Below are 122,156 nucleotides of genomic sequence, written 5' to 3' on the forward strand. Positions count from 1 at the left end.
AAGGGCATATCTTTTGGAAGAATAGAATGTCTTACAAAGATAAGTGTACAACATATTTTGGAAAACAAACTCTGTTCCAAAAATGTTAGGACAGTTCGTGAAATGCTAATAAAACAGAAAGCAGTGATTTGTAATTCCACTTTGACCTGTATTTAAAATAAAGCTTCATGAAGACAAGATGTTTAATCTTTTATTCCATCGATTATTATTATTATTATTATTATTATTATTATTATTATTATTATCGATATTAAAAAATATATATATAAACTCATTCTAACTAAAGCTGGGACAAGGACACTGTAAGACTAGCTATTTTTAGTTGCGAAGCAAGACAGGTTGCTGTTTATGTTTTGTTTTTATGTCATATAAATATCTGTATTGTCTGTGTTACTCATAAATTTTATGTAGATGACAAAGAGATCAACAATAAAATCTTGACTATGTGCCATTGCTGTTGCTGGCTTTCTTACCAGGTAATGTAGCTTAATATAAGAGAAGGAGATGTCTGTGTGTTCACAACATTAACATACTTAAGGCATTTCAGTCAACCTGTCAAAGAGTTAAAAATAGATTTGTTTATTTGTTTATTAGTCTTGATTACATATCATAGCAAAGACATTGCATTTCTTTACTGTTTCTGTATAGTGTCAGAAGTAGACCCTAAATGTATTTTTGCGCTTCATGTGCGGTATTTGTGAAAGGCTACATTGATTAATATAGGAGCATATTGTGCGTGGTTACCATGGCTGGTGTGAAATGGCTGGGGATAGTACGCGGTAACTGATGTACAGCTCCATAGTGCAAGATATCCATTAGATTGGTAGTGAATGAGACTCTATGACTCAAAAATACTCACTTTTAGAGCATTGCAATGCTGGGTGATTGTATTCCAAAGGCTGTCTTCGAATGGGATTGTGTAGTTTGTTCAAAAAAGTGAATTGTGTCTCTAAACTCCTCTGTAGTAACAGCAGACAGTGCTTGAATATCTTTGACAATAAAGCTGGCCAGCAAATCCATTATTTGTTGTCTTCGTTCTTCTGTGATAGGACGTTTTGAAAACTCCTTGATGCTAGCCTGTCTATTTCCAGCGTGTTCCGTCAGTGTTAACGGTTAGCACTGGATACTTCATTTTGAAATGGTTTAAGATGGTCCAGAAACACTGCCAACTTCTCTGGGCTTGAGCTCATCTGAAATGGACTGATGTGCAGTGGAAACATGTATTGTGGTCTGACAATAATGCCTATTTCAACATAAGAATGGCAAGCCATGTTCTGCACATGTGACAACAGCATGGCTGCATAATCAGAGAGTGGGGGTGCTAAACTGACCTGCCTGTCTCCTCATAAAAAGGGGGGGACATTTTGAAATGCAGGGTACGTCACCAAAAGCCCCTTATGGCTGGGCAGCTGAGGACTTCTTTAACTGAATAACAGCAAAAATTTCAGCTTTCAAAACTGGTTAATTGGTTGTCAGCACCCAAAAGATTATTAAATACTGAAAGGACAGGTGATAGAACACAGTGGTTAATGTTTGACATCAAACGTATATTTGCAGAAAACAAAGTTCACAAGGTAAAATATTACATGTTATGTTTTTGTACTCTTTTCAATTTAATACAGACCAAAAAGAATTTACTGATCACAGCTTTCTGTTTTTATTGGCATTTCACATATTGTCCTAATGTTTTTGAATTGGGCTTGTACTTTGTGTTGTTTTTTCTTTGTTAAATTCCTATACTGCATATAGTCATGTTATAAAATGTGCTTTAAAGCAACTAAAAAAAGCTAAAAACCTAATAATGTTTGTGCAGATATGAATGTTTTGCATTAAGTATTTTTTCCATAATGACATGCTGTTTATCCCCAGAAATTAAGATGACCTTATCTCTGTGTATTAACAGAAGAATAACAGAAGTAATACAGAAGCCAGGTCTGATCTGCAATTGTAAAGATCAGGTTTTATCACTTGTATGCAATATGCGCTGTAACTGACATGGTGAGTCTAAAATTTGATGGAGAAAAGGAGAAGTGCATTTCTGATTAACCAGTGTAGCATACTGGAGTAACATATCTTACTTTTAAACTAATTTTGTTTTGGTAAATACATAAAAAAAATTTGACATTCAAGTTTGTGGAACTTTAGTTTTAATCATTGCCCTGCATGAAACAAGCAATGGATATGATGCAATCAGTTTGAGTTTTAGAAAGTTGTCTTATAAACGCTCAGGTACAGAAGTAAGTCTGAGTCAGAGCTTTTTTCCCTCCTAAAAGCAACACTGTGTAGAGACCCTGGTGGAAATATGCCATTGCACACCATTTGTGGAAGAATATTTTGAATGTCAGTTGTGCTTTGGACCCCCAAGATTGTGTTCTCAGAGGATGGGAATGAATTATCTATAGATAACAGATATAGATAGTATACGGTTGCCATCATATCATGTAAGGTTGATTTTGCATTTAAGACCTGAACACTGAGTCTAACTGTTTTTTGAGCCTGTGTGTGTGATGTTAATGTGTATGACAGGGTCCCAAAGTCTCCCGCAGATTCCAAACTATAGCTCCTTTGACTTTTAAATGATTCTTTCAGGATTTACAGGGTGACTCGCACGCATACCGTTTTTTAGTGTGTTTTCTTTTTTCTCCATACTCAGTAATGCTACTTCTTTCTGTTTTAACAAAAAATATTGCAGTGCTGCTTTAAAATCACTCTAAGAGGGTAATACTTTTTCAGTTAATATCCCACCAAACAGTGACATCAACTCCATTTCCTTCAGTTATTGTAACATTTTTCCTTCTCAGATCTGACTCACCAACAAAGGACTTTAGGTCCAAAGTTATGTTGCCAACCATATGAAGACACATATGCCAAGCATTGTGGCAGTTGATTGAATTTAATTCCAACAAAAGAAAACTAGCTTTGTGTCCAAGCTAATTAATGTGATATAATACATCTGCTCAAATCATTGGTCTCATTCTTACACTTTGCTGTTAAATGCTGTTAAATTCTGTTAAATGCATACATTACCATTCATCATATATTGTAAACTACAGCATCATTCATACAGTGCATAGTCATGTTATAAAATGTTCTTAAAAACAATAAAAACAAATAACTAAAATCTAGTAATGTTTCTGCAGAGGTCAGTTTTGCATTAAGTCAGCAGTCTGTAGCTTTCTGCATATAAAATGCAGGTCTCTGTAACTTTTCCCACTTTGCAACTAGGTGACAAACCGCTGCATCCTGATACCAGGGGTCCAATCAAATGGAGAACGCCTTCTCTTCTGCTTTGACTGTGTTGATGAGCTCACTTGTGAAAAACACCTAGATAATGGGGGAGGTTGCTCACTTTTTTTTTCTGTTAGTGTAGCATATGTTCCAAAAACAAGCAACCTACCCATGAGATACTTGTAAAAAAATTAGAATAAAATGAATTTACATCAGAAATCATCAAGAACATGTAATGATAAAAGTGTCATGATGGACTACCACTCTATAGCTGAAGGAATCAGCTACAAAGCTACTTTGTGTAGTCAATAGTTTCTATAGTTCATAACGTTGCACAGTGTAGCTGTAATTCTTTAAACATTCATTACCAAAAGTAGGTGTTCATGACAGCTAAATGTGCTTGTTGAAAGCCAGAGTTTATCTCCCTTTTGCTGCAGTAACAGCCTCCACTCTTTTACAAGGGCTTTACACTAGATGTTGTAACATTGCTACAAGGATTGGTTTCCAGTCAGCCACATAAGTATTACTTAGGTTTGGCACTAACATTGGGCAATTAGGCCTGGCTTGTTGTTGACATCAGGACATTGTGCAGGCTAGTCAAGTTCTTCTACAGACGTGTCAAACTGGGGACCTTCTGAGCCGAAGTGCTGCAGAGATTAGCATTTATCCTCATTTAACACTCTGAATTCAGTTCATGAAGTCCTTGCTAATGTCAGGTGTGTTTAATGAGGCAGTGTCTGAAGTCTGCAGGATTTTGGCCCATGAGGACTGGAATTTGTAAATGTGTTCTACACCATACAGAGCAGAGTGTCTTGTTATAGTCCTTGCTTTGTGCACAGGAACAGTGACATGCTGAAACAGGAAAGGATCTTCCCTGAACATCTTCCCTAGAATATAACTATTCTATAGCCCTACAATATCCCTTCACTGGAACTAATGGGCCCAAACCATAAAAAATAGCCCCAGATCATTATTCCTCCTCGACCAAACTTTATAGTTGGCACCAGTTTTGGGGTAACATGGAACAAACATATTTATAGTATAGCAGTATATAATGTTTATAGTTTACAGTGCGTTGGTATGTATAGTTGGGGGTAACATAATCTACAAACATACTATATTGCCAAAAGTATCTGTCTCCACGTGCATATGAACTTGATTCCATAGGGTTTAATATGATGTTGGTCCACCCTTTGCAACTTTAACAACTTCATCTCTTTTGGGAAGGCTTTCAACAAGGTTTAGGAGCATGTTTGTGGGAATTTTTGACCATTCTTCCAGAAGCACATTTGTGAGGTCAGACACTGATGTTGGACGAGAAGGCCCAGTTCTCAGTCTCTAATTCATCCCAAAGGTGTTCTATTGGGTTGAGGTCAGGACTCTGTGCAGGCCAGTGAAGTTCTTCCACACCAAACTCGCTCATCCATGTCATTATGGATCTTGCTTTGTGCACTGGTGTGCAGTCATGTTGGAACAGGAAGGGTCCATCCCCAAACTGTTCCCACAAAGTTGGGAGCATGAAATTGTCCAAAATATCTTGGTCTGCTGAAGCATTAAGAGTTCCTTTCACTGGGGCTGAGCCCAACTCCTAAAAAACAACCCTACACCATAACCCCCCCCACCAAACTTCATGCTTGGCGCAGTGCAGTCAGACAAGTACCGTTCACCTGGCAACCGCCAAACCCAGACTCGTCCATCGGATTGCCAGATGGAGAAGCAGGATTAGTCACTCCAGAGAACAAGTCTCCACTGCTCTAGAGTCGGGTGGCGCCGCTTTACACCACTGCATTCAACGCTTTGCATTTTGCTTGGTGATGTAAGGCTTGGATGCAGCTGCTCAGCCATGGAAACCCATTCCATGAAGCTCTCTATGCACTGTTCTTGAGCTAATCTGAAGGCCACATGAAGTTTGGAGGTCTACAGCAATTGGCTTTGCAGAAAGTTGGTGATCTCTGCGCACTATCAGCACCTCAGCATCTGCTGACCCCGCTCTGCCATTTGGCCTACCGTGGCCTACCACTTGGTGGCTGAGTTGCTGTCGTTCCCAATCTCTTCCACTTTGTTACAATACCACTGACTGTGGAATATTTAGTAGTGAGGAAATTTCATGACTGTACTTGTTGCACAGGTGGCGTCCGATACCACGCTGGAATTCACTGAGCTCCTGAGAGTGACACATTCATTCACTAATGTTTGTAGAAGCAGTCTGCAGGCCTAGGTGCTTGGTTTTATACACCTGAGGCCATGAAAGTGACTGGAACACCTGAATTCAATAATTTGGATGGGTGAGTGAATACTTAAAAGTATATTTACAGTAGTGTAAAGTCTTTGTCCTGTAATGAAGTAGTGTTATTATTACAATTATTGAGTTATTTTAATTGAGTTATTGAGTTACTTGTGTTATTTGTGCCTGTTTATGCATGTGCATGTGTTGTCTTTTATATGCCGCATATCTTTGATTGTGAATGTTACTAGAGCTGAGTGATCTGTAAACTTGAGCAATCTGTCAAATCATCTAATCTTGTTAATATAAATTAATAATTAACTCATGGATAAAGATTCTTTTGCTGAAGAAGAGAAAACCCTCCTAACTGTCCTTCAGGAGCAGCTCTGTTTTATACACAAAGGAATATTTTTTTATATTCTGAGGCAGCAGTTTGTGGGTTGTTTCTACTGGCTAGTTTCTAGTTTTTCAAATATCATTAGCCATTCATAATTCAGTCAAACATAACTGGTTATGTCTTGTTTAGAACAAAGGAAGAGATAATTCCATGACTTTTAAACTATTTTACTGTGATTGGCTGTCTCCTTTTAAAATACTGAAAGGAATAATAAATGTTCAGTTGTACATTCCTACTGTCACAGAATTGTGTGGGTTTTAGAGAGCAGCGTACCAGTAAAGTAATGAGTAGGGAGATTACTTCTGTAATAAAGACTAATAAAAATAAGTAATCCCATTACAGTTTGAAGGAAGTAATTAGTGATTTGTAATGGATTACTTTATTGCGCAAGTACTCCAACACTGGTTAGCACATACATTTGGGCAGGTAATGTTCTACTGGCTAAACCCAAATTTGTCCATTAGATGAATGCAGATCCCAGATGTGGGAAGCATGGCTCATTATTCCTACTGAACATGTTTCCATTGCTCCAGAGTCCAGTAGTGGTGTTTATGACACCAAGAATATAGTTATTGTGCTGATGATGCTTCCAGAGGGCGTTTGGAACATGACAGTGATTGTTGCAACTGTTTTACACTTCCTGTTCTGTGAGCTTCTGGTAGCTTTTTTGCAATTAAGCTGTGTTTGCTTCTTGATGTTTCCATTTCACAATACCATAAATAACTTACAGTTGATCAGGGCAGTTCTAGTGGGGCAGAAATTTGACAGTCTGATTTGTCTGAATGGTGGCATACTATGACAGTGCCATAACATTTTCTACTACCATTGTTTATCCACAGAGCTTGCATGATTGCATGCTTGATTTTATGCACCTGTTACCAGTGAACATGACTGTAATTACCCAGCACATTAATTTGAAACATTGCCCATGTGTACTGTGCCATTTACGGTCTGGTCCCATAGGTGCATGGACATTTCTCAGTAGATTCAAAAGTCCCTCAACGCTACAGTATATCTGTATACTTTCATGTGAAATAATTGTCTGCCTGTTCGTGCAAAGAGTCTGCAAGTTTAGAAAGCATGCTCTACTAATTTCACTGTTTCAGGTTTTTCATCTCAGGATCTTATCACCACATCGCAACCGCTGCTAAATTCATTGACATTCAACTTAGACATTATTTGCATGACAGTTTCCATTGTGCTGGGTGGGCTGCAATCCCCTTGGCTGAATTGAAGAGGGGGGTCCCCTAGCAGTGCTATCACTAAATCAGAGATATTGTCTTTCTCTTGGGCTCTATTGTGTCAGCAGATGTGCTTTAATCTGTGACTTGGCAGTCTCACGCTTTGGTGCCTAGTAGGCCACTTGGCCACATAAGGTAACAGATTTATAGGTTAATTCATTAGTACTTATTTAACCGCTTAAAATCCTCATCATATTACATACTAAGGCTTATTATTCAGTAACTACAGGGACTTCAATGCAAACTGAGCTGTTCTTAGGTTATAGAAGTGTGTAATACAATATTGGGCTTTAGTGCTCATCTTACTAAAATCATAATGATACTTACGAAACCCAACAGACATTGACCTGTGATTTCCCACCACTTAAGTAGTGTTGCCACCTCAGCCCTATAAAATTCCTGAACACTCCATCAGTGACGTGATTTTTTTTATTAAATGTAATGGATGAGTGGCTATGCCCACGATGAATTCCAAGGTAGACAGATGGTAGTTCAGTTACAGAGCCTATTCATGTCAGTTATCATGTTGCAGTGCTGCCTAGTGCCTTAATACAGTATATCACCAACAGTGCACCTTTTAGAAACAGTTGTTGCTACTTTGGGGGAAATCTAATCAACCCATTCTTTGTATAGAAAGGGTTTGACTGGATGAAATGAGGCCTTCATTCTGTAAATGCATCTTCCTGGAGGCCAGAATTTGCAAAACAATGCTCTGTTCTTCCACCACAGTGCTAGCCTAGGTCAGTACCCGACGGCTACTTTTCACTGTGAAACAGAGGACCTTCCATGGAGTTTTGCCTCTACACTGCAAGCATCAGCCCCTGTGTTGGCTTGCCAATCCTCCGCTACAGCGCTGCCCTTGCTAACTCAGCTAAGCCTACTCGACCAGCCTACCCTACTCAAGCTCCTTTGAACCGTGCTTGAGCTAAGTCAGTACCCAGTGGCTTGATTTCTCTGGGAAATGCTATACATGCATACTTTGACAAGAAAGAGGCGGTTGCCTGTTTGTGCAAGTGGTCTGCAAGTTTGAAAAAGCATCCTCTGCTAATTTTATTGTGGCCATTTTTGATCAGCTTTGTCAGCACATCTTTCTTATAATCTTATCGCCACATCATAACCATCACTTAATGCAATGACATTCAACTTAAGAGACATTACTTCCATGACAGTTTCAAATGTGCTGAGTGGGCTGCAACCACAAGGTTGAATTGAAGACGAGGGTCCCCTAGCAAAACTACTGCTAAGTCAGAGATAGTATCTTTCTTTTGTGCTCTAAATAGATGTCGGTTCAGTCACAGAATCAATTTCTTGTCAGTTATAATGTTGCAGTGCTGCCTAGTGCCTGAACATGTCACCAACAGTGCACATTTCAGAATCAGTTGCTGCTACTTTGAGGGAAATCTAATCTAATCAACCCATTCTTTGTATACAAAAGTTTTGACTGGATGAAATTAAGCTGGGTTAGGTAATAGCATCAATACTGGCACTTGAAGTGAGTGTAAAGGAAATTCAGAGATTTGTTTCTAAGTACATTATACATGTTAGAAAATAATTGCTGAAAACCTGAAAAGACTGTGAACTTTGTAGTACTGAATTATGGAGTTAGACCATTAAATTTTTTTTGTGTTCAGGATTTTATGGGCAGTCCTGAAATCATGGCTTGGTGATGCACTGGATCCGTACGTAGCATGACCGCTTTCTCAACACTATAACGGTATAAAGGCTGTAGTGCATTAGTATCAGTGGTTCTCTCACTCAATCATGAGTTACTACGCGATTTCCAGCCTACAGTTTGCTAGCTAGCTGTGCCTTCATCCTGTAAATGCATCTTCCCTGGATGCCAGAATTTGCAGAACAGTGCGCCGTTCCTCTTTCACAGTGCCAGCCTAACTCTGCTAAGCTAACATGTGATCAGCGCCCAGCCTGCCCTAATCAAGCCCTTTTTTACTGCGCTCGAGCTAGTTCAGTACCCAGTGGCTACATTTCCCTGAGAGACTCTGTTCATGTGTACTTTCACAGGAAAGAGTTGGTTGCCTGTTTGTGCAAGTGGTCTGCAAGTTTGGAAAAGCATGCTCTGCTAATGTCATTGTGTTGGCTTTGATCAGCTTTATCAACACATCTTCCTTAGAATCTTATCGCCAAATCGCAACTATCGCTTAATGCATTGACATTTAACTTAAATGACAGACATTATTTCCATGACAGTTTTCTGTTGTGCTGGGTGGGCTGCAAGCTACCTGGCTGAATTGAAGGAGGGGGGTCTCTTAGCAATTCTGTTGCTGAGTCAGAGATGGTGTCTTTTGTGTCAGCAAATGTGCTTTAATCTATGACTTGGCAGTCTAGTAGGTCGCTTGGCATCGTAAGGTAACAGAGGTTTATAGATTCATTACTGCTCATCGTACTTAAATCATAATGATACTTATGGTACCAGGCATTGACCTGTGTTTTCCCACCACTTAAGTAGGGTTGCCAGCTCAGCCCTGTAAAGTTCTTTGACACTTGATCACTGACTTCATTTTTTTGTTATATGTAATGGACGAGTGGCTATGCTCACAATGCATTCCAAGGTAGACAGATGTTATTTCAGTTACAGAATCTATTCTTGTGAGTTATCATGTTGGTGCTGCCTAGTGCCTTAATATGTCACCAACAGTGCACCTTTCAGAAACAGTTGTGGCTACTTTGAGGAAAATCTGAGCTAATCAACCCCTTTTGTGTACAAAGGATTTGTCCAAATTAAATGGCGCAGGATTGGGTATTGGTGTCTGAACTGGCACTTATAGTTAATGTAAAGGAAATTCAAAGATTTGTTTTTATATACACATACATGTTGGAAATGAATTGCAGAAAATGTGTGAAAAGACTGAACCATGTACTACTGAACTGTGGAAGAGTAACTTCCGAGGAACTTCCACGGTCCCTGTTAATGGCTCGCTGATCTCCTGTAGCTTTGCTAACTCAGCTATGCTAAGGCGCTACTGGCTTTGTCAGCCAGACTACCCTACTCGAGCTCCTTAGTACTAAGTTTAGGATTAGTACTAGGTCAGTACCCAACAGGTACATTTTACTAAGCAATGGAGAACCTTCCACTGAGCCCATTATGGCTCGCTGATTTTCTTCTACACTATTAACCCTGCTAACTTGAGCTAAGATTAAAGCACTATCAGTCAGCAAGCCTACTGTAATCCCTTCAAGCCTGTTGAACTAGTTCAGTGGCCAGCAGCTACATTTTACACTGCAAGCCCTGGCTCTCTTTATGACTTGCTGGCCCTCCTCAGACAGTGCCTGTGTCTCTGTGGCTTCTGTGAAGCCTTCATAAATCAAACACCATGGGAGATAAGCAAGTTGTGTCTCTGGCCGATGTTAGCCAGAAAGGCTGCTTCCAAAACAGGGTTAATAGGCTGGGCTTAGTTAATAGGCTAATCCTGCTCTATTAGCTTACACTAGCTATGCCTTGCATAAATAAGAGGGGAAAAACGATCATCCTGTTGCAGAATGACTGAGAGGAACGAGGGTGAGTCAGTGTCCTTCCACTCCGAATTGGATTCTGGCTGTGGTGGCATGCATGGCTGTACAGACACAATAAAGCTGCTAGACAGAGCATGCATTTTTCACGTTATAGTGGTGTTTGAGTGTTGACAGAGGCTGTACCTTTCCTCTTATTTTGTGCAGTTTCAGCAACTTCAGTGGACACACCCACAGAATTTCATAGCAGAGAATTCTGCTAATTTTTTCAGAATTTTGAAATATATTTATGCCTACTTATATATATTTATATTCTGATCATTCCAATTTGGCTGAGTGCTTATTGACACGTTTTTCTGCTGTGTGACTCATTTATTACTGCTTTACACAGACTTTAAATGTAGTATTGAAATCGGCGGTGGAGATACCGATACCTACCGACACCACAAATCAAACTGCTGAGTGAGGAATGTATGCGCATCAGTAACTTGAACCTTATGTTAGCAGTTTGAATTGACAAGCAGCAATAAAAATGCTCATGGTAACATTTGTAATGCCAGTGTGATGATGTTTGGTTACCCTAACACATCAACAGGACTGCAATTCACCTTTCCTCAATAAGTACTGTGGTGACTTTTATTATGACAGGCCCTTAATTGAATTAATTTAAACGTCTACTTACCTGAGGTCCAGGGGGATCCAGGCGAGGTGGGAGCCAGGTCACTGGTACCTGTAAAAAAGAAAATATAATGTTAAATATAGCTAGCTTAGCAGTATCATTTCTAAGTCAGATGTGCACATGTATATACACTGCTCAAAAAAATAAAGGGACAAAATAGACAACAGGTGGAAATTATTGGCAATTAGCAAGACACACTCAGTAATGGAGTGGTTCTGCAGGTGGGGACCACAGACCACTTCTCAGTACCTTTGTGCTTTCTGATTGATGTTTTGGTCACTTTTGAATGTTGGTGGTGCTTTCACACTCGTGGTAGCATGAGACGGACTCTACAACCCACACAAGTGGCTCAGGTAGTGCAGCTCATCCAGGATGGCATATCAATGCGAGCTGTGGCAAGAAGGTTTGCTGTGTCTGTCAGCGTAGTGTCCAGAGGTTTGAGGTGCTACCAGGAGATAGGCCAGTACACCAGGAGACGTGGAGGAGGCCGTAGGAGGGCAACAACCCAGCAGCAGGACCGCTACCTCCGCCTTTGTGCAAGTGTCTGCACAAACGGTTAGAAACCGACTCCATGAGGATGGTATGAGGGCCTGACGTCCACAGATGGGAGTTGTGCTCACAGCCCAACACCATGCAGGACACTTGGCATTTGCCAGAGAACACCAGGATTGGCAAATTCGCCACTGGCGCCCTGTGCTCTTCACAGATGAAAGCAGGTTCACACTGAGCAGATGTGACAGTCTGGAGACACCGTGGAGAGCGTTCTGCTGCCTGCAACATCCTTCAGCATGACCAGTTTTGGCTGTGGATCAGTAATGGTGTGGGGTGGCATTTCTTTGGAGGGCCGCACAGCCCTCCATGTGCTTGCCAGAGGTAGCCTGACTGCCATTAGGTACCGAGATGAGATCCTCAGACCCCTTGTGAGACCATATGCTGGTGCGGTTGGCCCTGGGTTCCTCCTAATGCAGGACAATGCTAGACCTCATGTGGCTGGAGTGTGTCAGCAGTTCCTGCAAGATGAAGGCATTGAAGCTATGGACTGGCCCACCCGTTCCCCAGACCTGAATCCGATTGAGCACATCTGGGACATCATGTCTCGCTCCATCCACCAACGCCACGTTGCACCACAGACTGTCCAGGAGTTAGCGGATGCTTTAGTCCAGGTCTGGGAGGAGATCCCTCAGGAGACCATCCGCCACCTCATCAGGAGCATGCGCAGGCGTTGTAGGGAGGTCATACAGGCACGTGGAGGCCACACACAATACTGAGCCTCATTTTGACTTGTTTTAAGGACATTACATCAAAGTTGGATCAGCCTGTAGTGTCTTTTTCCACTTTAATTTTGTGTGTGACTCCAAATCCAGGCCTCCATTGGTTAATAAATTTGATTTCTATTGATGATTTTTGTGTGATTTTGTTGTCAGCACATTCAACTTTGTACAGAACAAAGTATTCAATGAGAATATTTCATTCATTCAGATCTAGGATGTGTTATTTGAGTGTTCCCTTTATTTTTTTGAGCAGTGTATGAGGAAAATGGCTATTGTATGTATAAAGGTGGTTAATGTGTGTGTTGTTTGTTCTATTGTCATTACTGTTATTCCCTAGACTGAAGAATGGTATGACCCAGTGCTAATGTGGGGAGGGGCTACCAGGTTAAACAGAAGGGGGACAATGGAGGACTTAATGTATGTTTGGGGAAGGTCTGTGCGGTTTTGCAGCCAATGCAACAGAATCTCTTTAGTTCTGTGTGAGACAAATGGCTGCCGGATGCTGACTGCGGAGTCAGTGGAGTCATTTGGTTACAGCTTTGTTTTTTTATTTTTCTCATGAGTGTAAATGCTTTTGTATGCAAAACCTTGACCTGTAATCCCTCATCTCTCACTGTGTGGTCCATTACAGCCTGAGTTAATGTTAATTTAGGTTGTTATCGAGGTCAGCTCTACCAAAGAGCACCATGGTCTCGCAGCCTATTGCTTCAATCAATCTGATAAGTTTGCTGAAAACGCTGCTTCTGACAGCAGAATCTGACAGATATCCATGTAAGCATGAGTGTAAGGGATGCATGGATGAGACAAAACCTGAGAAATTTGGATGTAAAACAATATTTAGCACTGTTTTTGCTGAGCCAGAGAAGCTGAGGCTTGCTTATTTGTACACATTACAGGTTTATCTGTATATTGTAAGTGACAACCGTTCTAGCTTTATATGTTTTGTGACAGAACTTTTTTGCCAAACTAAAATATTTAAAAAGTGGATTTCTAGAAATGTCAGGGCTTATAGGCTAATGAGTGGTAACAGTGCATCTCAAAAAAAGAAGCAGTTGAAACTTTGTAACAAATACTAAAAACGTGTTTTACTGAACATTTTGTGCCCAGAAATGAAATCAGTCTTGTCCCTAGACAGATGACCGAAAACCCTGCGCAACGGCAAACCTATCTTTGACGCACTTTGTCTCGAATAAGTTATTTCTTCATGTATTGATGATCTTGATCTATAAATGTTGGTTTGAAATCAAGGCTGTTGATTTATCATGTTCAGTTTGGTTGTGTTGCATAGATATTTCTCTTCTTTAATGTTTATGTGATAAGTTGTGGAAAAGACCTGGACTCATATTGATATAGGTCATATCTTGTTTATGCCACATCGAGAAGTGAAAGTACATAAAAAAATTGTGCTATAAATAAATATTGACTTTTAAGTCTGTAGTAGGCTGAGGATCTCCAATGGTCACTTCCTGTGGGGTTGTGTGTGAGTGTGTGTGGCCTGTTTTTCCACTGATCTTCTCACTGAATAGTGGAAGATGAGGGGTACCTTGAGTCCCACACACTTGAATGCATGTGTGAAAAAAAGTAGGCATTTCAGACCGTCTAAAAGAAACAGGCTACAACCAGAAAGTCTGCATGACTATACTTTCCGGATGTTTATTTCTATATAGCATAGATAATCTTTGCTGCAACCACCAACAGAGATTAGCTACTGATAATAATAAAAAAAACCAAATGTGGCTTTGCTCCTGTTCCAAGAACTAATATAAGCTGCCTCTCTGCTTACTCTAATTATAGTACAACTCTGATGTATTATTAGTGCAAGTTTTGCATGTTCTTTTAACTCTAGAACTATATAAAAAGTTTCAGTGTCATGTCTTTTTAAGAGATTTATCTCCCAAATTCATCAAATACCTGATTTCACCTGGCATCTCACCTTGTGTGAGTGTGTAAGGCAACACCCTTTTACCTCAGTCTATGGCCTTAGCCCTTGCATAAGGGTTCATCAATATCATTTGGGAAACCAGCAAGACAGAAGAGTAATATTATTCTTCACAGATAACAGACTAAAATTTCACACTAGTGTAACCTCTGAGCCCCGATACCCAGGAAGGAAACTGAGAAAAAAGCACAAAGTGTTCTGAGTCAGTTACACTTAACCCCATCACAGAAATGCGACAGAACGTGTGTATCTGCGGGCTTGTGACGAAGCCAGGATGAGGGTCTTTGCAGAAATGATGAGGAATGAAACTGCAGCTTTGCAAAGTCGTCTTGTGGTCCAGCTAGACTCTTTAAAACCACAGCTGTTCAGTATTTCACATAGAACCTAAAGACATTCATTCATTCCCTGGGTAAAGGCTTAAAGACAGCCTTTCTACCATTCAATTTAGACTGAATTGGCTGAAGTAGATTATGAGTCATGCAGCAAGACATGGCTTATATGGTTAGGCCTGGAAAAATGTAAATTAATATGGTTAGCATATTTTCCTTTGTCACTCTCCACCAACCTACTCACACCTGCCAACATCAGCTTCTGTGTGTTTGTGCTAGCAAACTATACTAAAGTATCAGATACTTTAGCTGGTTTGTGATGGACACTGAAATATTCAGCTCATTGGTCCTACATACTGATTCAGTATTGATTGAAACACAGACTTTTTTTAAACAATAATTTATTTGAGAGGGAAAATATATAGCATAACTCTTCTCTTATTGGTCAATATGACCACTATTCATATTGATAAATGTCCAGACCAGTTATATATACAAAGGATATGTCAGTAATGAAAATAAATACAGCAACTTTATATTAGTGTTCACTGAACATTCATAGGGCTATTGTTTTCTAAAAGATATTCGAAATGCTGAAGATTTGAAATACATTCAGAGGATATTTCACTGAGCTAAACTGATGGGAATGATGTGTGCTATGACATTAAGATTTTTTGGAATAAATGGTAATGGAATAAAATTGAAAGATGAAGTTGGTTGCAGGAATGTAGTGGCATAGTCACAGATGTTAAATGAACGCCCTCAGTTTCCTGGTTAGTATATGGTTAATTTGACATGGGTAACTATACTCTTAAAAAGAAAAGTGGCAAAAAGGGTTCTTTGAACATTCAACAGACACTTCTGGATCCCTAAATAACCTTTCAATCGACTCAGTTGAAACCGTTCTGTTGAAAGGTTCCTTAGAAAACCAAAAGCGCTTTTTCTTCAGTGGTATGGGTCATCAATTCCTGGAATTCCTGGAGTTCCGGAGTCCAGCACAGTTTGGTGACATTACTGCTATAAGATGTTCTGAATGTCCAGGAAAATTACTGAACTAAACTAGACACTGGTCCACTAAGACTACTCTACTGCTCTATAGCATTACACATAAGGACCTTTTTGGCACCATTGTCTTCAAGAGAGTGTGGGTTATGAGTGGTTCTGGAAGAAGACTGAAAATGTACTTGGTGGATTCCCTACCCCTATCTGTTCACTAAGGCGTAATCAGCCATTCAGACACAGTATTCTTGGATTTCTGTTTGGCCATCCAAATCTCTTCATGCATCCATGTTCAGAAGAGTCTGAAGAGGCCGAAGTAATTACTGTGGTGGCTTTTGCTGAGCAGTGCAGGCTGGGACACGTTAACGAACACCCAGTCGGCCTGCTTGAGCTGTTGAACGGAGCCAAGATTACTGCCATCCGTCCACACCTCCTTGCTCCCATCCCTGCAGAAGCCTTCCCTGCGATCTGTCATGAGGGTTTGTGCCCGACCATCTCTCTTTATGTACACTGTATGAGTGAGAGAGTCCCTTCGTTGGCAGGTGTTCGAGAGGAACTCCACTCGCGAGTAGACAAAGTAGAGGCCTGTCTCGTTCACCTGGAGGCCACCATCACGGTACAGGATGCCATCTGTGAAAGCACGGCTATGCTTGGACTCCCACTTCAAGGTCTTCGATACTCCATCCTGGGATTGTCCTGAATGGATAGGAAGAAAATGATGATATTGGTGGGCAGTCCTCTCTCTCTTGACTTAATTTGAGTGTTACTTTCATAGTAGATTATAGCTACTGAATACTAGAAGTTATTGAATAATATGCCTAAAGATGATCCACAACAGTTTATCCTGATGCAGGTAATCAGCAAGTTGATGTTAGAGCCAAGTTGGTGTGGTTTGAATATTATAACTCTAGAAATGGTCCATTAATCTTACAGAGGGAGAATATTAAAGCTCTGTGTATGTGTATGGATTCTGTCTCTAATCAGGTTTTTTAAGTCTAATACTCCTCCCAATTCTAGCCTTCCAATCTGCATTGTGTTACATTCAGCCTTGGTTACTTGGACAAGCTGTAATTGTGCTGTATTTGAGGAGCAGCACACTATAACTCTAACACTATAACAAAATAAGGAAGATTTTCTTTTACCAATCAAATGAGCAGCTTGAGGATGCTTGGTCTCATCAAAGTTTTCTGTTGGGTGCCCTGAAAAAGTCAAGAGAAGCATTTACAGGTTGCCATATTTATGTCTGTATGCTTGTTTGATTAGGGGCAGACACAGATGAAGTGAAGATAAGCACAATCTAACCACAGATGAATAACTCACCAACTAGCCTCTCGGGTGCATTGCTTTCAGTTTGTGTGTGCATTTCCTGCCATGAAAGAAATAGAAGGAAATTTCATATAGGTGCCGTGTGATATCACATGCATATATACACATACCCATTTTTAGCCTGACGCCCGGAAACATTCCCACGAAGTTCTATATATGTATGTAAAAATGAATAGAAGAGTGTCTAAAGAGAACCTTTATGCTCACTTTCTTTCGCTTCTTAAGACTTTGAGCCTTATGCGTGATTGTGTTAAGGTTTGAGTAGAGGATATCCTGTACTGCTGGACTGGTGACCACAACCTTTTTTTCCTTTTATCTTTTTTTAGGTGATTCCGGTCTAAGCGTGTTTATGTAAATGTCAAAATGCAAAGGCTCAGTGCACAATGCATTAGATGAAAAACTCATTTTAAAAAAAAGCATTTATTGGAAAGATTTTGGCTTCTATCAAAACTGTGGAGAGATTTCCAAAATTTAGGAATCACTGCTGGTAATTATAGGTTTAACTTAATGCCTTAGAGGGCTTATACATAGACCCACACTTACATATTAGTTTCGTAGTAGTTACTGAATGATTTTAGTATTAACTGGGTAATAAGATGTCAGTTTAAGGTTCTCTTTGAGATTTACCTGTTTTACTGGTGATTTCAAAAGAATTCACCTTTTTGCTTATTAATCACTCAGCTGGAGTCAATCATGGATTCATAACTGTTCCATTTTATAAAATAATTTCAGGTCTAATCATTGCAAGTGGTTATTGTGCTTTTTTTTAAATAAGATATTTAATGCAAAATGGAAGGTACGTTAAGAGAAATTCAGCCAAGGTTATTCTGTGTCAAAGAAACACTTAAGAGTATTGCGATCTTCAAAAACACTGACTATACCCTCAAAAAGAGGGGGTTCAAGAGCTCAAAGGCTCTAGTAAAGCTGGTTGTATACAGAATCATGACAAAATGATTTAAATGATTGGATGGTTCTTTCCATGGTTAAAAGGTTCTCCATTGTAGAGAGCATGTTATATATTTGTGTATAATATATATTTGTCAATTTAAATGATTGGATGGTTCTTTCCATGGTTAAAAGGTTCTCCATTGTAGAGAGCATGTTATATATATATATATATATATAATATATTCTTTAAAGATCATTCTATTTACACACCACAGATGTCATAGAATGTTTTGTTGGTACTTTAAAGAACCGGTTTCTTTCTAAGAATGAGGTCTCTTACCTGTTCCAGCAGTGCCAACTTTTTCTGCAGGCCCCAGATTTGGTAGGCTCCAAGTCCCATTGCAGCAAACACCATCAGCAGGACCATAACCAGAAGAGTTCCTGCAGCAGAGGTCAGTCCTCCACAGCCCCTTTTCTTGGACTGAAAACGGGCAGGAGGAAAGGTCCAGCAGGGAACCAGGGTTGGCTCCATCCTCCCAGTGGCCAGTTGAGGATGACCATGCTGCTGGTGAATAGGTCTTGCAGCATCCACTGTGAATACTGGAGGATACTGGTAACTAAGGTTATTATTCATGCTCACAGCTCTCAGTCTGCCCAAGGTTGACTGTATATCTGAGAAGTCACCAGGACTTTTTATGTGGTCGACACTTATGTGGTCCTCCCACGTTCTACTTCTTCTCTCTGAGTGTCTCTCTCTCTCTCTGTGTCTCTCTGTAGAACTCATGTCCTGCCCTTTACATTTAGCATGCAGATCGTGTGATATATTCTGAAGGTGGTGACGTCATGGACAGGAAAACCTTTCTCCTTTCATAGTCCACATCATTTACATGCACTGCAGTCAGTCATGTAAAAGCATATTTATTATGTACTTGGCAGCTTATTGTCATTTTGGGGTGATGTTCTTCTTGATCCATCATCCTCTTGATCAGTTTGTGTAATCTAATCTAGACATTCAGCAGCAGTGCTTGAATGCAGTAATTTCCTCATTTTTGCTGAAGTACCAGCACTGCAGAATCTGCATTTTTGTATTTGTGCTCTGCTTTAGGGTCTCTCCGATGTCCTACAGGCTTATGAGATTGTGTTTCATAGTGACCTACAAAGAGTTCTTCAGAAGACCCGCAGTGCACGTTCAAAAGATCAACACACTTTTAGTGGAAAACAGGAAGAAAATGACAAATCTGCGGATTTGATATAGAGAATGCTCTGAGACAGAACAAGGATGACTTACGAAACGTATTCATATGTTTAGAATGACTAAATGAGTTTTAGAGTATTGAGGCTGAGGCTATTCAATTTGCTACACAAAGGCTGCAAGCTGTCAATCCTAAGAACTAAATATGCATCACTAAATACTGAGAGGAATAAATAGCATGTGCGCTACCATCACTTTAAAACATCGAGGTTGTTTTTGTGTGTAAACAATGATGTAGCAGATAAACGTTTCAGTAACCCTATAGATCAACCACCGAGGAATAGATGCTGCCACATGAAACGCACTGAGTGAGTGCATATGCTTTCAGTCTTGCAACTTGCAGTCTCAGGGGTCTACATGAGAACTGAGAGGGTGTGGGGGTGGAGGTTAGTGGTGTGGTTTGGACTAGAGAGACGAGAGCGGCATCACTTTAACCTGTACCACTGCTGCAACATAGCCGACGCTGCACACACTTACAAGTTTACGGGAACAAGCCGCTCAACTTCGTCAGAGCAGTGTCTGTGTCCGTTTGCCCATCTGTCAGTCTGTTGGTTTGTCTCTGTCTTAGTCATTTTTGGTGAGCAGATCTGGAAGTGATTGAAGCATTGTACAAGTTTGGCCCTCCTTTGCCCGTTACAACCCAAGCCCTCCAGCCTTTGGACGCCCCCACCCCTGAAAATAATTCAGTCATTACCACCACTTTTTCCGTCTGTTCTGGTAAGCCCCTCACTCTTGTACTCGAAGAATAGTTTCCTATGAGCAGGTATCCTTCTCATTCTGTTATCAGCATTCTGGGTTTTCCATGAATGGAAACACTTCAGACAGCCTTGTAGATACGAAAATGAGGCATTTGGCCTAGTTGGATAACTACATCTAGGTCTAGTTTCTGTTAGCAGCTCAACCACAACGCTGAGCTGTGTCAAAAAACACAAATCGTCTATATTGACACGATTGGCCTCATTCAGATCATATGTAGCTGCCACAAATGAACCTGCAGCACACACTTAAGTTCTCTGGCATGCCTTTACTCTAAGACAAACCTGCAGATTTGATGTGAAAAGTGCTCTGTCTCAAGTAAGAAATGTCACCGAAATGGAAGATTTTTCTCACTGCTTATACTGTATTTTACTGTTGTGTTCATGGCAGCGGAACATTCTACTAATTTGAAAGTATTTGTCAGTGATCTGTAATGAATGCTGACACTTGTAGCAAAGATGGTTTTAAAGTAGTTGTATATAGTACCAAGGGCATCTATAGCTTGTAACATTAGGGGAATCCCATTTGGTGCTACAGTACCCTATTTTAAAAGGTTCTTTAAAGAACCATATACAGCACAATTTTACTTTTCCATCATAGAGAACTATTTACCCATGCAGCCAATCATTTATGCATTCAGTTGGTTATTTGAGTTGTCGTGTCATGTCTAAATACTGATTTTTCAATAGAACTCTTGAAGAGTGCCCAATTTAAAAGGTGTAGTCTGTTGTATTTTTAAGCAATAGAAACAAGAGGGAGTGTGTTATTGCAAAATTTGTGATAACACACAACCTTGAGGGTTCTATCACTTTTACACAATGGCTAATAAATAAAGTAAGAAATGAATAAAATGGGCCGTGAATGTGTCATTTAGTATGTTTTAATGGTGGCAGTTCCTTCCGCCAAATTATCGTTCCTTAACAAGCAGCTTGTTGAGCTTTTTCTTATAAAGCCCCCAAACTCTGGAATGATCTTTCAGAAAATGTTCGGGAGTCAGACACAGTCTCAATCTCTAAAACTAGGCTGAAAACTCACTTGTTCAGTTTAGCTTTTTGTAGTTAATTGTTCCCCCTTAGATAAAGGCAGCAGATCCAGGGGTCCATGGACACAAGGAATTATAGTAAACTGAGACACTGGTGCTGTCGTCCCGGCTCGCACGTGGTCAGTCAGGTTTGTGGACGGTGGAGCGGAGGGATGCCAAACTGTTTCAGAGTGCTCTCATGTCTGTGTGTCCTTCTGGTTCTCTCCTTTTAGTTAAGCTATCATAGTCAGATCTGCTGGAGTCATTAGCCACACTCTGTAAATGTTCACATTCCCTGCTTTACGTTCAAATAGACAGAATAAAACTAATTCCATCTCCCTGCCTTTTTTCTGAATATACAACTGCCCATATGTCTGGCCGGACACTGTAGGACGAATGACTGTCGAGCCCTCCTGCTACCCACTTCAGACAAGCTGCCCACGCCCCACCTACCGCCACCTACCTTGGACTAGCTGCCCACCCTACACTGATGTTTTCATAGACTCATAGCTATTACTACTACTACTACTACTGCTATTAATATTAGTAGTATAATCACTTGTAGGTAGTTTGACCAGGATGGGTCCCCCCCCTGGTGAGCCTGGTTCCTCAGTTCTGAGGGAGTTTCTCCTTGCAACTGTCGCCCGTGGCTTGCTCACCAGGGGTTTTTACATTCTTGTTAAAACTCTGTCTTTTCTGGAATTCTGTGAAGCTGCTTTGTGATAACATCCGTTGTAAAAAGCGCTATACAAATAGATTTGATTTGATTTGCTACATCAGAGTAATGAACTCCACCCACTTGCTGCTCAGTCTGCTGTAAGCCTTGCCTTTTGAAGTACAGACTGAGCAGCACAACTGCAGCAATATCAAGGTTAGCTCAGTTTTGTCTTTTTTGCTAGATCAGTGTTAATGTTGTTTTGTTCAGCCAGTCTGTAAAGCATTTTACAGCCCATTTAGTTTGTCGAATGGTATTGGGTTTATTTCTGGCTAATTCCAGGTTGTTTAGGCGTTTTTCTGTAACAGCTGCTGACTGAAAAGCTGCTCAGTGGTGATAACAGTTTGGGAATGTAGTGTCGTCTCCTCTTCAGAGTCTGACCAAATCGGCTGTCTGTCTAATGTGATCTTAAAAGTGTCCATTTTTTTCCAACAGTGTTTGTGGAAAAAACATGATGTTATGGTGAAATAACAGCATGGATAGAACGCCTCTCAACTAATCAGCTTGCGTGGCCAGAACTACCTGTTGTATAATCATAAAATGTATCATAACAGATGTGTACTCTGATATTTAATTTAGCTCCTTTTTGTGAAAATGAGTAATTTCTAAAAATAAATATTTGTGTTTCAAAATGCTGAAATATATCAAATATGAAGAACATGCAATTCTATACTATTCACTTTCACATTCCCATATAAATTGAATGCTATTGTTATACCAGTATTGTCCCACAACCCTTTTGAATCAACATTGACATTATGACATTATGTTGTTAACCATGTGGAATTTGATTTATAAGAGATATAAAATGTCATTAGTCATAGGCAAGGCTTGATTTAGGGGGGGTAGTTGGTGACAGAAATTATCCCTCTTTACATTCCCTTTGAATAAACGTTATTCAGTATCACTTAAGATGTTTATTAGACATATTTTTATTCCAGCTAAATTTGTGATTTACATATTAGGTTGCCTGGGCGATATTCGGAGCACCCCCACGTGCAACCACCATCCCCATTTTGTAAAATTCGTACGTATGTACATAATAGCAGAATGACGCAATGTCATTCATGAAGAATCTTTTCTGACCAATGATATGTTTCCCCTTACAGGTATGGGAAACCCTCTGTGTGTGTGTGTGTGTGTGTGTGTAACTAAAGCCACACACTTTGCTTCTCTTCTAACAAGCCTCAGCCTCATCCTCAGCATCAGCAACAGTCTCATTTCCCCGAAGTGACGCTCAGTAAGCGGTTCTCATCGCTAATGAAAAAAAAAAAAACGAGGAGTTATTGGGGTTGGACGTGGGCTGCCCTGCCTTGCAGCAAACCAGACTTTTGGAGCAAATGTGTGTTTTATACACAAACCAGCACCGATCTCTCTCTCTCTCTCTCTCTGAGTCAGCATCTTTGTGCTTCGTGATAAGCCAGTAAGCAGTGCTGTGGTGGAGGCATTATGTAATCTCTCCACACAATGAGCCGTTTTGTCTCAATGCGAAACTCCTGTGTTTAAGAACACCCACTCAGTTAAAGCCTCTTCAAGCACATTCGTGATCTCAGAAGAGAGCTTTTGATGCACTTTTTTCAAACTTGAACATAATCGATTCTATATGACAAGCCTATATCTGTAAGGTATAGTCTGAAGGTTCATGATGATTAATAGATAGTAATTTTTTTTGGTTAGGCTTATTTGTCCTCATCTGGAGTCTGAAATCTTAATTCAGCTTCAAATTCACTCCCTTTAGCTGGTCAGACCTATTTCTAAATTCTTTTACCATAATTCGGTTGTTAGTATGTAAAGTTATTCTGTTTATTTCAATGTGAAATGATACATTGTGGGAAAATATACTGACACCGATTGTCTTTACAGCAGACTGTGGGAACCAAGGGTCTCGATATGTACAACACAAATACAGCCATGGTATTCGCCATCCAAATGACCAGTGAGCTTATAATGATAGAATAATAAATGTTGAAAAATGTTCATTGTGCTATTTTGCCTTCACGTAACTGGAACATGAATTTATTTAAAAACTACATGTCAGGCCAAAGCCTTATCAGAAAACTATCATAAAAACAATCAGGCATCAAGCAATGTATTCATTAACAATTTGTGTAAGAACTTTCTGTGAGGTAGTTTTAGAGCCATTTAACAAATGTTTCCTTATCACCACCTGTAAACTGTAAACCAGTCTGATTTGATGAATTTCTTTAGAATTTCACATCAAACCTCTCTGAACGACTTCTTTACATGTTAAAAACTTAATTATGCAGAAATTAACAAATTTGTGGAATGCTCCTTCAAAAGTGAAAGAATAATAATTTTTCAAAAATGTTATTTTTTTGTTGGTTTTCTGATATTAATTGTGAATACCATAAAGACACTCAGAGAAAACCAGTTTATTACATATAACAAACATACAGTAAACTTGTCCCAGTGTCCCAGTTTCAACAGCACCTTTGCTGATTCACTACGTTTCCTCATCTGAAGATGAGTAGCACTCCAATCCCAACACATGTTTGGTCTTATTCTGTGTTATTTCAGTACAGGGGAGGTGTTTTGTCTCCAGGTCCTCTTGAAGTCCTCCAGCTGGTGCTATGGAGCTGTGCAGGTTGGGTAGGCCACTGCGCAGCACAGAAGCCAATGTGTTCCTATCCTGCAGCTGTCCTGATGGCGTCCTCCCAGATCCAGCCACTGCTACTGCAAGTCTAGTGCGGTCAAAGGATAGTGGGAGATCCTGGTCTGGAAGATCTGAAGGTGGGGCAACACTGGGGGTTGACTGGTTAAGGAGATCCTGCTTATATAGGGTAGATGTTGTAGCTGCTTCTGCTGGACTGGCTTGACTACAGGAATCAGGGATATGGAGCCTTTTGGCTGTGAAAAAAGATTCAGAACTTAGATTGTGCACTGTTTAGAGAAGAGGCCTTCAACTTGCCATCTTGAGTTTGCGGTTCTGGATTTTGAAATTACTGGTAGTTAACTGAACTGTTGATGTAACTGTTCATACCTAGCACTCATTACAAAATCCACATCACAAGTTGAAGACCTTTAGTTTAGCACATCAATATATAGATGGGTGACAAACTGAAGAGGGAAAACAAAGTGTCTTAGTAAAGTGCTGGACCACCATAAAAACTTACCCTACTTGTCTCTGGAACCGTACTGAAACACTATTCTTCCAAAAGATACTCCCAAAAGATACAATTAGTGTTTTGATGATCATCTTGTCCAAAGTATCCCATAAGTCTTCAAATGGGTTAAAATTTGGAGACTGCAAAGTCATGATTTATAATATTTCTACACTCATCAACCCATTGAGTAACAACTTGTGCCCTGTGGATGAGGACCACAAAGAAGTCATACTGGAAGTGAATATTCCCATCAGGAGAAATATTTTTCATAATGAAAGTGGTCAGTCAGAATAATTTTTCTATTTTTAACTTTGACTTTTAAAAAGACGCATATGGTAGCTGACAAGGCTCTACAATTAAACACGCTTTGCAAACTCGTTAATGTGATGCTAATTCAGCAAACACTTTCAACATGACTGCACCTGAACTACATTTCACAAACATGCTGCAAGTACAGAAAATACATGCAACTTCAGAAACGCTGCAAAGTCAGTCATAACACAAACAGATATGAGACACAAAACAACGGAAATGTTTGTAGAAGACTTTCAAAGGGGATATTGGTAATAGAAAGCAGCTGCGAGAAGTTGACACAGAGACTCGCATCACAGTACGTTCATGGTTAACTGTTCAATTGCTTGTTAACACAAATAGCTAATCAGCCAATCACATGGCCACAATTCAATGCATTTAGGCATGTAGAGGTGGTCAAGACAACTTGCTGAAGTGCAAACCGAGCATCAGAATGGGGAAGAAAGGGGATTTAAGAGACTTTGAACGTGGCGTGGTTGTTGGTGCCAGATGGACTCGTTTGAGTATTTCAGAAACTGCTGATCTACTGGGATTTTCACACACAACCATCTCTAGGGTTTACAGAGAATGGTCAGAAAAAGAGGAAATATCCAGTGAGCGGCAGTTGTGTGGACGAAAATGCCTTGTTGATGTGAGAGGTCAGAGGAGAATGGGCAGACTGGTTCCAGATGAAAGAAAGGCAACAGTAACTCAAATAACCGCTTGTTACAACCAAGGAATGCAGAATACCATCTCTGAATGCACAACACGTCGAACCTTGAAGAAGATGGGCTACAGCAGCGGAAGACCACACTGGGTGCCAGTCCTGTCAGCTAAGAACAGGAAACAGATTACAATTCACATGGGCTCACCGAAATTGGACAATTGAAGATTGGAAAAATGTTGCCTGGTCTGACGAGTCTCGATTTCAGCTGCAACATTCAGATGGTGCGGTAAGAATTTGGTGTAAACAACATGAAAGCATGGCTCCATCCGGTGTTGTATCAATGGTTCTGGCTGGTGGTGGTGGTGTAATGGTGTGGGGGATATTTTCTTGGCACACTTTGGGCCCCGTATTACCAACTGAGCATTGTTTAAATGCCGCAGCTTACCCGAGTATTGTTGCTGACCATGTCCATCCCTTTATGACCACGGTGTACCCACCTTCTGATGGCTACTTTCAACAGGATAATGCACCATGTCAAACCATGTCAAAGCTCATATCATCTCAAACTGGTTTCTTGAACATGACAATGAGTTCACTGTACTCCAATAGCCTCCACGGTCACCAGATCTCAATCCAACAGAGGGCCTTTGGGATGTGGTGGGACGGGAGATTCACATCATAGATGTGCAGCCGACAAATCTGCAGCTACTGCGTGATGCTATCATGTCAATATGGACCAAAATCGCTGAGGAACGTTTCCAAAACCTTTTTGAAAATTCACCATGAAGAATTAAGGCAGTTCTGAAGGCAAAAGGGGGTCCAACCTTTTACTAGCAATACCTAATAAAGTGGCCGGTGAGTGTATGTCTCAGCTGTACTGTGGTAGTTATTGCTATTTAAATATTACAGCACAGCTAATTCCCATCACAATGCAGTGACATCAGTTATCTGCTCAAATAAAAGCTCTTACTTTTACTGATTAATGTTTTGCTGCATTTGTGTCCAGTTTGATCAGCACCTTTGTTGATTCATTACATTTCCTCATCTGAATATTTATGCTACATAGAATTCAAAAGTTTGAATGGCTCCATCCCCTTTGATCGTCCTTCGAAAACATTTCTGTTGTGTTGTTTTGTTTTGTAGCATTTCTGAGGTTGGAAGTGTTTTCGGCATTTGCAGCATGACTGTGTAACGTAGCATTAATGTCCATCATTTAGATGTGTTTGAGGTGTTTTCTGAATTTGCAGAGCAGTTTATTATTTTGCAGAGCGTTTGTAAAATGCGTAGCTTATGCTGTCACATTGGTGAGTTTAATCTGCGTTTGCAGCCCATTTTTTATTTGCAGTTGTTTGGGTCCTCTCAGCCACTGTAGATGAGGACCAAAACCATGCCAGCAAAACACCCCTCAGAGAGCAACCAGACCATCTCATTGTATGCATCAGGCGTTCAGGCCTGTGTCACACCACACTTGCATGCACTCGCCCACTTATCAGGAATATGGCGAAGGATGACTCATCTGACCACATCGCTTTTTTCCACATTGCTGTAAAACCAGTGCCTATAATTCTTGCACTACTGAATTCTCAGATGTGTGTTCATCTTTGTAATGAGTGGTTTATGTACTGCACTACTATGGAGTCAAATTAGGGTCTTTAATGGTGACGAGAAAAAAAAAATATCGCAAATATAAGACTAGCATTTTACGTTCCTATTTTGTTTCTGCAATACTTTCCCTCTTTTGCGTTTCTTTCTTTTGTTTGCGCGTCACACTGCTTTTCTTTGTGTTTCACATTTTATGTTGCTGCTTTTTTTTTGCAATACTTTCCCTCTTTTGCGTTTCTTTCTTTTGTTTGCGTGTCACACTGCTTTTCTTTGCGTCTTGCATTTTACGTTCATAATTTTTTTTCGCGCTTCTCTCTTTTCTTTGCTCCGGTTTTACCCTCTGTGTGGGGGCGGGGAAAGAGGCGTGGCCAAGAGCGAAAGGCGTTCGGTTTACTGGTATCATGTCCAGCTGGGTGACCGTCTGCCCACAGGTATATACACTTTATAGATTGATGGTAATAATCGACTTTTATAGACATATTATCTAATTTGGTGGCTAGATTTGTTTTCACTTACTAAATTGTGCAGTGTGATCAGGGCTGTGAGAAGAGTAGGCTAGCTAGCTAACATGGAAAACATGGATACCGGTTCCACTATATAGCCAAATGGTTCCCACGGCGTCGACCGCTGTATTCCAAACCGTATTTCTTTAAACATATTATCTTGGTAAACGGTAAAAGCTTAAGTCAACAGGGAGGTCAGGTCCAGCAACCCCTCCCACCCCCTCCTCCTTCTCCTGTTCCTCCTCCTCCTCAACCATGGCTAGCACAGCGATTATTACCATCCATCTATAAAGTGTATATACCTGTGGTCCAGCTGGGCGACCGTCTGCCATGATACCAGTAAACCGAATTGCCGCACTGTGTGACAGTGGCTCCAACTGATGATGCGGAACGTTCACGACACGCCTTTCGCTCTTGGCCACGCCTCTTTCCCCGCCCCCACACAGAGGGTAAAACCGGAGCAAAGAAAAGAGAGAAGCGCGAAAAAAAATTATGAACGTAAAATGCGAGATGCAAAGAAAAGCAGTGTGACGCGCAAACAAAAGAAAGAAACGCAAAAGAGGGAAAGTATTGCAGAAACAAAATAGGAACGTATAATGCAAAATGCTAATCTTATATTTGCGCTATATTTTTTTTCTCATCACCATTAAAGACCCTAATTTGACTCCATACACTACTACAACATCCTTCAATATTTAATTGCCAAACTATTGTTGCTGACACAGCTTGATGTCTTGCATTAACATTTTCAGTCACTAAAGGAAGTAGATGCTCTGCCATCAGTGCCCCGATACTGAGAGCTCTATCGAAGTCACTGAGATTGTCTTCTCTGTATCCACATTACTCAGAATTATAGTACATAATAGTTTTTATAGTACATAATTATAGTACAATCATGCAGTACACCTGTTTGGAAGCTTCTCCACTTTTCAGGTTTTTACCTTTAATCTGTCACCCTAAACGTGATATGCTTGGCTACATATTGGAAGGACTAACCAGTGCGTTGACCACTGTCAGAGTCTTGCCTTCTCTTTGAGTATGCTCTAGGAGTCCAGGGCTTATGTTTGCAGGTGGGGTCCAGGGAGCGCAGTTTGTTGAGGTATCGCTTGTATTCTTTTTCCAGCTGCTCAATTTGCTGGTGGAACTCTGCTATCTTCCTCTCCGGGTAGTGGGATAGCTGGGACTGCTATAGGTATAAGACAGAAAGATGGAGGAGGACAGAAATGGTGTCAGAAGTCTAGATCAACCTGTGGGGCCGTGAAGCACCCTCTAGTGGTCTGTGGGCCTGTACATCAGTTTAATTTTTTGCTGCATAATACTGGTTACCTCTGGAATTCAACAACGAGACGCCTGGCATTCACAATTCTCAAAAAAATCATCCGGTTTATTCCACCGATAGCAGAAGTTGGGAAAACAGCTCTTGATAGAGCGTTCTGCTCAGCGCTGCAGTCTGCTGCCGGTGTTCTGATGAATTGTGCTACTTTCTTGAAATGTCCTTCTGCACCACATATTTAAGGTAGTGCTCTACAATAAAACTGTAGGTACAATATTTTGATGGCCAATCAGAACATACTACCAGCACTGAAATCTATAGGTAGGATAATTTGTAAGCCTGAATCTCCTTATCAGAAAACTTTACCAGCATTAAATTTTATTGCATAAATCACCTTATCAAGGAAAAAGTAATAACATTAAGCTGAGTCTGTACTGAATGAACATAAAAAAACGATTAAAAAAAATAGCGTTTTAAACCCCAAGTTACTACACTATAGTAATGATGTGCGCATGCTCTGTAGGGCCACTCGATGGGTAGGACAAATTGTTGGACCGGTGTGGAGTCTAATAATACATATTTTTACAGTTTTATTTGAATCATCTCTGTATCTTCTCACTTGTAAAGCACTTTGAATGACTGCAGAGTACTAAAGATGAATATAAATAAACTTGCCTTGCCCACTTCCCCATCCTTATCTTACTTATCTTTGGTTTCCTGCCACGATTTTCGCCACGTTATGGGATAATCGTACATATCAGAGCCATCGTTCAGCAACACAGGGAGGACCCTCGAAAGGCACAGTTAGGCATGATTTAAATAAGCGTGTAGAAATGTAACCCAAGATAACACAAATGGATTGCATCAGCGACAAATTTTGTATTTGACTATCAATCTCCTATTGTCCTTGGGGTCAATTTGACCCCATTCAATATCATTCAAAAAATAGTAGTTGACTTTTTTTCTTTTGCGTCATATTTCATGACTTTTCCTAATTTGATGGGGACAACTGATAAAGCATAAAATTGTCATGATGATATTTTTTCAATGTGCTGAACACGCACTGGTCGTCCTCAGGGGTCAATCTGACCCCAAGCTGTTTTAGCTGTTAAAACTTGTCTGTCAGTGTGTGTGACCTAACATGACCACACCTGCAGGTGCAGTTGATACATTTGAGTTGATATATTTTGTTCTATTTGATACTTCACGCACCATGGGCATGAATGTGTGTGTGTGACCTTCTGAACTCACAACTATCAAAGTAGAACTGTTTTTCCCGCACTGTGGAGGGCGGGGTATTCCCGCAAGGACATTAGTAGTTCATGCAAAATCAGGGAGGAGCAAATATAAAAGCTTGCATCTCAGTCCTCTATCCAAATCATTCCTCAGTGTGCTCTGAATATACTGCAATCTGCATGCTGTCTCTTTGAAAATGTCTTCTGGGAAAAGGCTTACTGTCAAAGATGTTTTGGAACAGCTCTTGGACAGTGAAAGTGACTTAGAGGAGATTGTCTCTGACACAGAGGACTGTGTTCAGGAGGACCCTGATTTTGAGGAATTCTCATCTGATTAGAATGAGAGTGTTGACCCTCCTGTTGTCCCTCAACCACCTGCAGACATGATCTCTTCCAAAAATGGAAAGATACTATGGTCCCATTCCCCACTGAAACAGCAGGGTATGACTTGGGATGACAAATTTAGAGGGGAAGTGTGTATATGGGGACAGTTGGAAAGACCTGGATGTAGTTGACTTGGAAGCCTACATTGGCTTGCTAATTTTGGCAGGAGTTTACAAGTCAAAAGGTGAAGCAACAGCAAGCCTTTGGAATGCTGAGACTGGAAGAGCAATATTCCCAGTCACCATGTCTTTGAAGACATTCCATATTTTGTCTTGTGTCATACGCTTTGATGACAAACAAACAAGGTAGGGATGATGGGAACGTGACAAACTTGCGGCAATAAGGGATGTATGGGACAAGTGGGTGCAGCTTTTACCCCTGCTTTTTTAATCCAGGCCATCATGTGCCTGTCGATAAGTGCTTGGTTGCGTTTCGTGGGCGCTGTCCATTCAGACAGTATATGCCTAGCAAACCTGCATCAAAATATGGGCAGTATGTGATGCACAGTCCAGCTTAGCCTGGAATATGCAGGTGTACACAGGCAAATCTCCTGGCGAAGCATCAGAAAGAAAATCAGGGCACAAGGGTTGTGCTTGATATGACTGCATGGGCATAACATTACGAGTGATCATTTTTTCACGTCTTACTCCCTGGTTGAGGAACTTCTCAAAAGGAAGGTTACAATGTTGGGGACAGTGAGAAAGAATAAACCTGAGCTTCCCTCTGATCTTCTTGCTGTCAAGAACAGGAAGGTAACATCTTCTGTGTTTGCCTTCACTGATAAAGCAACTCTGGTCTCATATTGCCCCAAGAAAGGGAAAAATGTCCTGCTGCTCAGCACCATGCACAAAGATGCTGCCCTGAGCAGCAGAGAAGACAAAAAACCACAAATGGTGCTGGACAATCTGGACAAGGTCACAGCCACATACAGCTGTCGGCGCATGACTGCTCGTTGGCCCCTTGTCATCTTCTTCCACATCATTGATGTGAGTGCATACAATGCTTTTGTGATATGGTGTGAGATAAACAAGGACTGGAACAGGGGAAAACTGAGCCGTAGGAGGCTTTTCTTGGAGCAGCTTGGTAATCAACTGGTGAAGCCTCAGATTGAGAGAAGACAGTGCCTTCCAAGACCATCGACAGTTGCTGCGGCTATTGTGAGGGACCTACAGACAGAGAAAAATACCCCAACTCCTTCAATGGCACAAACTGCAAGCATGAAACTTGGCAGGTGTCAGGTTTGTCCGACCTGAAACGATTGTAAGACCAGCATAACCTGTTCAAAATGCAAAAAGTATGTCTGCAAGGAGCGTGCACATACACTCTGCACATCCTGTGTACAGTAGTGCAGACTAACAGCTTCACTGTGGGCATAAAGAACTGTTTCATGTTTTGACTACTATCATGTTCACAAAGTTTACTGTGGGCATAAAAACCTATTCCATGTTTTCACTAGTATCTGACATTATCCAGTTTCTGTCTCACAAATGCTCAACCTGAAAGTTTTTCTGATGGTGGCGCTACAGTAAAGGTCCTATCCACCATCACCAAAACAAGACTTGTGGTCATTAATGTTGAGAAGTAAATTTGAGAAGATTGGTATGAAAAAATTCAAGATAAATTAATTCTAATTTAAAGGTTTGGCCTGATGGTGGCGCTAGAGCACAGGTCAACTCACTGATTTTCAAGGGGTTATTTATGTATTCAACTAATAAACAAAGTGCCTGTCACAAAAACGTGGTCAACAATATTCTGTAAATCATTTTGTGGAGGTAAATATCCCTGGGGTCAGATTGACCACAAGGACCAAATTTGTTATTATATTTGAGGACGATAGGAGGGTTAAGATGGCAATGTAAGCGCTAATTTGCTAACTCAAGCAAACGGTGTTTACTGCCAGACTTGCCCTTTTAGACACCGAGTGATGCTGACCCCAGCAAAAATCTGACCTAATTTCCCTTGAACACCAGCAACTGAATGACGAGCGTGCGACGGAAGATGGTATAAACTGCTCTGAATCTGCTTCACTTCTAAAGCCAAGAACAGCACATGCGCAGAGGACCATAGGAAAGCTGTTGTAGTGATACCTGCAGGTAGTACTCGATCTCATTCTTGATGCTTGGTATCCACTTCTTCACGGCTGCGACAGAATTCAACGTCGCCTACAAGAGAGTGCGCGGTGTAACGTTAATCCACGCGTCAACAACCGAACCGTTCACCGTGATTCTAGTACGTGGTGCGGTGCTAAGCGGCGAGCCGGCTCGCTGCGATGTAGCAACTATAAGAAGTGTCATTAAATGAATTACTCACGAGCTTTGGTCTTGCTTCGTTAATGTCTTGAATGCGACCTTCTAGAATTAAAGAGAGACAACTCAACATCGTTAAGCAGCTTCCCCCCCCGGTGACCCCACACTGAAGACCCCGGTGCTGTTGTAGCAGACATGCATGCTAATGTTGGGCTGCTAACGCTAGCTAACTCGAAATAAACTACTGGTCAAACATGCATTTCAGATGAAAAGAAAAGATGGGACTTCGTTTTTAAACAAAACGTACCATCTCTTTCTTTCTGAAGCCATAACCGATTTAATTTTCCAAGCTGTTTCTCCTCGTTTCTAGCCATTTCCGGACACACTAGGACAACAGCGAGTCACGTGACACGGCGCTCTGACGTTTAGGAGCGAGTCACGTGATGCCGCCTGGTTTGTTTAGAGCCGTGTTTGTCTGACCTGGTCCTGGAGGCCCGCCGTCCTGCACAGTTTAGTGCTTTTCCTGCTTTAACGCATTCGTTTTAACTCAAGAATGCTCTGTTAATGAGCGGATTAGTTGGATCAGATGCATTAGGGGCAGAAAACACTAAAAAGTACAGGTCCGTGGGCCTAAGACCATGTTGAGAAACAGTGACTTAAAGGTTAATGTCACTGTTCTTTCAGCACTGCTGCATGATGAAACGCTTAAGATGTAAACAAAGCCATTCAGAGTGGTTTGATGTGAAATGCTTCATTCTAGAAATACTTTGAGAGTCAGAATTGTTCACCTCATGGTTGGTAGGAACCAGGCGTCTGAAGAGTTTGGGCTAATTCAAAGCGAGTTTTTACATAAATCGTTACAAATATGCTTTTTGGTGCCTGAAATGCTGCTTTGGCATCACTGAGAGAGGGTTTGGGCCTTTTGTTAAAAAAAATACATTCATAGTGGAGGAGTACATGCAGGGTGCTATAAGGCAAAATAGTGCCCAACGTTGATTTTGATTTTGAAAATTGATTTTTTTTTCAAGATTTGCCACTATTTCACTATTATCAACGCAACAAATTAAAACTCATAAGGCACGTGCTGATTCATGGGTTGTTCTGGACAGTAAGTAAAATGACTATGTTTGAACTGTAGACATTGCAAATCCTGGTACCTGTTACCATCACTGTAAAGAATCGTTTAGTTTCTCTGAAATATACAATTTCACACTGAACCACTCTGAATTACTTTGTTTACATCTCAACAAAGTAGGTAGAGATGTTTAAAAATAAGCGTAATTCCCTTTTAATACTTGAAAACATCTTGTGCAATCAGTAGGATGAACGTTTAGTGACAGCAGTCTACAGACATAGGTTATTTCCAACTTTTACGTCTGCATCTGTCTCGGTCTGACCAGAGACTCTTCATAGGAAAACTTAGTGGGAGTGTTTTATTCAGTGAGAATACTTACCAGTTTAGTTTATTAGTTTAATCCTATTGTCCACCACTAGTAATCAATATTGCAGCTTAAGTCCATCTCAGTGATCAATGTTGTAGCTGTAATCCACTTCACTAATTTTGTTAATAATGCTTTTTTTTCTTTTCTTTTATCTTTTACTTCTTTTGGTTTAGTTCAGCCGTACTATTTAAGAAACATAATATTTGTGTGACACCTAGTGACGAGATTGTGTCAGTGTAACTTTAGTTTGAAGATTGAATTTACTTTTCATTATCCATATTATACATGTTCATCAAAACTGCCACATTTATGGTCTAAATGTATATTATCACAATATATTTTATAACAAAATAATAAATCAACACAGCCCACACTCCAGCTGCCTTAAAATATGTGAGATATGCACTGACTATAGAGTTGTAATCATCTCTTTTTTCATTTGATGAGAAACATCTTCTTCTTTAGCAGTGTAGCAATGCTCTGATGGTTCAGAGTGTCCTCAGTCTCCGCTACCTGCAGGGCTGTTTTCTTCACATTGTTAGTAGCTTGCAGGTTTGCTCTCTGGCACAGTTTAGTGCTTTTCCTGCTTTAACGCATTCGTTTTAACTCAAGAATGCTCTGTTAATGAGCGGATTAGTTGGATCAGATGCATTAGGGGCAGAAAACACTAAAAAGTACAGGTCCGTGGGCCTAAGACCAGGTTGAGAAACAGTGACTTAAAGGTTAATGTCACTGTTCTTTCAGCACTGCTGCATGATGAAACGCTTAAGATGTAAACAAAGCCATTCAGAGTGGTTTGATGTGAAATGCTTCATTCTAGAAATACTTTGAGAGTCAGAATTGTTCACCTCATGGTTGGTAGGAACCAGGTGTCTGAAGAGTTTGGGCTAATTCAAAGCGAGTTTTTACATAAATCGTTACAAATATGCTTTTTGGTGCCTGAAATGCTGCTTTGGCATCACTGAGAGAGGGTTTGGGCCTTTTGTTAAAAAAATACATTCATAGTGGAGGAGTACATGCAGGGTGCTATAAGGCAAAATAGTGCCCAACGTTGATTTTGATTTTGAAAATTGATTTTTTTTTCAAGATTTGCCACTATTTCACTATTATCAACGCAACAAATTAAAACTCATAAGGCACGTGCTGATTCATGGGTTGTTCTGGACAGTAAGTAAAATGACTATGTTTGAACTGTAGACATTGCAAATCCTGGTACCTGTTACCATCACTGTAAAGAATCGTTTAGTTTCTCTGAAATATACAATTTCACACTGAACCACTCTGAATTACTTTGTTTACATCTCAACAAAGTAGGTAGAGATGTTTAAAAATAAGCGTAATTCCCTTTTAATACTTGAAAACATCTTGTGCAATCAGTAGGATGAACGTTTAGTGACAGCAGTCTACAGACATAGGTTATTTCCAACTTTTACGTCTGCATCTGTCTCGGTCTGACCAGAGACTCTTCATAGGAAAACTTAGTGGGAGTGTTTTATTCAGTGAGAATACTTACCAGTTTAGTTTATTAGTTTAATCCTATTGTCCACCACTAGTAATCAATATTGCAGCTTAAGTCCATCTCAGTGATCAATGTTGTAGCTGTAATCCACTTCACTAATTTTGTTAATAATGCTTTTTTTTCTTTTCTTTTATCTTTTACTTCTTTTGGTTTAGTTCAGCCGTACTATTTAAGAAACATAATATTTGTGTGACACCTAGTGACGAGATTGTGTCAGTGTAACTTTAGTTTGAAGATTGAATTTACTTTTCATTATCCATATTATACATGTTCATCAAAACTGCCACATTTATGGTCTAAATGTATATTATCACAATATATTTTATAACAAAATAATAAATCAACACAGCCCACACTCCAGCTGCCTTAAAATATGTGAGATATGCACTGACTATAGAGTTGTAATCATCTCTTTTTTCATTTGATGAGAAACATCTTCTTCTTTAGCAGTGTAGCAATGCTCTGATGGTTCAGAGTGTCCTCAGTCTCCGCTACCTGCAGGGCTGTTTTCTTCACATTGTTAGTAGCTTGCAGGTTTGCTCTCTGGCCCTGAGTCCAGTTTACCAATCTCTGCACGGTGCCTAGATGCCCTGCGCGACAGGCCGAATGCAATGGCGTGTCTTTGTTGTTGTCGATGGCGTTGATCTTGGCTTGTTTCTCTAGCAGCAGATCCACCAGGAGCTCCTGCCCATGCTCTGCAGCTAAATGTAGAGGTGTCCTCCTCCATACATTCCTATCATCCACGTTCTTAATTCTCCCAGAGGCTAGGAGAGCAGCAGCCACGCTCTTGTGCCCATTTCGGGCAGCATAATGCAGAGCTGAACAGCCATCCATGTCTTTAGCTCCACATTTAGCTTTCCCAGCCAACAAGGTCGAGACAGCGTCGGTGTGCCCTGCCATCGCTGCCAGGTGTAATGGAGTCTTCCTCTCCTTCTCAGCATGGTTAGCATCGGCTCCAGCAAAGAGGAGGAGCTTTATGATGTTGGCCTCACCGTGATTTGCTGCCCAGTGTAGAGCTGTCCTGCCCTGTTTGTCCTGAGTATGGACATCTGCTCTTCCCTCCAACAGCTGGGCCACTGCCTCTGTATGTCCACTCTGGCTAGCAAGATGGAGAGCGGTCAGGCCATCCTGGGTGACAGAGTTGACTTGAGCCCCTTTGTGAAGCAGTAAGGCCATTAGAGTAGGCTGGTTGTGCAGGGCACTAAAATGCAAAGGTGTCTGGTCTTTGGGGCCAATGCTGTTGGGATCCAGGCCCTTATCCAGTAATATCTAGGCAAAAAAATTTTAGAAGCACCAGTGTTGGCGGGTTAATACATGCTTTACACTGTGTAACATACTCTTCTTACAGTGAAAGTGCTATTATTTCTACATGATTCTTTTTTTCTTTGAATATGGTCAAATGTCAACAGGATTACAGAAAGAGATTCATTCTGTAAAATGACAACAATAAATTGAAAATATTTTTTGTTAAGTTATAGTATTTCAACAAGAAATTTTCATTTAGTGTCATGTGAGGGGCATTGTTCATGATTATTATAAAACTCATATATATGTGTCACTTACACATACATAGACATATGAAAATCATGTTTTTTTCCCCAGTGGATATAGCTAGTGTATGCCTAAATGGCTGTGCTTGAAAGAATGCAAAAAACTGTACATTTAAGGGTTTTGACTGTAACTGTATATACAAACGTATGCTGGGATTTGCTAAAGATTTAAAGCACATACGCATTTCAATTCAGTCTAATTGAGCTTAAATATGCAAACCCATTTCCAAAAAAGTTGAGAGGCAGGTCAGTTTAGCACCTGGACTCAGTGTTTATGATTTCCAAAAAGAAATCATGAAAGATGAAAAGCAAGTTCAGAAATGTTATTCTTGAATTGTTGCACTATTTACACGTACAGTTTCACAGAGTGGTGAACTTTTCCTCATCTTTATTCTGAAAGACTCTCCGAGATGTTCTTTTTTATACTCATGTTACTGACCTATTGCTCATTAACCATCAGGTGTTTTTTTAGCATAACGTAACTTTGCTAGCCGTTTGTTGCCCCTGTCTCTACTTTTTTGGAACGTTGTTGACATCAAATTCAAATGGGTGAATTTCTCAATTTTAACATTTGATATGTTGTCTTATTATATTTTATTACAAAGGGTTTAAGTGATTTACACATCTTTGCATCTTCTTTTTATTTACATTTTGCACAGCGTTCCAACCTTTTTGGTAATGGGGTTGTAAATGCAATATTGAATTTGTCTACGCACCTGTGTTAGTGGCATACTGCCACTCTGAATGGCCAGATGAAGAGCAGAGGTCTGGTTAGGTAGCCTCTTATCTAACTGGGCTTTCTTAGAGACCAGTACTTTAAAGACTTCCACGTTCCTCAGCTCTGTGGCTAGGAGCAGTGGTGTGTAGCCCAGGTCATCGCACGCATTAACATCTGCTCCACTGTCGATGAGGGCAGCCACAACCCCATCCAGGTTTCTCTTTGTTGCTTTAAACAGAACAGACTTTATCTCATTTTGAGACATTGTGTTCTTGATGTTCTTCAGAAGCAGAGACAGCACTGACTTCCTGTTCAGGTCAAACGCTGCCTCCATAATTCCAGAATTCACCTGGGCACCTGCCTGAAGCAGCACAGCAGCTGTGTTCTCATTTCCACGGCTTATGGCATGAAATAATGGCGTTTTCCTTTGGCTGTCTTGGACGTCTACGGATGCTCCATTCCGCAGCAGAATGCCTGTCAGTTCCGAGTCATCCTCCACCGCAGCCATGTGCAGGAATGTAGTCTGGTTCTTGAAGCTTCTTGCTTCCTCCTCCACCAGGGCTCTGACAGTGTCCTCATGACCATTTTGTGCTGCTAGATGTTGGGGAGTTTTGGAGGCCTTGTCTTTGGCATGAATGTCTTCTCCAGCTCTAACAAGGGTGACTGCAGCAGCTGTGTGGCCAGCCTCTGCAGCCCTGTGTAGGGCAGTGCGACCTTGGTGGTCCCTCTGATCCAGTTTGGCTCCGTGACGGAGCAAAAAGTTTATAACCTGCACTTGACCGTGTTGTGCAGCAGTGTGTAGGAGGGTGTCAGAGGAACTTCTGTTGTTGATGTTCGTGCCTTTTAGAAGTTCCCGTAACAGGGATACATCACCTGTAGACACTGCTTTGAGAATGGCATTCGATGTGTCCTCTGGTTTCACAGAGTTTTTCTGTAATCTTAACATGGTGGGCACCTCAGACTTTCTTGATTTATACTTTACTGTCTCATTGAGAGGGTCGGTATTCTTGCTCTGTATGTTTTTCCTTTTCCCTTGTCCATCTTTCTCTAGAAGATACCCAATCAGTTGCCTTCGTGTGTCCTTAATGTTTTGGTTCAGCCCTCCTACGTAGGCCTTCATGGTCTGGTACAGATCAGGTTCGGCACTCTTCAGGCAGGGGTAAAAGAAGATTCGGCATGCCCGTTCTCCTCGCGATACCAGGATGCTGAGCATCCTGGAGTTCTTCTCGTCTTGTGCTGTGATGCTGGACACAAGAACTCTGCTTTCAGGTAGAAGGACTCCATTGGCGACGAGAAGGTCCAGCAAGTCCTCGGTGTTGGAGATGCCACCAACTAGCTCATTCTTCTTGGTCTGGATCACTTCGACAGCATAAGGATTGGTGAACTTTGTTGAACCCATGCTCCTTATTCTTAAAAAATGTCAAATCCACAGGAAATGCAGGAGTTAGCTGAAAATGTGTGGAGAGCTCTGAACATTTGTAGCCAAGAGCTGCTTAAAATGGCTCCTTATTTATAACCGAGCATTCAAATATCTCTTAGCAACCAGATAAGGAGGAAATGCCAGTTGCTGTTTTAAATGTGTTTTTTAAATAGTGTAACGTATTGGTTTGAAAAATCAGTGCTGTCATCTGAAAGATCATTTCACACAATGTTTACATGGGATTTTGTGATAGATATTTATGGAAAAATAGTTTTATTTTCTTGCTATTTAAAGCTCAGATAACCATCCTTATTCAAAGTGCCTAGTGCCAACGTAATCTGCTACATGACGACTGTAACCAAAACAAGCGTTTGTGTTTGTGTATAAGTAAGCCCATATATCTTCTCTCCATTCATTACAGCAGCATTTCAGTCCTGCAAATGTGAATTGAGCTTAACAGACAAATAGTATCTTACTTTATTTAAATAAATGCACATTCACCAGATACAATTTTCTGATTTCTGTTAGTATCCATGAAGTTTGTACTTTTAAAATATGAGAATTAGCCTGGTATTTCTTTTACTCTTTTCCCATACAAACAATGGCCTATTGTATTCAAATCGTGTGTTCTTGCTCAGTTGCTGTGCGCTGGAATGTGTCGGTGAGTTTGTATACGCTTTCACTGTGTTTAGCAGGTATTTTAGCCTTTTTTCGGAGCCTGTATGTCCAAATATCACAGCGACAGTTCGGCAAAGTTGCTGAAGGAGAACAGAACCCATGTTCTAGCTGTGCTTCTCCTCGTCTTCAGTCTCAGGACGCTCGGGAACTCGGGAGCAGGAGGATTAGTCCGAGGACTTCCACTTCCCGTAAGCCACGCCCACTCCGTGGCCGGTGACGTAGATCTTCCGAGGTTGTGTTACCTTACATGGTCATGTAGGTGCCGTTTTTCCGGTATGATGTCACCCTTTGCCAAGTTTGGACAGCAAAGCGCCATAAATGTTGTATGATATGATGTATTAAACCAGCATTGCTGTCCTGAGTACAATCTGGGAGCTAATTCAGTTCGTTTGATGGGTAGAAACAGCTCGAACAAATCAAAATGTGCTCTTAAAGGCGCTTTTATTATTATTTTTGTCTAGTCTTTTGTTTTTGTCTAAACTAATCGCTGATGATCAGCGATTCAAAGAACCTGGTTGTAGGAACTGCTGGACTGCTGCCACGGCTGTTATTTAATGTTTAATATCCAAATCAGTGCTTTAAAACACCATTTAAAGGCCTCGGCGAAGGAAAATAATACAGTTTCCACCGAACAGCAGAGCACACAGACGGAAACACGGCCTGCATGGAGGTCTGTGTTTTATTATAGTGATAGACTGATGGAAGCTCCGCTGTCTGCTCGTTCCTTTCCTAGTCTTTTCGGCGTGATTGACTTTATTAGTTCTTATCCCTTCATCAGTGTCAGTTTCGGACCACGGCGTCTCTGCTGGCTGGATGTTTTAGTCTTAGTAACTAATGCCGCTCTAACAGTCTCTGGAGATGTTTATTACACAGTTTATGACTTTAATTCATTAAGGTCTATTTTAAAACTGTGTGTGCTTTCTTAGCGATGAGCGCGCGTGCGGCTGTCCGGTCACAGCAGCGCGAGGTCAGCCGAGGCTGGTCTGAACGGCAGCCCAGCTGTCCGGTCTGAAGTGAGAAATGTTCAGGACGGTGTTTAACAGCCCAGTAGCGGCGCTCCGACACACCTGATTCAGCCCCTCAGCTCCGCGGGAGCGGCTGTGCTGAGACGGGATGACTGAACTGTCAGGACAGGATTTACTCCAGCGCCAAACTCCGGGACTTACCAAAGAGCAGTGGCGCCCTCTAGTGGCGCCAAAGCGTTCTTGATGAAAATGCCCGTTTCAGAAACCAGCTTGTGTGGAGCTGTTGTTCTTCTGGAGGGCCTTTGTCCAAGGCCCGTTTTACAGCTCGGAGCTTCACCATTATTATTATATTCACTGACGAAATGTGATCAGTTATAATTACACTGTGGTGTCTTTCATCTGATGTGATCAGAAAGGAGATTCTGAAATAAATGACTGGCACAGAACTGGCTGTGCAGTACACTGCTCACAAGTTAATGTGTTTCTTTTTCATGTTCAATAATGCCTTTGTTTATTTAATGTCATGTATTTATTTAGCTTGCCGCCCTTCCTGGACACTGGCCATGTTTTTTTTTTTTCATTTTTTAAAATTTGAATTTGTATTTTAATTTCATTCATTTAGGAGCTGCTATTCGTGGCTGCTGGCCATGTGTTTCTCATTGTTTTTGAATTATTTTCTTATTTTATTTTTAAATTTAACACAGCGGCCGGGTCTTCTGGCTACGTGTTTTTTTTTATTATTATTTTCTCATTTCATTTATTTAGCAGACTATCTGCCATTCGTGGCTACTGGCCAAGTATTTTTATTTTATTTCTTATTTTCTTATTTATTCAGCTTACAAGCTGCCATTTGTGGCTACTGGCCAAGTTCAAACGTGAACACTTCTGAATATCAGGCTGAAACTGGTGAATGATTTAATGGGTTTTTAAAGGCTGCTGTTTTGTAGGTACAGTCAGCCAATGGACAGTGGCTAAGCGGTTCAAATACTAAACGTAGCCTACAGTATTTATCAAGCCTAACACCATATTACGAATCTGTAACTACAAGCAAAAGCCTTGAGTAAATAAGCAGTGAGAGATGCAGGTGTCATGGTGGTGTGAAGGTGTATTTTAATATACATATAAAACCTTATTGTTGTATTGCTTGTTGAGATCGAGAGTTGTGGGGCACTTTGTCGGGACTTTTGCTATATGATTATCAGCTATAATAATGTGCTGTAATGTAACTGATGTATGTTGGTCTCAGTTGTAAACCAGAGTCTCTTGTGGGAGCTGTGTACGTTTGGTTGCTGGAGAAGAGCTTGACAAACCTGATCACCCAAAGCTGTGTGTGTAATGCAGTGTTAGTCAACAGTGGCTCTGAAAACAAGTTGGGACACGTTGGTCCTCGCAGCTCCACAGACACAACAGACGCACGGTTTTCGTTCGACATCCTTTATTACAGTTCATAAATATTCGATTAGTTTCTGATCAGCTCAGAAAACAAACATAAAAAATTACGTAGCACTTTTATTACAAATGGTAAACTTAAGTACTCCCTGTTGATCTTATTTACAAATAACAATGAGTGAAACCTCATTAAGAAACTTTTTAGAAAAGAAACCGTCGAAAGCTTGACTAACTCAAATAACGTCGATTCGATTCAAAAGAACAAAAAGGACATGGCAACTCAGAAGTCAGGTAGCTTTTATCAAAGTGTTTTTTTTCTCTCTTTTTAAACTTTATGGGACGCAACTTCCTGCTGTGGCGCGCCAACACGGGCCGCCGAAGTTCTGGCGCAGTTCTCTCTCTCTCTCTCTCTCTCCCTCTCTCTCTCTCTCTAATACTGGGTGCTCCTGTAGGCTTAGGTCCATGCACAACTTGGTCAGAGTGAACAAGGATGAGTCTCTTTCGTCATTAGAAAAAGAAATGAAAAAGGAAATAAAAGTCAAAGGTAACAGAAGTGAGTCTTTCATGCTGTCTGGTGCTGTGGACTCAGGTCCGTGGAGCTCTGTAAACTCCATATCTGGACGTCCTTTGCACGGCACGCGGCCACACAGTGTCCCGGGACAGTCCCGGTGGACTTTTACGGCTTCACCGGCCTCTGTCGCCACAGGCTCCGGTGCTCAGCCCCTTTTACACAAGCGTGTCCTTTCAGCCCGTTTGTCCCTCCTTCCCTCGGCGCCCTCGCGCAGCCGCTTCAGAAGGTCTGCAGCTGCTGCGTCAACATCAGCTGGCAGCCGCTGTTCACGTGGTTCATGACTTTCTGCTTGAGCTGGGCCACCTGCTCGCGCAGCATGTTGGCCGTGGACGCGAGCTCCGAGTTCTGCGACTTGAGCGTCTTCACCTTGTCCTCCAGGCGCGAGATGCGCTCCAGCTTCCTCTTGCGGCACTTGGACGCGGCGATGCGGTTACGCATGCGCTTGCGCTCGGCCTTGATGCGCTCCTGGCTCTCCATGTCTATGGGCGACAGCGGCGGGGTCTCGCCGGGCATCTCGGGCACCGTCTGCGGCTCCTCCTTCAGCGATTGCAGCCGCGGGTGCTGGACGGGCAGTGACTGTGGCTGTGGCGGCTGCTGCTGCTGAGGCGGCGGCGGCGCCAGTGTTGGAGGTGCCGTGGTGGTGTAGCTGACGGCCGGGAAGCCCGAGGCTGCGCTGCTGCTGTTGACCGGGTTGAACGTGTTGAGGTCCGCGTAGACCGGCGGGTCCGCCCGCGCGGCGGAGCTGTAGGCTACCGAGGCCGGCGCTGCCATGGAGCTGTTGACCGTGGTGTTGGTCTGCGGGGGCGCGGGGACCCCGGGCACCCCGGGCATGTGCTGGTGGTGCAGCTCGGCCAGGGCCCGCACGAAGCCCTCAGCGAAGCCCTCCTGCTCGTCCGTGACGTTCTTGGGGTACAGGAACTGGGTGGGGGTGGGCGTGGTGGTGATCAGGCCGTTGCTGGACTGGATGATGAGCCGCTCGAGCTCGGGAGAGGCCAGCTTGAGCAAGCCCACGTCTGGCGACGTGAGGATGTCGTTCGCCTTGGCCCGCAGGTGCGGCTTGAGCGTGCCGGCCGGGTCCGTGAGGTTCAGCGTCATGCTGTGCTTCATGGCTTTGGGGTTGTATCCGAAAGCGGCGGCGTCGGGTTGCGAGAAAGCGCCGCTCAGGGAGTCGTCGTAGAAAGTAGTTTCCATCTTGGTCGACATAGAAGGAGAAACCCAAACTTTTCGAGTCGACGGGTCGTTTCACTCACTCAGTGAGCGGCGAGCGGCAGCGATCACACCACACCCGGGTCTAACTGCCCGTCTCTCAGCTGACTTTCCGACTCAGAAAGTTAAAAAAAGAACCACTTATCTTCGCGAAACGTCTCTCGGAGAAAGTACGAAGACGAGCAGTCACTTTCAGAAGTTCAGCCTCGTCCGCTCACTGCTTGTCCCGCAAGAGAGAAAGTTTCGGGAAAGTTACCGAGACGGTCGAAACCGATGCCGAAACCCTCTGCCGCTGTCGGGCTGTTGAGAGGGCGACACGGAAAGCGTCGACGCTCAGACTCGGTGCTCGTGTTGTTTTGGTGTTTTTAGACCTGCTCCGCGGCGCCGTGTCTCCGTCTCTCTCCCGTGTGTGCTATGAGCTCCTCCGCCGTGCTCTCCAACCTTATCAGCCGCTGCCGCCACACTAAAAATAGGGCCCTGATGGTGATGTCATGCCCGCGGCCTCTGATTGGCTGGATGCGGCAGCGGGGGGCGGTCCTCGGCGCTCCGATAAGGCGCGTTGCCTAGACGACCACCAGAAGATTCTTTCTGCGCGCGGAGGCTCACGGGATGAGGTAATGTTGCGAGTGGACGGGCGCGCGCTGCATTGTGGGATGACGTATTGTTTTTGAATATCTGGTTACGCGCTTTAGCTGCTCCAGTCTGGCGGCGGGACGCGGGAGAGCGGCTCTGTGGGGCTGAGGATGTGAGGGGCAGTGTTTTCTGCCGCGTTTGTGGCTCCCAGAGCGCCTGTTGTGAGAAGGTAAACCGCGGCTAAGGCTGCCAGGTAGAAATGCTTACTGTGAATAGCCCCTTCACATTAACCAGAAGTTAGTAACGTTATCTTACTTCCTCGCTCAAAATAAAAATCTACGGTGATAAATAAAGTGTTTTAGAAGTTACATTTCTTTAGCTTTCATTTAGTTCGTTGTCTAATGGGCGCTTATTCCTGTCGGGACTATTTATCTTGAAAGCGCGCTTGAGGCAGCGGTTCTCTTCGTTGGCAGAGTGCTTCTACTCACGGTCCCTCTCAGCCAATAGGAGCCGGAGGGGGGCGTGTCCTGAGGTGGAGTGACAGAATGCCACAGTGCACGTCGGCCCCAGGGAGCCTCTCGAAAGTTCGTTCACCGAAGAAAAAAGGCAGCAGCCTTCACTACAAGCACCAACGAAACACTGATATATTAAACGTGGCCTTATTTTATGAGCGTATGTTCACACGAGCCTGTCGCTAGGGTCTGTGTGAGCTGTTTTGGTTTCTGTTATGTGTAAAAAGCAGGACGTTAACGGGAAAGAGCCCATGGACGCAAACTGACTCTTATCGGCGGCCTCTGGCCCATTTCACTCTGTGGCGCGCTGCTCAGCACTCACACCACGTCAGCATGACGTTGCACACAGGTTTCCTCATGGTACTCCTGAGTAGATGCAGACAAAACCATAAGCTGCCTTTTCATGTCTCACCCTTAATCTGTAGTTTTAAAACCAGTCATTATTTTAGGTTAGAGTTAAAAGTGGGCTAAAGGAAACAACAGGCCATTGTTGAACTTAAGGCTGAGAATTTGACTGTGTTCATTTGTCCTCATGATAGTGACCCAGTACACTGCTATATATGTGTGTATATATATATATATATATATATATGTGTGTGTGTGTGTGTGTGTGTGTGTATGTATAAAATGTACACACACGTTAGGGTTATAAGTTATTTATATTATTACATAAGTTATTTTAACAATTACACCTTCTTGACCTATCAGTTTAGCAATATTGCTTTTAAATCAATTATATAGAATTCCATGCATTACCAAAGTGCTTGTCCCAGCAGTCATGTGTAAAGGGTGAAAGTCATATTTTAAAGTAAAAAAGTTTTTCTGCAATTTTAACTGCATTAATCTACGCATGACTATGAAGTATATGAATTAAATGACATAAAGAAAACAAATGGCAAATAAATATTATAAAACATATAATGGAAGTTGTTGTCCCCAGGAGTTGTGTCACTGGTGTTACTGCGTGACAAAAAATCTTTTGTTTTTAAAAAATATGAAAAACCATCACTCGACTTCTTTTTACCTGTTTTCGTAGGACCTTTGAAGAAAAGCACATGGTGAGTCCACTGTGTCTTTTCAGTTATCCTCACCAATGAGGATCAGTAACACCAGTGACTCCTAAGGATATATAGAAAAGTGGACATGTCTGTAGAATTACACACACACACACACACACACACACACACACACACACACACACACACATATATATATATATATATATATATATATATATATATATATATATATATATATACACAGTATCTCACAAAAGTGAGTACACCCCTCACATTTCTGGAAATATTTTATTATATCTTATATTATATCTTTTCATGGGACGACACTATAGAAATGAAACTTGGATATAACAGTCAGTGTACAGCTCATATAGCAGTACAGATTTACTGTCCTCTGAAAAGAATTCAACACACAACCTTTAATGTCTAAATAGCTGGCAACACAAGTGAGTCCACCTCACAGTGAACATGTCCAAATTGTGCTCAAAGTGTCAATATTTTGTGTGACCACCATTATAATCTCGCACTGCCTTAACCCCCTTGGGCATGGCATTCACCAGAGCTGCCCAGGATGCTACTGGAATCCTCTTCCACACCACCATGATCACATCACAGAGCCGGGGGATGTTACACACCTTGCACTGCTCCTCCTTCCTCTTGAGGATGCCCCACAGGTGCTCAATTGGGTTTAGGTCTGGAAACATACTTGGCCAGTCCATCACCTTTACCTTCAGCAAGGCAGTTCTCATCTTAGAGGGGTCATTATTGAGTTGGAAAACTGCCATGCAGCGCAAGGGAGTGGATCATGCTCTGCTTCAGAATGTCACAGTACATGGAGGAATTCATGTTTCCCTCAATGAACCGCAGCACCCCAGTGCCGGCAGCACTCATGCAATTCCAGACAATGATGCTACCACCACCATGCTTGACTGTAGGCAAGAGACAGTTCTCTTTGTACTCCCCACCAGGGTGCCACCACACATGCTGGACACCATCTGAGCCAAACAAGTTCATCTTGGTCTTGTCAGACCACAGGACATGGTTCCAGTAATCCATGTTCTTGGACTGCTTGTCTTCAGCAAACTGTTTGCAGGGTTTCTTGTGCGTCAGCTTCAGAAGAGACTTCCTTCTGGGATGACGGCCATGCAGACTGAGTTGATGCATTGTGTGGCATATGGTCTGAGCACTGACAGGCTGCCTCCCACTTCTTCAACCTCTGCAGCAATGCTGGCAGCACTCATGCGTCTATTTTTTTGTAGCCAACCTCTGGATGTGACACTGAACATGTGGACTCAACTTCTTTGGTCGACCCTGGCGAGGCCTTTTCAGAGTGGAACCTGTCCTGGAGAACTACTATATGACCTTGGCCACCGTGTTACAGCTCTGTTTCAGGGTATTAGCAATCTTCTTATAGCCTAGGCCATCTTTGTGGAGAGCAACAATTCTATTTCTCACATCCTCAGAGAGTTCTTAGCCATGAGGTGCCATGTTGAATATCCAGTAGCCAGTATGAGAGAATTGTACCCAAAACACCAAATTTAACAGCCCTGCTCCCCATTCACACCTGCAGTCTAGTGAGTCACCTGAAACCAGGGAGGGACAACGACACAAGTGGGCACAATTTGGACATGTTCACTGTGAGGTGTACTTATTTGTGCTGCCAGCTATTTGGACATTAATGGCTGTGTGTTGTTATTTTCAGAGGACAGTAAATCTACACTGCTATACAAGCAGTACACTGACTACTTTATATATATACTATTATATATAATAAAATATTTCCAGAAATGTGAGGGGTGTACTCACTTTTGTGAGAGCCTATCCCAACAGTCAGTGGGCAGCAGGCAGGGAACACCCTGGACAGGTAGTGCCATATATTAAACATGCTTTAATAATAGTAGTTAGTAATAATAATGATAATAAAACTTACAATTACATTTATTTTTACTCCATATTTTACAAACAGCATTGCACGTAATCCAGTTAAACAGGTCTGATTAAGCATATTATGCTATGAAACAATGATATTGCAGTTGGTCAGTGTTCTTTTGGTACTGACATTATACACAATGTGCTCAGAAAAGGGTGCTGGGACAATATATCACTATATATATATCCACTGTTTACAGTTACCGCAGTACTACTACTAAATCTTAAGATTAGCTTACAGTCAATTCAAACATTTCCCATTTTGCATTAGCTCAGCGGCTGTACATAGCTTTTCTGTTTCTTAACATTAGCAGCAGAAATGTGGGCCAAACACATCTCCCAGCTCTTTTCTCCAAAAGGCCTTGTGCTGAAACAAAAGTAGTGGATAAATTTTACTACAATAAGAAAGTATGTTAAAGATTCTAAAACGGAGATGCTGCCATGTTGCTCCCACATAATCTTTTCCTGTTATGATGCAGCCTTGGGGAAGGGGTTAATCATTTTTGCATGTAGGTTGGATTTAGGCCTGAATCTGCTGAAATGCTGAATGGAAAATATTTAGTGTGCAGCCCTTTTAGTTGCTCAGATTAGTATTGATAAAGCGTCAAGATGGAAGTTATTTCCTTTTTTTTTCTAAGCATAAAGAAGAAAAGAAATGAAAAGAAGGACGAAGCGGTAACAGCTCTGTGCTCTGCTGGGGGCTGTTGGCAGACTAGCAGCTGCCAATCAGAGGATTATCTTTGCTATGTTTAGTTGATTTTCACATTGCTCTGGATTCTGCCCTCAGGTTTGGGACCCTCATGCAAGAGCGAAGCTTTTCCAAAACATGCCTGTATCTGTATGTCTTTGATTGCCTGTTGATGAAGATTAGAATGAAAGTAGGCTCTAAAATCCACTCGTTTGTGGCTTTGTGGTTGGCTGGGCTTGTCAGGACAACATTTGGAAAAGGGGTGTGTGTTTGTGTGTGTAGACTTGCAGTCATTCATTGTGTTTGCTTACAGAGACATTCTAGCCTAAACTAGTATTTAATATATTTTGTAATATGTTGTATGACAGTGTTTAATGCTTCAGCTCCATCATATTGACAGAGTTCATGATTTTCTCACCTGTCACCTGCTACAATACCCAGTACAGTACATTTATGGCATTTGGCATACACTCTTATCCAGAGTGACTTACAATTCAATCTTTTTTTTTTTTTTTACATAGAAGGTGGTGTTAGGAGTCTTGCCCAAGGACTCTTATTGGTATAGTGTAGGGTGCTTATCCAGATGGGGGATTGAATCCCAGTCTCAAGCATAGAAGGCAGAGGTGTTACCCACTACACTATACCAACCAATGCAGATATGACGTTTGAATTCCTAGCAGTGATGTTAGCTACCTGTCTTCCCTCTGAATTAGCTAGCTTCCACCTTCAAGATACATCATTTCTTAGTCTGTAAAGCTGCACTTTGTAAATTTGCGGATTAACCTGAACTGCTCTTTTTTATAACTGAGGGGGGAAATATGGATATGTTACCTGCTTCATCACAGATAATTCATAGCTAACTAACATTACTGTTCATATGACTGCTGTGCCCATTAGTTATGTAAGCCTCCACTCAGTCAGATATCTATTTCGGCAGTGTTGGCCTAGTATATTTTAATATTGGTTACGTTCATGAAAGGAGACAGCCGGTAGGACTGAACTGAACATAATAATGGCTAGCCTTTATCGAACAACAGAGAACAAAAAAGTCACTATTAGCAAAGTAATTAGCTAAAATTAGTGGCTCAGCTAGTTAACGTTAACTACGCAGATAAAACTACTTCACATTTACAAGAACACATTGCATGATGTTACAAGGATAACAATAAATTAGACATCAGTAATACTCTGATACATCAGAGTAGCTAGTAAACAACTAATGCAACTTATCTGTCCAGCAATAAAAAAAGAGTCCATTCAGGTCACGGAGCTGTTTCCACCTCTGAAAAGCCAAGCCATTGTTGATTCTGGTCTTAACTTGAGCTCTGTTGCTCTTCGTTTTAGCTTGCCGGCTCACTTGAGTTTTACGACTTTTGAATTGATATTCTAGAGTCTACAGGGAGATTCGCAGCAGTTCTTTCAGTTTTAAAAAGTAAATCTTACATAGTGCAGCTTTAAACTGAAAATTCCACAGCATCACCACTGTAGGAGTACGGTAGGCATGTTTACAGCAGACGTAGATGTGGTTACATGTTTAATTCTGGCCAGACTGACCATTTAGGGTCTCAATCATCAAAGGCACAGAAACAGTAACTCTCAGAAATCTCAGAAAGCTATACTTTTCAGAGTTTGTTGCTGTGGTGGAAACCGATCTGTTTAGTACCTTTAGTTTGGGAACCTTGTACTGTATTCTGTAGTAGCTGTTTTTTAAAGGTGCATTGACTCCACACTGTCTTGACTCCAGGCCTTTTATTTCATTCTTTATTTTAAAAGGTTAGGATGGGAAAAGGTACAAATGTACACCTTCCCCTGGGAAAGCGAGGGTGGTGTAACTTTAAAACGGTACACAATTGGATCATAAGAACCATGTTGTGCCTTTGAGGATACATTTACATTCTTTGTGCCTTTGTACATTGATAACAATAATACCTCCAGCCTTCTAAGGGTTAATGCGTCACACATCTTTATAGCCAACTTGTTTTGTACTACTGTCCATTTTAGATGCATTTCTACTGGCCTTGTGTGTGTATAAAGGTCAGATGATGTTTATGGCCATATGATCTGTGAGACAAAGGTCAATTGCAAGAGCAGCGTCCTCTTATCCTGCATCCTCTTTCAGTGTAGCACAATGCTTTCCCTGGGACAGAAACTGGAATGTCCAGTACCAGTTCAGCATGGAAACTGAGACTTCTCTGTTTTGAAGTAGCTGTTTTTCTTGTTGTTTGTTTTGTTTTTTGTTTTTTTGTTTTGTGTCCAATACTGTGAAGAGTTTGTGAAAAGGGACGAACTTCCTAGCATGGCTTTTTTTTTCTGGGGAAAAATGTTTCCGATATCTCTCATTATACTAAAAAAAGACTGCCTGTTTGTTTATATTGAACAAAGTTTGCCCTGTGATGGAATAGTAATATAATAATATAGTAATATAATATAATAGTATAATGTTGGTTTGACATGAATAGCTCATGATACATCATAATTAACTTAAGGCATAAATCTCGAATATGGCTGGAATTGAAATATGGATTTTATACATCTTCAATCAGGGCTACTCAACAAAAATGACCGGTCCACTGACATTTCTTGCTTAGAAAGGTCAGTATAAAATAAACATAAGCGAATGTCAACGAGGGTTATCTTGTCTTATTTATGCTAGTAATAAATTAAGACATCAAATATATTTTAAAAAATTGAGCATATTACTATAATCTAACAACCATTTTAAAAACATATTGCCATTGATAATTATTTGTAAAATAAATAAGTAAATAGGCAAATAGACAATCTTTTTGGAAGAAAAAACTTTAAAATAACTAAATATTTGCCCACACAAAATTCCTTTCTTTTCATAAGACAAACAATGAATTAAAAAAGAAACAAAATGAATATAAACAATAATAAAGACTGTTTTCAAGCTTTTCCACTTTTTTAGTAAGCAAAAATTGAAGTGATTTATTTTGCATTGCGCTTCTCATTTCAACTTTCAAAAAGGCGCCATGGACTTTGAGACACATCGGTTTTGAACTTGGAACATGGAGGAAAATGCATAGTTTTGTTTTTTAAACCTTTTTTTTCCATTGTCAGCTTTTTTTTAACAAGCCATGTTGCTTAATGGTCAGACTAGGAATAGTAAATAATAGAGATTGTGGGTAAAACACAGCAGCAGTGTCCAATTCTTTTTTATAATGACTTATAAAATGTCTTAATGTCTTAAGCAGGTTTTACCATATTTATCTATTAATAATGATTTAGGCTGTTTATTTCTAAAAAAAGCACAAGACTAAAATAGATTTTCAGCAGCAAATCTCTATTAGACCTTCTGACAGTAATTCGGTCTCTGCTTAGTTATCCTTCTACGTATGGATGAGTTAATGGAATATAAACGTGTTAGCTGGGCGCTGGGTACGTTAACAATAAAATGACTGACAGCTATATATAGATGAGCCCATGAGGGGAAATCGTCATCTTTGGTCTGGCAGGATAAAGTGTAAGCGTGCCATGTTTACATTGTCCCAAGTTATACTCTTCAATGTCTGTGCCACCCTGCTAGAGTCTGGACCCCAGACTATACCCACCCAGCGGCAGCTCTCCTCACACCCATGGAAAAAGTCATTATTTATACATTTGTGTATACTGAACCCTTTAATAGGGCTGAAGTGCTAATATCAGGTATCTATAGCCGGTGCTACATGTTTGCTTTGACATGTGGCCTGCCGTTAGCTTAGGGGGACTCTAAGCATTTGGAGGTCCATCGCACTGGTGGTCCCCACGTCTGTGAGGAGGGTCCTGTGTAAATATGGCCCGTCAGCTCTCCTCAGAGACAGTGCTGGAGTAATTGCTGTTTTCTTCATGCTGAAACTGTGAAAACCCAACACGAAAAGGATTTAAGTGAATGCACACTTATGCAGTTTGCAGGGTGATTCATATTCATAAGGCTATGAGACTGTTTTTGTTGTTTCAAAAATATAAATGTGTCTTAGGTTTGTCCACCTGGGCCCGAGACCAAATTTAGTTGAAGTAGCAAGCACATTTGATGTTCCATCAGCCAAGAAAAAGCCCGTGATTTCTGCTTTGCTTAACTGTTTATGTTTTCTGTTCTGATGAAGGCCTTATAGGCTGAAATGTCTGTGTTTTTAATATTTACTATTGATATGGCCAGGTGGATAGCGGTGTATTTTCAGATATAATCCATACCCAACTTTATATTCAAGCGAGTTCTCCCATCTGCCTTTTGCTTTTCATATAAATGTGGTTATTTTCACAATATTTAGGCTTTGTTACAATGTTAATAACCTTGAGTATCTCACAAAATTTGCTTTTCTTTGGTGTTAATAAGGAGTTGCTTATGCCTTTGAAATGAGTTCCATTTTGCATAAATGTGTTTTTATCCGGACCATGAATTTTCTTCCTGTAGATCTGAGTGTAATTCAGCTGAAACGTATTTCAGATATACAGTACTTTAAAATCTTTAAAGTCTTTTGAACAGTATTTGAGTTTCTACTAATACAAACACTATATCACATTAGAATGAATGCAAGTGTGAACACAGTAAAACGTAACAAGAATTCCTGGTTTTTAAAGTAGTTGCTGTTTTTTGAGCTAGTTAGAAGGACACGGGCTTGGTTCTCCTTGGATTTCTCCTTGATGACCCCATCACATGTATTAAATTCCACCACCTAATTTAACATAAAGATGAACTGATCGGCCAATCCAGGAACTGGATCTCAACTTCACATAATCCTGACTGTAAGGAGAGATTTAGAAATGGTTTAATGAACACATTGACCTACATAATATCACCACTTATTGTATTAATCTTATTTATATTGATTCTAATGAGAACACATTTTTTTATCAGAAAAGAAATATTTACTGTTCAGGTAAAAAGACTTTTAAATCTAATGTTCCTAAAGTGCCTAAAACCTTTGCACAGTACTGTACTCAGTGTACAGTGTATGTGCTGTACTGTTAGATATACTATATCATGTCCAATCACATGTCTCATGGCTCAGTTTATCAGAGTGTGTGAGGACAATAGTTCAGTGCTATTATCTCCTTTAATGCCAGTCTGTCTAAATTCTCATAAAAGCCTAATATGGTCCCAGGCTGGTGTCTGTGACTATAATAAGTGTGCTGTAGTTCATTGGCCTTCAGCCCAAGCTAAGAAATCACCTGGGCCCTAATGGAGGAGAGGGCAAAGGTCACTTAGTAATACTGTCATATCTGAGTCCATTGTCCGGGCGTGGTGGCTGTCTTAACTGCTGTCTCCAGACTTGGCCAGGAGTAAATCAGGACGCTGGCGCTGTCGTTGGACAGAGAGAGATAGAGATAGAGAGAGAGAACGTACCTGAGTGAGTGCTAGAAATGAGGAATAAAGAGTAGTTTTATGGATAAGTTTAATGTTGTGGGCATTTAGTGTTCAGTTCACAGATGGATGCTGTACCTCGCTGCTGTCGGAGCAAAACCTCATATCATAATTTTTGTCAGTTTTTGACATAATGAAAACGCATGTTGCTCTTTACATCGTATGTAAATTTCGTGAAAAATGGGCCTAAAGAAACTATGTAAAATTAGTCTGGTTCCATTGACTTACATTAAAAGTAAAGTAGGTTTTTTCCATCTCCTGTAAAGTTCTCATTTTGGAGATATGAGGTTTTCTTCCAACAACAGCGATATACATTTGTGTTTTTGTTCATTTTATATTCAGAGAAATGTAACTAGGTAAATTGGGAATTTAACTGAGCAGTTCTTGAGTTGTCATCGTTTTGGGTAATCTGTTTGGAATAGTGACTTCAAAAGAAGGGCTATTCTTATCTTTTGGGCTCTTCAGCAATATGTCCTCCATGTCTCCTTCTCTCATGCCTTCCATCATTCTGCTGTTCTCTCCTTCACTCATTCATATATTGTTTCATTCATTCACCTTTTCTGCTGTTTCATAACTCACACCTTGGAGACATAGATCGGGATGTTTGGATGCATGTTTGTTCACTGTAGTGAGTTTGAGCCAAGTAAAATATTGATAGTCTATCTCATTCCTCTATTCATAAAGCCTTTGAATTTTGAATTAAAGAGCAGGAAAGATTCATGAGCTGGGCGGAACATGAAGTAATGCAGCCCTCATTCATATTCCTGAACTTTAGGGACAAAATGACGACAAACTAGAGCAGGCCTCAAACATGGCCCCCACCACTGGAACAGTTACTTAATCATGAAGACACCCCTTACTGACCCGTGTTAGCACACAAGGAGGCCGAAGAACTCTTTGGAACTGACAAGATGCAATGGATCCATACCTATTTGACACCATTCTGAAGTTTTCATCCCATCTCTGAATTCAGAATGCCTGTGTTCAGAGATCCTGTTTTAAAAGGCTAATTTACAGCCCTGAGGTCAGACATATGGTGGGCAGAGGTCAGAAAGCTGGGGATGGATGTGTTTCTGAGCAGATTATTTGTTGTACTTCTTCATCAGGGACTGAGTAAATACTTTCACAGGGCCACAGCTGAACACTCCCAATGCCCACCGCCGAGCTGGCAGCCGCCAGAGACGCTAGCCGAGTCTTCCCGCTGAGCTAATGTGGTAATATGCTAACGGCTCTGCTCGGCCATATGTGCAAGAGGGGAGAGCATGGTTTGGGAAGTCGTTTGAGGCATGTTGTTATTTTGTGGATTCCAGGCCAGTGTGGTGAAGCCAAACATATCCTCTGCTTTTATGAAGGTTGGACTCCGTTACTCTGCTGCGCTCTTGTTTTGGTTTTTAGTGGTATCGCTGATAGATTAGTGAATATTTAAAAAAGGGGTTCTTATAGTGGCCTGTGTTTTTTTTAGATGAACTGGCGTGTGTAGTGTTGTGCAGAAAGACCACTTTTCATATACGTCAAGGCAAAATTGATCCTTTTTTAGCATCTGGGTAAAAACATCTACCTTGCAGAAAATCACACAAGTCTCAATATCTACATATAATATCAAATTTCTCAGTGTTTTGTGTAGCCGCCTTTTTCCTTTATAACAGGAATTCAGTTTTTCATAGAAATCTGCAGGAATTTTTTTCCACACTTATATGTAATCTTTTAAGGTGAAGGCAAATTTTCTACTTATCACAATCGAAGTTATCTTACGATCCAAGTAATCTCAGAACACATTGAGTGATGTTGAGGTCTGGATGCTGATGTAAACAGTGCATTGTTCTGAGAACACGAGCAACTACTTAATTTGATTTGCAAATCTTTTTCCTGTTTTCCACATCTTGACTGTCGCAGATCTTTTCAGACTCATAGCGCTGAGTTGTCATCTCTAAGGTGGCCAAAAACCCTGTGGTTTCTTTCAGATCTGAAGCAAGAGTCGAGCTTGCTTTTCTCATATCTTTCAAAGATGAAAGCTAGTACTGTTTATCTGATGGTGATAGTTTTATCGTCTACCAGGTCCTGCGTGGTTGTTAGGAGCCCCATTTTCCCTATAAATTTTAATCCGTTTTTGCACTCCAGTTTTGAAAAGTCTTGAAAAAATGTCTTCATAATTGTGAATTAGTGGCACAAAATAAATAAGTAAATGAAGGGGGGGGGGGGGTCTCCAGCTTTTGCACAGTACTCTAATAACTGCTCTCACAGTGTGGTGATGTTGTCTTAAAGGGTTTTTTCTTCCCTTGTTCATTTTTCCACCAGTCCCTCAGCAGCTGGGCAAAGCCAACACAAACGGGGGTGTGACCCATGCCCATTGTGTTTGTGCAGCACATAGACTCTTAAAGCAAAGAGAGAGATCACACACACACACACACACACACACACACACACACACACACACTGGCCCTGTACGACTATCCTTACTACGAGTACAGACAGGAAATCCGTTGCCTTGAAAACAGGTTTTTAGCAGAGCTCCATTGTGTTGCTCTGTTCTTTCCAGTGGAGCCCACTGGCACACGTGAGAGGGGTCAACTTCCTGAGCTTTCTCGCTGTCAACTCAAACACAAATAAAGAAACCTTCTCCTCTTGACTCATTCCATGAGTACTGAATTTAATAAGTTAGAGATACAGAACTTTGTAAGTGAAAATTGTGGGTGATCCAAAGTCATAATTTTTTTGTGGCTGTAAAACCTGCCATTAGCATGTTTGTTCAACATGGATGAGGCAACAGTGGAATGCTAATATCAAGTCATTTAGGCAGCACGTCCAGTGCAATAATCCATAGATCTATTACTATGACTTTCCTCACAATATGTATATAAATGTACCAGAGGTGGTATATGAAAAATGTATTCTAGCAACATTAGCCAGATTTCCATCCAGGTTCATCCATTCAAATTTAACCCTTGTGTGGTGTTGATGTATTTGATACTCAGTGGTCTGGTGGACCCACAGCATTATTAGTTTTTTAATTCAATACAGCCACAACAAATTATGCAACAACACCAGATGTTTAAAATATCACAAGTGTCCAGTGTAGGGTTCTCTTTTAGCAGCTGTAGTCAGTCAGCAGCCTTTCCATGTTGTCCACCCTCTCACACACACACACACACACACACCCACCCACACACACACCCACCCACCCACCCACACACACACACACACACCCACCCACCCACCCACACACACACACACACACACACACACACACACACACCCACCCACCCACACACACCTATATACAAAAACACACACACACAGAAACACACACTAACAGCAGGCCATTGTAGGAGGAGAACAGAAGGACACAGCACCTCCACAGTTATTCCCTGCAGGTTCACCCAACACCACGCGTAATATAAATGTGTAGGGAGTGTTTACAGTGTGAAGACTGTGTTATTTTATATGTTCTTCACAGAAAATGAGCAAAAACTAAGGAGTTCAAATAAGAATGCATCACATCATTTTTTCTTTTGGTAAACATTGAAAATAGGTCCCACAGACCTGAACAGCACACAAGGGTTATATTTTTCCATCAGTGCTGTACAACAGAATAAAACTCATGTTTAAGGAAGGACTATGAAATAAGGAGCATGTCTGCAGAGAAATCCTTAAAGTTGAGCAACTTTTAAATTCCGTTTTGTTCATTTTTTTATATCTTAAGAGTGAAAGACTGCTAACATAATAGCTCTATAAATGAATGAGCCTTCGGCTGTTTATGTCCACTTACTATCTATTTTCACCAGTTTTTTCCTTTGTTAAGATAAAGGTACATTTAAATTATTCATTAGTGAACTGGTGTGTGCTGCCTTGTCATGTTTCGTAGTTACAGCCATGCAAAAAAAAAAAAAAAAGCCTAATCAGTCATGATGTTATTCTACTCACTTTTGCATTATTTATCCAGCAAATGCATTTACATTGTAATTTTTATTTGCCTAAAAAGTATCTGTCTCAAACAAGCCTACAGAATTTGGCACATTTACTAGATATTCGCTGTTTCTGTCAAAGCTGTTTTATTGTGTCAAAATATGCAGAAAAAAATCTTAAATGGAAACTACTTTTTAAAAATAAACATGGATTTTTTTCCCCAAGAATTAACAGACAATCATTTCTCTCAATTCTTGTTGAATGACGGTCTGGCATATTCAGTATATCCTCCTCTGAAGGTCTGATGAACTGAATCATTGTGTTAAATTAGAAATTTGTGAATAATTAAAATCAGATCATTGTAAAACATTGTTATCAATGAAGACCATGAAAGCATTTCCCATCTAACATCACTGCAAACTAACACTGTAAAACCTACTTCATCTGTCCAGCCTAAAACAATTACTTGGTGTGGTGTCAAGCAATTGATCTAGTTTTATTCAGTTTCAATAAATATTTTAATTGAAGCAGTAGTTCATTTATTTAGGTTGAACAAAAATGTTCATTCAAGTTTTAAGTCATTTTGTCTAAGTTGAATTGACACTTTTAAAGTAAATGGCCCACTTTGGATTAAGCTTATTTTGTTATGCTTTTAGAACAATAAATGTTTTCTATATCAGTAAACACATTGTGTTGTTTTGGTTGTTGGCAAGTTAAACTCATTGTGACGTATTTTTGAAGTCAAAACTCACTGTTTGCTTCCATACTTTCAGTCTGTAGTGCTCATTCTCCTTTTCTTTGGCCTGGTGTCAACACGATCACCAATTACACAGAGACCTTCCCCTCCAAGAACTGCTGTTGTTTCAGCTGTTGAGGAAGAAGAAGACGGGAAAAAAGTCAGGTCCCTCAATGAGTTGTTTTCTCAGCCAGCTGTGTCCTTGTGGACAATATGTATATTTTTTCCTTTATAGCCTTCGTCGTTGCCTCGAGAATAATAGCAGGAAGGTAGTTATGAAAGCGCTGGATGCTCGCTGCAGTGTTTTGATAATCAAAGTAACGCAGTGTGATTCAAACACACTCATCCATTCATTTGAATATCAAAAATGATCATGGTTCCTGTTATTAGGGGAAGTCCAACTGCGTTGTGCTCTGCGGAGGTCTTGGCAGGTTTTTATCTCTGTAGTTCAGTAGTTAAAAGGTTCATTAGAGGACAGAGTTGGGCAGTTGTTTCTGTGTGTGGAGTATTGAGCTTTACTTTTTCTGATCCACACTGATATGGCCCGTATGATTAGACTTGAACATATCATAGAACTGCTTCTTTATGAATTATTCTGTTTTCTTAATCTCAGAATTTAAATAGGAAGTGTCTGTTAAAAAAAGGGGGTGTTATCAAAGTCTCCGAAAAAGGCAGCAGCCCCACTACCAGGCCGAGCTGAGTTGAAGGTGTCAAATCAAAATGGGTTAACAGGAAATGATATGACATATTTAGGGGTAAGAAAGATGCTACTGATGATGAGTCATCTGTCATTTGTTGTCTCATCAAAAACTGGCACTTTGTTCCAGGAAAGTAATTCTTAAAGGCAGAACTATCTCCATATATTTCATGGTTTATTGCAGTAATACCTCATACAATAATGAATAATATTTATTATTTGTTGTCAAGTTATCTGCTTTGAAACAAGGCATTTTGTTCATTTTGTGAAACAGATAAGCTAACTTACTGTTCTTTATTTTATTATTGTACATTTGTTTTGCACAGTTTTTGTACAGTACCATAGTAATGGCCTAGAAACATCTTAACCACCACCTAGGACACCATAACATGGCCTTGCAGCACTTTAGCAACTGTCTGGACTGTCATAGCAATGGTCTAGAAATGGCTTAGCAACACCTTAGCAACCACCAAAGATACAATAGCAACAGCTTTAGGTTACCTTCTCATCTGCCTGGGATTCCATAACAATGGCCTAGCAACACATTAGCAACCACCTGGGATAACATAGCAACAGTCTAGCAAACATCTTAGGAATAACCTGGGATACCATAGCAAATAGCTAAAAGCTATTATATAGCTTTCACAGTCATTTTAGAATCATCTACATCACATGCTCTGTTCATCATTATGGACACACCTGAAAGCATCTAGACGCTTTCTAGTATCCAAAAAAAAAGGTGGATACAGTAGAATGAACCCATACTCGGATAGTAGTATTCTGACATTAGTGAAATTACTACATGTACAAGTTAAAAAAACTTTCCAGTCCCCAAAATAACTTGATTAGAAGTACAAAAGGAGCAGGTCTAGAAGTTACTTAAGTACTGATCAACTTCTAGAACAGCAGCACAACTTCTTAGTACATCTAATATCTACAAGCATAGAAACTGAAGTTTTTCCAGTGCTCTGTTTTTGATGCACAGAATGAAATTAAGCCCCAAAAAGGAATTAATAACTAAAAATGAATGATACAAATATAACTGAGTAATATACAGAAGTAGATGTAAAACGTTATGAAGTTAAATCACCCAGGAAAGTAGAAATCCAAAATCTAAAATGTCCATGTAACTAAAAACGGAACAAGTTACGGGTCTGTGATGTGCATTATGTTACATTTACATTAAATGTATGTTAAATTTGCATTACATACTATTCTGAATTTTTGATTGGTCTTCCAAATGTTTCAGCCCTCACTTCCACCTCTCTTTGTACCTCCAAATTTGTTCTCACACTGAAGATGTCTTTTTGTGTTTCAGTCTTTTCCTGCTCATGGCTGCAGTGAGGAAGGCCAGAAAATTCAGTAATAAAGGGCCGGAAATCCTTTGGCGAAATATCTCTAATTTATGCTTTGGTGTAGGACGATTTTGGCAGTTCAAGCAAAGAAAAAAAAAACTGGATTTTTATTGTGAGAGCAAATCGTACTGATGTAGGGTTTACGTGTTCTTGTGCCAGGTTTTGTGGTCTTGTGGTCTCAAAATGTGTCCTGCAGTTGAATGGATATGTGTATCACTAACAGAACACCATAGTAACTAATGGGGTCACTGGAAATAACAGGTAGGGCATTCAAAGCATTAACAAGCAAAGTGAGCCAGTCAGTCAGTCAGTGCTCAGAGTTGAGCTGAACAGAGATGAATAGAGTATAACTTTCAAGTTTAACACTCCAAAATTCCCAAGCCAGGGCCTTCATACTGCCGCCATTGTGCTTGCATGACCTGGACCAAATGTTCCGTGTCACCCAGGGTGTCACCTGTCACCTTAAACTGACTCAAACATACCATTGAGTGGGCCATCGCCATGACCCTGAACTGATGACCATGCCCCAGCCTAGAGGAACATCCAGTATGTTTCCTTGTGTGTGTGTGTATGTGTGTGTATGTGTGTGTATGTGTGTGTGTGTGTAAAGTAGATTAGCCCTTATAAGTCTAGAGTAATTATTGTCACTTTTCTGTTCCATTTCATTTCATTGTGCTATTACAGTATGGTGCAGAGACTACCTTTCACTTGTTTTATTTCAAGTCTTAACAGCCCTGCAACCCCATCAGATAAACTGTACTTAAAGTTTCCATCTCTGAGAAAGAGGAGAAAGTCAGGCTGCAGACTTGCTTCAGATCTGTAGAAATCCACAGGTGTTTCTGTCCATCCTTCCACTGTGGGAAGACAACTCAGCACTATGAGTCTGAAAGGACATGCAGCTGTCAAGAAGCTGCTACTGAGAAAAGGAAGCAGATATCAACATTATGGAATGTGGTTGGAATTTCTTGGATCATGAAAGACAGAAAATGCAATATGAAGATTCTCACAAAGAATGGAAGCTGTAACAAAGGCACAGAGTAACTGAAACATTTGGTTATTGAGGTTTTCGTGTAATGTTCTATTACATATATTTTATCTTTTTTCCTGATGCTGAGAAAATAACTTGCAATTACTGGCCATTTTGACTAGAAATTAAATAAATGAAAGATGCTCTGTGACTTTTCCACTATATTTAATTACTGTAATTACATAGTTGCATAGTGAATTACATTAACATTTTAATTATGATCTATATTGACAGGTCTGTCGGGTCAGTCTGTTTCAGTGTTGACAATCACAAGGTAAAAATATAACAGAACAGCACTCTGCACCCAGCAGCAGCTTTGTATTGAATTGAAATCTTTATTTTTAGGATTTTTGTTTTTATATTCAATAATACAAATAAAACGAAATAAAAGCGTGCATACCAATTATCTTTCACTGATCAAATCCAAAGCATAGTAAAATATCCTCGTTGAAGTGATTGATCCCTCACAGACTTTTCTCTGGTTGTTCAACAAAATTCAGGTGAGAAATGATCAAATTACCTGTTTGTTGTTATAACTTTGTTATAAGAGGTAAATCTTAACCAAGAACAATCTCTGTGTCAGAATAACCTTGGCTAGCTTGCCTTTATTGAGCCATCCTGAGCACTTAGTCTGACCTGAATAAGAATCCTAGCAAATGCCATTTTATTTCCTGACGCACTAAAGAGGAACATAGTAGCTAATGAGTACATTTGTTTCTGCAGTTTATAGACCCAGCACTCACCTCTACACTGCCTGAAATATGGGCTGGCATGTTGGAGCTGATCTAACTCCTCACATACGTGCACCGCCATATTTTTCCTCATGATTTGAGAGAGATTGTTAAGACCCCTCACTCGCTTGCTTATGTACTTGTAATTTTCAGTGTCAGAGCGAAAGATGAAAAGCTGCAGCTAAATGTCAGCTCAGCCTTTTACCTCCTGATTGACGACGAGGCAATAAAGGGTTGAAATATCATGTCAAATCACCCGGCCATTGGTGTGTGTGGGCTTTTACAGGCTGCACAGACTCAGGCCTGTCAGGTTTATGTGTTTTTATGGCTGCAGACGGTGGGATTACATTATCGATATTGTCTGCCGCGGTTTCAGCTCTTCATCCATCACCATGCGCCCTTCACCTTCCAGCCGCCACCCGTCCCCGTTTGATGACGTTAAGAGTTATCTCCACATGCTTCTTTAACAAATTCCCAGATGTCTCTTTTGGGAGGCGGGGTGGGGGGTTGAGGGGGGGTAGGGTAACTTTCTGAGTTTATTAGCACTGCCAGTTAATTGCCATTGAAGGATGTTGATTATTTATAGACACTCATATGAGCTTGAATGGTCCACCATGCAAGTACTGTCTGGTCAGGTAGTCCTATGATGGTCCATTTTCATGAATTATTTTATTATCTCATTTATTATTTATAGTTTTATTTAGAAGGTGGCTGATAAGTGGTGGAACAACAAATGAGCTACAGATAGTAACTGTAAACCTATAAAGCGCAACATTATGGTCTCTGGTTGAAGGGTCAATGAGTGTAGGTAGCAGAGATGCAGAGAGTGTCTGGGGTCTGAGTCTGAGCTGGGCCTCAAGCGAGGTTCGAATTTGACTTTAAATAACAGTCTTTCATCAGAATAAAATCATTCTGAAGGAAAGAACTGAAGCTCTACAGACAGTAAATGCCCAAAGAAAACATGCAAAATGACCTGAGTTGGTTAGTCTGTAGTTTGTTTGATAAATGTGCTAACTAGCTAGCATAATAGTTAATCCAGCTAAAATTTTAGTAAGTTGTACAGTGTAGTCAACTGTTTCATGTTGCCACTTTCATTTAAACACCACATTTACTGAATGTAACACTTTGCTCTGTCTGGGTTTTCTCTAATGAAAGGCTCGTTATCTGCAGCCGCGTCAAGCTTGATGACGTGAGCTGGGGGAGAGCGGCACTGCAGTTATGACTGTAGCAAATTAATAGGCAAGGTCACATATGAAAGGTTGGAAACTATACACTGTATTTGTTTTGAAAGTGGCGGTCCTGATAAAGTCTGTTTTGTTTGTGTTTTTTCTCAGGCAGAAACTTTTCAGTGTCGATTCGTGAGTCAGCTGGAGTCAAGATGCAAGTAAGTCAACACCCCATGTCACAGCCCTTTTATAACTGTAATATTATCCTATAATACTAAACACACTACCCCCTTATACCTAAAGCTACATTCATGTTAAACCTCATTGCTCAAATCCAAATCCAATCTAACATGATCATATAATATGTTCACATTTGTGTAGGTAAGTTACTAAAATCTCTCTGCTTCCTGAAACGACCCACATCCTAATCAGTAACGTCATGCGAATGAACCACTTGTGTCATTACCACAAACAAACCACCTTTGCTTTGAAGATAATTAGCTCTGAACAGCTGTTCATTATTAGACCACGATGAAGACAAAAAAAGGCCAGATGTGTGGCTTTTCTTCTGTTTACTGGCATCAACTCAGGTTCAGTGTTGCTGCCACGTTAATACTGACCTATGGCGCATGCGCAGAAAAAAAAAAGTATAAATTCCAATTTGACAGTTCTCATTAAGGTTGCACGGCCACAAATTGGATACATACACGTCAGATTTAAAAAAGATCCTATTTGTCCACACAGTTCTGAAAACAGATCTGTGTCATATTATGGCAAAAAATAAAATTTGTTCCACTTCAGCCTCATAATGTGAACGCAGCCAAACACACTGTCCTGCTCATACCAACACAGCCACTTCACTTGTCCATTTTGCCTGGCTTATGATGCCTGAATTCACCCTGCACTGTTAAGATACACATTGTTTGCACTTGAAGCTCTTATGCTGCACATCAGGAGACAACCCTGATTAAAGAAAGCAATACTATGGTCTGGGACAAATGGATTAATGACTATAATTGAGCACGTCACATTATACTGAGTGATTCAAAAGTCAGGAACGTCTTTGAATACCAGCCCAGCAGTGTGTTCAATGTGAACAGTAAAACGTCTCTGACTTTGCCTTGCTGATGGCATATTGAGCATATTTTGTAAAATGTCTTTTGTCTTTGTTGGTATGTTTAAGTAATACATTCAAAACTAATTAATATGTCTCATTGGATTGGATATTTGATATTTAGATTAATCGCAGTTTTAGTTTTCAGGCTCAAAATGGCAACATCCAAGGTGGGTAACATACATCATAGGTCCACTGACTGGTCTAATACATAATAATAATCTTTAATAATAATAATCTTTATTTGTATAGCACCTTTCATACATACATGCAACTCAAAGTGCTTTACAGAATAAATAAAAAGAAAACAAAGTTAAGCAAAACACATTAAAAGAAATAAAGATAGAAGGACACAAAATAAAATAATGAAATAAACTGAAAAAGATAAAATGAAAGATGAAGATGCCCAGATCAATCTAACATACAGTACTGTGCGAAAGGCACTCAAGACACATTTTCAAAATCTATTTATTTAGTATGCGTTTATTTGCTGAGAAAAGTGTTATTTGAATAAACAAAATGTATAGAATATTAATTAATAATGATTATTTATATATATATATATATATATATATATATATATATATATATATATATATATATATATAATAGTGATTTTATGTTTGTTTAACCATTTTCAAACCTCTCCTCGAGGAAGCCCAGTATTACAGTATTATATGTAGTTAAAAAGCAGCTCCTGATTTGACCAATCAGTGCTTCAGTAAATAATGCTCATGATGTAATTGATGATATTAACGAGTCTCTGTGGCGGCTGTGAAGGTGTCAAGGAAAAATATGGACTCAAGAAATTCTTGTTACTTTTTATTGTTTTTATGTTTATTTGAATTATGAATGTGACTTTATTCTAATGTGTATTGTGATAAACTCACTGCTGAGGTGAATTGTTTAAAAATTTGCTTAGATGCCTAAAACTTTCACACAGTCCTGTAAATCAATTAATCAATCAATCAACCTTTATTTTGACTCGGAAGTACATTGAGGGCAACCCTCATTTTCAATGTAGCCGAGCATTTACAAAAACAGGGGTTGACATGACAAAGAAAATAATAACTACATTTAATCATTTTAAATTAAAAGAAAATTGAAATTAACAGTGAACAAAAGATAAAAATAAAACTTGCGGTTTAAATGATAAGAGATTAAGTAAATGAGATTTACAAAGAGAGACACTGACTGCTAACAGCCTACTGACACTTTACACTGGTGAAGGTAGCCAATTTAATTATCTACGAAGAACTTTGATTATCTGATTATTTGATTATCTTTGTAACTGACATATTACCGGCATAATATGAGACGATTTGGGTCAGGTGCTGTTTATTTGAAAGCCCATTTTTTTGAGAACATTAAACCCACAGCCAAAGCGTGCACAGCAGCCATATGCGTACGAATAATGTAACTAGTAGCTTTAGCAATGCAGGACTGCCCAGCCACAATAGCAGGCATATGTAGGCATTTGCAAGTGGTTGAAAATAATGACATATAATGAAAATTAATAAATGTGCTTGAAAACTCTCTTTGCTCTGTCCCTGAGCTCAAACAATGACAGCCATGTTAGCACCAGAAATAAGACTAGCATTTCACAAGTGTTCAAAAGTCATTTGTCCTATATTGAGCACTAACAAGATGTGCCAGTTTAGTGAATCGTAAAATGTCCTTTGTAACATTTAAAATAAGGCTTACAGTGGCACAAAATGTTAATAAATATACCCCTAAACATTTTACTGGGTACCTCTTGACTCATGGATCTCTCTGTAGAGCTGCATACATTTGTAGTATTAATCAGAACATGCATGTACACGTGTACATCAGCTCTTCTAGGCCAAAGAACCTCCCCCTTAGGTAAAAAGTGAACAGAATAAAATCAGAATCTTAAATAGTGGTGCTCTCTCTCCTTGCTGGTTTTAGCCTCAGTGGGCAGTATTTTATTACATCAACCATGCAGCCTGAAGCAGAGTGTAAGACTATAGTTACAGTTATAAGACTAGTCACTGTCATGTCAGAGAGGACCAGTCATGTCAGAGAGGACCAGGTGGATATTTACTTGGCTACATATCTATAAGAGCACCAAAAATAAAGTTAGGGGTAAGAGTAGAAGTCACTGTATGTACTTAAGTTATAATATTTGGATCTGGTCTCCACTGTGACGGAGGCTAAGCAATCCGTTAGCAGCAGGGAGTGGATAATTTATGGCCAGGAGAGTGCATGTGTGTGTGTTCATATGTCTGTTCTCTTTCCAGCTAATTTAGCTTATGAAGCCGAACGTGTCCGTTAGCATTTAAGTGAAATCACCCACACCCTGGTGTTGGCAGTACGTTAAAGTTGAGCAGGTCTATTTAGAGTGCACACACACACACACACACAACAGGTTCTTCTGGCCACACTGTGGATCTTTGTGAAGCTGCCAAAGTCCCACTCCACTCCAACCTGTCTGCTTGCAGGTGAAATCTCTCTCTCTCTCTCTCTCTCTCTCTCTCTCTCTCTCTCTCTCTCTCTCTCCCACTCACACTCTCTCTCTCTCTCTCGGCTGGAAAAGTCCAGCCATGACCCAGACGCTCATTTGGGCCTAAATCTGACAAGTGACAGGCGGTTTACCCCCTCTCTCTCCTCCCTCCAAGGGGTATAATTCAGGGGGCCTATTTGATTTTTTTTACTTGGCAGGCTCTGCCAGAGCCTTTTTATTGTGTGTGTTGGTCCAGTCAGAGTAAATGATCGATCGCCATTACACAGCAGCACGTCACTGAGCTCAGATGGGCTGTGCTGTTTGCACAGGTGCCCAACAATGTGGCGCTCTGCTCTAAACCTGTTACAGCCCATTTCCCCCCGTATGGTGGCGTTCACCTTCAGTAGCCCCCCACCCCAACCAACGCACACTACGGATCTCAGTCTGTTTAACACACACTCCATCACTTTCTCCCTTGCTTACACATGAAGGGGAAAAATGGAAAAAAAAAGTGTATGCAGGAAGGCGGGACGGACTCCTTTGTACAAGTTACATAAAAAAATGTAAAATATTGCCTTTGTCTCAGTAACAAATATACCTTACTGATCTGCTAAGATGTTTGGTGTCGTAACTTACGCTATATGGTTGTGCTAGCTTATATATGAATTAGCTTTGTGCAAACTGTATTCCTAAATTATCTCAATCTTGCCTCAAAAGTGTGTTGAGTTATAAAATAATATCACAGATTACTTGTGGTATATATGGTTTCTGACACTGCACATGACGAACATTAAGCTTTAAGCTTTAAGATGGCTACTACCATCACGTTTACCTACACAGTACTTTTTTAACCATAGAAATCTGTCAACCCAGCACCAAACCCCAAAAAAAGAAAGTTGCTTGTTTAAATCTGCTATACGAGGAGTGCTCATCCTTACTGGCAATAGTAAAATCATTTTAGTAATTTCAGGTTGTTGAACTGGAGCTTTCTGTGCACTGTGAGAAACAAAGGTACTAAACTGTCACTGGCGTGTTTCCCTCAAGGGTACGTCTCAGTAACTTTAGTCAGGGAACATAACTGTACCTTAATCCATTGAAATAATTTTCTAAGTTGTATTGATTCCACACTTGCAGGCTTTTTTTATCGTTTTGTTTGAAAACATTAGGTTATGAAAAGGTACAAATACATAGAAAAACTTATTTAAGGTTCACAATAGGACCTTAAAACCGATGTTGTGCCTTTGATGGAACATTTACATTGTTTGTACCTTGATGAATAAAAAATGTACCTGAACAGAACCTTTATTTCTTACTGTGTAGTTATTGGGATACACAAAACAATAGTAAGTACTTACCAATTTGAATTAACAAGAACTGAAGCCTCATGCATCTTTTATGTAGGGATAGAAAACACAGTACCATACACACAGAAATAAAGGTACTATGTAAGTACGTTTTTTTTTTTTTATTAAAACTTTTCCAGGTGAAAAGTACTCATTTGTACATTTTCATAACCTAATATTTTGAAACAGAACAATAAAATAAAAAGCCTGTAGGTGAGATGGGGTGTGTGGAGTCAATATAACTTATATAATAATATAATTTCAATGGATTATGGAACAATTATGCTCCCTGCCTAAAGGTATTGAGATGTATCCTTGACGAAACCACTGTCCTGATGCAGTTTGAGGCAAGTGTGTGATGAATTACGCATGCACAATGCTATTTGTTGGTTGCAAGATTCAGTGCAGCACTAAAAAAGTGAACTGTCCTGGCTGATTGACTGCAAGGTGAAACCTGTGTAAACTTGATTATTCACTGAACAAGTACATCAAAGCTACACCTATGTGTCCTCTGTGTTTGCATTGTGTAGTAAGCACAAACAGGTCAAGTGTTGATTACTCTGGGGTGAACCTTCTGTTGTGTGTACACTTCATTTGTCCTCAGTCACTGATCTGTGACCAGTCAGGATTGTGCTGAGCTCTCAAATCAGGTGTTTACCTGAAAGCAGAAAAGGACAACAGCTGTTCTTTGATCTTTACTGACAGCATGCAGAATAAAACTTTTCTCTTCTGTCTTTTTAATGATCTAAATCAGTACTGCATCTTGGGTGTTTGTTCCCCTTTACTGCTGTAACAGCCTCTACTCTTCTGGGAAGGCTTTATACTAGATGTTGGAACATCGCTGTGAGGGTTTGATTGCATTCAGGCACAAGAGCATTAGTGAGGTCAAGTACTGATGTTGGATGATTAGTTCTGGAACACAAATATCCCTCCAACTCATCTCAAAGGTACTAGATGGAGCTCCAACATTCCAGAGAACACAGTTCTGCTGCTCCACAGTCTAATGCTGAGGGGCTTTATACCCTTCTAGCTGACACTTAGCATTGTGCATGGTGATCTTAGGTTCATGTGTGGCTGAATCAGGCTGATCAGTTCTGGATCACAAACTCCGTCTAGCTCATCCAGCTCTGGTGGGCTGTATACCTTGCTGTATTGTTGACGCTTGGCACTGGGCATGGTTCACTTGGAGCTCACATTCTATTGGTATTGCTTTTCTATGAAGATTATACTAGCTGCGTTTGCGCAATGGAATGCCTTGTCTGCAAATGGCGACTTTAAAATAGACAAATGCACTAATGAGAAGGGGTGTCTGAATACTTTTGGACACATAGTGTATAGTACTGTGAAGAAGTCAGAGATCACTCTCTTTATTTATTTATTTTCCTCTTAGAACAGCCAAGTACAAGCCAACAGTACAAGTTATTTGATTTTGCAGTGTCAATTAAACAACAAGAAAACAAACATTTAAAAAATGATAGTTCTTTTCAGCATATAGCTTAATCTTTCTTACAGCTCACATTCTTTTCAGAAGGCATGCTTTCATGTAATTCAATGAAATATGAAAGATTAGACATTGGTTCCGTTTTCTGCTTATCTCAATCTACCAGGAGTTCTTTCAACAGTATTTTTAACAATTTTGGAAAAAAAAATTTTGCTTAACTTTCCTTTAGCATATTGATTATCTTATAACGTATCCCCTCAGAAATATCCCCTGATAAATTTGCACATAACCCCTCAAATGGCCAGTGCCCACCGGTAGGCCCAATGTATTATTACATACTTCTATAACCTAAGAACAGCTCAACCAGTTTGCACTGCAGTCCCTGTAGTTGCTGAGTAAAAAGCCTTAGTATGTAGTAAGCCCTGGATTTGAAGTGTTTAATGTAAATCAATAAATAGAGGATGCTAAATTGGCTACCTTCACCAGCGTAAAGTGTCAGCATGCTGTTAGCAATCAGCGTCTCTCTAGCTTTGGCACAGTTATTATTAGAAAGTTGTAATGACGTCAAAGAGAATGTAGCAGTGTTTCTGCTTCTATAAATCACTTTGTATTGTTGTTTGTTGTTTCACACTCACAGCCTGATAAGACCATGTGCTGCTTGTGTGTACATATGCGTGCACACACTCTGACTCACTTACTTTCACTTCTGAAATTGATTTCAGCGGAGAGAGGACTCGGTTCATATCTAAAGTATTTAACGATTTCAGCTAATCAAAGCCTCTCTAATGTACACAGCTTTCGGGGGCGAGTTCGATCTGGTCAATTATTAATGAATTATTAATGCTGTAATTTGGCCAAATGGCATTATGTGCAGCCTTTGGTCAGGCATGTGCTATCAGCGATAGGTAAATTGACTAAGTACTTCTTAATGTAAGTTATTCTGATCATGGATAGAAAATTATTGTAGCTCTTGTCTGATGGTTGTAGCTTAATAAAGGTTTCTGTGAGTTTTCTAACAGTATCTCATTGTATCTTCACTATATGCTATGTCTGTTCCCTGCTCTACAATAATATATGCAATTGTGGAGTCCAAATGCTGGTATGTGCTGCTGCTTGTGCATAATATCTCTGTCATGTTTCAAAGCTCATGACGCCATTTTTTCATTCTTAGGATTTTTGCCCCGCCAGAAATTTTCCCTACCCCCACCTCTTATATATATTGGCAACTGGGAACAGTATAAATCTAGTCAAAATATATGAGACTATATTTTGAGATTTATTAGCAGAATATTTTAAAGATATATTTCTTATTAGGAGATTGTTGTAAGAATATTCTAAGATTATTTCTAGATGATTTTTGCTTGTTTGTAATTTATTTTAATTTTACAATTTTACACGACCATTTTTCAACCCCTCTTTGTTCCTTAGAATTAAACTGGCTATTTGTTTTTGCTGCTGTGCCTTTAAGGCTGAAGCATGGCTAAACTACTAAAGACTAAATAAGTGGATATATGTAAATGGATTATTTTTATCAATTACATCAAAAAAAAAAACTTTTTACATAATTTGAAAATACCCATTTCATTTGAAAAACTCTGGATCCATTGACTTACATTAGAAATATAGTAGTTTTTTCCTGCTCCTGTAAAGCTACCATTTTGGAGATACAAGGTTTTGTTCTGACAACAGCGATATGCTACTTCACCCTTTAAACCTGAAGATTGACATGCAGCCTGCTGGTCACCATAGCGACACAGACAACAATCTCACCTAGCTGCTAACGGTTACATTCTCGTGCCTCAGGCACCATTTAAGGTGGAACAGGAAAATTCAGACAAGAAGCTGGTGAATGACAAGCTGACTTCTGTCTCAAATCAAAGCTATTCTATTTCTGCGAAAAAACGTTTCCTGCCGGAGATGCAAGAAAAGCTAAGCTTAAACTTAAAGTAGAGCAAAGTAAGTTTGCATTTTCATAAATTTTTTTACCCTTTACTAGCACATACAGAGACATATTTACATCCAAGATGGTAAAATGTTACTTCAATAAATGGACATAACATGTTGTGGCTCCCGAGGTGGACTAAATTTGTTGAAAGGACAAAATGGCTCTTCTTAATATTTGGGTTGCCGAGCCCTGGTATGGGCCCTTTAAGTCATTTCATTTAGAGAAGGTGTCTTATTCTATTGGCAGATAATGAAATAATCAAAGACATCATGCTTGAAACAAGCAACACTATCTAAGTTTGACAATTTCACTTAATGAAATGAGAACTGAGAAAAAAATTAATCAAATAATATCAGAATATTTTAAGATTTATAAGATTATAAGATTTCACTTGCTAAGAGATCAGTTTTTGCAGTGTATGTTTTAAAACACTTGCAACCCACATACCTTCTTTATTTGCTTACTGTTTTGTCTTTTTTGCTCCTCGACCCACCACAAACATTGCATTGACCCCCAAAACAGAAAAGTCAAGCACCTCCAGGGATGAAATGGGACGTGTTTTCAGAGAATGCAGAGAATAAGAAGATGACTTCTACGCTGTGTGAGACTCTTACAGTCAGCAAACCAGGGCTATACCACTTGAGGTGGGGGCTGCTGGTTTAACCCCTAAATTACTACAAATGTACAGATATGACATTTATAGTTTCTCGTTCTTGTGCTTACATGCGTGAGTTTATACATTAGCTCACAGTAACTGGCCCAAAAGTGACCCACCAGGAATACTCCTGACTCATATTACACATTCCGGCATGGACCACCCCATTTTACAACATTTGAAAATGTCATCTGTCCTTTTTTCATTGTGTGAACATTTCAGAATAAATAGATCAATAGAAGTACTTTAAAATGACTTGAAATAAGAAGACTTTTGCCCCTTTTGGAGGTATGAGTGTTTTTGGAGATATCAGCTTTAGTTACTTAACTAACAATATGAAACCTTTTAAAAGGTACATAAGTTTCTTAATTTACAATTATAATTTTTTATTTTTATTTTAACGTCTTAACATCCACTGAGGACTGTGAGCCATGGATTCAAACACCAGATTCAAACCTTAATCCTTGCAGTAAAAGAATCGCAAAGCAGCGCTTTCACCAAGCGAGCCCTTGGGGCAATTAATATTTCAGTTTTCATATCAAGGATCCATTACTCCTCCTCCATCACATGCTTGTCACTTTCGCAACTTTAGAGAGCTGCGCTACAACAGAATGACATGCTAGTTTGAGGCTCTAAACAACATTTCCTTCTTGCCTTGAGCTGGGGCTATTCCAGATGAAGACGACTGAGTCATGCCGACTGGCACTGTTCAAATTGACCCCTGCCATCAGAACTTTTTTCTTTTCTTTTCTTATTTGTTTTGGTCCATGAACCTTCAGCACGGTTGGAGAAGTGTCATAAGCAGTGACAATGAGCAAGCTGTGCTGTATCTCTGTGATTCTCACACTTACTCCTCTCTCTCTGTGAGAAATACCCCCTGCTCTCAGTGCATTAACGCTCTCGCTCTTCTGCTCTGGCCCTTCTGCTTGAGCGCTGCAGGGTATTGATCTGTGATCACGTTTCATGGCTGTTAGCTTCCATCTGATACACTTGGGCTCAGAGCAGCCCTCATATCTACTCTCGCTCGCCCTCTCTCGCTTTCTCTGTGGCCGTCACTGGGGAGTGGGGCTATCACAGGACCAGAAACCTTTTAAACACACGCATACACATGCTCTTCCCCAAGCAGAGCATGTTTCATGCAGTTTCTCAGAACATAGGGGCAGTTTCACAGACCCACATTCTTCTTAGGCCTAGACTGACAAGGGCTATTCTGTCACCACTGAAATGAGTTTATTAGTATTTTAAGTTAAAAGAAGAGGCCAGTGTTTTTTAACCTGATCTATATCTGCTGCATCTCTAGGATACGATTAATTACCACAGCCAATCATTTTGACAGGTTTCCCTCCACTTAGTAAATGAATAGAAAACCTGTTAATTCAAAACATATAACAGAAAACAAAGGGCAGATGCTGCAACACTCTCACTGACTTCTACTAAAAGTATGTTTATTAAAAAGTTTACTTAAAAGGTTCTTTTAATGTTCTTTCAATGTTCTTAAAAGTAGGAAACGTTTGAAGTTTGCCAGCAGGCCCCTAACATGGCCTTGGTTTGAATCCCCAGCCAGGCAACCAGGGTTATGTCTGTGTGGAGTCTGCATGTTCTCATTACGTCCCCGTGGGTTTCAACCAGAGCACCTGGAGTTCTCCCACAGCCCAAAGACATGCTGTCAGGCCAGTTAGACATGCTAAACTGCCCCTAGGTGTGAATGCTAGTGTAATTGTATATGTCTGTCTGCCTGTCCTGTGATGAGGTTCTCTTGCCTTCTACCCAGTGACTGTTGGGATACGCTCTAGCACCCCCTGTGACCCAGAAGGATAAGCGGTTTAGATAATGTGTGTGTACATTAAAGGGGAACTGATTTTTCAAAATGTCTGCATAATTCAGTTGTTGAGATATAAACAAAACCATTCAGAGTGATTGGATGTGAAATGTTTTATTTACAGAGAAACTTGCTGACTCATTTTTCTTTACAGTAATGGTGATAGGAACCACTATGCGGTGATAGGGTCACTATGTGTCCATAACATAACTATAGACATTTTATTTACTATCCAAAACCAGCAGTGAACTTGCATGAGTCTTCTGAGTTGTTTACATGTAATTTTGATGAAAAAATCGGTTACATCTAAAAAAATATATACATAAACTTTTTGTTGGGAACTATTTTGCCTTAGAACACCTTTCATGTATCCCTACACCATGAATACATTCAAATAAATTGATTAAAATTCATTTTTAGTCAGTGCTTATCACAAAACTACCATAAAACAGTGTCTCAGACATCAGGCTGAGAATTCAAAGCCATTTAATGTGATAACTCTCTGTGAGGGAGCTATTAGAGGTGGACGTCTGGTTCCTATCACAGCCACTGTGAACTATTCTGACTCAATAAGTTTCTCTAGAACGGCACATTTCACACCAAACCACTCTCAATGGCTTTGTTTACACCTCTCTCTTTCTTTCTTTCCCCTCTCATTTCTCTCTCTTTCTCCCATCTCTCTTTTCTCTCTCTCATTTCTATGGCCTCTCCCCCTTTGCTCCTATAATTTCTCTTCTTCTTTTCTCTCTGTCTCTTGCTGTAGGATGTCTCTCTCCTTATGCTTTAGGATGTCGCTCTCTGTCCCCCAGTCTCTCTTGCTCTCTTTCCCCCTACTCGCTCTCTCATCTCTCTCTTTCTCTCTCTCTCTCTCTCTGTCTCTCTCTTTCTCTCTCTTTCTCTTTCTCTCTTACTAATCCTTCTGTCTTTCTCTGTTGCTCTTTATCACTCTACTTTCTCTGTCTTTCCTCTCTAGTTCTAGTTTTTCTCTCTTGCTTTCATTCTCTCCTGTTCTGTCTCTTCTCTTTCTCCCTTTACTGTTTCTCGTTCCCTCTCTCTGTCACACACTCACATTTTCCTCTTTTTTTTCTCTCTTCTCACTCTCTCACTTTTCCCTCTTTTATATCTCTCATCATCTCTTCTTTTTTGTCTTTCTTAATCCCCCTCCCTGTCTTTCTTCCTCTCTGTCTTTTGCTCTCTTCACTCTTTGTTTCTCTTTCTTTCTCTGTCTCCCTCTCTCATTTATCTCTCCTACTACACATACTTTTCCCTCTCTTTTTTCTTTCTTCTCCATCTCTCCTCTCTCCTATTTCTCTCTTGAAGTGAGGGAAGTGTTTCTGCAGTGGTAAGAGAATGTTAGAGCATAGTGTTTTCTGATTATCAGTGTACAGGTGGAGTTAAACGTCCCAGTGTCAACCTCTAGGAAATTACAGTGTGCAAGATGAATCATATGCTGCAGTGACAGAGAGAGATCAGGCTGAAAAGGCTGGATTTCTCCTGTAATCCATAACACCAGGTTCAAGTTCAGGGTCAAGTTTACTTTTACTGATGTGTCAACGTTTGTATTGTCAAAGCAGTGCAGCAATTATCTAAATATTGAAGGTAAAGAAAGAAACATGACACTGATATATAACCTAACAATTACGAAGAAATCAATTAATAATCTAATTAATATGTAATAAAAAAAGAAAACCTGTTTAATATGTGCAGGTGGTTAATAACAGGAGAGAAAAAGTTTCTTATCAAATACTTATACTTATGAAATATAAAACCAGCTCACAGGTTGAAGATCTTACATTCTCTAATATATTTAATATTCTGACTGTTAGACAGACACAGGCTTCGCTTCCTGACATCAGTTTTGATTTGTGTGCTGATTATTGATTTGATTAAAAAAGAGCTTATTAAGATGTCACTCTGCAGTGTTTGTTGTGTTACAGGCATTAATCTTTTCATCGAGCCTCACTCAGACAAGGCCGTCCAGCTTCAGTCTCGAGTGTGTGTGTGTGTGTGTGTGTGTGTGTGTGTGTGCGTGTGTGTGTGTGTGTGTGTTTGTCTCAGAGCTCATAAATCTCACACAGAGGGAGTTAATAATGGAGTGATGGATGAGTGTTCAGTTCTGTGTTGTGCATTCAGCCACCGCTGCCCTCACCTCACTGGGCCTGTCCATCCCTGAGACTCTGTCACTGATTCACAGCACATCAACAATGAGTGAGTGAGGGGGGGTGAGGGGGGTGGGAGGCGGCGGCGACAGGGAGAGAGATAGAGAGAGTTGAATTGTCAGGCTGCTTGGCTGTGCAGTGGTTGCCATGCTGACAGAAACAACAAATATTTGGAGCTATGTAGCACCTTCTGCTGAAATTCCAGACTCCGATGATTTGGAAAGTTCTCCTGTCGTTCTGTCCTGTCCGCCCCCCCACCCCCCCACCACCCGGTTTCTCCTCCCTGTTGTCAGTAGAATGGTGTCTTTGTCTGGTGGAAGTGAACTTGAAAACAGTGCTGAGGTACGCAGTGTTTTCACTCAACACACACTCGCAACTGTTCACTCTCCCCCTCTCTCCACACACACACACACACACACACACACACACACTCACACTCACTCTCTCTCTCTCTCTCTCTCTGTCTCACTCTCTTTTCTTTCAGTCAGTTCAGTTTAATACAGTAAGCTTTATTGGCCTGACCACGTTCAGGTACAGTATTGCCAAAGCACCATCAAAGAAAAATGAACCTTTAGAACAGTATCAGAACTCTTCATTTCATTTGATAGAAAAAGAATCATGACAAGACGCTCATAAAGAACAGTAAAAATAGCCGTTTGGAATTGAGCTGTAAAGAAAATTAAGAGGAAAAATAAATAAATAATAAACATGTGTTTAAAAACAGGGCATTGTTTAATATCTTTGATACAGTTTTTCTTTCTTTCTCTCTCACACACAATTTCCATCATTTCTCCTTTTCTCACTCTCTCTCTATCTCTCCCATTTAATCCATTTCTCTCTTTCACTGTCCTTTCTGTTTCTTGCTCTTTCTCTTCACACTCTCTTTCCCTCTCTCTTTGTCTCCTGTTTTTTTCTTTCATCTCACCCCCTTCTCTCCTCTCTCTCACTCTCTCTTTTCTTTCTTTCTCTGTCAGCCCTCTGTCTCTCTCTCTCTCTCTCTCTCATCTCTCTCCCTCTCTCTCTCTCTCATCTCTCTCTGCCTCTCTTTCTCCCTCTCTTCCAGTTTTCTTTCTCATTTTCTCCCTTTCTTCCTCTTTTTCTCCCTCACCCTCTCTTCTTCTCTATTTTCTTTTCTCTATCTCTCCCTCTCTGTCTTTTTCTTTCTTTCTTACTTTTTCTCACTCTCTTCTCTCTCATTCCACACTCTTTCCATTCTATCTTTTTAGCCTTCTCTTCTCCTCTCTCTCTTTCACTGACTTCTACATATTTTTCTCTCTCTCATCCTCTCCTTAGCCTCTCTCTCTCTTTCTCTCTCTTAAGCTCTGTCTCTCATTAGACCAGCAATCCGTGATGTGTTCAGTGGAGTGAAGTGAAGATCTGTGAGCTGAGTAGTTGTGAGTTGTGAAGGTGCCAATATAATCAATATAGTCCACTCGATTTCTAACAGACGTCTCTGCTTTAATATGAGTGGCGTCAGACACTCACATTCAGGCAGGACTGTGTCTGTTAGCCAGACGTTTTTATCTTGAACAGTATGTGCTCACAGACAAACAGAGAAATATACACATACTAACACCTTCACCAGTTTACTGACAGTCTCACACACACACACACACACACACACACACACACACACACACACACACAAGCCCATGTGCCGCATTGAATAACTCACTGAAGTGGTCTACTTTTAGACTGATAAATCAGCAACCTGACTGGTCTGCAGTCCGTAAACACTATCTTAGTGCTATGATAGATCATCATGTGCTGACAAGGACTGATACCACTGTAGTGCACCAAAAAGAGGTCAACGCTAGCAACACTGCAGCGAGTTGAACAGCTACGCCAAATTAAACACACAATATCTCTGAAAGCAATAGTTAGGAAGAAATTTACACTTTCCCCCATAATTCCAGTGTCCAGCCAAGTCATGTTTGTTGTCTGAATCTGGCTTCTTTAACTGTACACAAGAGCTATGATGCTAATATTGCCGAGTCATTCTACAGAAATGTCAATTTTTGCGTCCATTTTAGCGTTTACAAATATATTACATGTGAAAAACATGTCAGAGTTACAATTTATTTATACCTTAAAATTAAACATGAGTTATTTGAACTATTACAGCTTCCTGAGCCATCAATTTAGCAATATTGTTTTTTAAATCAATTATATAGAATTCCAAGCAGCACAGAAGTGCTTGTCCTCTCATTTAGCTTATTAATTTATATGAAGCTTTTAGTCAAATGGATTAAATGACATATTTAGTGGATATTCCATGATTGACTGCATGTGGTTTGATGCTGACCTGCTTGTGTGGTTTCTGATGCTGTATAATGTATTGCTGTCAATAAAAATGGACAGAAACACATGGCACAGTGTAAAGGAGACAAACCAGCAGCCGTGTTGAAGCCTGAATTTTGTCCATATCACCAAGTTTGAAAGCGGAGCTCAAGCAGAGATGATGTACAGATATGACTTTAAAAGAGCTCTGGATGGGGTTAAGTTTCCAAGGTCAGAGAGTCCTAAGGGACAGCAGCCTTTCAGTACAACGGAGAACGTGGGCTATTGACTGTGGCACTGTGGGTAATGTGGCTGTTGTGTGCTTTATTCCTACTCATTTATCTCCTAATGTCATCACTCAGCTCATATTTACTATGTGTATGTTGGGACTTTGTAAGGCTGCTCTGGGTGTTCATTGTGTACTAGAAATCTAAGGAAGCATAACAGTGCTTTGTGGTTTTGGCTGTCTTCCTTTCATTGTCTGTTTTTTCCCCACAAATGTAGTGTTGGCTGGCATATAATGTGTTGCATAACTCTGCTTTGTCCCTATAAGCCTGGCTTAGACATGGCAGCATTTTGTACATGTTAACACATACATACACTCACACCCATATGCATTTAAGTGCTTCTTATTAGTGAAAGAACGGTGGACTTTTTGTGTGCCATATTGATTGGGGAAGAGTGTGTCCTGTTCACTAAGTGTGCCCTCTTTAGCAAGAACAGAACGTCCCTGAAAGTGAGGAGAGCTGTGTGTGTGTGTGTGTGTGTGTGTGTGTGTGTGTGTGTGTGTGTGTGTGTGTGTGTGTGTGTGTGTGTGTGTTGTATCAGGGGTTTAGATTGACTGCATTAATGCTGATCCTGGTATAAGGCTGGTCAGGGGGTCATAGGCTGCAGACGGACAGTACAGTATTAACCAGGCTAAAGCAGTGTCTGCACATCAGCTAGAAATAGAACTGGCCTTTGTGTGTGTGTGTGTGTGTGTGTGCGTGTGTGTGCGTGTGTGTGTGTATGTGTGAGAGAGAGAGAGAGAGAGAGAGAGAGAGAGAGAGAGAGAGAGAGATTGCTCATATTGCTACGCTCTGTGATGCTAAACTGATACAAATGCACTTTAGCTTAGCATAAATAACAATGTTAGCACTGCGTGAAGTGCACACCACACTAGTTTTTATGTTCTTTTGCACTGGGCTCATAAATCTCAGTCTGATACTGAGCCTCAGGCCTTCAAATAACAGGTAAGGAACAGAACATACTAGTAAAATGTGTTTATGAGTGTGTTTGTTTTGGTATATTTCCAGGACTAAGTATCTAGGCTTTGTATGAAAACCAGAGAACAACAATGCCGACCTACATTATTAGGACCAACAACATGCTTCCAACTTTATATCTGCATGTTTCATTGTTCAAAACTGAAAAAGTTATGTCTTGTTGATGCATGCATGTACCAATCATTTCATTTCCTGTCAAAACAGCCAGTATGTTATTCATTTGTCTGTCACAAAAAAGAAAAGAAAATATTGTCAATATTTGGAAAATTATGTAGAAGCCTCAACAACTAATATAATATCAATATTTTCCGTATTTAACATGTCCACACTTTTCCTTTACTCTCTAAAACCCATATAAATCTGCACAGACACAGGGGTGCAAGATTAGGCCTAAGAGTAGATTAACCGTCAGCATAACAACGAATTGACTGACGAGTCGACCAGTCGTGTTCTGACTGCCAATAGGTAGGACGCTTGTGAGCAAAAAGACTCTAGGTCGTGTGGAAGTTCTAGATATGTCCCTGACTGTAAATACAAGGCTAATCAGTGGGTTGTTGGAAATGAAAAACAGCAGCAGCAGCAGCCCTATGACAGATCTCTATACTGAAAGAGAGCTTTAAGTAAAATGTGGAGTCTTTTGGAAGCTTCAAATGTCTGAAACAGCCAAAAATGTTAGCTTAGCACTAGCAATACACTAGAATTCTATAGGAATGCTAGCATAAGTTAACATTTTTTCTTTTATTTTGGCTGGGTTTTGACATTCATGGGCTATAGTTGTAGTTTGTCACTTGTGTACTCAATTGTCTCTGTATGTGTGTGTGTGTGTGTGTGTGTGTGTGTGTGTGTGGTATTTACAATTACCCAGCACCATTCAGGAATGTGCCTCCTGAGTTTATCATTAATCTCTGTTTACACAAAGACATGGAGGGCATTTGTACAATGAGAGATATTTTGTGTGTGTGTGTGTGTGTGTGTGTGTGTGTGTGTGTGTGTGTGTGTGTGTGTGTGTGTGTGTGTGTGTTCAAGCCACACCAGTTGGTATCTCACTCTGTGCAATCTGAAAGGTGAGTTTCGGGTTCTTTTTTTTCCCACTCTCTCTTCTGTTTCTCTCTGCTGAACCAGTTAAACTGCAGTTTCTCACAAGAGAAAGAGAGAGAGAGATAGGAATTTAACTCATCTCTTCTTCATATGTTGTATCTAAAGGAGTCCAGCAACTATTTATATTTACAAACTTCCATGTATTTAAGGACAATGTTGCAGTAGTTACTTCATAAAGTAATCCATTACAGATACTTAATTGCTTCTATTAGACTGTAAAGAAACCAGCCATTAGGGGTGTACTTTGTGTACTTCTGGTGCCGGTCCCAAGCCTGGATAAATAGTGAGGGTTGTGTCAGGAAGGGCATCCGGCGTAAACCTTGTGCCAAAACTATCATGCGGATCACAAATATGATTGCCATACTGGATCAGTCGAGGCCCGGGTTCACAACGATCGCCTCCGGTGCTGTTGACCAGCAGGGTGCCGGTGGAAATTGGACTACTGTAGGTCAAAGAACATCAAAGAGGAGAGGAGGAAGGCGGGTTAGAAGGCAGCGAGAGAGAAGGAAAGGCAGGAGTGTGGAGGTTAGAGTAGGGACTCTGAACATAGGGACAATGACTGGTAAAGGCAGAGAGCTTGCAGACATGATGGAGAGAAGGAAGGTAGATATTCTGTGTGTCCAGGAGACCAGATGGAAAGGAAGCAAAGCCAGGAACATTGGAGGTGGATTCAAACTGTTCTATCATGGTGTAGAGATGAAGAGAAATGGAGTAGGGATAATCCTAAAGGAACAGCTTGGGAAAAGTGTTCTGGATGTAAAGAGAGGGTCAGACAGGATCATGAGCCTGAAGTTGGAGGTTGATGGTGTCATTTTGAATGTGGTCAGTTCATATGCACCACAGGTAGGTTGTCAGTTAGAGGAGTAAGAGGAATTTTGGAGTAAGATGGATGAAGTGGTAGATGGTGTCCCTAGAGAGGAGAGATTGGAGATTGGTGCAGACTTCAATGGACATGTTGGTGAAGGGAACAGAGGGGATGAAGAGGTGCTGGGTATGTATGGTGTGAAAGACAGAAATGTGGAAGGTCAGATGGTTGTAGATTTTGCAAAGAGAATGGAAATGGCTGTGGTGAACACGTATTTTCAGAAGAGGGAAGAACACAGGGTGACATACAAGAGTGGAGGGAGGTGCACACAGGTGGATTATATCCTTAGCAGGAGATGCCACCATTCTTGTTTGCAATTGTGATGGAAAGGTTGACTGATGAGGTCAGGCAGGAGACTCCATGGACCATGATGTTTGCAGATGACATTGTAATCTGTGGTGAGAGTAGAGAGCAGGTGGAAGAGAATCTGGAGAGGTGGAGGTTTGCACTGGAGAGGAGAGGAATGAAGGTCAGTATAGACAAGACACGTGTGTGAATGAGAGGGAGGCAGGTGGAAAGGTGAAGATGCAAGGAGTAGAGGTCATAAAGGTGGATGACTTCAAATATCTTGGGTCAACCATCCAGAGCAATGGACAGTGTAGAAAAGAGGTGAAGAAGAGGGTGCAGGCAGGATGGAGTGGGTGGAGATGGGTGTCAGGGCTGATGTGTGACAGAAGGATAGCAGCAAGAGTGAAAAGGAAGGTTTACAAGACAGTAGTGCGTCCTCCTATGATGTAGGGGTTGGAGACTGTGGCTCTGTCTAAAAGACAGGAGGCTGAGCTGGAGGTGGCGGAGATGAAGATCCTGAGATTTTCGTTGGGAGTGACGAGGCTGGACAAGATTAGAAATGAGCAGATCAGAGGGACAGTGAAGGTGGAGCAGTTTGGAGATAAAGCCAGAGAGGCCAGGTTGAGATGGTTTGGACATGTGTTGAGGAGGAATAGTGGATATATTGGTCAAAGAATGTTGGAGATGGAGCTGCCGGGTAGAAGGAGAAGAGGTAGACCTCAGAGAAGGTTTATGGATGTAGTGAAGGTGGACATGGAGATGGTTGGTGTAAAAGTAGAGGAGGCAGTGGATAGGGCAAGATGGAGGCAGATGATCCGCTGTGGCGACCCCTAAAGGGAGCAGCCGAAAGAAGAAGAAGAAGAAGAAGACTGTAAAGGGATTCCTTTACTTTTTGCAAAAGATAATCACACTACTCGTTACTTTACTTCTAAGTGATTCTCTAAAACCTATATAAATCTGCATCACCTGGAAGGTACAAGAGAAAGTCTTCCTTTTCAGTGCTTTTTTTTCTGAAAACGGCCGATCGCATCCTTTAGGCCTGTCATTGTCCTTGCATTTAAGCTTGACATATAGTCATGCTTGATCACAGTTATGAACGGCTAATACTAATTAAAGCTTATAGCCATTCAAAATCTCCCAAAAACACTTGTCTTGAAATAACAGCTTTAGGAATAAGAGCAAGCTTACAGAGCTTGGCCTGTTAAGGTGAGGCTGGTGCTCTCTTGTCTTTAGCACAGAGATCTTTAATTTATTATCAACATCAGCAGATTAGGAGCACCTTTTGCACCAAATGTACAACATTCTCACACCACTCATGGAGATCACGTTCACAAAGTAACACATTCTCACTTTCACAATCATAACAACACAGCCAGCAAGACAAACACAGACTATATATAAGAATGTTATGATTGAAATATTTCACACAAAATTAATATTGCTCTTGTTGAGACATATAAGTGCCCAAGTAACAGAATTCTTATTACCTCAGTAACTGTAATGTAATTGCAAGAATACGTCCTTACAGGTGAAAGCGTTCTCATTACTGATTCTACTCTTTTTTTCTGCTCAGGAATATTTTAAGGAACATTCTCAGTTCCACTTCAGTCACATTGAGCCACTTTTGTATTTTATTTAATTCTGTTGTTGTTGATGCAGCACCAATCTCTCACTTTCAAGCTTAAGCTTTTTATTTTAGATCGACATGATCCCAAAAAATGTGAACGTCAGTTCCTATACTGATAGACCACCTAGAGAAGGTTCCACCCAGTTCTATAGAGAACTTAGTGCTTCAGGGTCTTTTTTTCACCTGATACTTTTAACTTTTATTATATATATTTTTGCTTGGCTACTTCTACTCGTATGTGAGTCCTGTTTTAGTTGAAGTAACAGTACCCATGTGAGAACAGGTTTAAGGCACGCTACTCATCTCTGCTCATATATACATATATACATACACACATATACTCTTTAATGGTGAATGAAGACACATCCCTTAGTTTGCTCGCATGCTTTTGTTTGGTTTCGGCCACCGATCAGATGTGCTTTCTTTACACGAGACACATGCCACTTTTGTTGTACGAAGCATTTCTGACATGTCATCAGCCAATAAACCAGAACAGCACACCGATTGTGAAAACAGGAAACCAGTTCTGATTTCTCTGCTTCTGCTGATGTGATGGGGCAGCACATGCACGCACAGACACATGCACACAAACACTTTCAGACAGAGGTCATTCCTGGTCAATAGATAAGTAGGAGAGAGCAAGAGAGAGAGGCTGAATTAAGCTATATGCTCTACTTTCAGATAGTCTATTGACCACTTTGGGACTTTTTTATTAAGTTGTTATTATGATGTATTATGTTTTCTTCTGTAATGAGCTGCCTGTTACTTGCACTATGTTATACTTATATTATTGTTTACATGTACTCAGTGGCTGTTTATTAGCTACCTTGCATCTCCAGTCTTTGTCAAATTTATCAGGTCCACATACCACTACTGAGATTAGTCCACCGACCAAACATATCCCACCAATATTACTTTGTGGCCAGAAACTGACCATTTATAAAGGGTTAGAAGATGAACACAAACTGTGGAATTACAGATAAGTTATTATTATTATCTCTGATTTTACGTTTACAAGGTGGAGCAAAGAAGAAGTGTCTAACAGTGTGGACAGTAAGTTTACAATGTTTAAAAGTCCAGCAGCACTGCTGTGTCTGATCTACTCTGAACTTCTACGCCAGTGATGCTGCAGTGCCCAGAATGATCCACCACCCAAATAATACCCACTCTGTGATGGGTCTTGGCCACTGAAGAACAGGGTAAATAAACACTAATCTAAATCTAAAACAGATGGACTACAGTCTGTAATTGTAGAACTACAAAATGCACCTCTATGCTGAGCTGATAAAATGGACAATGAGTGTAGAAAGAAGGTAGGCGTAGCTAATAAGGTGTTCAGTGAGTGTGTGGTGTAAGAGCAGCATATTTAATTCATAAGCTGCATTAAGTGATATGAGCCGAGCAGAACCTCAGATCATTAGTCAGTTAATCCTACCAAAGGTGGAGACTAAACACAGAGAAGCAGCGTTTAGCTACTATGCTGCTCTTAAATGGAACCAGTTGACAGACAGCATTAGAAGAGCCCCGACAACGGACACATTTAAATCCAGGCTCAAAATGTTCATGTTTGAGCAGCTTTCAGCTCAGTTTAAACACTTTTAGCATTTCTAACCACTTTTCCTTTGTAATGGCATGTTTTAAAATTCTAATCTAACTTTTAGTTTTGAAATTGGATTATTTATTTTTCGTAACTTAAGTTAATAATTCAATCTTCTCTAGTAAATCTATTGTTTTAGTCATGTTTTATTTATATTTTTAATGTTGTTTTAATCTTGTCTGACCCTGAGTTCTCTCATTTGTAAAGCACTTTGAATGGCAGCAGCGTTTGAAAGGTGCTAGATAAATAAACTTGCCTTGCCTATAATTTGCATAGTTAATCCACTGTATTGTGTTGTATTCACAATCTTATACATTCAGCCATCTGTTTTATCCTGTGTATTTATTGTGTTGAATTTATTATTACTTTGGGAGTGTTTTGCAACACTTGGCTTCAAATATCTGGCTAGTCTTTCATATATGAAGTTTTTGCAAGCCAACAAAGACAACATGCTCATTTTTATTATAATAGTTTCACAAAGCTGAGCAGAGTGTCCCTAGAGTTGTGTACCTTGACACGCTTGTCCTATCTTGAAAATAAGGAATAAAAACTTCCACAAGCCTTTGGCTGTAGCTTAGCGAGATCCTTGCTAACAGATGGGACAGAATTCTTGTCAGTTTGTCAGTCATGTTGAGAAGCTGGTTTGGGTTTGCCTGAAACTGCACTGAGGTTTATATGTGAGACCCTGTGTGCTGCTGTGAACTTTCCACCTCAGTCAAGTACGACCATCTGGTTAAAAGGTGTTCACCCGTGTGTGTGCGTTCCCACATGTGTGTAGGCTTGTGTAGCCTGTAAACAGTGATGTGTGTAGAGTGCCCTAGTGCTGAGTGTGTGCAGGGGGCTGCAGTGTGGAATGCCCCACAGCTATGCCCTTATTTTAGTTTCCTGCTAGCGAGATCAAAGACAAAGACAGTGTCTGCCATAACGTCTGCGTGATTCTAGGGAAGGTTACTCGAGTGCCAGGCCGTGCTTCAGTGGCTCTGGGCTTAACAACAGGAACTGGTGGGCTTTTGGTTTGAATCCCAGGTGGCGCACTAAGGGAAGTTGATTAGGTAGCTAGCAGTGGGCCGGAGGTGCTAATGTTTCGTGCTCTTCCTCTGATCGGTCATTGAGGAAGATGCTCTGTTTCCTTTGTGTGATACTGGACATGCTGGTGTTGCACAAAGTATCAAAAGTTCCAAGTTTTTTCAGAACTACATTTCGTGGACTAACTTCCAACACTTTCCATGCTTTATTAAAACAGGTTTGCTCTACTTTGAGATTGTATTTTGCTAACTTGTAGTGTGCTAACTTGACAAAGACAGGCAGAGATGCTTCCGTTAGCATAAGATGTAATCTTCTTTGTGTTTGTTTGAGTGATGGAGAGTGAAAAATGTCCTTGTCTAACTGGTTTTTGCATTCACAAAGAGATCGCTGCACATGCTAATTAAGTAATGAAGTAACAATTTGAATGTTTTTCTGCTTAATCCAATGAACACTAGGTGTTCAGACCATGAGAAGTGTATTCATTTCTTGCCCTTGTGCAATGCTGGCCCATACCCTGCTACAGTATCGTTTTGGTTTCAAGCATTGTGATATGACAAACCCAAAATTCTGCTATTGTGAGGACACTAATGCATACCTTTGCCCTCTTGCCCCAATGACATTTATTATGGAGAATAAAGGCGGGGACTGCTCAATACACAACTTGAATAAACAAGGTAGAAACAGCTTAATTCCTGAAAGCTTGATTAGCTACGATTTTACTCATCTTGAAAGTTCCTTCTAAGCCAGTTCTAGTTGCACACTTTGATTCTCTACCTTGGTGGTAATAAATCAACACCATACAGTTGTGACAGAGTGATACTATTACAAAGCGCTGTGGCTTTATGACTGGCAGGCTGACGGCCGTACCCGTGTTCTAGTAAAAATCCAGCACTGTTTACTGTTATATTGATCTTATCAGGCTCAGTGTGGGATGTACTTGTAAAGGGTACTCATAGTGTGGCATCATATCTGAATGTATGAGGAAGACGTTTGGTTAAGATGCGCACTTCTTCTTTTTATCAGAACATGTTGGCGGAAATTCGTGCGCAGATTTACAGATTGTTGCCCATTGTTTATGTCACGCATTTGCAGTGGGAAAAACTTTGTTCATTCACAAAAACATCTATTGGAAGGAACAAGCGTAGCAAGCAGAACTGGCAGAGGAAACTGGCCTGCTAGCATCACAAACACATGAGATATAATACAGCCAGCGTGGATTGCAGCCACTTACCTGTGGGTGGTTAGTGTGTAAAAGAAGTCATTGTACAGTACACAGTGTTTCTTGCATTATCTCAATGTGAGGACAACTTAAATTTCGTAGTTGACTCAGAAGTTCTCCCAACTCCCTTCTCTAGTTCAGCATCTCAAAGATAATATTATATTCATTTTTACCCATTTTCACCACTACCTGGGATTCCTTCACACCAGACATCTCCTCTTCCAGATATGGACAGCTGTGGCTGTGCTGGGCTTCAAACTCACAATCTCCTGATGTTGGGATGAATCAATAGACAGTTGCGCCACATGTGACTATGCTAAAAGTTAAAAGAACCAATATTTAAATTACAAAAAGAGATTGTGAGTTTGAACCCCAACAAAACCATAGCCTTACGTAAGTGAATACCTAAGAGGAGAAAATGTCTAATAGGAGTCTCTGCTGGAGGTAAGCTGAGCTTATTTGTTTATATTGAGATTATTTACCTACCTAAAAAATAGCAAGAACTTTTGACTCAATTTAGAAGTCTGAACTGGGTGAACACAAGTATCCTTGAGTTGAGTTAACTCTGCTTTATAATTTCAGCTGACTTTCATTTTGAACAGTGTAGATACACATTTTTAATTAGAGAAACCATTGAAAAGAGCCAAAAATGTATAAGCATTAATTTTGTTGGGGGGCAGTACTTTAACTAATGCCTGGGTGCTGTTAGCATTTGTTTCTGATTTGGATGCTAGTTACACCTGAATATTCTCAATATTAGTTCAAAGACTTGACATTTTTGTCTTATCAGTGATGAATAATTGAATAATACAAAGCTAACTCATTAATATCATGTTAACACAAACACTATAAAATTAACAGTACTATTTTTTAAAAGTTGTTAATGCATTTTTCTCATTTGACTCTTCTAACCATCCATAGTTCCACCCTGAAGCTCAGCTGTTCCTGCAATTTATGTTGCTAATGCTGACTCCACAACTTCAGTCCTCTCATTGAAATACAGCTTGTAAATGTCATGAAGTTTCACTATTGGCTCTCTTGATAAAATGACAGTTATTTTCAGCTACTGCCGTACAGTGAAGCTGTTTATCAGCAAAGTGCATCAAATCACGTACAAAAAACCCACAAAACACACCACTGATGCCGGCAATAAAAGTAATTTATCAGATTGTGCTGGACAGTCCTCGCAGCAGAACTATAGCTAGACAGATGTATAGATTAAGTGGAACATGCATCCACTGTTGCTCTCACTGGACATCAGTGATGAAAATTAGAAACTTGAATTGTTGAAAATTATACTGTTACACCCACCTCCCCCAACACAAACACACACACACACACACACTTATGGCTATAGCAGCCTGTCTGATGCAGTTTGTGCCCATTCAGTCAGAAGCTAATTTGTGAGGTCACTGATGTTGGACGAGAAGGCCTGGTCCCCAGTGGACATTACAGTTCATCCCAAACAACAGATGGAGATCTGAACCACCAACACTTGTTCATTGAAGCGCAGGGTGTTTTTAGCTGATTGAGTGATTAATTAAAGAAAGAATTGAGGTTATGGAGAATAATTGGACTCCTGTTTTTCTAATGTGGTGTCAAACTCCAGCAATCAAGGCAGCTGTCCACGCTTGCTATTAGTGGAGTGAGGGGCTATTTTCTCTAGCAAGGAAACCATTACTGTTTAAATGGCCTGGATGTCATTTCACTGGTCAATAGGATTAGAAAGTCATTTACTCGTCATAGAAAAGTGTGTGTGTGTGTGTGTGTGTTTGTGTGTGTGAGCACACTTTTCCAGACACCGCTGACATGAAAGATAACACAGCCGGGGTGAAACCACAAGGTACGGTAATGATTGTAATGATTGTAATAGTTTTAATAGTGGTTTGTGTAATGGATTTCACTCCCTGATGTGTGCATATGTGTGTACGAGTGTGTGTGTCTGTGTGTGTGTGTGTGTGTGTGTGTGTGTGTGTGTGTGTGTGTGTGATGTATATGTGAGCGTGTATGTTTTTGGGAACTGAAGAATTCAGTAGGAGGAGAAGACAGACGTCACATTTAGTCAAATGTAGGATCCAACACGCAAACACCCACTTTCTCTCTCTCTCTCTCTCTTACTCTCTCTCTGTCACTCTTACTCTTACTCTCTCGCTCTCTCTTTCTCTCTCTTGTCTCTCCCTCACTCAATCTCTCTGTAGGGGTGTACGGAGGTGTCCTCTGACTCCTCTGCCTGTGATGTCACAGCTAGTGGGATTCCGTTGCTATGAAGCGCGTGGCTCCACCCCCTCGTGTTAGCACTGCTGGGGGATCAAGCGCTGTCGAAAGAGAGAAGAGAAACTGTGGTTTTCAGAGAGCGTCACGGCACTGTTTCAGCACCCACTGCACACGTACGCTAACACACACACACACCACACACGCATGTTCAATTAGCAAACATTTAAACCTGCACAAAAGTCACCCTGGCTCTGTCTCTCGGCCTGTGACGCAGTGGGCCGGAGGAGCCGGTGGGGATTTTCCAGTGAAAAGTGTATTTGGATGGATGGACAGACAGTGGGTGAAGTGAGAAATAGCCACTAGGGGAGTTTCATTGGGTGCTGTGTGGGCCACGAACCCATAAACAGCTAAAGGGACCATCTGTAAAATAGCAACATGTCATTTTACATTGATTAAATAATCTCCTCAGATTAACTTGCATAATTTCTTTTACAATACTTGGTTAAGCTTATAATTGCCATAATAACAGCACTAGTCCTGTCAGGAAAAGATTACCCCAGTCTCTTGAGGTCTGTCCATTTTAGCACTTTGAACTTCACATCTGAGCAAAACACAACATTGACGCTCCTACAGTGCAGGATGACCACTCTAGGGTGCCTGTATCTGAGTGGTTCAGACATGATGGAGCACCGGGACACTTAGACAGATGAGCAGTTTCACCAGACTTTAATCCCAGTTGTCAATCTGGAGCAACAGATGAAATGTGGAAGTAAAGCAAATGCAAACACTAGCCACGTTTACATGCAGCCTGATAAACCGTTAATAATCCGACTAACAGCTCAATCGGAAAAGAATACGTCCATGTAAACACCTCAATCGGAATAGACTAATCTGTGAACGAGTTGGGTAAACCTCTAAATAATCTGTTAAATAGAAGAATAATATCCGTGTAAACGCCTGAATCTGATTACAGTCCAATCGGAAGGTGTAAGAACGTTCTGCGCATGCGCGGAGCGTCATAGCGAAAGGTTTATACCGTTCAACATGGTGGAGCAGAAACTGGCCTGCAGAGGAGACGAGGTTTATACTCTGAGTTTACTCTCAGCGCTGCTCCATGCATGCGCATCATTTTGCATCGGATTACTTGTAGTGAGCATATAAACCAAGATTTTCATCAGACTGTTGAGTAGAGTGAGTGTATAAACACCTCAGTCTGAATCTGTATTTCGATTGTATTCAATCGGATTGGTAAAAATCTTTCATGTAAACACAGCCACTGTCTGAAATGTGCCCCCATCTTGTGAAGAGTGGGCTAAAATGTTAAGAGACTGGTGTAACCATTTCCTGCATTTCCTTTTTCATAGAATCATAAAGCACATACTCAAGAGCCAGTCAGGGCCTGATAACATGAAAACAGCCTGTAACAGGTTTTCATTGAACTCAGTACAGACAGAAATGGTATTGCCAATTTGTGATTTAAATTATTGGCTAAAAATTGAAAATGCATGCATTCTATTTTAATAGAATTAATAATAGGACAGGTAATTGAGCAGGTGTGCAGCAGGGTTAGCTAACCCATCTTACCAGTGGAATATTACAATAACAAGTTCATAACTTGTACACTACTTGTTCAAAGGTATTCAGACCCCCTTTCTGATTAGTGATCTCAGCTACTTCGCATTGTTGACACAGGCGTTCAATTGCACACACACTACTTGCATAATGTATAATCTCTAATTGCTAATTCAAATCATGGCCAAGGAGTGGGACACTCTGGAGGAGCTACACGTGAGCCTAAGGACATCATTCCCAGTGCCCAGCATTGGTTAAAAGGGTATAAAGCCCTCCAGCATTGGGCTGTGTAACAGTTTTCTCTTGAACGATGGAGCTCCATCCAATACCTTTGGGATAAGTTGGAGTAATATTTGTGATCCAGAAATGATCATCTAGCACCAGTACCTGACCTCATTAATGCTTTTGTGACTGAATGCAATCAAATCTTCACAATAATGTTCCAACATCTAGAATGAAGCCTTCCCAAAGGGGTGGAGGTTTGATTTCAGAACAAATGCTGGTGTCTACAAACATTTGGACATGATATATAGAAATATAGATCAGATTTCAACTGCAGCATTGTTGTGCATTTACATGCTGAACTCAGGCTTTCTTACATGTACTCATATACTGAAAAGGCAAAGCTTACATGTACTCATATACTGAAAAGGCAAAGCTTACATGTACTCATATACTGAAAAGGCAAAGCTTACATGTACTCATATATTGAAAAAGCTCTGACACTGGATATAGGGGAATAAGAGCTGTCAGAGACCTCAGATACTACCTCCTACAGTCAGTGCTTTGAGCTGTTTAAAAGGGATATGTGTAATTTGAGAAAGACTATTAGACATTAGAACCATCTAAGCTATGTTGTTTGGGTCTGCTGAGTGCTTCTGTGATGCTTTTGTAAACTTGCTGACCCAAACTTGCTCGGGTTTAGGTGCCCAGCCAAGCTGTGTGGCCCAGTTCACTGACAGAACATTTCATTTGGGCCCAGATGGGATCAGAGGAGGGGTGTGTGTGTGTGTGTGTGTATGTGTGTGTGCTTCAATAGAGTGATACAGTTGGCTTCAAGCCTCTTTCTCACTCTTGCTTGGGCTTTTTGGAGTGATCCAATATATGGTTTTGTACAGTGATAGTTTAAGGATTTTTTCCCTTAAGAATGAAGGGATGTTGCTCAGGAAAATTAATATTTAAAAATTCTGCCACTATGTGACTGATTATATCACCCTGGCACACATCGACATCCAAACACAGTAATTACACTCTAGTTACACAGTACTTACACAGTAATAAATGAAATAAAGCATTAAATACTCTCATACACAGTGCAAATGCACACGGACACACACATCTACCTAGTAACACCATAGCAACCACCTGCAGTACCATAGAAATCAATTAGCAACCACCCAGAACACCAACTAGCAAAACCCTTGCAACCAAGTGGAAAGTCATAGCAAACTGCCTACTAATCACACATTCTCTGTCTCTCTTGCTTTCTCTCTTTCTAGTTATAACAATAAATATTGCACTATGTTATTAGTTGGCTTTGTCAAGCCAAGTTAAAGTTTGTTCTCAAATATTTCCTTTTCTATTTGGCACTTGTGGGTTTACTGTTTTGTCCAGAATAATGAGAAACAATTTAACACGCAAATAAGGAAATACCTCTCACTCTTTCTCTCTCACTCTCTCTCTCTCTCTCTCTCTCTCTCTCTCTCTCTCTCGCGCTCTCTCGCGCTCTCTCTCTCTCTCTCTCTCTCTCTCTCTCTCTCTCTCTCTCTCTCGCGCTCTCTCTCTCTCTCTCTCTCTCTATCTCTCTCTCTCTCTCTCTCTCTCTCTCTTTTTAGTCTGGCCTTCTTAGCATGCTTTTTTCAGTCTTTCTCTTTTTCCTTTTCTCTCTGCCTCTTTGGTAGGGAGAACGTCCAAATTCCCATTTGACTCTCGAGTGTGAGACTAACCCACATCTACTGTGTGTGTATGTGTGTGTGTTGATAGATGAAGTCTTTCTATCTGGCAGAAGGTATTTTTGGGACACTGAGGTAAGCCAGCATTAAAAATGGAGATGGTAGCTGGCAGCTCTGCTGTTCCTCTCTCTCTCTCTCTCTCTCTCTCTCTCTCTCGCTCTCGCTCTCGCTCTCGCTGCCCCTCTCTCTTTTCTGTCTCCTCTTCCGATGTGTATATTGCAGCTAATGGAATGGAGGAGGGCTGGTGTCTTTCTGAAAAGTATGATTTAGAACGTTTTACAGTAATGTATTCTAAATATGACATTATTTATTATAGATAGGCCTGTTAAACCTTTTTCCATTCAGCATCTTAAAGAGTTTACATGTACTTCAGGCAGAAATTTGTGTATGTGTGTTTTTGTGCATGTGTTTTTTTTGGGGGGGGGTAAGTGGGGGCTGTATTGTTGTTCACTGCAACAGGTGTAGCAGGTGTTTAGAGTTGGCTTTAGGGGATTTTAAGGTAAATCCGACAGTGGTTTATTAGGTACTGTGCTACTCAGAGGCATCAAACAGAGAGACAGTGGAGGTGGGGGATGGGCAAGGGTTCGGATTTACTGTCAGTGTTTCAGTAATTAGGACATTGTGTTACGTTAGCAGTTAGAAAACAAGTCTGTTTTTGATTTGTATCTTTTCCTGCAACAAGACGTGCTCTCTCTCACTATGACCCTACACAAAGACAGAAGAAAGTACAGTCTCGAGCCCATGCACTCACAGCTGTTTTGTCACATGTGTGCACATGCATAGGTGTATACTGGTTTGGTTTTAGCGTATGAGGTGAGGCTGGTGGAAAATTGCCTGCAGTCTTTAGTGTGAGAGTGTATGTGTGTGTGTGTGTGTGTGTGTGTGTGTGTCGATCGGAGAACTTGTGTTCCTGCCCCTTCAAAAGAAAGCTTGTGAAAGTGCCGCTGGAAAAAGAACTCACGAGGCTATAAAAACAAGTGCAGCTGATTTTGCAATACATGTTGCAAGAGCTTATGAGGCGGAGGCAGAAATGTAAGACGGAAAAAAACGAATAAAGAGCGGCCTATTATTGTCTTCTATCTTTCTTTCACTTCGCTATTGCAAGACATGTGCAGCAAGCCGATGGAGAAGTGTTGGCCTCCTTCTTCTCCTTCTCTCTCTCTCTCTCTCAAAACATTTGTGAAACTTGAAGCCTGTTTTATACATCAGATCTAAACGTGGGCCACTTCCTGTGGCAAGGTGCCAGCTTCCTGCGTGGCTGGTCAGACGTTATCTTTAGCAGCTACAGCAGCACCAGCATCCAGCTGTTTCCTCCTCCAAGTTGAGAGAAAGACAGACAGAGAGAGAGAGAGAGAGAGGAGGAGGTAGACATTACCATATAAGCTCTTAGCCTTAGCTCTCAGCTCCCAAGGCTTTCCCCTGAGCCACACCCAAACACTAAAGGCACTGAAGCTAGACAAGTGCCTGTATCACCATCTAATCTCACTCGTTCATCTGTATGAGATTAGGGCAAAACTGACTGACATTGCTGTGTTTCTTTAAATAACAGCACCAACAACCTTTTGACAGACTTCCCTACTCTGCTGTCCTTTTTGGTTCTGGGTGAATGGCCACTAGTCATCATGATGAAGGGGGCTAGTAATTGGCCAGTGAACCATATCTGAACAACTGTAACATTTCCCTGACTAGTAAATGTTAATTGAGGTCAGTAATACTAGTCAAAGTAATATTTTCATGCACTGTAATTTAACTACTTAAATAGACACTACAGTGATGCATGATCACTCTGCTGACTTTACACAGTTATTGTTTATTTGCTGGCTGGAAATTGTTATGATCACAAAATATTGGAAAACAAATAAAACACATTTAAAATGCGCTATAACATTATATGTTTTTTTTATTTCACAGTGTGTTATATTCAGCAAATACACAGAAATTGTGTATTAAAATGTCTTCTTTGTACAGTATTTTCACTTAGAAAATCAGCAAAACATTGCCATTTGACTATGGCTGCCCAAACGTTTGTGCGTGACAGCATCTCTGTTTGTTTTTTGCTTGTCAAACATATTTTAAGCCAAGGAATCATCCCAAAATCTATATGGCCAACAGTATTTAGCAATCTCCCCAATGATTAAGTTCAAGAGTTTCAGCCACACCCATTACTAATAGGTGTATAAAATCAGGCTCATAGTCATGCAATCTCCACACATAAACATAGGCAGTAGAACAGTTGTACTGAAGAGCTCAGTGACTTTACATATGTCACTGTCATAGCACGCCACCTTTGCCACATGTCTGTTCATGAAATGTCCGCTCTGCTAGATCTGCCCTGGACAACTGTAAGTTTTAATATTGTAAAATGAAAGCATCTAGGAGCAACGACAGCTCAGCTGTGGAGTGGTAGACCATGCAAACTCACAGACCAGGGCTGCTAAATGCTGAAGCACATAGAATGTAAAAATCACCTACTCTCTGTTCCAGACTGCCTCTGAAAGCAGCATCAGCGCAAGAACTGAGCATCAGGAACTTCATGAAATGGGTTTCCGTGGCTAAGAAGTTGCACACAAGCCTCAGGTTACTATGTGCAATGCCATGTACTGTATCTGTTAGAGTGGTGTAGAACACACTGCCACTGGACTCTGGAACAGAGGACATGTTCTCTAGAGCGATGAATCACATGTCATTGACTGGTAGTCAGATGGATGAATCTGGGTTTGGCAGATGCTACCTAGAGGAATGCATAGGGCCAACAGTAAAGTTTAGTAGAGGAGGGATAATGGGTCTCTAAACCCCTTAGTTTCACTGAAGGGTGCTGAAAGGACCCTTCATTAAGACAAATAAAGACCACATCCACCAAGCCTCAATAGCCAAGACTTTCAGGGAAGTTTCTTCAAGATATCCCCAAAGCCAGCGACATAATTTTTGACAAAGTTGGTATATAAAGAGGCTATTTGAATATATGAAACTGGAGCACCCAGAGGAAACCCACACGGACACACGAAGAACATGCACACTCCACACAGATAGGACCCTGGTTGCCTGGCCGGGGAATCGACCCAGGCCCTCCTTGCTGTGAGGTGACAGCGCTACCCACTGCGCCACCTGGCTTAAGTGACAGTAGAAAACAAATAAATATTACAAAATATATAATAAAATTTGTTGTCGACAGGAGTCGTGTCACTGGTGTCTAACAAAAATCTCTTATTTTGAAATAAACATCACACTGATGACATCACTTCTTTTTACCTATTTTCGGAAGATCCATGAAGAAAAGCACATGGTAGGTCCATTGTGTGAAATTTTCTCAGTTAGCTCATGATTTCATATGAAGCTTTTAGTAGAGGTCACCTACTTTATTTTATGGTAATAGTGAAAAAATAAAATACAAATGGATTAAGTGACATATTTTGTTGGATATTCCATGATTGACAACATGTGGTTTGGACAACATTGATGCTCTGTAACAGCCATTTTGTAAAAAGCATTTTTCGTTAATAATAGTGTTTCTGTCTCTGGTGTTACCTTCCTTATGTGTAACACCAATGACGATTGGTAACACCAGTGACTCCTATGGATAGATGGAACAGTGGACGTGTCTGCAGAATGACCCTTTTGCATATTTGCATATTTTTGCATGACCCTTTTCTCAAACTGCCCGAGAAGGTGGAACAGTTTCCATCAATGCACATTTAACAACATTGCAGTTTCAAATAGTGTAGCTGAGTTGATCCATTAATGATCCTTCCTGTTTCAGACATATTATTCTTAGGCTGTGCTATCATGGGTGCTGTTTCTATTGCTGTTCTTCTCCTTTTTTCTGTATTTCTCCCTTCCTGACCTCACCCTGACCTTTGCCTCTTTGTTTGGGAGTTGGAGTTGCGTGTGTCTTGATGCTGCTTTGTCAGACTTGTTTGAAAACTCTCCTCTGGCGAGGCTTCGTGCAGGCTGACCTTTGCTTGTGTGTGTGAGCACGGAGGGATGTGGCGCTCCTTTCTGCCTCAGACAGGAAGTGGGGATCCCAAATCCATCCACCATGTTTGCGAGAGAACATCTGCTCCTCGTTTGTTCCAGTCGCTCTTGTTTTTATTCCTCCGTCCGGCCCACCCTCACGTTCTGCCCATCCCGACCCCTGCGTGTTGACTCTCGATGACAAATTGCACTCCCTTCCTTAATGTGTTTGTCCCTCCGCTCCTTTCTCTTTTCTTTTGCACTCTCTTTCCATCTGTCCCCTCTGTGTCGGAGGATAGTTTTTCCAGTGGAACTGTTGAAATTGGAGGAGGCTTTGTTTTTGATGGGTCAGGTTTGTGCTGAGATAGAGATGCTGAGCTTTGCTTTCATGTATTGTATTATGTATTTTCTGTCTAAATGTGGTTGTGCCATGACTCGACCTGTTTTTTGTTTTTATACAACAGGGGCCCTTTCTAGAAACCCATGTAAAGAAATAAAGCTTTATATGATATACATTTTGAACATATAGGTGAAACTCTCTCAAAAGGCCAGAACAGGTTCCTCAGCAGTTATCTCAGACTTACTAAATAATGTAATTTTGCCTACTGTATAGTATGTAAAAAGTTTTGTATATTCATTCTGAGATACATTATGTGGCCAAAAGTATGTGGATGCCCCATCTAATGAATCTCTTCACCTTTTTCAGCTCACCCTTTGCTAACAAGTGTATAAAATCAAGCACATAGCCAAACAATCTATGTAGACAACCATGGCAGTAGAATGGGTTATACTGAATAGCTCAGTGACTTTCAATGTGACACCACTATAGAATGACTTTGCTGCAAGTCAGTTTGTTTAATTTCTGCACTGCTAAATCTGCCCCAGTCAACCGTAAGTGCTTTTTTTAGGAAGCCATTACAGAGTAGACCCCGCAATCTCCCGGAGCAGGGCCGTTGAGTGGTGAAGCATGTAAAAATGGCCTGTCTTCTGTTGTGTCACTCATTACAGAGCTCCAGACTGCCTCTAGAAGCAACATCAGGATAAAGTCTGTGCCTCAGGAGCTTCATGAAATGGGTTTTCATGGCTGATCAGCTGTACACAAGCCTAAAATCACTATGTGCAGTGCCAAGCATTGGCTAGAATGAAATGAATGGATCTGGGTTTGGCGCATGCCGGGAGAACACTACCTACAGGAATGCAAAGTTTACCAATCAGTAAAGCCTTACCAGAAAAGTGGATGCTGTTATAGCAGCAACGATGGGGCAGTTCCATATTAAAACCCATAGTTTTGGAATGGGATGTCCAACAAGCTCATATAGGTCTGATGGTCATATGTCCACATACATCTGGCCATATAATATACAGAGGCTTTATATACAATGTTTAAATGTATCGATGTATTGATAAGTCATTCCTTTTGAACTATTGACACCAGATGCATGAGGTTTTTAGGGGCTCTTCTTTAGTGGTAAATATGATGATATGTTACCATTAATATAATAAATTATGTAATGATTATGTGACTTTTGTGAGTATAACACAGATATCGTCATGGCTGTTTCAACTTGTTGTGATAGATGTATGGAGAAAATGTATATATTGCTGTTATATGTTTGCTTTATCACTCATCTGAAATTTAAGGCCTGTTAAACTACATAAAGAGATCTTACAGCAACACACGGTTAATTGAATTGCTACAAACCAGACATTCATTTCTACATTAAAATAAGGAATAATCCATGAGCATAATCTAGCATCACTAGTTCTAAAGACCACACCCAATTTTTGAGGCCTCTATATCTGTTGAAACTGTTGAAGAGAAAGAATATTGAACCGTAAAAGTGGTATTTTCTGAAAGTAGATTTAACTTTATTTATCCCAGATGGAAATTGCAGTGTTTCAGTAGCAAGACATATAATTACATATTTCACATATACTATGCAGAAAAATACAAAAAAAAATAAATCTAGACATAAGTTAAAGTACAAGAGAAATAAAGTATAAAAGTATATCTATTTACATATTTACATGGCATATGAGACAGATTCGCTGTGTTTACAGACAGCAGGCACTGAGTGGTATGAGGTAGTCTAACAGCACAATGACTAACTTTGAGTTGCATCAATATTGTAGTGTGAAGTACATAGTGAATGTGTCATTACAGTACTAGTTGTGATATGTTGCACAGTGTGTATTAATCAAAGAGGAGATACAGTGATGTGGTTCAGCACAGTTCAGACAGCAGAAGATCAGTACCTTCTCTGCAGTACTCTGCAGCCTTACAGCAGCAGGTAAGTGTAATGCCGGGGAGCGAGGAGGCGGACGCATACGCTGAGATAAGCGACTTTTATTGAGGGCAAATCTAGGGTCATGGTCATGACAGTCCAAAGTTCAAAGATCCATCACGAATAGAATGAGGGACAGACATGACGTAATACAACCAAACAAAACAAATCCAAACTATACAAACAGCACGTCAAAACAGGCTTTCAAATGAACAACAATTCAAACATACATCCAAACAAAGACCTGCAAACACACAGGGGAAAACACAGGGCTTAAATACATGAGGATAAAACGAGGGCCAGGTGGAAACAGGTGGAGACAATCAGGGGTGGAGTCACGAAACAAGAGGGCAGGACTGAAAACCAAAGCAAAGAAGCACATGGACAGGACTGGGAAGTAAACACAACATGAGCACATGGACAGGACTGGGAGGGGCCAATCGTGACAGTAAGAAAGATCTCACACGGTGCTCACACTGCCACTGAATGTGCTTCTCCATTCATAGTGTAGCATGCAGAGGGTGTGAGGTGTTGTCCAAGATGGCTAGCAGCTTCTTGAGCATCTTCTGTTCTGCTACAAGCTCCAAAGAGTCCAGCTTGACTCCTACAACAGAGCCAGCCTTCCTAATAAGTTTGTTAATTATTATTAATGATTATTCATTAAGTATCAAGCAAATCTGATTTCTCAAGGACTGACCTCTACCCATCAAACTTACTTAACCTGTAGGCTGAAAACCCTTAACCTATAAGCTTACTGGGTCCGACCCAGTGACATGTATCACAATCAAAAATAAATAAATAAGTAAATAAAGCAAAGGAATAAAAACATTGAACTTTAATTGACCTCTGCTTCTTTATGAGTGGATTCATTCTTTGGCAGTTTGAAGTGGCTCTGATGACTGTCTTATTAGACATGGCCTATCAAGAATATGCGTCCATGTGTCTAATGATCACAAATCTGTCAATCTGTCACTTTTTTCCTTTTCCTGTGTTCTGTCTTTCTCTCTCTCTGTCTGTCTTTCTTTATCTTTGTCTATCTGTCTTTCTCTCTCTCTCTCTTTCTCTCTGTCTTTCTCTCTCTCTTTCTCTCTCTCTCTCTTTTTCTTTCTCTCCCTCTCTCTGTCTGTTTCTTTCTTTCTGTCTTTCTTTATCTCTGTCTTTTTCTCTCTCTCTCTGTCTGTCTTTCTCTCTTTCTCTGTCTCTCTGTGTTTCTCTTTCTCTCTCTTTCTCTCTGTTTCTCTATCTCTGTCTTTCTGTCTTTCTCTTTCTTTCTCTCTGTCTCTCTCTCTGTCTTTCTTTCTCTCTCTGTCTTTCCCCCTCTCTCTCTTTGTCTTTCTTTCTCTCTCTCTGTCTTTCTTTCTGTCTTTCTCTGTCTCTTTCTCCCTCTGTTTCTATCTCTCTCTTTCTCTCTGTCTTTCTCTTTCTTTCTCTCTTTCTGTTTTTCTCTCTCTCGGTCTTTCTCTCTTTCTCTGTCTTTCTCTCTCTCTGTCTTTCTTTCTCCTTCTGTCTTTCTCCCTCTCTCTCTCCTTTTCTCTCTCGCTTTCTCTGTCTTTCTTTCTCTCTCTTTCTATCTCTCTCTCATTCTTTCAATCTCTCTCTCTGTCTCTCTGTGTATTTCTCTCTCTCTCTCTCTCTCTCTCCTTCCTTCTCTTGCACATGTACGCATTCCAAGTGCTCAGACAGTAAACATTTAGAAACATTACGAGTGTGTGTGAGAGAGTGTTTGGTTTATTTCTGTGTTGAACTTTACTCTGCATGACTGATGCTGAGTGAGACTCAGGCTACAGCAGACAGAAAAGGACAAAGAGGAGGGAAAGAGCGGAGAACAGCGAGAGAGGAGACAGGGAATCTGAGAAATGATGAGAAACGATAACATTATATTGAAGGGGAGACACAGAGAGACATATGTAGATGATACTGAGGTGGATAATACGAAGAGAAGTCCTGACTGCAGGTGTAAAATACGTCATAATGCTTTGATCTGAAGAGGCAGATTTAAAAGCATCAATGTTGTAATATAAAAATAAATTCTAAAAGGTAATGAGTGATAACATTTGCTTATTTTTGGCTTATTTGTCGCTTGGGCTATCTTTAAATGAAAAACAAAGCTTCACCTAATTTTTAGATTATAAATACATGCACCGTCTACATCTCTGCTACAAATCAAACTTTGTTTTCAGCACCTTCCATTTACCAGTTACAACAGATTCAACTAATCTCACAGACTGGGTTCATTGTAATAGCCAATAATAAATAAAATGGAACATCAATGAAAATAAATTCATTCAAAAACAGAACCAGACAAGTCACCAACCTAAATACAAAATAATACAGGCAGCAATATGTATATTATCTGTAATAAATGCAGCAAAATGAATTCAACTATAGATATATTATAAAACATACTGTAAATATATGCTTGACAACAAATTAGAACAGCAGGATAAAGTCGAAATGTTACATTTACATGATCTTTCCTGACATTTGCTAAATGATTTTTTATGGGGAGGATTATGGATTTTTTTTAAGGATGGTTTAGTTGTAACACTGTAACGTAACACTGTAATGTAGAGGCTGTACTCAGGCCTGGCTCTTGCTACGAGTCGCTTATGTGCCTCAGAACAGTGTTATGTTATAGACAGCACTGTTATTATAGTAATAGTTGTGAATTCTTTGACTTATACATGCAGCATAATGGAACAGAATAAGTGAAAATACAAGTTTGTGTGACATGTTCTGGAAAGTCACCAAAGTTTTCCCATAATGCTGCTCTACGTGGGCACGATAGAGTCAGAGTCAGTGTGCCAGTGTGCCAGCTCTACAGCAGGCATCCTGCCAACATCTACAATCAGTCACTGTCAGCCTGCAGACCTGATGGACACAGTAAGAAAAGAGACAGGCATTTCTCTCTCTCTTTCTCTCTCTCTCTCTCTCTCTTTCTCGCTCGCTCTCTCTCTTTCGCTCTCTTTCTCTCTGTCTCTCTTTCTCGCTCGCTCTCTCTCTTTCGCTCTCTCTGTCTCTCTCTCTTTCTCGCTCGCGCTCTCTCTCTTTCTCTCACTCTCTCTCGTTCTCTCTCTTCCTCGCTTCTTTTCCCTCTCTCTGGAGGATGAAGGGAAGCTTTATGCCCTGGCATGGACCGCAGGGTCGTGAGTGGCACAGACTGCGGGCATCACCAAGGGGGCATTCAGAGATGGCGCGCAGCTCTCACTGCAGCAAGAAACGTGCCAGGAGAGAGCACAGACACAGTCACACACACATACGCACTTACATACCGACAGGATGCTCTCAAAAATGCACCCAGTGTGGGATGATCAGGACAAAGTCTACTGTTAGTGCTGAAAAGTACTGATTAAATCCAGAATTCAAAATCACAGTATTGTCCAAATGTCTCACTCTATCAGATAATGCATGGATAAAGCATGTATACTTACATGGCCAGAGCCCATTAGTGGGTCAAAGAAAGGCTAAACCAGTTTGCACTGAAATCCCTGTAGTTATTGAATAATAAACCTTAGTATGTAATAAGCCTGAGATTTTGAGTTGTTAATATGGTTAATATCCCATGTTTACTTGAACTCTTATCCATACATATTACTTTATACAAACTGGTCCTCTGGTTACAAAATGACGTGGGAAAATGTCTAAGCAAACATTTATGACAGTTGCTGCAGCAAGACAGCATGTCCAGCAGAGATATTATGAAGGAACAGACGAATCAGTGGTTGCAAATGAATGGGAAAGTTCTTAGCTCTCAAAATGCTGTCTATTTACAGAGAACGTCCTTCCCTTTACTAGCAAGAGCCAATCGTGGGCAGTCGTGGGCTGGAGGTTAGGGATCCAGCCTTGGGACCGGAAGGTCGCCGGTTCGATCCCCAGAGCCGACAGCACATGACTGAGGTGTCCTTGAGCAAGACACCTAACCCCCAACTGCTCCCCGGGTGCTGCGGATTGGGCTGCCCACTGCTCTGGGCAAGTGTGCTCACTGCCCCCTAGTGTGTGTGTGTGCTCACTAGAGTGTATGTGGTGTTTCACTTCACAGATGGGTTAAATGCAGAGTTGAAATTTCCCCGTTGTGGGACTAATAAGGGTCTCTTAAATCAGCTTTCTGTTAAAGCCACAAGCAAGAAAATAACCCCTTACTGTGGAGGTGTAAGTGCACAATAGGCGTAACATGCTCAGATTTTACCATTGATTATAAAATGTTTATAAAATGTTAATGGAGCCTTTCATTTTGGACTTTTAGCTATCTCCCCATTAGAAGAGATAGGAGCTGTTTTCCTTGCCATCAACACTGTCCTGACTCTCAACCTCTGCTCTGCTGTTCGGGACTGACCTGAAAAGGATGTTGGTCGCCTTCCAGCCATTTGATGTGCCTCTCTTGGTGTAGGTTAGCATTGTAGGAAAGCTTGGGAAAGCTTTAGTCATAGCAGGAACATTGACGAGCCCATGATGTCAAGCATGGTGAGCTGCCTGCCGCTTACGCTTCACTCAACCCAAGATCCACAGCCACCACCATTCCTCTCAGCTGGTTTAATTTTCCCCGCTAGCTTAGGTTTGTGGCATTATCTGGTGTGGGGTCCCTTCTTCCAGCAGTGCCAGCACACCAGTCTCTCAACTTCCAACGCTCGCTCAGGGCCCACATACTCCTCCACTGTGCAACACTGTGCTGCTCACTGTGGCACTTCCACACTGAAGCTGAGCTCTAATTTATCGGGCCCAGCTAGATGCTGCCAGCTGCTTCTGTCTTGCTGGCTTCTCCACACCAAGCATTGCCACTCTGGCTCCTCTGTCAGAAATACTTGTCTTTTTTGTGATCTTTCAATAGGCTCTGCATTGAAGTTCCTCAAGGCACCGTTCCTGTCCCTGCTGCGGGGGTGGTGCTCTCCCACTTCTGACACCAGTTGTAGCACCTTGCCAAAGTAGAACACATGGAAGAGGCCATGATTTCTGGTACAAGAAGTGCTCTTGATCAGCATCAGCATCAGCAGAAAAGGCACATACATTTAACCAGGCAAAGCATGCAGGTCATTTCTAGCCAATTCAATGTTTTTTTAATAGATGCTCTAACCCCCACTAACTAAACCCAGACCCTGACACAATAAAGCACATGCAGCACATACACACAGTTTTAACCTACAACAACATTAACAACATTAACGTCCCTTTGGTGGAGGGGGTGATCGCACGGCACAGCTCTGCATACCATGCCTCTAGAGCCTCTTCTGTGAATCAGAGCAAGCAGCAGCCGCCACAGCATTCTGCTTTATTAGGGAAGCAGGCAGCACTGAAGAACTTTCTGTTCTTCAAAAACCACTTCATTAGCACATTCGGTCTACTATGTCATGAGAAACATGTCCTGGGCATGTGAGTGTGTGAAGTTTCTCTCCCGTCCAGTATTCTCAGCCTCACACGTTTGTGAAACGGAAATTCTATATCTATATATACAGTATCTGTGTTTGCTCACTGACCATAGCATGTCTGGCAAACAGCACATTCTGCAGTGTCAGGCTGTTGCCACAATAACATCATCAACACTTCTGCTGCAAAAGCTACCACAATGCATTTGCATGTTTGTGATGTAATTCCTCTGATGGGTGTGATAGCCATTCTAGACAATGTGAAAAAGTTCCATATTGGGCAGGAGGCACAGGCCGGCATGGGAGACTGGGTTCAACTAATCTGTGGGTGTGGGTGGGTGGGTAAGTGTGTGGGTGGGTAAGTGTGTGGGTGGGTGGGTAAGTGTGTGGGTGGGTGGGTGGGTAAGTGTGTGGGTGGGTGGGTGGGTGGGCGGTAGAGAGAGAGAGAGAGAGAGAGAGAGAGAGAGACACTGTCTTGATGTTGTTGAATTGACCTGTCTGTGCTCCACCCACAAATCTCTTTTTTTTGTAACAACTGTTCCACAGTTGGATAAGATTTATAGAAGGGTATCAAAAATCTTATTCAATCCAATGAGCCATTTGTGAGTTTGGTCAGTACCTTAAACATATGGTGGTAGTATGAGGGGAGAATGTGATTGAGGGAGGGGAGAGAACATGAGCTGACATGAGTCCACTTTTGTTTCCTAGAATATTCAAACTTATTTTATTTAAACTCTGTGAGTATTGTAGTACTATTACTTATTTCATTTCATTACATTTCATGAGCATTAGCTTGGTGCTAACATACAATTAGAAATTCCATAGGTGCACTAGCATAAAGTGATAGTGTTTTTTGTTTATTTTAATTTTTTCATATGTTTATCTAACAGACATGGTTCACCACTGCCAGGACCATTGAACTCATTGAATACATGTAAATTATAAATAAACTGTACATTCACCAATTGTGTGACAGGCCTTTGTACTCCAGCAAGTAAAAAAATCTATATGCAAAGAACATGTTCTCTCAAAGAGTGCTCAGAGGCATGGCGCATGTCTAACATTGTGAAATATTATTTCCATTCTTTGATTCATTTGTGTGTTTAGGCCTGTTGCACTCTGATTTGCATTTGCTAGGTAGTGTTTTTTTTTCCAAGTCAGGTTGATGGCAGTATTATTGTTTTAATGCTCAGTGTTCTGAAACTGGCGTGACATCTAGCTGGATTGAGGGAGGGGAAAGAACTCTGAGAACATCGGCTGGACCCCCTTTTGGATGGTTGTAGGACTGGTCTGACAGATAGTGAGGAGTAAAGAGAAGATGGGATGGTGGTGGGGATTGCAAAACCAGAAAGTAGACATGGGAATTTATAGGGTGTTAAATTAGAAGGAGGAGGGGTTTCGGGCATGCTCCCTCCCACAGAACATTCAGGTATTCCATAACTCCTCTTGTAAGCATTATAACTGTCAAAATATGGAAATCATTCATATCTAGTTACTACTAAGTTTGCTTTTTTTTAACAAATACTAGTCCACCAAACTGCCATTATGCAAATAATTACATGACAAAGTTACATAACAAAAAAATTAATAAATGCACTAATCTAATCCAGCAGTGCGATCATTATTTGTAAATCAGTTTCTCATGTGGTCAGATGGGATTTTTGATCATTTTCTGTAAAGCTTCTCCAACCTATTAACAGTTGCAAAGAAAAACCACTTTGGTTCTACAGGATAAGTTAATTGCTCTTCCAGACTTCAGCATTTGTGTGAAAACCTGGTGTAGATGGCAGGTTTAATTACTGAAGCAATAAGACCACTTTCATACCTGGTATTTCGAGTGATCAGATTATAAATGGACATTGAGACATAAAGCTGTTTACACTTGATGTTTCTATGCATGTTGAATGCATCTCCAGTGATCACTTATGTACAGATTTCGTGACTGGAAGAAGGGTGTAGTGCAAATTCGCTCTCTCGCTGCTTTTGTTGTCAGGCAAAACTCTGCCTTGTTCGTGTACATGTAAGGGCTGTTACAAACATTTACACTGCATGAACTGCTAACGTATAAACAAATGGAAGAAAAGACAAAGAAAGAGCTGCTGTGATGACACAGTTGATTAGAGACTTCTTAGCATTCACATTACAAATGTTATATGCTTATAGGCATACCGGACACCACAATACGTTTCTGTGATGCCTTGAACCCAGTTGGCACCTTTACACAGTGCAATCCACTTAAGAACATACAAGACAGATATTAGTGCAAGGTGTAAGCTGGGCCTATTAAACTCTCATAATCCTAATGACCAGGGCCCTCAGGGCTGTCTAGGCCTAATGATTTCTGGAAACTAAAAAAAAATACATGTATGAAATAAGTGGTTCATTTTTGTTTCATGGGGCAATCATGTTTTTTCTTAAACTCTGCAAGTATTGTGGTACCACTACTTATTTCATTTCATGAGCATTAGCTTTGTGCTAACATAGTATTAGAAATCCCATAGAGATATTTATGGCCCGAACTGAAGGCCAAACTCTAACAGGCATGGTTCGCCACTGCCAGAACCAGTAAATCCATTGAATACATGTGAAATCATAAAACCAGTAGGCCTGTGTAATCCAGCAACAAAAAATATCTCCATGAAAAGAACATGTCTTCACAGTGAGTGCTCAGACGCATGGGGTGAATATTTATTTTCTAATTTTTGATTCATGTATGTGTTTAGGCCTGTTGCAGCAATGATTTGCATTAGTGAGTTTGTTGTTCCTTGTCATTCAGGGCTGACAGCAGTATTTTTGTTTTAATAAACTACCCTCAGGGTTTAAAGCAAGGGTCATTAATCTGATCCACACAGTGTCGGTGTGGATGCATGTTTTCCTTCCAGCCAAGCAGGAGCGCCTCATATAATACTAATCAGTTGTTTGAAGATTGAGACCAACTAATTAAACAAGTGGAATCTGGTGAGCTTATGCTTCACTGAAATGAAAACCTGCAACCACGTTGACCCTTTGTGGATAAGATTGCTAACCACTGGTTTAAAAGGTTAATGTAATGCTTGTGGATGTTAAAGCCTCTAAATGCCCATTTTATTCTCCTGGTTTTATTTTACTGTTGGTTAGTCTTTTTGGCAGCATTAGAGAACTGACTCTCTTGTGAGTCTCATCTGTAAATGTTGACAGGCGATCACATTAGACTTAAGGGTTTGTAGTGGTCGGCAGAGTTACAGAGAAGCAGCTGCTATAGTATAGCCCCCCCACCATCACCGCACACACACACAAGGCTTAATCTCTATCCTGACAAGGCCTCCAGGGCGCCAACACTAATATAGCACAATGAGATGACGGGAGGATTACAGTACAGAGTGATGCACTGTGTGAGGTTACTGTATTTTGAAACAACATTCTTTCAGCTGTAGGTGAGCTGTAATGTTCATTCAAGCACTTTGCTCAGATTTCTCTGTTGGAGCACACATGACCCCTAAACCTGCAACAGGTCCACATCTAGGTGCGCACTTAAGTTTTTCAAACTTGAAACTTACACATTAGTTTCAAAGTAGTTACTGAAGTCTTTAGATGAATAACTAAAGCAAAGAGAGAAACTGCATCAAAAATTCATTTGTATTGGTGAAGTTTGCACCATCGGCTATGGGGTTTCAGCTATTTATGTTGTACTTCACTTTCTTGCAGTAGTGGTTTTCTTAACAGCCTCTTGTACTTTGCAGTAGGTGTGATGTTATTTGATCTAATTCTCTGTTCTCATTCATTTCAAGGCTTAGTTTTGAAATCAGTGGAAAATGCTTGTTGGGTCTTGCAAAGTTGTGTGTTTTTATGTTTTCAGTGTTTTCTACTCCTGCCTTTCGCCCGATGACCGCTGGTATAGGCTCCAGCACCCCCCCTCCCTCCCCCCCCGCGAGAAAATGGATGGATGGATGGATGTTTTCTACTATTAGATCACAATGACCTCGGCCCAAGATTTTGTGCTGTCAGGTCTAGCTGGACTTGCCTGGTGATGTGTGTGTCGGATTGGGGGTGTCTGGACCAAAAGCTATGAATATGGGCCCCGGGGATGACTTGTTATGCCACTGATCTACAGTCTGTTAGCCCTTTTAACAGGAGACACCAAGTTCAGTACCACAGTGCCATAGTCATCCATAACTGGGAGACCAAGAGCATAATCTGCCTCACTCTCAGTGGACAAAATGTTCCTCCCTTCTCCACACATCACTCTGCGTGATGTTAGACAAGGTGGGGGGCTAGCATAACAGAATTAGGAGTTAGTGTTTTCACTATGTTGAGCTCTTTTAGTGATGTCAGCAGTTTGAAAAGATGTGGCGGCGCTTCATGTATCTCAGAGGAAGCATGTGCTTAGCCTTTATTCTCCTAGTTTCGTGACATTGTGTCATAGGAGGAGAGAGCTAGCAGGTGTAACTGGCTATGACAAATTTGGAGGGAGAAAAATAGGCGAATAGGTGAAAAAAATTCTAAAATATCAATCAATACCACATTTGTGTAAAAAAGGAGATGAGGAGACACTATATTATGATTTGAATGTCATGCAGTTATTTTTGTGCATTTGCAGAAAGACAAACATCTTTTTTGCCATGTTTTTGTCATTTGTTGACTTCAAAACAAACACAAAACAGTTAGAAGTGCAGACTTAAATCTGTAAAATATAAATATAGAATTACTTTATTTGAATACTATAGCAAAATGAAAGTAATAACTCTTGACTTCTAAGGGATAACAAACCTGGCCTTCTCTCTGAGAGAGCACACTGCAGCAGTATCTTTAAGTCTAGATTGTGGTCCCACATTGTGACAGTTATGCAAAAGAAGAAGGTCAGAATTATACTGTCGCTTCAAATGTAGGCATACAACCTAAATCTGTTCCAGAAGCCAGGGGAAACCACTACAAAGTGCCAAAAATAGAGTCCATACATTCTCTTTCCCTGTCTCTGAAGCCCTACTTGGAGATGGGACAGACGTTCATGGGCCAGCAAACACAGTATGTAGCCGTCTAGCCAATATTTCTCATTTAGTACTGTGACTAGACGGACCGATTTTTGGTGTGTGGTTCAGAACCAAGGGCCTGCACTGAATATGTAACACTCTAACCATGATGAGGCCTTGAATTCTATTAAATACACGTAGCCGAGCCAACCTTAAGACAGATTTGCACTTGTATGTGCTTTGGAACTAGACTGGAAAGCGATTTGTGTTATGTTGGCAGAATGAAATGAGACCATCCAAGGTGTTATGTCATTTACGGCAGCTGAAATAGCAGGTCTGTTAGGTGGACAAGTTCACTTACTTACAGCTGTGTGGCATCGGTATCCCAGCACATGGTCTTACAGACCACTAGAGTCACTGTATTCTGAGAAAGTGAGCGTTAAGGCCTGAGTCACAAGATGCTCAGAATTAGATTACATATGGCTTCACTTCCCAGCATCTCCGACCTAATGCAGAATTGCATGTTTTCCAGTAAGGCCAACACTGGTCACTACTGTTGCAAAGTAAAAGGCATAATGAGGCTTGTAGATCATTTACGACTTATTTAAAAGTTTAGCCTCCAGAGAGAAGCGCAGAGAGAGGGAGAGAGAGAGAGAGAGAGAGAGAGAGAGAGAGAGAGAGCGCGGTGGGGGAGGAAAGAGTGTAATGAAATAAAACTGATTTTATGCTAATTGCATCCATGCCCAATAAAGTGCACTAGGACCATTTAGCTTATTGATTGAGACGCAGCTCTGGAGCAGCCATCATTCAGTTCTGGTCAGATCGCCCCCAGAGAACAGGCAGAGGAAAAAAAAACACAGGATCGCAGTTTGCTCAGATGAAGTGCAGGGTAATGGAATACAGTGGGATTTGTTGCTTTTTTCTCTTTAAATCCATTCCATTCTCCATGTCCTCACTTCTCATCTCTCTTCAAAACATCTATAGTCGAAGTCTCTTCATGGTGCGGTCTTCAAAAGAAGAAAGGCCTAACACATACCAGAGGGGGGTTTGAACTGCTGTCAGGTGTGCATATGTATTCTGTTCCACTGGCCTAGAGCTGTGGCTTGTTGGCGTTCCACTTCTTGCATTATCAGGTTAGCAGTGCCTTTATGTTTTTTCATCCACTCCGTCTTAACCCTCCTCCACACATGTGTCTCCACATAGTGCCCTGTAACTGGGGTTAGAGGTTATAGGCCACAGGGTGCTAGGTATTTTTCTGGTAACAGTAAACCACACAGTCAGGCCATAGCAAAACAGTCAGCGTCTGTGCATTAGACGAGCTTAGGGATGAAAATGTGAAGTATGCATATATCTATGGATGTGTCTGTCTCATAGCTGCCTGTATGTACTGTGTCTATATGTCATTGGTGTCATAGCAAAACCTTGAAAAAAACTTGATTAGCTTTTAAAGTAGCAGATGTAGATAATGATTTTATTATAAATCATTTTGCACCATTTATTATCATGGAATGTTCACACAATGTATAAAGCAGCTATCATTTTTCAAAGGAGGAAAAATATATATACATATCGCTGATGTTGGAACAAAGGCTTATATTTTCATTTTAGTTGTTTTTCAGTTTTTGACATAATTTGAAAATGCCTGTTGCCCTTTACAATATCTGTAAATTTCATGATGAATGGGCCTAAAGAAATATTAATTATATTAATATTAATATAAATATAATATAAAGAAATATAAGTAGCAGAAGGCTGTATGTACACTGTCAAAGCACTGAAAGCCTTTCAAACCATGTCTACAACCATCAGTCAAGCATAGTGGAGAATCAGGGTTTGAAGGCAGCCTGAACGTTGACAAGTACATACAAATTTTAGTACTTTATGCATTATTTCCATATCCTCTGGAAAATGTTTGACTCATTGTACACAAAGATAATGACCCCAAGCACGCTGCTGAGACAATCAAGCTGTACCGTGGTGTTCTCAGAACAATGTATTGTCCACCTCAGAGCCCAGACCTTGACATCACTGACTGTTTGGGATTATTGGATAATGAGAAGCAGAACATGAAACAAACTTCTAAGACTGAATTTTGAAACATATATCCCTGCAGATTAACCCTTGTGTGGTGTTGATGTCTTTGTTACTCAGTGGTCTGGTGGACCCACTGCATTATTTTCTTAAATCAATACAGCCACAACAATTAATGTAAAAATACCAGATGTTTAAAATATCTCCAGTGGCCAGTGTAGGGTTCTCCTTTAGCAGCTGTAGCCAGTCAGCAGCCACACACACACACACACACACACACACACACACGCACACACACACACGCACACATACACAGCAGGCTGTGTAGGAAGAGAATAGAGTGAAGGAAACAGCACCTTCACACTTTTATTCCCTGCAGGTTCACCCCAACACCACATGTGTAATATAAATGTGTAAAGTAATTGAAAATGTGTTATTTTATGTGTTCTTCACAGAAAATGCGCAATGGCCAAGGAATCTAAGGTTAAAATAATAATAAATTGCATCATTTATTTGTTTGGTAAGCATCAAAATCGGGTGCCATAGACCTGAACACCACACAAGGGTCAAAAGATAAACTAAAAGTCTCCTCAGAAGAACTGAAGACTCTAAAAACTGGAAAAATGATATTATCTTGAGTTGCTGAGGCTACTGTGTGATATTCTGTTTCTGCATTTTCTTCGATGCTGAAAAATGAATACCATCATGGTTGTTTTGGCTGGAAGCTGTATGAATAATGTGGAAATCTCTGACTTTTGCACTGAACCGTATGCACATATGCAATTAGTGAGGTCAATCTGGGACAAGGAAACAATCAGGGCCCCCAATATACCCCCAGCATTTATTCTCCTTTACAACCCTCATTCTATCTCACACACACACGCACACACACTCACATACACATGTTTCAACTTATCTTCATTGGAGGTCTCAGGCTCTGCCCCCAGTGCTGTTTTACAGCATTTAGCATTGAAGAGCTCACACATGTTGTTCTCATATTATCAGTTTATAATATGTCCACTTGTCTATGCAAACATACAAGCACTGTTTGTCCGACTGTTTTGAGGGTTTTGAAATGTTTCTGAGTGTCCTCATACAGTGATGGCTCAGGAAACATGACCAGGCCTGTCGCTTGATGATTCAAACAACAGTGCTAACCACTCAACCTTTCTAGTTTGTTTACATTTGTGTGCTTGTCTGTCTTTCGCAGCAAGTTGGTCTCCTAGCTTTGAATTATGGTCTGTGATGAGAGGAGGCTCCCTGGGTGCAGGAGTTCCATTCTGTGCTGAGAGACTGTTCCTTATTCTCAGTGAAGCACATCTGCATAGCTCTCTGCAGCTGTGGGAGGTTAAGAGGTCAAGGAGAGATGGTGAAGAGGTAGAGGAGACAGGAGCAGTGCAAGAATCAGGAGAAAAAAGGTGAAGATGGGTGGAAGTTCAGTATAATATAGCTAACACAAAATGTTAAGTTTATGTCCCACTGATTACCTTTGTGTAAACCATGCCTAAAGTGTAGTAATAATTATGACAACAACAACAATAAGAAGAAGAAGAATACATCTTTCTTCATATATAACTTTACACAGGAATTTAAATATCGTAGGTAAGATAAGTAAGACCTGAAGTCTTAGAAGTAGGAATGAACACAAAACTAAATAAAACCTTTGGTTTGGTGCCTAGATGACCAACCAGTAACACCTTATGGTATTACAGTGCTCTAATAGTTCTAGTAGCTATAAAAGCATATCACTGTCATCAGAAGAAAACCTTGTATCTCCAAAATGGTAACGTTACAGGAGAAGGAAAAAGCCTACTTTACTTTTAATGTAAGTCGATGTCGAAGTCATTTTGGGCTGCTTCTTCGGGCCATTCAACATGAACTTTATACACAATGTAAAGGCCAACAGGCATTTTCAAATTATGTCAAACCCAAAAAACGACAAAAATTGTTCCAACAGCAGCAATTAACTGATTTCTCAGTATATTGTATGGACAGCATGTGTGTAGTTTGGATATGTTTCTCAAGTAATAAACTACAGTCTTAGAGATATTACTGATATGAGGCTTAAATAAACTAGCCTCCACTGTTACTCCAGGTTCTTTAACTGTAGTTTTTGGTTGCACTGAGAGCCCATTGAGATCAAGGATAAAAAACGTAAATTTATTTCAAGTAGATTTAAATCCCAACATCAACACTTCCATTTTATCAGAGTTCCTGGTCATTCAGGCTTTTATATATAGACATGTATAACGGACTATTATAAATTGAAACGTAACTTTGTGTTTACAGATTATGTATCCGGTGTCTTGCAAAAAACATTAAGAGCCCTAAAATGGAGCCTTGTGGGACACCATATTGCACCATTTTGTTCTGTAAATTCCCCACTGACAAACTGGATGTTGGTCTGTCAATTAAGACCTAAACCGTTCAGTGTTTTCAAACCTGACTATTAAAACATCACGGTCAGCTGTGTCAAAAGTTAAGATTATTTAGAAGGAACAAGAGCTTGAAAGTAGTTTATTATAAACTTTTTTCAAGGTTTTGTGAAAACCTCTAGCTTGTTTTTTCACCATCTTTGTTCACACAAGCCACAAGCTTTGTTCCATACAGCCATCAAATTACATTCAAATGAATGAAATACATTTTGCGTCTATAAAACACTTTTGAGAAATATCAAAAAAGTTAACAAAGAAATCCTTATTGTTGAATCACTTGTTGCTGTTTCATTTAATTTCTTGGATTTAGGCTATTTTACATCATGAGAGTGTAGAGAAACAAAATGCATAATGATCAGGAAATGTCAGTAATGGGCACATTATGTTCTTCACCAACCTGTTTTGTACATTGATAAGATGTATGTTTTAATTTCCTCATCAGTTCACTGGTACCTGCTGCCTTCCGTTGTGTTGTGTTACTGTGACCAAGCAAAAGCTGAAACACCTGATTTGGCAAATGCATTTCCAACATAGATCTTTCCTTTTTTCCTGTCCACCTCAAATGAAAGCAAAAACATTTGAGTGACATTTAGTGCTTCTATTCAATATTTGCCATATCCTTCATCAATTTTTATTCAATATGACAAAATAAGCATAAATATAAGTTGATGCAAAGTTGTTCACCTGATGCAGCTAATATATCAATCATGTGATCAAGGTGTGATGTGTCACATGGCACATTCAGGTCAGGCTGTTTATGAGTGTTGTAGACAATGTAATGACATACTACATGTAAAAACAGAAACTAGTACTGAGGTTTGTACTCACTCACAACATACAAGACAGAAAACAGATACTTTACATACATACATAAAGAGCTTGTTATCTTTAATGCAGAATGTCAGAATAAGATGGATAAATGTAGGCATAGGTCCTAAGACATTCTGATTAACATTGGACTGATTTAACTGGTCTAGAATAGAGATGAATGCAATCCACAGTTGGTTGCGTTTTATTTCCACATAAACAACTGTTTAAATTAAGTTTTTATATTTAATTCGTATTCATATATAAACCCAAAAAAATAAAAATGCACTCTAAAATTTGTATTTTATTTAATATTCTAATTCCATTTTTCACATCAAAATCCCAGTTTAACCACAAACAATAACTATGAGGAGTTTACTGAGAATTTCAATCTCAGAGTATAACAAAACTTGCCATAGAAGAAAAAAATCAAAACTTTTCCAAGACAGTCGGCGCTACATATGGACTGGTAACATGAATAAAAACCAAAAACACAAAACCAAGCACACCGACTGTAATCCAACGTTAAACAACTGACTCATTAAATTCAAAACCATAAACACCAGAATCAAATGGAGAAATGACAAGAATATTAAAGTTAGACACTATTGCTGCTTTATACAAAGCAATTTTTAATTTTTTTTTGTAATGAATCCCAAGTTTGATTTGTTGGTTGGGTCACTACTTTGCTGTAAATATGTAAAAAAAATGACATTTGGTTTGGTCCACTGCACATCTGTCATGCCCATCCAAAAATAGCAGCCCTGCCTCCATTACCTAAAGACTAAAGATGCAAAACATGTCTTGGCTTTTTCTAAACCAGTGGTTAATAAACAGTCCTCAGGGCCTCCCAGACAGTCCACATTTTTGCTCTTAGTGTGTTGGGACATGGGAATGAGCAAAAATGTGGACTGTCTGGGTGGCCGTGAGGACCGTTTGAGAAACATTACATCAAATTATAAGAATAACCTACATTTTAGCTTGGCTTGTGATTGAGCAATTGGAAATGGCTTACGTGAAAACCTTTGTTCATTTCTTATAGTAAGTGCACTGTGACACAGACCCTGCCTGGTAGAGACAGTTGAGCAGAGTGGAATCTTTTTTTGGAACAAGGCCTTGAATCAGCAGAGAGGTTCTAGCTCCCACTTAAGCCTATAATTACTCTCATACTCAAGGTAAACAAAGTTAGCTGGCTGAAACACTTGCTGCACTTGAAATGTTTCACGTCCATGAGGACTGATAAAGTATAGGGTGCAATTCTTAGCCCACCTTAGAAAATTGTATTTAAATCTACACAGAGAGTGTTTATTTGCTCAGGAAAACACTAGCATTAGAATAAATGTGGTTAAGATAACACGCTAAGAGCCATAGCATGTTAACTTCACCATTTTCAGGCATTTTCATGAGACAGCTGCGTATTTGTCAGTACCTGGTTTGGCAAATCAATACATTATTAAATGAAATCAGGCGTGATGATGGTGGAATTGGACAAGTCCATGCAATGGCTGGACTGCATGATGGAGAAAAGTAACCAAACCTGTAAAAGTTTGAATTACTTTCTAGTGTATTGTGGTGTTCTGTCATTGGCTGGAGTTGCGCTCTATCAATGGAGCTCACAAGCATGTATGCAAAGAGGACACAAGAAGAGGTTCATGGGAGATGAATGGCTTCTCCCAGAAAAAGAGACTGTTAAAGTTGTTTGTGTTGTTGTTTTTTAGTTTTAAGTGTGTGCATGTGTTTACTTGTGCTGTTCTATGTCAGGGAGGGGTTCAGTTAGCATGGGGTTGTGACTACCATAGACTGGAATTGCTTTGCTGGAGGTGACCATTGTTTGCTTTTATTTCACTTGGCTTTTCTGCCTTGTTCAAGTTTTTCGAGTTTAAATTCTGGCCTCTCTTGACTCTTCTGCCACACAGTGCGATTAATGTTTATTTGTATTTATTCTATGTTTGGTAGTGTTACAAAAACACCTCAGTTTTCCTGGCTGGCTTAAATTTTGCACAGTACTGTAGGAGATCTGAACATAGCTATAACCCTATGTTAAGAAGAATTACCACGCGGCACAGAGAGGAGCTGCTTCAGCACTTTATGACTGTGGCTGCAACAGCAACGCTTGAAGCAAACACTCCCTCCTCTCCTTCAGAAACCATGCCAGAATGTTTGGTAAATGTGCCGGCCGTGTCTGCTGCAGTGGAGTGGCGTTCCATGTTAAAATGGAAAAATGCAGTGAAGGGAGGTGCCACTGTTTACAGTGCTTAGCCCAGGGAATGCAGACAGGCCCAGTGCTAATACGAGGATGGGCCTGAGCTCCTCACATGTGTCTATGAAATGGTCTACTGTTTTCCAAAACCAGGCAGGGAGATCAAGGTCAGGACAGAAAGAAGTAATGGGAGTGATTAGGAGTTTGGAACATTTAATGCTGTGTGCCTTGTTTTTTAGCATTTGTTAGCCATAGGCGTGCTAGTAATCCTGACTGAGTTTGTGCTTTTGCGTGCACAGCATAAAAATTCAATGACAGCTTTTAAATACACTTAGAACAAGTGCTGCTTCTGTAAATATAACCCAGTAAAGCAGTGAGAGCAGCAGATGGCTTCTTTAAATAGTGAATGTGTTAGTGTGTCAAAGTGTTAGTGTGCTGTTAGCTTCAATGCAGTCCACAGCTTCAGAGCAGTCATTTTATAGGTGCAGTAATCAAGATTTACCATAAAACAAGCAAATCACCCACTGACAGACAGACTGCTAGTTCCTGCTGCTTTAATAACTATCTGCAGCTTGTTGCATGTCACATCAAGCCTTGTGTATCATTCTTAGAAAAGAGCTATCCTGCATTCAGATCACGTTTTTTTTAAAGTGATTCCCAGTCCGAGTGGTTTTGGCAGTACATTCATCTCAGGTATTTTGAGTGCTGGTAGAGTGGCCTCGGGCAGTAGACACCAGGCCGAGGAATTCCACCTGGAGATGTTCAAGACATTCAGACTGGCTATTGTTTTGCAGCAGTTCAGTTACACATGCAAAATGAGCCTAGATCAGTGGTCACAAGCCCTGATCTACCCTTCCTCTCAAGTTCCAACTGCAATCTACCACACCTGTTCCAGCTCATTTAGTTCTTCAGAGGTCCATGATTGGCTGGATGCATTAGAGTTAGATAAGCAGGAGGCAGCATGTTAGATACAGGTTGGAACAAAACTGTGCAAAAGAGTAGATCTCCAGGAGGACAGTTGGTGACCAGAATTCAGAACTATTTGTCACTGTGTTTCCGCATTTAACCCATCCATGCAGTGAAACACCCACATACATTACACTATACACTATACAATACACTAGTGAACACACAAACTCGGGGGCAGTGAGCACACTTGCTCGAAGCAGTGGGCAGCCCTATCCACGGTGCTCGGGGAGCAATTGGGGGTTCAGTGCCTTGCTCAAGGGCACTTCAGTCATGGACTGTTAGCCAAGGGGTTTGAACCAGCGACCATCTGGTCATAGGGCTGGTTCCCTAACCTTTAGCCCACGACTGCCCCCCTACTGCCACTGGTCTACTTGTTAAGAAGAGCCATTTTGTCCTTGAGAGCAACAACATTTTATGTTCGTTTTACCATCTTGGATATAAATGTGTCTCAGTGTGTGCTAATGTACTATCCATCCATCCATCCATCCGTAAGGGTCGTGGGGGGGGTGGGGGGGGGGGGGGGTTGGTGCTGGAGCCTATCCCAGCAGTCATCGGGCGGAAGGCACTAATGTACTAGTATAAGCTAAACAATATAAGCAAAATGCAGGTTTTCTTTGCTCTGCTTTAAGCTGTAGCTTAGCTAGGAAACTTTTTGGCGAAGGTGTTTGGCTTTTATGAGGCTGAAGTCGCTTCTTAACTTCTCGTTTGAATTTTCCCGTTCCACCTTAAATGGTGCCAGAGGCAACAGAATGTAACTGCTGCATCATTTAAGGTGGAACAGGACAATTCCAACCAGAAGCTGGCGAATGAGAAGCAACTTGTTTGACAGTTTTTTGTTGCAGATTAAACGGATCAGGAAACCAGCTGGAGTGATTATAAATGCAAATAAGTCCATTCGTCTCCAAATAATCAATGTCTGTCTTAAATCTTTCTCTTTGTCTTTATATTATCTATTAGCTAGGACTGCGTTGCAATGGTGACCCACAGTTTCTGCACCAACCTTCAGGGTTAAAGGGATAATTAGCAGTACTACATTAACTCCAGCGTTTAAGACCATTTATTGTTAAAACTGCGTTAGAATGATCAGTAGAGCTTTATTTTACTGCAAAGGAGGATTATTTTATTTTTACCTAAAAATCCAAATTTTGCTCCAGAGCCACATGCTGCCGACCCTTGGTTTAGACAGTGAGTCTCATTGAATATAGTTGGGAGATGATTTTAGTGGTGGTATAGAGGGTGAAGAAGAGAAATGATGATTATAGTGTAAGAGGGAAATTTAAACAGTGGTAAAAAGAGAGGAAGAAACATGCGTCATTACGGCAGTTCAGCTGTGGATCAAATCTGGAAAACAGAGGCAGAGAAAGAGAAGGAGAGAGAGGGAGAGAGAGAGAGAGAGAGAGAGAGAGAGAGAGAGAGAGAGAGAGAGTCTTTGCAATATCATAAACAAACATTCATGCTAAGTCTATTTGTTTATTCTGTTTTAATAGCTGTTGAAAATGTGTCTTTTGAGAAGCTGCATTGGAAACAGCAGGAGCTACACTGGTGAATGAGTTTCACTCCTAAGGTACCTCAAATGGAGTTAATGGGCCTACGTAATGGCCTCTCGTGTTCAGTTCAGTTTGATTTAACTTCAAAGTAATTTTATTCAAATACAAGTACATTACGTCCAAAAGCATCCAGACACCGCTTTCTGATTTGTGAATTCAGCTAGTTTATGGTGCATCCACTGCTGATGCAAGTGTTCAAATGCACACACAGCTTGATCAATCTGGACAGAAAAGCATTACCAATAGAGTTGAACACTCTGGAGCAGCTGCACATGAGCCTAAGGTCACCTTGCACAGTGCCAAGCATGGCAAGAGAGATATAAAGCCCTCCAGCACTGGGCTGTGGAGCTGTGGAACTGTGTTCTTTTGAGTGATGGCACACCATCCAGTATCATTAGGATCAGTTGGAGGGATGTTTGTGATCCACAACTTATAATCCAACATCAGTACCTGACCTCACTGATACCTTTGTGGCTGAATGCAGTCAAGTCCTCACAGCAACGTTCCAGCATCCAGTGCAAAGCCTGAGAAGTGTAGAGGGGGTTTCTGCAGCAAAGGGGGCAAACTGCCTGTTAATAGCCGTAATTTCAGAAGAAACGCTGGACGAGCAGGTGTCCACAACCTTTGGGACATATAGTGTAAATAAGGGTCACTAAATATAGTTATAAATTTTGCACATATTACAAACTACAACACAGAACAGGTCATACAAGTAACAAACATGGCCATTTACCCACATCTCGACTCTGCATTGCAATAGCTGCACCACCCACAGTGGAAGGTAACTGATTTGCCTCTGCAGGAACCTCGATAAGAGCATGTCTTCAGCTTTCTCACAGAGAGGAGCGAGTGAGATGAATGTGGGGGTGAGAGAGCAGTTCTAGGATGGGACGGGGTGGGTTCAGGCTGAACCCCAGAGGCATGGAACCTGGCCTGTAAAACAGAAACACAGCCAAACTTTTACAGCACCCATAAACTCTGGAACACTTTATTTTATATTTCTCTACTCTCTCCTCCCCTCTCCCTCTCTCTGAGTCACATTTCGGCTGCACGTGTACACACAGAATGCACTGTGGTGTGGTTTTCAACTTTGGAGTGAGCTTCTTTTTTTTTTCCCCTCCTCTTCCTTTCTTTCTTCTGCTCCGTATTTTTCTTGTAACAAGTTTTTGGTGCACTGACAAGAGTTACTCTTGTTTTCCTGAATTAGAGGCAGATGGAGAGGGAGGGAGAGAAAGATAGAAAGGAGAGAGAAAAAGGAGAGTTAGAGAAGATTGAGAAAAAAGAAAGAGAGTGAGTGAGTGAGTGAGTGAGTGAGTGAGTGAGTGAGTGAGTGAGTGAGTGAGTGAGTGAGTGAGTGAGAAAGGAGAGAGCGCCCGCAGGTTGTCCTGCCCCGGGGCGGAGGGGCTCTATAAGCAAAAACAGTGCCATTGCTAGGCAACGGACAAAACATAAACATGGGCCCAGCCCCTGCAC

The 122,156-nt window shown here is 40.7% G+C and overlaps 4 protein-coding genes and 2 long non-coding RNA genes across 7 annotated transcripts; all 6 read right to left on the reverse strand.

Moving 5' to 3' along the window:
• Window positions 1–15,171: 15,171 nt before the first annotated feature.
• faslg (Fas ligand (TNF superfamily, member 6)) lies at window positions 15,172–18,788 on the reverse strand. Its single transcript, XM_017687655.2, has 4 exons — window positions 18,327–18,788; window positions 17,093–17,138; window positions 16,915–16,971; window positions 15,172–16,468 (listed from the first exon to the last, which is right to left on the reverse strand). Exons 1-4 carry the CDS (start codon window positions 18,768–18,770, stop codon window positions 16,065–16,067), a joined length of 951 nt encoding a protein of 316 aa, XP_017543144.2. The 5' UTR covers window positions 18,771–18,788; the 3' UTR covers window positions 15,172–16,064.
• A 4,731-nt stretch (window positions 18,789–23,519) lies between these two features.
• Window positions 23,520–33,542, reverse strand: si:dkey-86e18.1 (uncharacterized protein LOC557342 homolog). 2 transcript variants are annotated; one of them, XM_017688621.2, is made up of 5 exons: window positions 33,364–33,538; window positions 33,121–33,161; window positions 32,898–32,972; window positions 28,915–29,104; window positions 24,104–24,598 (listed from the first exon to the last, which is right to left on the reverse strand). In XM_017688621.2, exons 1-5 carry the CDS (start codon window positions 33,428–33,430, stop codon window positions 24,195–24,197), a joined length of 777 nt encoding a protein of 258 aa, XP_017544110.2. In that variant the 5' UTR covers window positions 33,431–33,538; the 3' UTR covers window positions 24,104–24,194. The 2 variants fall into 2 exon arrangements, with proteins under 2 accessions (XP_037393414.1, XP_017544110.2); XM_037537517.1 differs by lacking the exon at window positions 32,898–32,972 and having other exon boundaries at window positions 23,520–24,598; window positions 33,364–33,542.
• A 2,761-nt stretch (window positions 33,543–36,303) lies between these two features.
• Window positions 36,304–39,684, reverse strand: LOC108415562 (CARD- and ANK-containing Inflammasome Adaptor Protein). The gene is made up of 2 exons (XM_017688610.2): window positions 38,284–39,684; window positions 36,304–37,286 (listed from the first exon to the last, which is right to left on the reverse strand). The coding sequence occupies exons 1-2, from the start codon at window positions 39,682–39,684 to the stop codon at window positions 36,435–36,437; spliced, it is 2,253 nt and encodes a 750-aa protein (XP_017544099.1). The 3' UTR covers window positions 36,304–36,434.
• A 3,082-nt stretch (window positions 39,685–42,766) lies between these two features.
• Window positions 42,767–44,963, reverse strand: jun (Jun proto-oncogene, AP-1 transcription factor subunit). The gene has a single exon (XM_017688616.2). It carries the CDS (start codon window positions 44,509–44,511, stop codon window positions 43,528–43,530), a length of 984 nt encoding a protein of 327 aa, XP_017544105.1. The 5' UTR covers window positions 44,512–44,963; the 3' UTR covers window positions 42,767–43,527.
• A 9,444-nt stretch (window positions 44,964–54,407) lies between these two features.
• Window positions 54,408–105,204, reverse strand: LOC108415603. The gene is made up of 3 exons (XR_001857036.2): window positions 104,725–105,204; window positions 59,253–59,367; window positions 54,408–54,534 (listed from the first exon to the last, which is right to left on the reverse strand). It is a non-coding gene; the product is annotated as an uncharacterized LOC108415603 (long non-coding RNA).
• A 15,202-nt stretch (window positions 105,205–120,406) lies between these two features.
• Window positions 120,407–121,512, reverse strand: LOC119263183. The gene is made up of 3 exons (XR_005130175.1): window positions 121,421–121,512; window positions 121,150–121,229; window positions 120,407–120,477 (listed from the first exon to the last, which is right to left on the reverse strand). It is a non-coding gene; the product is annotated as an uncharacterized LOC119263183 (long non-coding RNA).
• Between the last annotated feature and the right edge of the window lie 644 nt (window positions 121,513–122,156).

Source organism: Pygocentrus nattereri, chromosome 4 (genome assembly GCF_015220715.1).
Source record: "Pygocentrus nattereri isolate fPygNat1 chromosome 4, fPygNat1.pri, whole genome shotgun sequence".
NCBI classification, from domain to species: domain Eukaryota; kingdom Metazoa; phylum Chordata; class Actinopteri; order Characiformes; family Serrasalmidae; genus Pygocentrus; species Pygocentrus nattereri.

Bases quoted from the DNA above. Each gene is read 5' to 3' on its own strand.
- faslg (XM_017687655.2), bottom strand. From the start codon at position 18,770: ATGAGTTCTACAGAGAGACACAGAGAGAGAGAGAGACACTCAGAGAGA. The intron at 16,972-17,092 runs GTGAGTTATTCA...TGACTTTTTCAG, and splicing joins TGCACCCGAGAGGCTAGTTG to GGCACCCAACAGAAAACTTT. The intron at 16,469-16,914 runs GTAAAAGAAAAT...CTATCCATTCAG, and splicing joins TCAAGCTGCTCATTTGATTG to GACAATCCCAGGATGGAGTA.
- si:dkey-86e18.1 (XM_017688621.2), bottom strand. From the start codon at position 33,430: ATGGCTAGAAACGAGGAGAAACAGCTTGGAAAATTAAATCGGTTATGG. The intron at 33,162-33,363 runs GTACGTTTTGTT...CTTTAATTCTAG, and splicing joins GCTTCAGAAAGAAAGAGATG to AAGGTCGCATTCAAGACATT. The intron at 29,105-32,897 runs GTATCACTACAA...TTATACCTATAG, and splicing joins AGATCGAGTACTACCTGCAG to CAGTCCCAGCTATCCCACTA.
- LOC108415562 (XM_017688610.2), bottom strand. From the start codon at position 39,684: ATGGGTTCAACAAAGTTCACCAATCCTTATGCTGTCGAAGTGATCCAG. The intron at 37,287-38,283 runs GTGCGTAGACAA...TTTTTTGCCTAG, and splicing joins GCAGTATGCCACTAACACAG to ATATTACTGGATAAGGGCCT.
- jun (XM_017688616.2), bottom strand. From the start codon at position 44,511: ATGTCGACCAAGATGGAAACTACTTTCTACGACGACTCCCTGAGCGGC.